Here is a 105,950-nt window from a genome sequence, read left to right on the forward strand (position 1 = left end):
CTGATCCAACCCGCAGCCCTCCCGCCGGCCACGGGGAAATCGCACCCTGGGAAGATGGGTCCCATGTCTGCGCTCAGAGGATGAAACTGAACCCGGACGGGGTGGGAGGGGGGAACTCAGGCCCACCGATGAGGGCGGGGCGCAAAAGGGGCGACTGCTCCGGGACCCGGTGATTCAACAGGGCAGCCGTGGCGACTGGAGCCCTGAGCCCTTTAAATTGCCGCTGGAGCCCTGGGCGGGGGGGGGGGGGACAGCAGGCAGCACTGGGGGCTGGCTGAGGGGGGTTGCTAGGCGGCGCTGGGGGCTGGCTGAGGGAGGTTGCTAGGCGGCGCTGAGGGGGGTTGCTAGGCGGCGCTGAGGGCTGGCTGAGGGGGGTTGCTAGGCGGCGCTGAGGGGGGTTGCGAGGCGGCAGTGAGGGCTGGTTGAGGGGGGTTGCTAGGAGGCGCTGAGGGCTGTCTGCCCCTGGCCTACTCCTTCCCCCCAAGTCCCCACCCTTTCCAGGAGCACAGAGCTGCCCCCCAACTGCCCAAAAGCCTGCCTATTCTGTCAGCACCCTCCTGCCAAACATATTCCATGTGCACCATTCCAGGTGCTCAGGGCCTGTCTCACAGCAGCGAGACACCCCCGGCTGGCCTCAGGCTTGGGCCGGGAAATCCAAATCAGCTGGCATGGGCCAGCCACGAGTCTGTCTTTGCTGTGTAGACGTAGCCATAGGGCTGGCATAGGTCTTCGGCCCTGGCCCTATGTCCAGTGGTGAATTAATTTCTCGACTTGGGACAGATCTGCTCTGGTCAGGGCTAGGTTAGGGAACATCACTGGCATTTCTGGCCCTAAGACTGTCCTCATTTCAAACATACAATGGGTTGATCTTCCCACAAGTTAAGGGGCGTCATTCCTGTTGTGTGTCAGAACTTCCCCAAGGAACATAAGAACAGCAAAATGGCCAGACTGGGTCGGACCAAAGGTCCATCCGGCCCAGCGTCCTGCCTGCCCACAGTGGCCAACGCCAGATGCCCCAGAGGGCGTGAACAGAACAGGGAATTCTCACATGATCCCTCCCGTGTCATCTATTTCTAGACAAAGGGACTAAGAACACCATCCCTACCCATCCTGGCTAATAGCCATTGATGGACCTAACCTCCATGAATCTATCTAGCTCTTTTTTGAACCCTGTTAAAGTCCTAGTCTTCACAACATCCTCTGGCAAGGAGTTCCACAGGTTGACTGTGAGCTGGGTGAAGAAAAACTTCCTTTTGTTTGTTTTAAACCTGCTGCCAATTCATTTTATTGGGTGACCCCTGGTTCTTATATTATGGGGAAAAGTAAATAACTTTTCCTCATTCACTTTCCCACGCCAGTCACGATTTCATAGACCTCTGTCCTATCCCCACTTCATCTCTTTTCTAAGCTGAAATGTCCCAGTCTTTTTAATCTCTCGTCAGGTCTTATTGGAAGCCTGGTCTTGCTGGGATGCTAGTGGTGTTAGCCTCCTAAGATATTCAGAACCACAATCCTAGATGTTAATTGCTTACAATAAGCATACTAACCCTTCCTTTCCCTCTCTCTAACAGGCTAGCAGGAGAAGGTGTCGGTGCAGTGAACATCTGTAAGTATTCTGGCTCTCAAATGCTAGAGGTGCAATGGGCTGACAACTCGTGGAGTTAAGCTCTGGAACGGGTTTCCAAGGGCAGATGTGAAATCCCCGTCACTGGAGGTTTTTAAGAACAGGTTGGACAGACACACATCAGGGATGGTCTAGGTTTACATGGTCCTACCTCAACCTACATCAACTCCATGGGGCTGGACTTGATGACCTCCCTCCTTCCCCACCCTATATTTTTATCTTTCTGTATATTTTAGAAATGCACATCTGTTTGTCCATCTGTCCAAGAACTCCTAGGCAAGCAACACGGGAATGCAGGGGCAAGATTAGAAAGGCAAAGGCACAAAATGAGATCAAACTAGCTACAGGCATAAAGGGAAACAAGAAGACCTTTTATAAATACATTAAAAGCAAGAGGAAGACCAAGGACAGGGTAGGCCCACTGCTTAGCGAGGAGGGAGAAGCAGTAACAGGGAACTTGGAAATGGCGGAGATGCTCAATGACTTCTTTGTTTCGGTCTTCACTGAGAAGTCTGGAGGTGTGCCTAACGTAGTGAATACAAGCAGAGAGAGGGTAAGTTTAGAAGATAGGATACACAAAGAACAAGTTAAAAATCACTTAGGAAAGTTAGATGTCAGCAAGTCACCAGGTCCTGATGAAATGCATCCCAGGATACTCAAGGAGCTGATAGAGGAGGTATCTGAGCCTTTAGCTATGATCTTTGAAAAATCATGGCAGACAGGGGAGATTCCAGAAGACTGGAAAAGGGCAAATATTGTGCCCATCTATAAAAAGGGGAATAAGAACAACCCAGGAAATTATAGACCGGTCAGTTTAACGTCTGTCCCAGGGAAGATAATGGAGCAGGTAATTAAGGAAATCGTATGCAAACACTTGGAAAGTAATAAAGTGATAGGGAATAGCCAGCATGGGTTTGTGAAGAACAAGTCATGTCAAACTAATCTGATAGCTTTCTTTGATAAGATAACGAGCCTTGTGGATAAGGGAGAAGCGGTGGATGTCATATACCTAGACTTTAGTAAGGCATTTGATACGGTCTCGCATGATATTCTTATTGATAAACTAGGCAAATATAACTTAGATAGGGCCACGATAAGGTGGGTGCATAATTGGCTGGATAACCGTAGTCAGAGAGTTGTTGTTAACGGTTCTAAATCCTGCTGGAAAGGGATAACAAGTGGAGTTCCTCAAGGGTCTGTTTTGGGACCCGTACTGTTCAATATCTTCATCAATGATGTAGATATTGGGATAGAGAGTACTCTTATTAAGTTTGCAGATGATACCAAACTGGGTGGGGTTGCAACTTCTTTGGAGGATAGGGACATAATTCAAAATGACCTTACCAAGTTAGAGAAATGGTCAGAGGTAAACAGGATGAGGTTTAATAAAGAGAAATGCAAAGTGCTCCACTTAGGAAGGAACAATCAGTTCCATACATACAAGATGGGAAGCGACTGTCTAGGAAGGAGCATGGCAGAAAGGGATCTAGGGGTCATAGTGGACCACAAGTTGAATATGAGTCAACAGTGTGATGCTGTTGCAAAAAAAGCAAATATGATTCTAGGTTGTATCAACAGGTGTGTTGTAAGCAAAACTCGTGAAGTCATTCTGCCGCTCTACTCTGCACTAGTTAGGCCTCAGCTGGAGTACTGTGTCCAGTTCTGGGCGCCACATTTCAAGAAAGATGTGGAGAAATTGGAAAGGGTACAGAGAAGAGCGACAAGAATGATTAAAGGTCTAGAGAACATGACCTATGAAGCCAGGCTTCATGAACTGGGCTTGTTTAGTTTGGAAAAAAGAAGATTAAGGGGGGACATGATAGCGGTTTTCAAATATCTAAAAGGGTGTCACAAGGAGGAAGGAGAAAATTTGTTCCTCTTGGTTTCTGAGGACAGGACAAGGAGTAATGGGCTTAAAGTGCAGCAGGGGAGGTTTAGATTGGACATTAGGAAAAAATTCCTAACTGTCAGGGTGGTCAAATATTGGAATAAATTGCCAAGGGAGGTGGTGGAATCTCCCTCTCTGGAGATATTTAAGAACAGGTTAGATAGACATCTGTCAGGGATGGTGTAGACGGAGCTTGGTCCTGCCTTGAGGGCGGGGGGCTGGACTCGATGACCTCTCGAGGTCCCTTCCAGTCCTATTATTCTATGATTCTATGATTCTATGATCCTCCCAACCAGTAAGAGCTAGGCTTTCCAAATCTGGCCAGCAGCTACCTTGTATCATAATGTGAAGCCAAGTCAGGGTTTGGCTGTGCCAGGACAATGAGATGTGCCTGGAATGGGATTGTTGCTCATAAAAACGAAAGGGAGGGGTCTGGAAGGTGGGACAGTCATCCCGCAGAATGACCAAAGGGGGCAGCGAGGGGCTAGAGATGGGGACTGGGGCAATTATAACCCCATGGGGAAAGCAGGATGCCAGCAGGGACATGGGGTGGAGGAAGGGACAGCTATCTACCATAGATTTCAGAGAGATTGTCAAGTTGTGTGTCTGTCCGTCTGTGTCTGTCTGTCCGTCCCCCAGCTGGGGCACATGCACCCCCTTCCCCAGCTGTGCAGGTCAGCTGGCCCCAAGCTGCTGAGAGAGGGCTGGGGGTGTCCTCTCTCCCCAGGGCACCCTGTACCCCTCCTCCCCAGCCCCACCCCAGAGCAATGATTGAAATGAAGACAAACAAAACGTATTTGAGTGAAGGATCTGAGCAAGGCCTGGTCGAACTTCTAGTGATTCAATAAGAGGCTACAATAAATTCCGCACCAGATACAGCACGGAGTCCTGTGGCACCTTAAAGTCTAACACGGTTAATTTGGGCATCGGCTTTCATGGGCTTGCATTTCATGAAAGCTCATGCCCAAATTGTATTGAAGGAGCCACCGGCCTCTTTGTTCTGTTTGCTGAAACAGACTAACCCGGCAATCCCCTGAAACTTGGCATTGGCAGATCCGTACGGCACAACTGAGACAGACGCCAGGGTATTTCTCTGAGCTCCGGGAAAGAACCCGAGAACCTCTCCTTGTGTGCTTGGGGTGCAAACCGTTCTTGTGCAAAGGGACAAACGCAAGGCCCACACAAGGCTGTGCGTGTTGGAGTCCAAACAAGAGAGATTTCCACCCTGAGGGCACCTTTTCTCGGCAGAAAGAGCTCTACTCACAAGGACTCAGGAGAAACCCAAGTTCAGTAGGGTGATGACTGAGAGACCGAACAGGGTCCTATTGGGTGTTCAGTCAAAACAGGAGGGCAGCAGAGAGGTGAAATCAGAACAGGCAGGAAAAGTCGGGGCTGTAAATATGTAGTTTGGCCCAACAATTGGGGAAGGATTAAAAGCAGGGGAGGCAGATGCATTCATCTCTGAGAGACAGGTACCTGGGGCACCTGGCATTGGCCACTGTTGGGAGGACAGTGGATAAATGGACAATTGTTCTTAGGCTGGGAACAGGGGTGGGTTACTGAAACGAGCGAAGGGGAGACCTGAAGGAAAGACAAACCTGGAAGGCCTGATGTCAAAGGGATTTAGCGCCCCAAACCCTGCCGGCAGAGACTAAGGGGAGTGAGTACGAGGCAACTACATAGCGGTGAAACTGACTAGAGAGTGCGAGGAACTCCCAGACAGTGGATCTCAGTTGCCGGACAGGTGGCAGGAAGCGAACCGCTGGCTGTTGGGCCCCAGCGGCTCTGGTGGACAAGGCTTTTGGTGGACCGATAGCATTTTATTTGCACATTTGCATATTTTTTATTTGCACAATGAAGATGCACGTATGCAAATAAAATGTTACCGGTCTGCCAAAAGTTCGGGAGTGGGTTTGCCGGTCCCCGGTATAAAAAAGGTTGGAGACCACAGCTCCAAGAGACCGGTGGAAACTCCGCCTCTTCAGCCATCTGAAACAGTACATTTTCACGTCCTTCTGTGAGGTGCTGGCAGCGTTCTCTCTAATTTTCCCATCTGTGTGCAGAATAATTTTTGTTCGGTGCACCAGGGCAAGTGCAGATGTGCACCACCCACAGACACACAGGCTACTATGGGTGCTCTGTTCATATGAAGATCAAGCACACAGTCTAACCCTCTGCTTTCTTCTGCTCTGCAGCTGTGGTCCACTCTTCCGGGGGAAGCAGCTACAACTCTGGAAGTGGGCTGTCCCTGGGCTCCGGGCTGGGAAATGCATCCGGGCTGGCCTATGCCGCCGGGCTCGGCGTCGGAGGAAGCAGCTTCAGCACCAGCAGCGGGAGAGGCCTGGTGGGAGGATACAGTTCTGGAGGAGGCAGCAGTTCCAGCGTGAAAATCGTCTCCAAAACCACCTCGACCAAAAAAAGCGTCCGCACTTAAGTGCCAACCCAGTCTCCAATTCCCAGCAGCCTGGCGAGAAGAAATACGACACTGCCTCCTGGTGGCGGCACACCCCAAACCACTCGAAGACACCCGCTTCCGGGGGAGGGAAAAGTCCCCTAAAATACCACGGATGTGCCATACAAGTCCCATTCTCGTGGGACGAGGCCTTTACTGGCTTGAAGCCGAGGCCCTTTCTCCATTCCTCTCAACTCCCAATTGTAACGCATCAACCCCAGCCAACACGTAATTGGCCAGGCCGGTTAACGAGCTCTGTGGTAGCAGAAATTCACCGATTTTGATCATCTTCCCACTCTTGCTTGGAGCCATGTAACCTGGGTGTAAAGCCAAATCCAGATTGACACCAGTGTCACTGAGAGCCAAGTCTGGCTTTATCCATGGCTAGATGTTGTTTATTCTGAATAAACATCAGGCTTGACTAGAGAGTCACATTTCCATCTTAGGGTCCATATTAGTCGACCGGCAGAGACCTCTCTCTCCCCCTCGCTCTTGGGAGGTGACATGTCCCTCACCGGTGGGTGTGGCGCATGGGGGTGTGGTGACCAATAAGAAGCAGTGTCGATATTTCTGAGTCCATCTTGCTCCTACCAGTTCCCCTTTCTCTTGGGGATATTTTTCTTACCCTACCTGCATCACGTAATTTAGTCTTCGTTCCCACTGATTCGTCTTCTGTACTCGACTCTAGCTTGCGTACTAGCCAATGGGGCATTAGCACCGACCCTGACATAGTTTTCTAGATCCAGTACGAACCTCACAGTGGTCCCAAGCTCCTCTGTGTGAGCCAGGAGATCATGACAGTGAAGTAGAGATGTCACAAGATCGAGGGTGTCTATGCACCCAGTGACAGATATGCAGAAACCAAAGGGTGAGGAGCCTGCTTTGGGGATCAGGACATGGCTTCTCACAGGTAAACAATGTCGGTGTCTCATCGCCTGCATTTTTAGGGGGGAACCTGCGTTTTTATGTGCCCATTTTCACAGTTCCTATTACTGGATGCGGATGTTGATTTCATGTAGCAGTCCCCTGATTTCATGACATTTCTTCAATAAACTGCAATCAACGTATCTGTCTGCAGTGTGGTTTTCGGCTTTATTAGACAATGGGCAGGTTGAAACTCTTGAAACCGGGGACTTTCTGGTCCAGCAAGAGTCCCGGTGGAGATCCAGCAGCAGGGACTCCTGTAGGGGCCGGGAGCTGGCGGGGAACCCACCCAGTGCATGGCAGCGGGGCTGGGAGACCCAGCGGGTCGGCAGGGCAGCGGGGCTGGGAGGAGATGGCGAGCCAGCCAGGAGGCCGGCCAACCAGACTAAGGGAGCTGTTGGCAGGGGTCAAGAAATGACCACTCCTGGTCTGGCAAAATCCCTCATCCGGGGTGGGTCAGGTCCCAAGGGGGCCGGACCAGGAGGTTGGAACCTGTAGTAAGATGAGGGCCTGGAACACAAGCCTACGTATCACAGGCCAGGCATGAGGCCTGAGGTCTGGCCAACAATGGTCAAGACTTCGCTAACGTGAAGCTGTGAGCAAGAGGCAGGCCCTGCTCACAGAAGTTGGCAAGGCCAGGGCTGGTATCACAGAAACACTCTGACCTAAGAGGTACCCGGCCCAGGCCGAGAGCATGTTCCAGACAGGCTGTCCCAGAACACCTCACGAAGAAACATCTCAGGACCAACTTCCTCCCCACACACAACAGGCCTGCCTCCACCCCGCCCAGGGTCACGACAGGGTCTAAACTGACGGCGTGATAAATAGTCCTTAAATGTGTGGTAGGAATGTCCCCTCTCTGTCAATGCTGCCTTTCCGACTGTTCCAGTCAGCTTGAGGGAAGGGATGGTAACTAAGTAACAGGCGGTGGCAACCTGACACGTCAGGAGTGACGTGAAGCTTGTTTGTACCTGTGGATAAAAGAGGGCCCCAAAGAGTTGCTGTTGGTTGACCTAAGGGGCAGTGATGAATTCCCATATCACTGGCTGACTCGGTCCATTGTCAGGGGGTACATTTGTGTAGCGGTGCGGTAGAGTCGACTGACAACTCTTATTGTACTTTAACAATAAACCTGCCTGGGCGACTTCCATCCTTAACTGACGTGGTCTTTGGGGGCTCGCTTGGAGTCTGCATCACTGTCTGCACAAGCCAACACAACGCACAGAGGAGCAAACGCACACAGCCGAACAGTGATCCTGGCGAGAGCGGTCCGGACACCACCGGTGAATCCTGACTCCTCTGGCAATGTACTTGGAAGTCTAATTCTCTCAGCAGTTTCCATGAGACTGGCCCTGAGCAGAGGTGGAATTATTCATTGCTGCTCATATTTTCCTTCTAGCAGTTACAGCCCAAGAGACAGAGTTAAACTGATGGTGTCGTTGTAATGTTTGGTGGGACTGTTCCCTCTTTGTGCATGCTGCCTTTCCGACTGTTCCAGCCAAGGCCGCTGCAGCTGTTTGCTTGTTTCTTTGTTGTTCTTAACAATGCCCTGAAATCAGGGCTGGGCTAGATGTGGCCCGAGGGCCCAGCTAACACCGATCCAGCCCACGGCCTGCATCTGGCCGCTTTCTATTTATATCAGGATCCTGTGTAAATGGCTCCCGGCTCCCCGTCGCGGTGCTATCCAAGGAGCGGCGAGGCCACGAGACATGGGCTCTTTAATTCCTGCTGCGACTGCATGGCTTGGGAAGTGCTTGGGGTTGCTGCTGCTATTTAAAGGGCTCCCAAGTGCAGCCACCCCGGGCGGCTGGTAGCAATGGGGCCAGGAGACACAAGCCCTTTGCTGTGTTTTTAATTCAAAGCCTTTGTCCGCTGACAACTCTGGGGGGAGGCTAGTCCCATTCCCCCGCCTTATCTGCCCCAGGCCCTGCCCCTTCCTCCCCAGGCTCTGCCCTTTCTGCCTCAAGCCCTGCCCCTCCTGATCCAGGCTCCGCCATATCTGCCACAGGCCCCTCCCCTTCCTCTGCAGGCTCCGCCCTATCTGTCTCAGTCCCCGCCCCTTCCACCCCAGGCTCTGCCCTTTCTGCCCAAGGCCCTGCCCCTCCTGATCTAGGCTCTGCCACATCTGCCACAGGCCCCTCCCCTTCCTCTGCAGGCTCCGCCCTTTCTGCCCCAGGCTCCGCCCCTTCCAGGGGTGGAGCCAGCACATGACCATCTACCAACATTCACTAAGTGGCCCGTCCTGCAAAAATGATTGCCCACCCCTGCCTGAAATTTGCGCTGTGCATTTTTAGCGATGATCAGCTTTGCTCCCCTCCTACCTTTAGCTTCGTGATGGTCTGATCAGTATCAGAGTCAATTCCCCAGAAGGCCAACCTCACTAGCTTGCCTTCTGGGAGACGAAGGTGAGGTGCCCTGCACGGGACTCATACAATGCCAGCTGCAACTCCAGTGGCTAACTCCAGCAGATATTCCAGAGACAAACTGGAGTCGAGTCGCCGTGTCATGCCGTGGGCTTCCGTGGAATCCCTCTGGGTAGATATGGGTGGACACGAGCAATGGGCAGGACTAAATCCCAGCTCTACAGCTGGTCATGAGCGCTAACGGCCACCCAACCTACATCCCTTGCACACCTGAAGCCCCATCCGCCACACCAGCCCAAGACGTGCTGTGTGGAACCATGGGGCCTCTCGGCCGTGGCTGCTGAGTGCAGGGGCGGCTTCTTACTCCCACCCTCTGTGATGTAGTGGGGGTGCTGTTACAGTCACTACTGTAGAGTGTGTGTGTGTGTGTTTGTGTACCTCAGTTTCCCCTCCGCCCCTGCAGCTCTCTGAATGAGGGGGGAGAGGCCAGGCATGACTCACTGTGGAAGTATGTGAGTGTCTCACCTCCTGGGGACCAGATGACAAGAGATACCCCTTGGTTCTGGGAGCAGGACAATGCAGGAGCCTGGGGGGCTGAGGGACCCCGCCACACCATCACACCCCCATAATGGTGGGGCAAGGGGAGAAGGGTGGTGGAGCCCCATTTCTGCCCCAGCTCCTCACCTGCCAGGGGAGCTGCCAGGCCACGATGGGGTGACGTCCTGACACCCCAGGGCGATGCCAAGTCAGCTATGACCGGCACTCACCCGTCTGTGTCGATTCGGCAGGCGTGGGCAGGGCTGGTTCAGACAAGCCGGTTGTCCCACGGTCATTCCGTGTCCACGATGATCAACCCGCGAGAGACCAAGGGGAAGCTAATTTTGTGGCTTTCGTTCTACCGCAGGTGCCGGCTGACTAATACACGTCTCAGGGCCTCGAGTCCAGTCCTGAGAGATGCTGAGCTCCCCCCAGGCCGGCCGACGGGGGTTGGCAACTACAGCGTCCAGGGAAAGGTGCTTCTCCCCTGGCCCCAAGCAGGGAAAGAGGGCTGGGGGTGTCTTCTCTCTCTGGGGCAGATGGCCCCCCTGCTCCCCAGCCCCACTCTAGAGCACTGATTGCAATGATGAAAAACAAAACTTAGGTGAGCTAAAGAGCCGAGCCATGGCAAGTAAATCCTCTAGTACTAACATAAACCATAAACCACAGGTGCCGGGGTTTTTACAGCCGTACAACACCCGTTCAGAAGCACTCGGAGCCGCTGGTAGAGTTACACCAGACTTACGCTGACATCAGACGCTGACAACACGCTCGATTCCCACGCCTGTGCGGGTGACTTTAATAAACCAGGTGCATTTTTTCCCACAAGAAAATGACCTCTTTCCCAATTCGGAGCCCATCACAAGAGGGTTTTTGGTGCGTCGCTTCCATCCCGGTGATTAAAAAAAGGGAGTTTTGCAAATGCGGGTTTTATAGAGCTGGGCTCCCCGGCGATGAAACCGGACTGTCTTTGAATAATGTAACGGCAGGTGCATTTCAGTATCGCTCTAGTTCTTGCTCAATGAAAAGTGCAGTGTGGGGCTCACACCCCAAGCTCATAAACAGCCTCGTTAACTGGCCCAGGCCCGTTCTCCGAACAGAATAAAAGGCCCAGCCATCGAGTGAGATGTCAGAGGGAGCCACGCTTGGCTTCTTTTCATTCTGCTGCCTTGCTGAAGCATTTCTTTTTGCCGTCTGCCGTCCTTCCTCTTCCACTCTGCCGCCATGTCTTGCCGGTCCTATCACGTTTGCTCGGGAGGTGGCGGGGTCCGGAGTTTCAGTTCATCCTCGGCTGTCATGCCAAGAAGCGTAAAGCACTATAGTGTCAGCACGGTCTCCTCTCGGGGGGGCGGTAGCATGGGCTATAGAGGCCTGGGGTACTTCGGCAGCCGAAGTCTCAGCGGCTCGGCCTCCGGCAAATCCCGAATGGCCGTGGGGAGCTGTCGTTCGGCGCGCTACGGTGTCGGGAGTGCGGGTCTCGCCTATGGCTATGGCGGAGCTGGCTTTGGCTACCGAGCGGGCGGCAGCGGGGGGCCGTGTCCACCCCCCATCACGCCCGTCCACGTCAACCCACATCTCCTGCAGCCCCTCAAAATCGAGATCGACCCCAACGTGCAGTCGGTGAAATATCAGGAGAAAGAGCAGATCAAATGCCTCAACAACAAATTCGCTTCGTTCATTGACAAGGTGAGATGGGCGGGCGCCACCTTCGCCCCTTGCCACCGGAGTGGGAGACGCAACTAGCGCAGGCCATTCAAAGATGAAGCCTGAGATTTCCTACCATTTTTAGGCGTCCAAAATGTCCAAGGGATTTGGGGTTCCCAAATCTTAGCCTAAAATTACAGTGAGGCCATGTCTATTCTTTCTGGCAGATAGATGCTCCAGAGGTCAATCTTCTGGCGTTCGATTTAGTGGGTCTAGTATAGACCCACTAAATCAAACACTGAGGGCAGCTCTGGCCTGCATCTGTACTCCTCGCAGTCACAAGGAAACCTGATGGGAGTGTTTGTTTCCATCAGCCTCTGTAGACGGAGCTTGGTCCTGCCTTGAGGGCGGGGGGCTGGACTCGATGACCTCTCGAGGTCCCTTCCAGTCCTATTATTCTATGATTCTATGATTCTATGTGGACAGCACAGAAATGTGGAATTAAGATACACTGATTGCAGCTATGCCATTAACGTAGCTGGAGCTGCGTATCTTAAGTTGACCTCTTGCTGTAGAGTAGATCAAGCTTTAGGGGCTAATTCTCATTTACACTAAGACCACTCTGCATAACGCCAGCGATGCAAAGGGGCCTTACTGGGGGATGTGAATATGCTATTTAAGCGGGACACAGTGGTTCGAACGTAAATAAGAATCAGATTCCAAGTTGCTAATGTAAATTTTAGACAGCCCCGTGTTTGCTCTCACACCAGTTCCACACCAGCATAACTGTGTCGATTTCAGCGGCGTTACTTCCGATTTACACTGGGGTGAGAGGATGTCTTGGCTTTGTGCTTTTTCAACAATGTTATCAGCCAATTTGTACACGTCGCTTTCTCTGTAATGAATTGATCTATTTCTCACGTATAACAGTTCTAGCAGATTTACCCAGCATTCCTCAGGTCCGTAATTTGGGAATTCCATCTAAGTGTGTTTTGTTTCTTCATCCCTAGAAACTCTTCTCATCTGCTATGTTTTAACAAAAAAGGGCTATAGTCAATTAGGTTACCAATAGTTTTCAAACCTTAAGCTTTGATCTAGCTGTGCCAAAAAAGATCACTACTCCAAATTTCTGTGTGTTATCGTTTTTCTAAACAGTTTCTTGAGAAACAATCCTAGTCCACGTCCATCCTATTTTTCTGACTCAGTCTCTTTCAACTTTCACGCGGTTATGTCAATTTTGAGCATTTTCTTTGTTTTGGTGATTCAGCCTGGTTTTATGAGAAGCAGTCCCATTCCAAGCACATCCCGTTTTCCTGGCACAACCAAACCCACACGTTGCTTTAAGTTAGAAGAGGAAGCTGTATACCAACTGTGGTGGTCCGAACTCTGGCTGTTTAGGAGGAGTTCCTGATCAAACAGACAGACAAAATCTCTAAAATATATGGATGTTTTAGAATAACCTTGTTTAGAAAGAGATGGCCTCAGAATTATACATTTGTGGGGGGTTTTCCATTTCTCTGTCTAATGTCTTTGGTTTCTCATGTTGCTGATTCTGGGGAATCCAGTCTGGCAGTAACATCAAAGATTTCATAGATGGCAAAGCCAGAAGGGACCAGCTTCGGTAGAATACAAGCCATAGGACTTCCTTGAATTCGTTCCTGTCTGAACCACTTGTTCCTAATTGTTTCCGGTCTAACACTCCGGTAGGTTTTGAATGCTTCAAAGCAAACTTCCTTTTGGGATTCAGGTCCGATTCCTGGAGCAGCAGAACAAGGTGCTGGAGACCAAGTGGAACCTTTTGCGGGAACAAAAATGCTACCAGAGCAACATGGAGCCCATGTTTGAAGCTTATATCAATAACATGAAAAGGCAGCTGGAGACTCTGGGATTCGACCGAGCTAAGCTGGAGACAGATCTGAGCAACATACAGGACGTGTTGGAGGATTACAAGAGAAAGTAAGTAACACGACGCAGTTTAATAATAGGTTGTTAAAGTAATGTCTCCAAACATGCATGCACTGTTGTTAGAACCCTGACTCACCGCTATCCAAAAGGGTGGAGAGGCTTTGGACTACAGGCAGGCTGTATCAGATACACCTTTTCCATGGGAGACGCCTACATTACTACCCAGTGGTGCAAAGATTCTGCGGCCCCGCCCCCCATAAAAAAAGCAACAGTCGTTCTGCGACATGAGTGTTGTGAGCCAGACATGAGAAATCATTCTTCTGCTCAGCTCTGCTCTGATTAGACCTCGGTTGGAGTCTCGTGTCCAGTTCTGGGCACCGCATTGCAGGAAAGATGTGGAGAAAATGGAGAAGGTCCAGAGAAGAGCAACAAAAACAATCAAAGGTCGAGAGAACATGACCAAGTTGGGAAGACTGAAAGAATTGGGCTTGTTTAGTTTGGAAAGCAGAAGACTGAGAGGGGACATAATTACAGCTTTCAAGTACCTAAAAGGGTGTTACAAGGAGGAGGGAGAAAAACGGTTCTCCTTGGTCTCTGAGGGTAGGACAAGCAGCAAGGGTCTTAAACTGCCACAAGGGAGGTTTAGGTTGGGCATTAGGAAAAAATGTTCTCACTGGTTAAACACTGGATTAAATAGCGTAGATGTCCTACCCGTTTTTGTTGCCTTTCTCCACACTTTTCCCAATCCGAAGATCGTTTTTTTCTAAGCTGGAGCAGCTAGCGTGACACATGGGAGTCAAGGTGCGGCCATACTGGGGATGTGTAGCGGGGCATTATGATATTTTCAGGTTTATTAGCCATTCCTTGTCTCTGCTGAAAAGCTGCACCTTGGGAACTAGCTGGAGAACTCGAAGTTTGTCAATATGTTATTTATTCTGCACCTTTTTATAGTGACAGTACCTGGCGCAATGAAATCTTTCTCCTGGAGCCCCTGAGGTGTGATTGGAATAATAATAATTCATAATTGCATGTTATTACTTTGGGATAGTTATACATTACACTCTTTGTGGTTATTCATTAAATAGTCGGTTTGAAGAGAACTTTTCAACGTTTTAGCTAAGTAGAGATCTCAGCAGATGCCTCAAGGGTGGATGCACAGAGCCGCCCACAGGGGGAGGTCAAAAGGGGCAGGTGATTGGACTCTTGGCGGCTGCTACCACAACCGTCACAGAGGACGGATCCTGGACAGTGCTGAAGGACTGGCTGAGAAATGCTAAGTCCTCAGCCCCACCCCTTCCCACCCGAGGCTCCTCCCCTTCCACAGGTCAAGAGCCACGCCCCTCCCCTCCTTGCCCAGGGAAGTCTGGTGCCAGCCCACTTGATATGTAAAACCCGGGTTGGAATAATAAGATGTTGTAGCTGAAAACGTCAATTTCACGATACACACACAAACCAATGAAGAAATATTTCCATCAATTTACAGATAGACAAAGTAAGTGAAATCCTACTTGAGAGCTCTTTAAAGGTTGGCTTAATGAAATTTACTTTGTACAGTCTGACGCGTGTTGTTGACTGTCTTTAGTGGTTACCAGGCCTTACGGTTTTGAACATCAATGTCTAGTGTCGTTAAATCATTCTTGTCTGACCCACCCAATCTCTGATATCCTCCCGCCTATAATTTCCTGCACGTGTGAAAATCTAAACAGATAACAATCAAAAATGTGCACGACAGTGGAGATTTAAAACAATACATAGATTCAAATGCCTTACCGTAAAGATCAACGTTTTTTAGTGGAAAGACCAAACTGAGTGATTGGGCAACAAAATGGCAAATGAAATTTAATGTGGATCAATGTAAAGTAATGCACATCGGAAAAAATAACCCCAACTATACGTACAGTATGATGGGGGCTAATTTGACTATGACAAATCAGGAAAGAGATCTTGGAGTTATCGTGGGTAGTTCTCTGAAAACTTCCACACGGCGTGCAACGGCGGTCAAAAAGGCAAATAGGATGTTAGGAATTATTAAGAAAGGGATAGAAAATAAGACACAGAACATCTTACTGCCCCTGTATAAAACTATGGTACGCCCACATCTGGAATACTGTGGACAGATGTGGTCTCCTCACCTCAAAAAAGATATTTTGGCCTTAGAAAGGGTTCAGCAAAGGGCAACTAAAATGATTATGGGTTTGGAGCAGGTCCCATATGAAGAGAGGTTCAAGCGGCTGGGACTTTTCAGGTTAGAAAAGAGGAGACTAAGGGGGGATGTGATAGAGGTCTATAAAATCATGAGTGGTGTGGAGAAGGTGAATAAAGAAAAGTTATTTATTAGTTCCTATAATAGAAGAACTAGAGGACACCAAATGAAGTTAATGGGTAGCAGGTTTTAAACTAATAAAAGAAAATTCTTCTTCACACAGCGTGTAGTCCACCTGTGGAACTCCTTGCCAGAGGAGGCTGTGAAGGCTAGGACTATAACAGAGTTTAAAGAGAAGCTAGATAATTTCATGGAGGTTAGGTCCATAAAAGGCTATTAGCCAGGGGATAGAAATGGTGTCCCTGGCCTCTGTTTGTCAGAGGCTGGAGAAGAATGGCACGAGACAAATTGCTTGGTCATTGCCTTCGGTCTACCCCCTCTGGGGCACCTGGTGCTGGCCACTGTCAGCAGACAGGCTACTGGGCTAGATGGACCTTTGGTCTGACCCAGTACGGCCATTCTTATGTTCTTATGACAAAAACAGCAAAATCTTCAAATGCAGAAAATATGCTACAGCAACTGGCCGAGTTCACCAAAACATCTGCCGCTGTTCTGGAATTGCAAAATGCACTCCGTTTTGGGAGGTTTTTTTTGAGAGTGTGTGGATGTGTTTTAGATCCACAATGTTTTCTCAACCGAACAACTGAACAAAAAAGAATCCTCTCTCTTTCCCCCTCAGATATGAAGAGGAATGCAGCCGCCGGACCTGTGCTGAGAATGAGTTTGTCGTACTAAAGAAGGTGAGCTATGCACCGACAGCGAACTACCTCAAAAACGCCCACTGCCCAAATTTCAAGAGGCGCACAGATGACACATATTGCTTTTTAACTCATTTGAAGGGAAAACAATGCACAGCTCATGTTTCCGCACAAGTAGAGCTGGGATGGGGGAAAGCAATTCAGCAACTGAATTGTTGAAATTTCACTTATTTCATCCTGAAAAAACGTAAAAAATGTTTCAAGTTGTTTTTCCATTTTTAACCACCTGAAAAAGAATTTGTGAAATGGTGGTTAGAGGTGAAAAAAAAATTCAGGTATACCTATGTGACTTTGGAGACCAGTATCTTTAAAGATATTTAGGTACTTAACTCCCGAGGGTATTGCTTGCATCAGACTCACCTAGGTGATTTTTAAAAATCTCACTAGACATATTATCTGCAACTCTAGGTATCGAAATACCTAACCATGTGTCTCATTGGAAGACAGTCGCATTTAGATTCCTAAGGCCTTGTCTATACTTATGGAGGATCGACACTCCAAAGATCGATCTTCCAGAGTTTGATTTAGAGGGTCTAGTAAGGACCCACTAAATCGAATGCTGAGGGCACCCCTATCAACCCTGGTACTCCTCATAGTCACAAAGAGTAAGGGAAGTCAATGGGAGAAATCAACTTCTCATTGTGGGGCCGACCCAGAAAATCAATGTAAAGTATCACTTTAGCTATGCAATTCTTATAGCTGGAGTTGCGTACCTTACATCTATTTTCTCCCCCAGCTTAGACCAGGCCTAAATGTCTATGTCACTTTTCAAAATGTCGTTTGTGCCTCTACACCACTTGGTTGTTTTGAAAATATTATCTTACAGTCTTTGTCCGTTAGAGGTTGTGAAGTTGTATATTTCATAGAAACTCTAATTTCTCTTATCAGAGGCATTTAAGGCCAGATTTTCAAAATTGCACAGCACGATTGCTGGATGATTAATGCATTTGTTGGTTTGCTGGCAATTCTGAAAAACCTGGGAGAAAAAAATTGTTTCAGGTTGAACCAAAATTTCACTTTGATTGTGAGCATTTAAAAATGGTTTTAATGCTTTTCTGGTACAATTAAAGGATATGTTGAAACAAAAAGGCCTTGTGAAGCAAAAAATGAAAACCTTGCCTTCTGAAAATGTCAAAATGAGGCATTTTAATTTTAGGAGCGTTTTTGTTTACTAAGAACAATTTGATGAAACCAGCATGAAGCCAAAAATGATTTTGGTGTCACTGAATCTGCTTTTTTCACTCCAGAAAAGCTTCATTCAGAAAATTTCATACTCAGCAGGTGGAAGCGTTGACTGCATTTTGGATAATCTGGGTTGAGTTGTTAAACAGGAGCCGAGTTCTTTTGGAAATCACTTTTGAAAATCTCTAACACCTTCTCAAGACCCTGGGGGCTGTGTGTATCTGCCAACCTTTGCAAATTAAACCACTTAGTTAGAATCCGAGGGTGTGTCTAGACTGGTAAGATTTTGCGCAAAAGCAAACGCTTTTGCCCAAAAACTTGCCAGCTGTCTACACTGGCTGTTTGAATTTGCACAAGAACACTGACGATCTAATGTAAGATTGTCAGTGTTCTTGTGCAAATACACTAACGCTCCCGCTCGGGAAAAAGCCCTCTTGCGCAAATGTTTTTGCACAAGAGGGCCAGTGTAGACAGGGAAGAACCGTTTTGCACAAAAAAGCCCCGGTGGCGAAAATGACCACGGGGGCTTTCTTGTGCAAAATCACATCTAGACTGGCCATGGATGCTTTTGCACAAAAGCATCCGTGCCAATCTAGATGCTCTTTTGCGCAAATGCTTTTAATGGAAAAACTTTTCCGTTAAAAGTATTTCCGCAAAATCATGCCAGTCTAGACCCAGCTCCACAGTATGGATTTTCAAACATATTCGCTCCCCAACTCCCATCGACTTCCAAAAGCAATTAGATGCCCTTTGAACCTTTTTAAAATCTCCCACTAGCTGCCTGGTTTTCCCCTGGTTCGATCATTCTGATTGTCGATGTAACAGACCATTTGGCTGGTCGATGGAAGTGACCTATTTATCGTCCTTTCTAATGTCTAGTGATTTTTTTAGCTGTAAAAATATAGTCGGAAAGAATAAATTAACGTGTAACACCGACAGAGCCAGTGCGATCGAATCTGTGACCTTAGGAGTTCAAGCCACATGACCTAAAAGCCAGCAGGCTCTTAGCTAAGGCTGTAGTGGTCTCAAGCCTTCTGGGTCACGTATGGAAAAATTAAACTGCTTAGTGGTGACAATCCAGGGGACTGAGTTATTCACCCGACTTTGCTCTAGCATGAACCAAAATGTCTTATCGGCAATTAGAACTTCTCTCACTGGGCTTCCAATCCTCCACAGGACGTGGACTGTGCCTACATGAACAAGGCCGAACTGGAAGCCAGGGCGGATTCCCTCATCAACGAAATCGACTTCTTGAGATGCGTGTATGAAGAGGTAATGCCATTTCGCACGCCAGTTGGCCTTTTATGAGGAAAAGGAAAACAAGGAATGCTGGTATTTTCCAATGGGTTTTATGAGAGAATGGCAAAATTCATGGGGATTTGGGGGCTACGCTCCCTAAGGCCAGGTCTACACTACTGGAGAAAGGTCTCAGAGGAATAGCCGTGTTAGTCTGAAGTGGGTTTTACCCACAAAAACGTATGCCCTAATACATCTGTTAGTCTCTAAGGCCTTGTCTCCACTTGCTGAAGGATCAACATTCAGATGATGGATCCTCAGAGGTTCGATTTAGCGGGTCTAGGAAAGACCTGCTAAATCGAATGCTGATGCCATCCCCATCCCAAGGAGTAAGGGAAGTCGAAGGGAGGATTTCTCCCATCGAGCTCCCACTGTGGGGCTGCCACAAAACATTGGTGCATGGTACACCAACTCCAGCTACGCAATTCACGTGGCTGGAGTTGCGTATCTTATCTCACCAGTGTAGACCTGGCCGAAGGTGCCACAAGACTCCTCGTTATTGGTACTACCAGAGAAAGTTGACCTAAGATACGCAACTCCAGCTATGAGAATAGTGTTGTTGTAGTCAACATACCTTAGGTCAAATTTCTGCGGCATCCGCGCTGTGGGTGGTCAATGGAAGAAACTTTCTCATCAACTTCCTTGTTCCTCCCAACCTGGTAGAGCACCAGGGTTGAGTGGGGTGCCATCAGTGGTTGATTTAACAGGTCTTTACTAGACCTGCTAAATCAAACCCTGGGAAATCGATCTCCAGAGCATAGATCTTGGGGTAAGTGAAAACAAGCCCTTAGTCTAAGAGTCAAAGAGTTTACAGCCAGACGGGAACACCAGATCATCTAGTTGGACTTCCTGTGTCACCCTAAACTCCACCCAGCTTCCATTGTGTGGAGCCAATGACCTGGATAAGGCTAAATTTTCACAGGTGAATGAAGTACCATGTGCCACAAGCAGGGGGCTGGAGGATCCAGGATGCATCAGTGTCTGCGACCCCGGCCATGGCAGGGAACTGAAATTGGAAAATCTCTTTGGGAGGCTTGGGAAGGTTGATTTCCTGGGCTTTGATTTAGTGGGTCTAGTAAAGACCCACTAAATCAATCGCTGATTGCATCCCTCTCAACTTGGGTATTCTACCCGGGAGTAAGGGAAATTGAAGGGTTTTTCTCATTGGACTCCTGCAGTGGGGACGGTGCAGAAATTTGATCGCACCAGGTGGATATGTTCCTACAGTGACAAACACCTTCTATCAGGCTTATGCTTCAGGGTTTACAGCGATGTAGTTCCAGTGTAGACATGGTATCAATCAAGCTTGCTGGAAAAAGGAAGCTAAAGGGCAGGTCTCACTGAAAATCAGGTGCCTTCAAATCATAAATCCTCCATTTTAGATTAAACCTGAAACTACGAAACAGGTAGAAAGTAGAAAACGGGGGCCAGGAAAGCGCCCTCGAGAGCAAACGCCTGATGAATTTCATGTCTCCTGCAGGAACTTGCTTGCCTCCAAGCATCCATTTTGGACACCTCTGTTGTCGTGCAAATGGACAACAGCCGGGGCCTGAACATGGATGACATTATCGCGGACGTCAAAGCACAGTACGAGGACATTGCCAACAGGAGCCGCGCTGAGGCTGAGTCCTGGTACCAGAGCAAGGTGCGTCCCCCCCAGAGACAACGGGATTCTGGATGGCCCTTCCACAGATCTCCTCGTGGAAATAGTTCAATTCACAGGCATGAGAGAGCACAGAGACCGGAAACGGGCTCTCTGTAATTCAAGAAACCCATGAAATGACAGACTGTGAATGAAATGCATGCTATTACCCAGCCGAAACTGCCTTAAGACAAAGGGGTGTATCTATGCTGGTATGTTTTATCACCAAAACCTGCCTTTTGGTGCCAAAACAGAGAAAGCGTTTGCACTGCCATGCGACTTTTGTTGGGGGAAACACCCAGTTTTGGCAACAAAAAACTTCCAGCCCTGCAGGAGATTTTTGTTTTTTCCCCTCCCTTTATTGTTGACAAAGAGCTAGCATGGACTCTGCTGTTTGTTTTGTGAAGTGAATTGGCTTCCGTATGTATCCCACCATGCCTGCCCTGCTGGCTCTGCTCAGTGTTCTGTGATCTCTGCTGCCCTGCATCCATGCGCCCCTCCCCTTTCAAAGCTCTAGCAAGTGTCTGACAGCTGAGTGAGCTGCTCCATTTGGGGAACATGGAACAAACCATTGGGATGTTCCTGTTCTGCTGGTCAATTTATTATAATTGCTTCTTCTGTCTCCCTTCAGTATGAGGAGCTGAAGGTCACTGCGAGCAAACACTGTGACAACCTGCATAGCACAAAGAATGAGATCATGGAGCTGAACCGAGTGATTCAGAGACTTCATGGAGAACTGGAAAGCGCAAAAGCCCATGTGAGTGTGCGAGGCTGGCCTGGGGGCTACAATGTGTCACTGATAACACACAAATGCTACGTAAAGGGTCCTGGGCTAAGTGGTCATCCAAAACCGCCCCATCATAACAGCTCAGCAGTAAAAAATCTTAATGACAGACAAGGCTGTGCCACTAAACTGTTGTGAGGAACTGCTGTTGCCTAGACTAGTGACCACACCATGGGGGGATAATAGCATACTACTGCTACCAACTAAAAGAGTTAGTTTGTTAACTCAAGTGGTAGAGGCCTGTAGTGTGAAGCTGACACCTAGCTGTCTAAAAAAATCTCAGAGAGGTAGCTGTGTTAGACAGTAAGTTTAAAAACAACGAGTAGCCCTGTAGCACCTTAAAGACTAACCAACATATCTAGAATCAAGAGCTTTCGTGGGCAAAACCCACTTCCTCAGATGACTTGGAATAGAAATAACAGAAACCAAAAAAATCTATATAATGGCAGGAGAAGAAACTGTCAATTGTAAGACCCGTGTTAATGAGGCTAATTAAGTGGACTGAATGTGTCCCATTCATAGGTTCTGATGTGGAAATGTGGATGTTAAAGGCAGGGGAATTGGCTTTGTAATGCGCCAGCTAGTTAATGTCTTTCTTTAGGCCCAGAGTAATGGTGTCAGATCTGCAGAGAAATTCCAGTTCTGCAGACTCTTTCTGTAAGGCTATGTCTACACAGCAGAGTTATTTCAGAATAACTTGACCTGGCAAGCCGTTATTCCAAGATAATGTCGAGCTGGAGGACTTCTTACTCCGACCCTCATTTCACAAGGAGTAAGGGAAATCGGAGGAAGAGTGCTTTTCCTTTGATTTCCTGCTGCGTAGACAGCCCCAAAAGCCAAATTGAGCCATTTCGACTTCAGCTACGCAATTGATGTAGCTGAAGTTGCATCGCTTAATTCGACTTTTTCCCTGCTGTGTAGACGTGCCCTAATTGGTTAGTGACATTTCATTGTAGAAGAACGGCTACTTTTAAATCCATGCTCCAACAGCCTCATGAAGACAGGTCCCACAACTGGCAGATACTTCTCCTGCCGTTATATAGATCCTTCATTTCTGTTATTTAATGAGTTTATGTCCTGTCCCTGCAGCGATGCAAGCTGGAAGGAGCCATCGCAGAGGCTGAAGAGCGAGGAGAGATGGCTCTCAAAGACGCCAAGTGTAAACTGACTGACCTAGAAGCGGCTCTGATGAAAGCCAAGCAGGACCTGGCTTGTCAGCTGCGGGAGTACCAGGAGCTGATGAACGTCAAGCTGGCTCTGGATATCGAGATCGCCACCTACCGCAAGCTGCTGGAAGGGGAGGAGAGCAGGTAGGTTCACAGCAGGAGCCTGCGAATCACTGATCAGGAAAGAATAAAGGTCAATTTCAAATGTCTGTCAAAACGAAGAGCACAACCCAGCAACCCTTTCTCCCAGCGTGAGTCCATCCACTTGCAAGTCACCTTATCCCGTGGGGAAACCGATTGGTGATTTAGAAACCGAGCTCGGAGAAATTCAGCTGAAACTTTTTCCTAGTGAAAAAAAGCAGATTCAGGGTGCCTGGAACATTTGATGAATTCAAGCTAAAATTTCCAAATTATAGATGATTACAAATGACCAATTATTATTATTCAGGCTAAATTTACCAAATTACAACACTTAAAAAAATTAGAGGAAAAATAAAAGGTTTCGGTTTGACATCTTCCAAATGAAATTTCCCATCTGAAATTCCTTTTCGCTTCAAAATGTCGTTTGTTTTCCACAAAAAACTTTTTTGGAAAAATCCAAACCATAGCAAATGAAACCCAGCATTTCGTTTCAAGATGATGGAGACATTTCGTTCCACCTAAAAGAATTTTTCCCTGGACTTTTTCTTCCCTGTTTCAGGTGGACCCCAAATATTTTTTTCTTTATTCTTCAGTTCTGTCATTGACTTAGCAAATCAGTGATTTGCCCAGCTCTGTTTAGGAAGTTTAATCCCTTTTGAAATCATGATCGCTTAGGCTCCTAATGCACTTACCCGTTTTTGAACAATTCACGCACTAGGTCTGTTTGCAGGAGTAGAAGCTGCCCATGCTTGTGCCGAAAAAAAGAAATGAACAGTGTTGGTGTGTGTCCGACAGCCAAATTGCAAGTTTCCTAAGCACAGTCCTTGTTTGCTGCACATACAGCTAATTAATTATACAGCTAATCATAATCAGCACATAGCTAAAACACTTGGTTTCTTACATTTCAAACTTTCTTTGTTTTCTTCTCCTGCTAGGCTCTGTGGAGAAGGTGTTTTCCCTGTCAATGTTTGTAAGTATCAGGAGTTTTCACTTTCTGAGAAGTCCGACATGATGCATCATTTGCAGCAAAAGCCATAAACCGGACCATAATCTCTTGCTTTTTCTTTTTTCCCCCCAGCGGTGTGCAGATCCCAGGGGGGGCTGGTGTGTGAAAGCGACCCCTGCTTCGGCGGCGGCTTCACATCCAGCAGCAGAGCACTCCTCAAAACGGGCGGTGTGGTTAGCAGCGGAGGGGTGTGCGATGCCAGGTTTGGCAGAGGCTTGGGAGATGTGTGTGCACCATGCGTCCCTCCCATTGCGTATAGCACGGGCAGTGGAAGGAGCTCTACTGTCAAATATGTCTCTACCACCAGCTCCTGCAGAACAAAATGTTAAATGAGCACTCCGGAGAGGCCTCGCCTTGTGGCGTCCCTGCTCCCAGCACTAATGTCATTGGGGGATTTTAAAGATGACAGCCCCTTCTGCGTTGCTTGCTGCCTGACGCATTTTTAATTTCTGCGCTGGGTGCTGTTCTTAGGCACCTGTGATTCACAATGAGGAATCCATGCCCTCTGAGTTCGATTGAGCAGGTCTTAACTAGACCCGCATAATCAAGCTCCGGAAGATTGATCACGGCAGTGAAGATGTGGCCTTGGAGACTAACAGATGGATTAGGGCATAAGCTTTTGTGGGTATTCATCTGATAAAGTGGGTTTTACCCACAAAAGCATATGCCCTAATCAACCTGTTGGTCTCTAAGGTGCCACAGGACTCGTTGTTTCTGCAGAAACCGACTAACACAGCCACCCCGCTGAGACTTTGCACCCTGTGATTTAGTTTTACAAAACTGGTCTTCCGACATTTTCCTTCTCCTCCTGGGTTATTGAGAGCTAGCATTGTAACACCCTTTGATTAGAGAGTAGATCGTTAGTATGCTGTATGTATTGAGGAATCCAATCGTTTGTGGAGACATGCAGCTCAGAAAAAGGCCTCCGTGAGACAGGGAAACCCACAGAGTCTCGCAGTTCAGTGCCTTTCCTCCCACCAGCGGGAGCCAGCTATGAATCTGAAGATCTATTGTGTTCCAGCTCCTACAGTGTATTCTGTGTTGTTAGCTAATGGCACCGGTTCACTATGCCCTGACTCATTGTGAAGAGCAAGCCACGGACGTGCAGCTGGTGTCTTAATAACTGCCTGCTGCTGTGACTCTTATTTGCTTCCATCTTTGTTCGATTCCATTTTCCCAATAAACTGAGCAATGGATAAAAATGAGAATTGTAGTTGTTCTAAGAGAGGGACTCTCAGAAATGCTACCATCAGCCCCTGCTTTTACCGCCCCTAACACCATCAGGTCCCCAGGTAAGGGATGATGAGCTATGGAGAGTGGATCAGTTATTAATGAAATACTGGAATCCTGAAATCCAGGTAGCTATCATCACTGCCTTACCGTGACGTGTCCCACCTTGTTTCTGCATGCACGGGCACAGACTGAGCCAAACGGCAAAGCGAAGGCCTGCCAGGCCCCCGAGTGTGGCAGGGGGTCCCCAAAGATGATGTTTGTTCAAGGGAGAAGTGGGCGCTCCAGGAGAGGGAAAGAATTCCAAGGAGCCAGCTTGCTTGGACAAGCATTGTAACACCGTGTGATTGGAAAGAATATTGTCAGTACACCGGAGATACCAAGGAACCGAATCCAATGGGCATAAGGGGAAGGGGAAACAAGATGAAGAGACAGGGAAGGTGAAAGTGAGGGAGTGGGCCTGCTGGTTCAGTGGGGTTAGAGCTGTCCTGGTCCCCATCTCTGGCTCTTTGCTGCCCCCTTGTGGTCATTCTGCAGTAGAACTGTCTCTCCTACCAGACCCCTCCCTTCCCAGAGAACCCCCTATTTATTATTCTTTTTAAACGCCTGCGTTTTCAGCCAATCGAATGGTTTGGGGAGAGCCAGACACCTTGATCATTGAGGGTTGGCCACACTGCGTCTGAGGGCGAAAATAAAGCTTGCCCCCCAGCGATACGTAGCGCATGGGCAACAGTTTGGCAGGGGTTTCAAACCAAGCGCAGAAGGGATGTTGGCTCCATTCGGGGCTCTTCCATCCATTGAAATAGCAGCAGCGGTTGATCTAGTCTCAACTCTTCTTTTGTTAAGCAACACCGGCAACTTGGCCAGCCTGCTGCGGTCGACCACAACCCGGGGGAAGATGTTTGCACAGCAAAGCTGTATTGTAAAAACCGTTTGGGAGGAATCGTCCCGATATCCTTGCCGACATATTTCACTAGGCATTTTTCACACTTTGCGGATAGGGGCATAGAAAAAGACACCACCATGCCAACCAGATTAAATGCACCCCGCCATATCCTGCAATCGCGGGTGGTGGGTAAAATAGGCAAGGGAAGGCGTTGCCTTTCCAACATTGCTTGGCCGAGGCGGAGGGCTGGGGACACAGCACGGCAGCCCTGGCTCTCCAGGTGGCCAAAAGGATCAGGCTTAAGAGCTGGGGTTGGGTGGGGCTTGGCTGGGGGGAAGGTTGTGGAAGGGGCGTGATCGCAGGGGAAAGGTGTGGCTTCAGGCAGAAGGGGCGGGGTTAGTGCTTACCTTTCCCAGCCACCCCTGCCCCGAGCCTTCCACAACCCAGGTGCCCTTTGCGGTGGGCTTAGGGGGAGATGCATCCCTCCCCCGGCTGCCCGTTGGACGTGCAGTAGCCATGGAGAGGCGCTTCTCACCTGGCCCCAAGCTGCTTTGGTGAGTGAGGTCTGGGGTTGCCCTCTCTCCGTGGGGGAAGCCTGCGCCCTGAACCAGCCCCACCCCAGAGCACCGCAACATTTTTTGCGTTAAGGACCTGAGCCACGCCAGGCCCATCTCCTAGGAGGTCATAAGAAGCGTCCAGACTTTCCCGTCCTCGCCTTCCGCAAGCAGAACGCCGTCAGCAAGAAACGCAACTGTGGTTGCGAAGGAACACAACAGGGTAACTTTATTGAAGGCGCACGACGTGCAGTCAGAGCACAAACCCAGCAAACGGCTGCCACGGCTGCATTGCGGAGAAGCTAGGGCCGATAACGCAACACAACGTTCTGCACAGGGAATTTTTCCCCCCTCTCTCTAATACAGTCACCACAAAACAATGCGAATGGGGGTAGTTAGCAGTTCTCACCACACGTTTCGCCAAGAAGACCACTTGGGCATAACTCGTCCTGCCTCCAAGGATGAGAGCTTCCGGGGAAGTGCAGAGAACTAAGAAGTTCTTGCTTCTTCCCCTCCCAGCATCTGCCCGTCAGCGATTTAGGGGGTGCCAGGATCTTGGGATTAAATCCCTGACCAGCCTAACTAACCTATCATGGAGCTATCTGCTGGTAACGTCGCTAGTGTGAGGCTGAACCCCGTTATCACGTTGGCCATCACTCCATCTCTTGGCACGGCGTTCCACACTGTCTGAAAAAGGATTGCCTCATTTTCTGCCTACCAATTTCATTGGGTGACCCTACGTTTTGGGTGGTGGGACAGGGCAGTGTCTTAATCACAGTTCTTTTCCTCCACCTCATTCTTGATTTTATAGTCCTCTATCGCTTCCTTCGTTCCGCACGATCTTCCTTCGTTCTGGCAGAGAACTCAGAATGAAGGAAACAATTCACACACCCTTCCCTTCCTCCCCCGGATCAGGTTTGTAAAACCTCCTAACACTCGGGTAGAGGCATTCTCTGCCCTGCATTACAGTTCTCAGCCAATACGCTTTTTATTCAGTGTTTGTTAAACTAGACACATGAAACCCTCCAGTCCAAATGACATCACTCATACTGTAGGAAAAACCACAAAAACCTGATATAGTTCTGGGCCTCCCACTACAGAAAGGATGTGGACGCACTGGAGAGGGTCCAGCGGAGGGCGACCAAAATGATTCGGGGGCTGGAGCACATGACCTAGGAGGACAAATGGAGGGATTTGGGTTTGTTTAGACTGCAGAAGAGAAGAGTGAGGAGGGATTTGATAACAGCCTTCAACTTCCTGAAGGGGGGTTCCAAAGAGGATGGAGAGAGGCTGATCCTACCAGTGACGATGGCAGAACAAGGAGCAATGTCTCAAGTTACAGTGGGGAGGTCCAGGTTGGATATTAGGAAAAACTCTTTCCATAGAAGGGGGGGGAAGCGCTGGGCTGGGTTCCCTAGGGAGGGGGTGGAATCACCATCCCTAGAGGTATTTAAGTCTCAGCTTGACAAAGCCCTGGCTGGGTTGATTTAGTTGGGTTGGTCCTGCCTTGGGCAGGGGGCTGGACTTGATGACTCCTGAGGTCTCTTCCGGCTCTATGATTCTATACAGCTGTGGCACGGCATCCGTACCCAAACAGGAAGAGAGTGGGAAAAGTCTGCCTCTTAGAGCTACCCCAACGAGAGTTAGAGCCGAGAGGATAACTAAGAGGGCCATCTGGAGTAAATTCCATAGTTCCTCTGCAGTGGAGAAAGCTGCATCAGTTTGCACCAGCTCATGACTTGGGTCCCTGGATTAAAAGGAGTTCAGTTAGACACAGGAAACTCTAGTGTCATCTCTTTTAAGTCCACAGACTTTGTCCTGGGGATGAGAGAGAATTTTGAAGTCCTCCCGGAATTTTAGCTGTTCGAAATCACCTTGCATCATATCAGTTTGGGGGGGGGGCATTTAATTTATGCTCAGACAGGGTATGTCTACACTGCAACACTATTTCAAAATCACTAGCGCTATTCCGAAATAACTTAGTTTGCGTCTACACAGCCGGCGGTTATTTCGAAAGAATGTCAAAACACTGTCACGCTGGAGAACTTCTTACTCCGACTCCTGGTAACCCTCGTTGTACCAGGAAGAGGTGAAGTCGGAGGAAGACGGCTCTGTTCCAAAATAAGTGCTGTGTAGACACTCCGAATTTCGAAATAAGCGATTGCGAAATAAGCGACGCAACTGACGTAGCTCATTTTGCGTAGCTTATTTTGAGGTAAGCCCTGCAGTGTAGATGCGCCCAAAACGGGCCCCATGTAAGTAAGAAGAAAGGAAGGAAGGAAGGGAAGAATTTTACCCAATTTCCTTCATTAACAAAAATAGGGCTGTTTTTCGATTCTGAACTAACCTCTGGCATTTCCAAAACAGCTTGGCTACGTTTACACTGGCATGATTTTCCGGAAATGCTTTTAATGGAAAAGTTTTCCGTTAAAAGCATTTTCGGAAAAGCACGTCTAGATTGGCAGGATGCTTTTCTGCAAAAGCACATTTTGCGGAAAAGCGTCTGTGGCCAATCTAGATGTGCTTTTCCGCAAAAAAGCCCTGATCACCATTTTCACGATCGGGGCTTTTTTGCGGAAAACAAATCTGCGCTGTCTACACTGGCCCTTTTGCACAAAAGTTTTTCGGAAAAAGACTTTTGCCCGAACGGGAGCAGCACAGTATTTCCGGAAAAGCACTGACAATCTTACATGAGATCGTCAGTGCTTTTGCGGAAATTCAAGCAGCCAGTGTAGACAGCTGGCAAGTTTTCCCGGAAAAGTGGTTGCTTTTCCGGAAAAAGTGGCCAGTCTAGACACAGCCATCAAGTTATTTAGATGCCCACATCCTAGTCAGCACCTTACTCATGGGGGCTCCTCTGATCCAAATTCAAGCAGAAATTTAGGAAAAAAACTGATGTTCAAACGGTTTTGCCTTTGGGGAGGTGAAATTCACTGTCATGCAGAGACCCAGCCCAAAAGCTACGGTCGGATTTAATTCGAGTGTCGAATGATCCTGTTCTCTGCATTGGGGGGATTTTCACCCTAGATCTTACAAAGCTCAGTGGGGCAGGGCCAGCCCTTAGGTGCTCTGTGGAGGGATCACGTTCTGGGAAGGCTCTTCCTGGCATTTCATTCGCCACGGCAGGATTTTGCAGCCACGTTGGCCGCCAGGGGACAATACAACAATACAACTTTTCTTTCTTTGCATTTTTTTTTACTGATATTCCGGCAGTGACGAGCTTGGTTTCCGGAGCCTATTTCCTGACGCTCCTTCTGCTGGAGGAGGTGGTGGTCATGGAGTACGCGGTCACGCCGCCAGGGCTGCCTCCGGAGGAGAAGGAGAGACCGCTGCTGCCCATTCCGCTTCCCAGGTGAAGTCCTCCTCCGAAGCCGTACCCGCCTGCACCGCTGTAGCCTCCTCCAGCGCTAGAATTGACCATAGCTACGGTGCAAAACCAAAAGGGTGTTACAAGAAGGAGAGAGAAGCCATTGTTCTCCTTGGCCTCTGAGGACAGGACAAGAAGCAATGGGCTGAAACTGTAGCAAGAGAGGTTGCGGTTGGACAATAGGAAAAACTTCCCAACTTTCAGGGTGGTTAAACGCTGGAATAAATTGCCCAGGGAGTCTCCATCACTGGAGATATTTAAGAGCAGGTTAGACAGACGCCTATCAGGGATGATCCAGGTGCTTGTTTCTGCCGTGAGGGCAGGGGACGGGACTTAATGACCTCTCAAGCTCCCTTCCCGTTCTAGTGCTCTATGATAGTGTGTCCAGCTGGTGCACAAAGGGGCTGTTTCCCCATTGCTTGGGATCTTGTGCCAAGGAGCTGCGATCACCCGTACCTGCGGCCATGCAGGTAAATATGGCAGGATGGGGTCCCACCGGGGGCTAGCCCTGACGGACCAGATGCAGCCAGCAGACTGGTATTTGCCCAGCCCCCTTAGATACAAAAGTCAGACAGTAATTCCTCATTTCACACTATCGAGATGTTTCAGAAAATGATCGTGTTAAGTGAAAACGTGTTACGCGGGGTCAATTTTCCCATTGAAAATAATGGAAAAGGTGGGGGTTGCGTTTCAAGCGGTGGCGTCTATTGGGACCGGGACATTAGGTTGGGGGAGAAAGGGGACTGGTTGACAGCATGGAGGGGAGGGGTTTCGCTTTGAAGGGGAGAGGAGAGAAGGATTGGGTTGGGAGTATGTCCCTGTGACGGGTCTGCCGGGACCCGCACTGTGTCCGGCGAGGGGGGGTCACTGGGGAACAGCGCGGCGAGCAGCAAACCCTCCGCTGCTTTGCAGGGAGGCGGGAGAAGCCCCGCACAGCTGCCAGCAACGGGCCAGCTGGGGAAATCGTGTTATTCCGGGGACAGTCGTGTAATTCAAAAAATGTTCCCTAAAAAAAAATCGTGCTATCGCGAAAACGTGTGAAGCGGGCACGTGTTAAATGAGGAATTACAGTATCCCTTTAACTATGCCCCAGTCATTAAAACAATACAGACTGTCTCGTGTGCCTGCTGTAATCCAGGTATAAAAGTGCAGCGATTCTCATAAGGGGAATAAATGACTCCTGTATAAGGCACCGTTCTATTGATATAAAAGCATAGATACAGCAAACTTCTGATAATCCGGCACCTTTAGGACCTAGGGGGTGCCGGATTATCAGATATGCCGGACTATCGGAAGGGGGGGGGCTATGAGGGGTCTGGGGTGGGGTGGGGGGGATGCCACCCCAGATCCCTCATAGCCCCCCCTTCTGATAGTCCGGCTCTGCCCCAGGCGTCCCCGATTCAGCCGCTGCTGGTCAGTTTCAGCAGCGGCTGAATCGGGGACGCCTGCGGCAGAGCAGCTGGGGTGCTGCCGGGTTGGTCCGGTAGCGCCGCCCCTCGGCGCTGCGAGACCAACCCAGCAGCACCCCAGCTGCTCTGTCTCCGGCTTCCCCGATTCAGCTGCTAGTCAGTTTCAGCAGCGACTGAATCAGGGAAGCCGGGGGCAGAGCAGCTCCAATGGTCCGGCTGCCCGGAGCACTTCCGGGTTCCCAATGGTGCCAGACCATCAGGAGTGCTGGAGCATTGGATGCTGGACCAATGGAGTTTTACTGTACTAGTGGGTGTACCTGTTCTTTCCATATCTGCAAAAAGCCATCTTTCTAACCCAAACGGATTAATTCAATACAATGCCTTGTTTATACTACCGTGGGCTGCCGACCTAAGATACGCAACTTTAGCCACGTGAAAAACGTAGCGGAAAGTCAATGGGCTTCGGTCTGTTTAATGAGATCTCTTCCTAGTGGTAAGTCGGTAGCTGCCGCCTGTGCTCCCTCTTCACCGTTTGGTGGAATGCTGGCGTCCAAGGGAGAGCGCTCTGCAATCGATTTATTGTGTCTACACTAGACATGGCAAATCAAGCCCCACTGGCTGGATCGCTGCCTGTCAATCCAGTGGGTAGTCAGCAGCTCTCCACCCGCCCAGTCCGAAAAAGGCATCTTGCAGTAAGTGCAACTCATTTTCGCCCCTTTACCTAGCCTGTGCAGTGTCAATAGGCTACGTCAACACAATTCCCAGTGCCTTTAGACATGCCCATGCTAAGTCTCATCTAAGTCAGCACACTAAAATAAAAGGGCTGTGAACCGTGGAATTGCGTGTACTTCCAAACCTCGTTAGAGAAGGAATTAATTGTAAAGCCAACTCACAGACGCTGACGTTTCCAACGTGGTCCCCAGACAGCCTGCAGAGGGAGGGAAAGAAAAGGCAAGAAAGAAGAATATTGGTTGGAGCTCACATCAGATCTGGTACCTGGAGGCATGGGGCTTTGAAGAGCAGCACAATGGGAATGAATGAGGATTGTTCTTATCAATAATGAAGAGGAGACAGCTGTGTTATCAGGGATTTTGTCCAATGCAAACAACAAACATGCTCAGCCCTTCAGGACATGTGTCGTTAATGGCACACAGGTGCAAAGCGTTGGCGGGAGTCAATGCGGTTGAAACTTTTCCATCCGTGTGTGTTGTGATGGATAGAAAGCAAGGGGAGGGGGGAGGTATTCGGACAGACCAGCTGTTTCCACGGAAAATGTCACCTGGGTTAAAATATTTGGGGATTTTGGTTAAAAAAAAATGTCCGGGACCAAAATGTCGTGTGTGTCTTTTAAAATCAGAAACAGAACATTTTTCAATTTAAAGGAAAGGTTTTGAAGAAAAAACGCTGTCGTTGCTAAAAAACCCCAACCCATTCATTTCCATTGACTGTTTTCACAGAGGAAAAACACCTTGGACGTTTGCCACCGGTCTCGACAGGAAGGCAGCCGAGCATTTAAAGCTCTTCTGAGCTCCCGGGAGGCTAACGTGGCGTATTCGCCTTTCCCGCCCTGGGGTTCACTTCCCTCCCGTCCTCGGGAATACGCCCACTTGCGGGATGCACTTGGCAGTATCGCTCCGACCCAGAGAAGAGCTGAGAACCTGCCTTTCCCTGGAGGTTTACGACCGAGGAATCACTTCTCGGGTTCAGCCTCCACCTGTCTTTTACCTTTATCGAGCAGTTTCCAAGCCCTGAACCCTACTCCAGTTAAGAAAGTGGCCAAACTCTCCTTGACTTCCAAAGGAAACAGGACAGAGCCCTTTCTAGGGTGCATGGTACCTCCTGGGGAACTCTGAACATCCCCGAATCTGGCTCCCCACCCCCACGGGCAAAGCGGGTGCGAGATGCCACGTGTCTGGGGAGAGAACCACACCCACCCCCCGCACGGGTGTGAACGTCTGTTCACAGGGTAGGACAATGGAGAAATGGGCCGTTCCAGCAGTGGCACGTGCCGGACGCAGCATGGGCCGGATCCCGCCTGGAGTGAACTGGCCTAGCTCTGATGAACTGTTCCGATGATTTGGGGCCTGTAAATCGCACCCACCTGCTCTCCTCCCCTTCCAGCAGCTTGCGGTAGGTGGCGATCTCGATATCCAGGGCCAGCTTGACGCTCATCAGCTCCTGGTACTCCCGCAGCTGGCGGGCCATGTCCTGTTTGGCCTTGTTCAGGGCTGCCTCTAGCTCCGCCAGCTTCCCCCGGGCGTCCTTGAGGGCCAGCTCGCCCCGCTCCTCCGCCTCGGCGATGTCTGACTCCAGCTTGGCGCGCTGCGAGGGAGCCACAGGGGACGGCAGGGTGAGTTTCTGCTCTACAGCCTGCTAGGCCATCCACGGCAGCCATCCCTCCCCTCTGGTACCCGTCCACGGCAGCCATCCCTCCCCCCTGGTACCCGTCCACGGCAGGCATCCCTCCCCCCTGGTACCCGTCCACGGCAGGCATCCCTCCCCCCTGGTACCCGTCCACGGCAGCCATCCCTCCCCTCTGGTACCCGTCCACGGCAGCCATCCCTCCCCTCTGGTACCCGTCCACGGCAGCCATCCCTCCCCCCTGGTACCCATCCACGGCAGCCATCCCTCCCCCCTGGTACCCATCCATGGCAGCCATCCCTCCCCCCTGGTACCCATCCACGGCAGGCATCCCTCCCCTCTGGTACCCGTCCACGGCAGCCATCCCTCCCCTCTGGTACCCATCCATGGCAGCCATCCCTCCCCCCTGGTACCCGTCCACGGCAGCCATCCCTCCCCTCTGGTACCCATCCACGGCAGCCATCCCTCCCCCCTGGTACCCGTCCACGGCAGCCATCCCTCCCCCCTGGTACCCATCCATGGCAGGCATCCCTCCCCTCTGGTACCCGTCCACGGCAGGCATCCCTCCCCTCTGGTACCCATCCACGGCAGCCATCCCTCCCCCCTGGTACCCGTCCACGGCAGGCATCCCTCCCCTCTGGTACCCATCCACGGCAGCCATCCCTCCCCCCTGGTACCCATCCACGGCAGCCATCCCTCCCCCCTGGTACCCGTCCACGGCAGCCATCCCTCCCCTCTGGTACCCATCCACGGCAGCCATCCCTCCCCTCTGGTACCCATCCATGGCAGCCATCCCTCCCCTCTGGTACCCATCCATGGCAGCCATCCCTCCCCTCTGGTACCCGTCCACGGCAGCCATCCCTCCCCCCTGGTACCCGTCCACGGCAGCCATCCCTCCCCTCTGGTACCCATCCATGGCAGCCATCCCTCCCCCCTGGTACCCATCCACAGCAGCCATCCCTCCCCCCTCTGGTACCCGTCCATGGCAGCCATCCCTCCCCCCCTCTGGTACCCGTCCATGGCAGCCATCCCTCCCCCCCTCTGGTACCCATCCATGGCAGCCATCCCTCCCCTCTGGTACCCATCCATGGCAGCCATCCCTCCCCCCCTCTGGTACCCGTCCATGGCAGCCATCCCTCCCCCCCTCTGCTACCCATCCATGGCAGCCATCCCTCCCCTCTGGTACCCATCCATGGCAGCCATCCCTCCCCCCTGGTACCCGTCCATGGCAGCCATCCCTCCCCTCTGGTACCCATCCATGGCAGCCATCCCTCCCCTCTGGTACCCATCCATGGCAGCCATCCCTCCCCTCTGGTACCCATCCATGGCAGCCATCCCTCCCCTCTGGTATCTATCATCCCTCTACGACAGTGTTTCTCAATCTGTGTTCTGCGGCACACCGGTGCGCCTCGAGGCAGTCGGAGGTGTGCCGTGGAGACCAAAATAATTCAAAATGGCCACCCTTAAAGGGGCAGGTGACCTTTTTTTCCCCTCAATAACTTTCCCACTGACCCTTGGTGTTCCTCATTAAAAAAAAATTCTGTGGTGTTCCTCGGTCTTAAAAAGTTTAAGAAACACTGCTCTGTGGTATCCATCATCTCCCTATGGTATCTATCATCCCTCTATAGTATCCACCCATCCCTCTACGGTGGTGGTGTCGAACACGCGAGCCACTAGCCACATGAAGCTAATTGGCCGGTTGAGTGTGGCTAGTTGGCTATTGCAGAAGCCATTATAGTGGCTACAGCTCCAGAACTGGTTGGACACCCCAGATCTGTGGTATCCATCCATCTCTCTAGGCCATCTCTGGTATCCATCCACCCTTCCGTGTCAGGGGTGGGCAATAAAAGGGCGGCGGTTTGCTAGGGCTACCCCGTGGCAGGCTGCCACCGCTATATTTACCTGCACTTCCGCAGGGACCAGAAATCACAGCCCCCATTGGCTGTGGATCGCCTCTCCCAGCCAATGGGAAGTGCCGTAGACCAGGATACTGCAGCTCCGATTGGCCGGGAATGGTGATCCGCGGGCAATAGGAGCTGTGCTCGCTGGTACCCGCGGAGATGCAGGTAAATATAGCAGTGGCAGACTGCCCGGGGGTAACCCTGGTGGACCGGATGCAGCCTATGGGCCGGTATGTGCCCCCCTCGCTCTATTCCATCTATACTATTCATCCAAGCGTGACTCATAGTGCATCCATCCATCCACCCCTCTATGCTACGCTCCACAGCGGCGAGGCGTCTCCCAGGCAGGGTGAGCCCTGAAAGACGCAAGCGGCTGGGCTGGCAGGAGCAGACGGGTACAGGATGTCGGCATGTCTAGCCCCCAGGGAGGAGGTGCCGGGAGCACCGGGGCATTGTGGGAAGTGCTCTGTATTCATGCCCCGCCGTGCAAAAGAAGCTATTTGCATAGATTTGCATAGAGATTTGCATGTATATGCAACCACCCTCGGCGTGTGCTGTATCACGGTGGGTGCCTGGGGCTTCCAAAGTAGCAAACCCCATTTCTTCAGATGAGCGTGAGCATCTGGAAACCTGCCAGAGCTCATGAGCCTATCTGAGCTTCCAGAAGAAGACAGAGAACCCGCCAGGCACTCTGCCTGGCCATGGACTGAGCGTGTTTCTAAGGCAGCCCCGGCAGGAGCAGCTAGAAAGCAGGACACATGGGCGGCTGGAAGCGCTTGCTTTTCATCTCCCATTCATTATTCACAGGATCCTATTGTGACTGCGCCTTCCAGCCGCCCTGCCCTGCAAGCAAATAAACATCCCCCGTGATTCACAATGGCTTATCTCCCCGGCTTTGTGTGCGCTCTGGTTATTCATTTGCAAATCTCCAGGCCTGCCAGGCACCGAACAACCTCCCTGGCATGAGTCAAGGGTTGGGGGGAAGAGAACTCCCGGCCTGGCTGAAGGAGGGGCGGCCGGCAGGTCCCTGGGCCCAGAAAGGGAAGTCCCGTGGGTGGATCGTGGGAGTCAGAGATGGGGGAGAACTGGTGTGCTGCACCCCTCTCCGTACCCCAGGCCAGATTGTCCAATAGGGGTACGTCTACATGGAAATGGAAGTGGACCCTGTCCGCTGACTTGGCCTTGCAGGGCTTGGGGGGCCTATGAAACCGTATCGGGGGTGGGGACAGACAATCTGTCCTGGTTTGACCGGGACAACCCCCTTTTTAAGCCCTGTCCCAGCCAAATGTGTACGGCAGACGTGGGGCATTTGTCCAAAAAGTGGGGGGGGGAGGAACATGTAGGGGGGAGCGAGTGGTGAGACCAGCCCCACAGAGAGGGGATGGCAGGGCTCGGGCAGGGGGCGGGCCGCGCTCGGGGGAGGTGCAACTCCAGCCCCACATGCAGGGGGTGGGGGCAGAAGGTTTAGGTGATTGTCCCCCCACACACACACCATGGGAGGGACTCAAATGAGCAACTGGAGTTGGGGGGGGGGGGAGCGACAGTGGGGGAGGGGGAGCTGGGAGGACTCAGACTAACCCAACGGCTGAGCTGGGATTCAGATGCAAATCTGACACCATCAGAAGAGATCTGATCAGCGGTTCCCAAACTTTTCGGCATCCCGCCCCCCTTTTTGATTTTTGAGAATCCCTCGTGTCCCCCTCCCCCAATAGCAGCAAAACTTGATGAGCCAAAAAGAAGAAAAAAAAAGGAAGTGACCGGGGCCGAAAAACAAAAATAGCAGCAAAACTTGGGGGGGACGGGGGCTGGGGCACCTTGTGCGGCCCCTGGAATTTCTTCACGCTCCCCCCCCCCCCACATGCTCCCCACTTTGAGAACCCATGGGGCATGGAACAGCTCTCTCGTTACAAGAATTTCCCCTTCAGGTCCCCTCACCTTCTCATCACCACTAACAGTGCCAAAGGTCCATCCAGCCCAGCGTCCTGCCTGCCTGCAGTGGCCAACGCCAGGTGCCCCAGAGGGTGTGAACAGAACAGGGAATCATCCAGTGATCCCTCCTCTGTCGCCCATTCCCAGCCCCTGACAAACAAAAGCTAGCGACACCCATCCTGGCTAATAGTCATTGATGGACCTAACCTCCATGAATTTATCTAGCTCTTTTCTGAAGCCTGTTAAAGTCCTGGTCTTCACAACACCCTGGGGCAAGGAGTTCCACAGGTTGCCTGAGCACTGGGTGAAGAAAAACTTCCTTTTGTTTGTTTAAACCTGCTACCGAGTAATTCCATTGGGTGTCCTTGAGTTCTTACGTTATGGGAACAAGTAAATAACTTTTCCTTATTCACTTTCTCCACCCCAGTCATGATTTTATAGACCTTGATCAAGCGGATTGTTATTCTTTAAGGTGCCACTGGACTCATTGTTTTTGCTGAAACAGAATAACACAGCGACCCCTCTGCAATGAGGTGTCCCTTTTTCCCTTTGGAAGATATAGTTACCCTGCGTTGGGGGTCAGGCTGGCGCCTGGGCTTTCAGACCCACCCCCTCGCGGGAGCCACTGTGAATGCTCCCTTTGTATATATAGTACCAATGCTTGACAATCTGTTCTAGCATATATTTAGCAGTGGTGCTCAGAGAACTTTTCCCCGATGTGAGGGAAGAGCTCTGTCTTGTTTCTCAACCACAGAAGTTGGTTCAATAAAAGATATTATCTCACCTGCCTTGTTTCTCTGTTAACCTGTGTTGCTGATGCAGCGCTTCATGGGAGTTGTAGTTCCATGTCCTTCGTGGCCCAATTCTTTTTTATGGGCCTGGCTCTCCAGTCAGACGGCATCTCCCATGATGCACTGCAGCACCTCACTGTGGCTGAGCCCTCGTGACATAGAGCCAGGAATAGAGACCACATCTTCTGACTCCTAGTAGTGACCTGTACACTAGACCATGAATGCAATTCAAAGCACTGGCCAGTAAAAGTCATGGTGGCAGAAGTGGGATTAATATATGTGGGATCCCAATTTCTGGACCTTGCTGTTGCCTTCCCTAGCCAGATCTTCAGCTTCTGACATTATAACTACAGCTTTCCCCCAAGTGCTTTTACTCGGCCCTGACATGAAGACCTCACACTGTCTGCATGAAACTTATTTCTATTCAGCTCGCGACTCAAAACTCGCTGGAAGGAGCAACAACTCCTCACCTGGTTTTTCAAGTTGTCGATTTCAGCCTGCAGTCTGTGGATCATGCGGTTAAGCTCTGTGATCTCGGTCTTGGTGTTGCGCAGTTCATCCCCGTGTTGCCCCGCGGTGGCCTGCAGCGACTCGAACTGCGAGACACAAGAATATCTCCATAAAAGAAAGCCAGGAGCAGCACCATCAGTCGCACAGCTGGCTGCTCTCTATGGTCCTTCACACACTAGAATCAACAGAATCCTACAACTGGAAGGGCCCTGAGGTCTCTCCCAGCCCTGGGATTGTATAAACCTGAACCTCCCTTGCTGCAATTTAAGCCCATTGCTCCTTGTCCTAGAGCCATCACCTTTTAGGTACTTGCCTCTCCAGATGCATCTTAACAGCTGAAGCTCCTAATTCCCCTAGTTCCAGCATCACTCACCTTCTTTTGGTACATGGACTCTGCTTCTACTTGGCTCTTTTTGGCCATGTCCTCATACTGTGCTTTGACCTCAGCAATGATGCCGTCCAGATCCAGGGTCCGGGTGTTGTCCATGGAAAGGACCACAGAGGTATCAGAGATCTGAGTCTGCAGCTCACGAAGCTCCTACAAGTTACATACAAAAAAAAAAGGCAAAGTCTCTGTGGGTGATTTTTCTGTCTCAGTTGCGCTGCCTGGTCGCTCTCTGCTGCTCTGAGGTTTTGCTTTGCAGAGATCAGACCCGAGAAGTGAAGGAAAGGAAAGGAGAGAAGAGGGAACCCGTCCAGTCATGAGCCAGGAAGGAATCCAACAGAGTGTCACTAGCTGCCGGAACGGATCATTCCCGATGGTGCACATTTTTTTTTTTAAAGCAGAAGGTGAGTCCGGTCTCCTAACTCACCCCACGTCGAAGGGCCTCGGGGGGCGGAGAAAGGATCCCACCTGGGATGGGAAGGGCCAGACACACATTTCATTCACAGCTTGGATCAGAGTGTGGGACCGGACCTGACTTTATTACGGAGTTAGGGCCGGATGCTGCCATCTTAGCCCAGGGGTGAGCCGCTGCATTTACCTGCACCTCGGCAGGGACAGGCGATCGCAGCTGCACCTGGCTGGGAATGGCGATCCGCAGCCATCGGGAGCAGCGATCCCCCCACCTGCAGGTAAATACAGTGGGGGGGATGGGGCCTGATCCAGCCCACAGGCCGGTATTTGCCCACCCTGATGTAAAACAACTCTGGCTGCTTTGATTGACATGCCATGGGGGGGGGGGGGTGTGCCTTACAAGCAATTCAAGCTCCTTGGTCCCTAGTCTCCTGTATAGACCAGGCTCCCTCGTTGGACTTCATCTCCCATGATGCACCACTGCTTTGGGAGTGCTGTAATGCACTGCTTTCCCCAAGGAAGGACCGTGGTGCATCGTGGGAGATGCAGTCCGACTAGGAGAGTCTGGTTTGTAAAAGAGAATGAGTCCCATGATGCGCTACAGTTGCATTTCGCAAACAAAAAGTTTTGGGGGGAGGGGCGTGGCCCAAATAATTTTTTTCTAACATGCAAAACTTTCCACAGAGTCTCCCCCCCCTCCCCGCCGCCTCTGCGGTTTCCAATCAGCGCTGCCAGAAATGCAATCCAAAATAAATCCTCAACCCTATAGGTCTTCTTTCAGCGCCTGGGTCTTTCCTCATCGGGGACAGAAATCACTGCAGGAGATTGCAGCAGGCCCTGCAAGCGACACGTCATCTGTCTTATCCTCAGGCTGCTGCCAGAGCAGCCTGGGGCTGTATTTTATAATACGGGGGAGGTGAGGGGGTAAATATAGCACTCCAGGGCTTCATTTTTGAACAGCCCTGAAGAGTTCCTCCCAGTCTGAACGTCCTGCCCACATGCACAAGACCCGATCCTCCTCCTCACAGCAGTATAACTCTGTTATCTTCCAGGAAGTTATTCCCAAGGGATTCTTGTTTTAAGGGAGAGAAGAACCGGGATCTATCCAACCAACTGTCCATGATCTTTACAAACCATCATGCGACCCACCAAGCCTCCTTGATGGAGTTAGACAGACTTGAGGCGTCTGTCGATCCGCGGAGTCCAACCGCTTCGGAAACAGTCACCACTCTAGTGAACTAGCCCCACTCAACCGGCCAAATAGCCATGTGGCTAGCGGCTCGTGTGTTGGACACCGCGGCTATAGATGATAGAGAGGAAGGCCACTTACAGCTTCGTAGAGAGACCGCAGGAAGTTGATCTCATCCATCAAGGCATCTACTTTGGCTTCCAGCTCCACCTTGTTCATGTAGGCGGAGTCCACATCCTGAAAAATATTCAGATCCAGTGAGAGCATGTTTCATCAATAATCAGACTGATTATTCAGATTCCCAGATAAGGATTTCGCTGTTGCCTACATTCAGGGCAAGCAATGTTCCCTCTAATCTTTTCAATCCTTGGGCTGATTCTTTTACACCTATGTGTGGAATCAATTTTGTTTGGTGCACCGAGGCGTGTGCAAATGTGCACCCACCGGAGACCCACAAGCCTCGCTGTGGGCATGCTGCTGGTCAGCTGGGCAGCCCTGGAATTTCTCCTGAGCGCCCGGCTTCCAGGGAGCCGGACCCTTTGGAAAGCAGCCTCTGCGGTTTCATTTGAAAACTGCGCTGCTCACCTTTTTGAGGATGACAAAGTCGTTTTCCGCCGTCGTGCGCTTGTTGATTTCATCTTCGTACCTGTCGGGAGGCAAGGGAGTGACAGTCGTTAGAGCACACACTGGTGGGGGATTTTCGGGCACAAAGTCCAGTTGTGAAAACAGAAAGTGTTCCCTGGGTCGGATCGATCTCCTGAGTCGAGGACTTTTTTTGTTCCTTTTTGGTTTTTAATTTTGAAATTGCAGAAACGGGGCTGCTTGATGGGAGCGACGAAGATTCCGTTCTCCGGTCAATGTGCCCTTTTCGGCTGAATTTTATTTACCTTAAAATGCTTTTTTTTTTTTTTTTTTTTTTAAAGGATGTTAAAACCGTCGACATTGAAACCGAGTTGGGTTTTTTTCAGGTTATCCATTTGGGATAATAACTCTGAGATTTTGATGCTTTGTTCTGATTTGGAAGCTGGGGGGGGGGGGGTCTCAAACGTTCATCACGTGGGAAAACAGTTTACCCCCCTCCCCAACACACACATCAGACCCCCACCAAAACACCACAGTGTTGATCCTGTAGCCTCTTGCTCTGTTTGAGAATCATCTCCAATTAGAGTTGGATTCCCTATGCTGTGTTTGCCATTTGAAATCGTTTGCTGCAGGTGCTGCACCATTTCAAGTGTGGTGAGGCAGGCGCATAGATTTCTAGATTTGCCCCCTCCCTGATATGACTCTGATCTTCCATTCTTAAGGCTCCCCCAGAACCAGCCTGAACCCCACACCCCCTGTCCATGAGCTCCGAGGTTCACACCCTCCAAATGTAAGCAAAACATCCTTAGCCCCAGGCCGGCGGACATCCATGATGGAATTGCCATTTACATCAGCTTTGGGACTGAGCCTGGGTCTGCCTAGCCAGACCGCCAGTGTAAATGTCAGGTTATGCTGCGCACTCAAGAAGGACACCTCCTCAGCTTGTAGAAATTGGTGCAGCTCCACAGAGCCACACCCAGTTCCACCAGCAGAAGATTTGGTTCTGGAGAGCAAGTATCCAATGCTTGAAATTCATGCTGTGGGATTGCGACTGGGCACACAAGCAGGGAACAGCCAAAGGCCATATGGCCTTGTATCTTGTCTTCCAACAGTCGCCAACTCCAGGTGCCCCAGAAGGAACGATCAGAACAGGGAATCATCAAGTGGTTCCTCCCCTGTCATCCATTCCCAGCTTGTGACAGATGCTAGGGACACCATCCCTGCCCAGCCTGGCTAATAGCCATTGAGGGACCTATCCTTTACGAATGTATTGAGCTCTCTTTTGAACCTTCTTAAAGAGCTGGCCTTCACAACATCCTCCAGCAAGGAGTTCCACAGGTTAACGGTGTGTTCCGCAAAGAAATCCTTCTGTTTGCGTGTTTTAAACGTGCTGCCTATTAAGTCACATGCTATAGTTTTCATTGCCTGTTTGGATGAGCAATAACCCATGGAATCAGGTGTCTGGGGCAGTCACAATTTCTTCCCCAGGATATCCGCTAGAAGCAAACATTTAGTGCAAACAGGGTGTGAACTGTTACAGCAAATTCACACAAACACTATTTCCTCCTCCTCCTTATCATTACTATGATGCACCTCATTCTACTGCGATTTCAAAGCATTTTGCAGGTGTTGATTAGTCCACAAGGCCCTGGCAGAAGGTACGTACGTTCCCTTTCACACATGGGGAAACTGAGTCACAGAGAGGTTATGGCTCTAATTCACGTTCCCCATTTTTAGTAGTAGTTGTTTGTATGACAAGGCAACCAAACTATATTGATGCCAGATGAGGATCTGCTGAATCGAATGGAAGCTTTTCAAATTCTCTGTGCACAGGTCAAGAGAACGCCTCTATAGGAGAGACAATAAATCAAACCAGGGGAGAGGGGGTAGAAACATCCATTCGCCAGGATACAAGGCGACCCCCTGTAGTCTTTGTGGTATTTCACCGACACGCCCCTCTGCTGCACCCCACAGGGATTACCCGTTATTGACTTTTCTCCTGTTACTCCCTGATGTTTATCTGCACTATTTGCAGTTCCTGTTTGTGCCTTTTATTTTTTACCCCCCTCCCCCTCAGATGGGCGCGGCCCGCGGTGAAAGGAGCCAGAAGTGTTTGAGTTGGACTTTTCCCAAGAGATTTGATTCTGACCGAGAAACCCTTTGCTAGAGCTTGCAAGTCATTTTCCCCTCCCTTGTTTCCACGGGACTATTTCGATGTAACCTTACGGATCCTTAGGGACCTACATGATAGGTAGCGTTGCCTACTGGAGCGCGCTCAGAATTGGAACTGGGGAGACTTGGCTACGGGGAGACTTGGCGATATTCCAGGCTAGTGGCCCTTTGGCAAACTATTTCACCGGCCGCCCGTGCCTCAGTTTGCCCATCTATAAAAGGGGGTTAATAATACAGGCCTCCTTTGTGAAGTGCATTGAAATCTGCTGGTAAGAAGTGCATGATAAGAGCTCAATATTATTATTTTTAGCAGCTGATTATGTATATGTATATGCATATGCACATGTATATGGATATGTATATATATATATATATGAAATTTGGCATTTTATATGATTATGTTGTGACATTATCAAAGCAGAACACTGGAGTGTCTTTCAGGTGGAAACAGTTTTGAAATCACCATTCCATGCAAAACTTAGAAAAACTTCTGCCTCTTTGCTACAATTCAGACCAAAAACACGGTCTGAAAGGTCGGCATTTTGCTCCACTCCCAGGATGGGAATTCTGTTTCTTGACTGGCTTAATGCAAAGGCTTTGTTTGCAAAACTTTCTCCATAGCTCCAATCTATCTGCCTTTCCTTCCAGAGAGCCTTTCTCATCCCTGATTTAATAGAGGTGGAACCTCTCTAGTCCGGCAACCTCCATGGTCCGGCATGATTTCAGTTCGCCGGATGTCCACTTAGCGTGGGAGTGGTCTAGTCTTCTGCAATCCCTTAAAGTTTGTTTTCAGCCCCCAGTCCTGGCTCTCAGAGTTCTGCGCTGTGACTTAGCTCTAATTTACCCCGCAAAGTCTTCTCCGGGCCCAGGAAGCCGTGGCAGGATTGGTAATGCTACTAGGCAATATTGGCCTCCCATGGTCCGGCAAATTCTCTGGTCAGGTCCTGCGGGTGCCGGATTGGAGAGGTTCCAGCTGTAATTGTGAATCGGCCAAAAGCCGACGACCGACGACGGAGCTGGAAATCGGAATGCGCCATCTCAGTGGCTCTGGCACTCGGAAAGGGTCGGTTTTACAGAGCTGCGTTGCTGGCCACTCGTGTGTACAAGCAACAGAAAGCAACGACTGTCCCTGCCTGTAAGCTATTTCCCTGCCTGAGAAAGGATCCCCCCCGGGAGAGTTCCCTTTGCAAGGATGCCAGACGGCTCTCCGGCCCTCCCCTCCCCGCCACGCCCTGTCACACAATCAGATTGTACGTTACTTGTTCTTGAAATCCTCCACCAGGTCCTGCATGTTCTTCAGCTCCCCCTCCAGCCGCCCTTTGTCGTTCATCAGCCCGTCCAGCTGCCGCCGGAGGTTGCCGATGTAGGTCTCGAAGAGCGGGGCGATGTTGCTGCGGGTGGTCTTCTGGTCCTGCAGCAGGCTCCACTTGGTCTCCAGCATTTTGTTCTGCTGCTCCAGGAACCGGACCTGCCAGCCGGGAGGGGAATCTTAACAGGGAGCCAAGCGGCCCCCCGGCCCGCAGCTGGGAGAAGGCACTATGGCTGCAAGAGCCTCATTGTAGGACAACGAGAGAGCCCCGTGGCCTGTGGGTGGATTCGAACCGTGGCCCTCTGGAGCTTCGCGTGGCGGCCTCTGTCCCCTGAGCGAAAAGCCAGCTGACGTGCAGCTAAGGCTGCCGAGCTGTGGTGTCCAACGAGACCTACTGCGATACCCAACTAGCCACATTCTTCAAGCCAGCTAGCCCCGCTCAACTAGCCAAGTAGCCACACGTGGCTCGTGGGTTGGATACTAAGGGTACGTCTAGACTACAGGCTTTTTTCAACAGAGGCTTTGTCAACCGATACTGTCGACAAAGCCTCTGTCGAAAAAGAGTGTCTAGACTCCAACCAGTACTTTCGACAAAGCAAGCCGCTTTTTCGAAAGAGAGTGTAGACGCGCTCTTTTGAAAAAGCACAATGTGGACGCAAGGGCGCCTTTTCTCGACAGAACTCTGTAAAACGAGGTTTACCGCCGTCGACAAAACTAACTGTCCACAGAACTCGGCGGCAGTGTAGATGCAGGTATAGTTTAAACCCTGTAGTCTAGACACATAAGGATGCATCTACACGGCAAAGTGAGTCTGGAATCACTCTGCGAGCGTCTACACAGCCCTTCCGTTATTTCAAATCTTTTCGAAATAACAACTTCCGTGAACCTCATTCTGCCAAGAACAATGCCTCTTCCGAAGTAGCTACGTCGAAATAAGGCTTGTGTAGACACTGCACTGCTGCTATTTCGAAACATCGCCTCTCTAGGACCGTGCTAAATTATTCCTCCTGGGGCTATCATTTGAGAGAGCACGTCTGCATTAGACTTGGACTTATTTTGAAACTTCCCTGCAGCGTCGACATGCTATTTCGAAATAAGCTATTTCGGAAGAACGATTCCAGACTAGCTTATTCCGAAATAACTGTGCAGTGTAGCCATAGTCTAAGGCTGTAAAGCAAACTCCTGTTCTCTCTGTATCTGGTCTCATTGCCACTCAGGACGGTACCACACCCAGCAGGTGTATGTTACTCCGGCGTGGGGTGCTAGGTGTGGGGCAGAGGAAAGGGATTGGAACTCTTCCAATCGCCCCAGGAGAGGGTGGACGATTCTGAATGAAGAGACCACCCCGGTTATCCTGCTCCCAGCTCGCTATGCAAATGCACTTCGAGGGGGGTAGATTCTGCTGCCCCTGGGAACCTATCTAATGGCTCCAGGGGTCATTGGATCATACGAGGGAGGTTGGAATGTGTGTCATGAAGTAACCGTGTAACCGCTGAAAATTGCAGGGCGGCCGTCGGCTCCCTGGGAGCTGGTGCGCACGGGGAGCCGGCTTTTAAGCCATCTCCTTGCACGCCCCAGGAGCCTGCACGTAACTGTGGGTGCTTAACCCGTGGCCCATCCGTTAGCCATGTACAGGGTAACACCTTCACAGCCTGAGATCACAGGGGTCAAGAGTGAAAATCCGGATCGATGAAGAACCCCGCCCTGGATTCCAGTCTGAACCTCACCCAGGGACAGGGCCCGGGAGGGGGAGGGGGGGGGGGAAGACATCTGAGCACAATGGGTGTGAATTGCCTTCTGGCCAGCAAGGCCTGAGAACAGCTCCACGCCCCAGATCCATACACCACCTCCACTTGGGTGCTGACCCTTTGGGGCTTTGGGAATCCCTGGGGGCTTTTACAGGGCCCCTGAATGGCAAAATGCCAGCGGGAGTCAACCCGGATAAATAGTCACGTCAGGGCAATGGGATCATTTTACCACCCAGTTGTAGAACTACACGGCCTGATGCAAACCCCAAGAGGACCCTCGTAGGTTTCACGGGGCGGGGGGGGGGGGAGGGAGCCGCCTCTTCCTGCATCTCACCTTGTCAATGAAGGAGGCGAATTTGTTGTTGAGGTTCTTGATCTGCTCCTTCTCCTCCTTCCGCACCTGCTGGATGGCGGGGTCGATCTGCAGGTTGAGGGGCGTCAGCAGGCTCGGGTTGATGGTCACCTCTTGGATGCCGGCGGGGCCGTAGCCGGCCCCAGCTCCAGCACCGAGCCCATAGCCGGAGCGGACGCTGTAGGAGCTGGCCCCGCTGCCCGCGGAAATCCTCTTGTTGGCAGAGCCCAGGTTATAGAGACTGGAGCTGCCAAAGCCCCCGGCCCTGCTCATGCCGAAGCCCCCTCCCGTGTTGCGGCCGGAGGAGACGGTGCTGACACGGTACTGCCTGATGCCCCCGGGGGCGGCCGCAGAGCGGGAGCTGAAACTGACCGACCTGGACATGGCTCCTGAGCAGGATTCTATCCTTCTCCTCCCGAGAACGGCTGTGATAAGCTAGGGTGGAGATCAGGAGAGAGCAAGCAAGCCCCTCTGAGCCTTCCTCTCCTTTTATCCGCTACCAGAGCTGGGCTTGGCTTGAGGGCAGAGAGAGGATCGTTTTACAGGCGGGTCTGGCAGCTGGCCTGCTGCATTCAACCTGCTGAACACGGGTGGGGGGAAGGGGGAGGCGGTGTGCACAGACCTGAGACGGTAGCATGCTCCTCTCCCCGCTCTTGGCAGAAGGCTCCTGCACTCCTGAACCTTGCTCCATTTCCTGGTGGTGCAGAGAGAGCGTCCGTAGCCTCCAGACAGTCTCATTCACGTTACTGCTTCCTCTAGGCTCACAGGAGCCAAAAGGAAGGGTCAGCAGTCAGCCCAGGTAGTCGGGATTTGAAACACCGATTTATAACCCCCCTTTGGCTCTTCACAGGAGCCTTAAATAAGGAGCAAACGTATGGAACCCATAACACTGCCAGGGTGGTGACTGCTACCCAGCCAGAGTGCATCCTACGTGCAAATTAGAATCAGGCCAGACACAGAGACTTAAATCAAGAAATCCAGCTACTGGCTGCTCCTCTAAACAATACAGTGAAACCTTCCCACTGCAACCCCCCCTCCCCCGGGCAATGGAGCCTGGTTGTCACTCTGAAACGGTTGCAACAGGGACCAAAATGTGCGGGGCTGTTCTTTCAAACGTGAACCCCTCAAATCCCAGAATCCTAGAACAGGAAGGGACCTCGAGAGTCCAGTCCTCTGCCCTCACGGCACGACCAGGCACCGTCTAGATCACCCCGACAGGTGTCTGTCTAACCTGCTCTTAGATATCTCCGGTGATGGAGAATCCACAACCTCCCTAGGCGATTTATTCCAGTGTTTCAGTTAGACAGGTGGAAAGTTTGGATGCTATCCAACCTGAACCTCCCTGGCTGAAGTTTAAGTCCATGGCTCGCTACATTTCGACTTTGTACATCTCTGAAACGTGGCGATGGAGAAGGCGGCTGCTGTCGCTTGATTTTTTAAAAAAACATGAGCTTACATTTAGCACAGTGCTGCCCTGTATTGGCATTTTTATTGTATGTGGGTCTCTCCTGCTGCGTGGTGGCGTGTGTCTGGTTCCGAAGGAGGGGTGAGTTGGCTGAGCCATTCATAACTCGGAGGTTCTACCGTGGATGGCAGATCCTGCTTAAACATCACAGTGCGAGAGCAAAAAGGAAGGGCCCTGAGAGCTTTTCCAAGATAAGCTGCGGCCGAAAGACGCTGCGGTCTTGCCCGGTGTCTTTCCTTTTCTTCGGACTTGGATCTAAACTAAAAGACAGTTGAGACTGACGGTGCACGCAAGAAACCGTGCGGCTTTCGCCTCATGGTCAGAACACGCCCGGTCAGATCCAGGGTGAATCCCTCCGACTCCCACCCAGAGGGAGGCACAAAGCAAAAATGTTTTGGAAAACCTCTCCCACTTCTGCGGGTCTGCAGCAACAGGAAGGAACAAGCCGCCTCCGAGCTCTTGAAGCCCTCTCCTATCTGAGAATCACGCCTGGGTTTTCACCTCCTGCACAATTCTGCAGGGCAGCATGGGGGGTGGGGAGGGACTCTGCAGGCCAGCAAAACCCAGCCCCACTGCAATCTTTTGGCCGAGAGTAGAATCGAGTTAACACTTTGCGGGTAGGACTTTAGCTGGTTCCACAAACTTTTGCTGGCACCCTTGGCCTTGTCAGTTACACCAGAGCACAATGGGGATGAAATGCAGCCAGGCGTATCTGGGTGTGTTCCACGGTCGCTTTGCACAGAGGGAAAAGGACACCATGAAATGCAAAGCGGGGGGAGGGAGAGAATCCAGACCCATTCAGAGACAGCCTTGATCTCAATTAAATCAATGTAAACCCAGCCAGCGGGCCCTTCTATCTCAGTGTATCAAGTCCATTAGAAACCGGTTTCTACTCTCGTTTACCCTGATTTTTAACCAAGGTCACTCCAGTTTGACACCCGGGAAGGTGAGAACGGGGGTTGGCGCTGTACCTTTTCTCCGGCAATCCCCACGGATTAGAAGTAAAGTTTCTCTTTGTTGTTGTGGATCCCATGGTAACGCCGCATAGTTTTGCAACTGGCTGGATGACCGAATACTCCCAATGACCCGGTGCCTCTGCAACCAGACACAGTAGGAGCCTGTTTTCCCGAAGGGAAGATGGAGAGCTCTGGCGAGAGGCGGGGGAAACCCTCCCCCACACAAGTCAAAAGGTTCCCATCCCGCTTTTTTGCACCCAAAAGGTTTGATTTCCACACTCGATCGTGTTCTCCGTTTTGGGTACCGTTTGGTTTGACAACATTTTCGGCTTCCAAATGAAACAAAGATTTGTTGGATCCGCACCAAAAACAAGCCATCAATTGTTCGGTTTGCTGTCAAAATCAGAATGTGTTTTCTGCAGGTCAACCCAGCATAGCTGCCCCACCCTAGTTACAGTTTAACTAGTAAACCAAAAAATCAGGCGTTTGAAAGTCCTGGGTCGGGTTACCTGTTTCTAAGTTTAAGCTTTCTCTTTGTGCAGCCACAATGCCCAAACCATGCACGGCCAAGGGCAACCCCCTCGCACACAGAGAGGAAGAAAGAGCCTGAGTCATGAAAGAGAAATCTCCGGGTAAACACAGAGTCCTTCTAGAAACGCCTGGCATGCTCAATGAGGCCCTGTCTCTGCAGGTCTTTGCATAACAAAAGGTGGGTCACCCGCAGGTGTTACACTCCGGTGTCCCGCTACAGCCCCCTCCTCCAGTGTCGGGGTGGCTAAGGTACCTGACTCTGGAGTGGGATGTTGTGGGATGGGGGCCCGTCCAGGAGAAACCCACCACCAGCTTCCCAAGGGATAGAGTTGGCACCCTTGGAAGGCTGGAAGGATAAAGGGGCCCGTGACGGTACAGCAGTTGGGGGGCTCCTCCAGTGGATAAGGTGGCACAGCGGGTCTGGCCCCATGTGAACCTGGGTTGTTTGCATCAAGAAGGTAGGAAAAAGAGGCAGCGTTGGTAGGGACAGGCGATGGAGCTAAGGATAATTCTCCTTGGCTACGTCTACACTGGCATGATTTTGTGCAAATACTTTTAACGCAAGAGTTTTTGCGTTAAAGTATTTGCACAAGAGAGTATCTACACTGGCAGGTGCCTTTGCACAAGAGATGTGCTTTTGCGCCAAAGCATCCCTGCCAGTGTAGACACTCTCTTGCACAAGAAAGCTCCGATGGCCATTTTAACCATCGGGCTGTCTTGTGCAAGAAATTAACGTTGCCTACACTGGCCTCTTGCGCAAGAACAGTTGCACAAGAGGGCTTATCGCTGAGCGGGAGCGTCAGAGTATTTGCGCACGAAGCACTGATTTTACACATGAGAACGTCAGTGTTCTTGCGCAAGTACTCACGGCCACTGTAGACAGGCGGCATTGTGAAAACAGGATGCTCATGGACCGCAGACTGATAGATCTGACAGCCCGACAGGACCATCGGGTCACCTGGTTATAGCCTACGGTGGGCAAAGCCCAGTCCGCATCTGGTCTGCCAGGGTGAGTCCTGCCGTCTTTACCTGCAGGTAACGGGGATCCCGGTTCCCACCAGCTACCGGTCACCGTTCCCGGCCAATGGGAGCTACAATCGCCCGTCCTTGTGGAGGTGCGGCTGAACACAGCGTCCAGGGGTTCACCCTGGTGATCCGCTGCCGTTTTATTGCTCATCTCTGGCATAAGCCGTAGCTATTCAGCCAGCTGCACCGAGTCAGCGATTTCTGTAGCGCCGTGGCAGAATTCACTTTCCGTTTTTCCATCCTTTTCGTGGGTACTATCGATTCTGCTTTCCAAGCGTTTTTAACTCTGTTTGCACATGTGCCGTGTTGGGATTTTAAGCATTTTATTTTTACCGAGGTACTTTTTCACCCTTCCGGGGCAATGTCGTCCGGGCGGTAGGAGGGGGCCAGGCGACAATTACGTCACAACAGCCGCCGGTGAGAGTCAAACTCCGAAAGCTTGATCGCCGTGGCAACGCCGCGCGCCGGCCGCTCGTGTCAAACTACGCTCGGCAAACGGCCCTCCTTCAAACACCGAGATGCGTCGCGGCTGCATTTCGCTGAGTTTGCCGCCCAGTAAGTGCTGTTCTTCCTCGTGCACCTCTCTGGTCGGTATCGGTTTCCCCCACGGTGGTGAACTCAGCAGCGATGGGCAGCTGCTTGCAGTGTAGACGCGCCCAGAGCAGTGAGATCTGTGGGCCCGGGGTGCCTGGGGACCCGGAATATTCCGGGGCCTGGCTCTGTCAAGTTCATGGCTGCACCCCCCACGTGTCCCTCATCCCTGCCCGCCTCCCCCGGGTGATGCAACCCAGCCCCTGCCACCTCCCTGGCAACGCAGGGCGAGTCAAGCGGCCTCCTCGGGTGGGACGGGGGTATCTCCACACAGTCTCCGCCCCAAGCACCTCCAGAGCCAATGGGGAGCTTCAGGGGCGGGGCCTGAGGGCAGCAGCGCACGGAGAGCACCGCCCCCCGACTAGGAGTTGGGATGTAATTGGTTAACGGTTAAACGTTCTATGTAAGCAGTTAACCGATTAAAGGGGGTGCAGGTGGGGGGCTGGTGTGCCCCCCCCACTGAGGCCAGGTGGGAGCCCCCCATATTGCCACGGTGGGTGAACCGGTTAACCATTCCCATCCCTACCTAGGAGGTGCTGCCCCCCATCCTCACCCCCCCACACTCCTTCCCACACCGCTCCCCTCCCAAAGCTTGCACCCCCTCTCCCTGCACCCACGCCAGCCCCCACATTCCCCACTCCCTGCCCCAGCCCAGAGCCTGCACCCACACTCCCTCCCAGAACCCACACGCTGCACCCCTCCACTGCACCCCAGTCTCCTCTCCCAGCCCAGGCCCTGCACCCATCCCTCACCCAAACTCCCTCGCAGAGCCTCAGGCAGGTGGGAGGGGGAGGCAATTCGGGTGCAGGCTCTGAGCATGGCGGGCACCTCCAAAATTTCTGCAATGCTGCCGCCACGTTCCCTGTAAGCCAGGCACTTCTGCAGCCACTCAGGAGAAATTCCGATGCTGATTAGCAGAGCCCCCAAAGCTAGGATTGTGTTTCTCCTGGTGGTGCACATTTGCACGGGCCACAGTGCATATAACAAAATTTATTCCGCACATGGATGGAAGAAGGGGGGAAAAAAAACCCGTTCATGGCTGGAAAAGATTAGAGGGAACATTGGCTGCTGCCCCTGCTAGATGGCTCGGGTAGGCTGACGCTGCACCTGAGGGGTGGATTTGCCCTGCTATGGACGTTCCCCGGTGCCCCCGTGAACAGGCGGGGTCGGTGACTACGGAGCCGGGGTAAGTGTGTTGTAGGGAGCCAGGAGGAAAGCGCTGCCCTGAAGGCCTGGTTGTAAAACAGCCAGTTCGGCCGTAATGTGACTCCTCGGGCCCCGAGCATCCCCCGGGGACAGGAGTGCCGGTCGGACGGGTTCGGCCTGCCGGGGAGGGAGGGTGGGGCTGTTTGGAGCCACAAATTGTCAGGAAGCGGGGAACTCGTTTGGGTCAGTTCCAGCCTCTCTCCCCCCCCCCCTTGAAACAGGCCCCCCTCCGGGTGCACCTCACGGCGTGGCGGCTACTCATTGAAAGAACACGTCCGAGGCCGCACCGAGCTCCGCCGTTTCGCCTCCGAAGCGAAGCGCGGGACCCTGCCAGCCCGCTGACTTCACCTCGCGCGCCCCGTCCTACAATCACCAGGTACCGTTTTCCCCTCCTTTCTTTTTCTCTTATACATTCTGGGGTCCTGCTATCCCGCTCCGCTGAGGCTGTGGCTTGGCCCACGAAAGGCAACGATCCCGCGGATATTTCGGTGAGAAGGTGGCCCGGGAATCCTGGTTGTTTTTAAAGTTTACAGACTCGCCCACCAGAGAGACTTTTGCTCTCCTGCATTTGGCTTGTAGCGGGTGTCTGGCTTTGCAGCTCGTTCCTGAGGCAGATTGGTACCCCAGAAAGACACCCCCCGCTCCCCCCCCCATGCTCTTTCCTGGAAACTTGGGTTAGCGCCTTCGCGTTTGCCATCTTTCCGACCCCACCCCTAGGCCTGGACCCTTGTTCTGCGTGGAGCAAAGCCTGCGCTTGCATCATGGACGGCTTCTATCTCGGCGTAAGAGGAAACAATGGGGACGTCAGTCACGCCCACAGAGCGGGGAGCACTGCGTGTTTTGATGCTACAATGGGGCCTGGCTGGACTTGTTTACATGGCGGCTCTCAGGAAAGTTAACCCAAATGAACTGAGGTGTGATTCTAGAATCGTAGAAACCTAGGGCTGGAAGAGCCCTCAAGAGTCAGCCAGTCCGACCCAAAGACATTGGAGAGGGTCCAGAGACGAGCAACAAGAACGATGAAAGGTCTAGAGAACAGGAGCTAGGAGGGGAGGCTGACAGAATTGGGCTGGTTTAGTTGAGAAAAGAGAAGACTGAGGGGGGACAGGAGAGCCGTTTTCAGGTACCTAAAAGGGTGTCACAAGGAGGAGGGAGAAAACTTGTTCTTCCTGGCCTCTGAGGATGGAACAAGAAGCAAGGGGCTTAAACTGCAGCAAGGGAGGGTTAGGTTGGACGTTAGGAAAAACTTCCTGTCCGGGGGGTGAAACACTGGAATAAATTGCCCAGGGAGGTTGTGGAATCCCCATCTCTGGAGATATTTAAGAGCAGGTTGGATAAATGTCTCTCAGGGATGGTCTAGACCAGTGGTCCCCAATGCGGTGCCCACAGGCGCCATGGCGCCCGCCGGGGCATTTATATACGGCCGCCGAGTGACCAGGGCCAGCCCGAGCCATTCATGCACCCCAGACCCCGGGCGTACGGTGCATGAGCAGCCCCCCCCCAGGCGCCTGCAGCCCCAAAAGCTTGGGGACCACTGGTCTAGACAGTTCTGGGTCCTGCCGTGAGGGCGGGGGACTGGACTCGACGACGTCTCGAGGTCCTGTCCAGTCCTAGTGTTCTATGACTCAAAGCAGGACCAGCCCCAACTCAATCAACTCAGCCAGGGCCCTGTCAAACCCGGACTGAAAAACCTCTAGGGATGGAGACTCCACCCCCTCCCTAGGGAACCCAGCCCAGCGCTTCCCCACCCGCCTAGGGGAATAGCTTTCCTAATCTCCAACCTAGACCTCCCCCGCTGCAACGTGAGCCCATTGCTCCTTGTTCTGCCCCCCTGAGAACAGCCCCTCTCCATCCTCTCTGGAACCCCCTGCAGGGAGTTGCAGGCTGCTCTCAAATCCCCCCTCACTCTCCTCTCCTGCGGACTAAATAAACGCCAAAGGGCTGTGGGGTTTGGCTGTCAATGTGGCCTGCAACCCAGGCTCCGAACTAGTGGCCGAGGTTATATGGGGGGAGTCAGGTGACCCCTTTGTGCCCCTCCCCAGGCGTTGCCTCGGCGGGGGCCGGGAGCCGAGCCAGGTTTTAAGGCCAAAGGGGCAACTGGCTCTTGCAAATCACAAGCCATCTCCTTTCAGCCGCTTGTGTCGGGCGCCGGCAGCTCTCCGAGAAAGGCCTCCGGTTGGAATCGGAACGAAGGCGCAATTGCGGTGCGAGGCCAGACCCGTCCTGTCGAATGCACCTGCCCCAGTGGGCGGATGCCGGAGCCCGAGAGCATGACGTGTTTAGAGAAACAGTGGCGTGCGATCACATGGAAACAGTGGCGTGCGATCACGTGGAAACAGTGGCGTGCGATCACGTGGAACCAGTGGCGTGCGATCACGTGGCGCACCGGCGTGGAGGGAGAGTCCGTGGGAGCACACGCCTAACCAGCACAGGCTGATATTAAATCACAGACTCCTAGAATGGAAAGGGCCCTCACGAGGCACCACGGCAGGACAAGCACCGTCTGGACCATCCCCTACAGGTAGGGCTGCCAGGTGTCCGGTTTTGAACCGGATCATCCAGACTTCGAGCTTTCTGTTCGGGAAAGAAATTGAAAAAATAGAAACGAGACAATAGAAATGTCGGGTATTTTCTAAATCAGATGTGATGTAGCTTGTGATGTCATGTCAAGTGTGTCCAATATTTTGTTGAAACCATCGGGCACCCCTACTGACAGGTGTCTGTCCAACCTGCTCTTAAATATCTTCACGGATGCAGATTCCACAATCTCCCAATTATTCCAGTGTGTATCCACCCGGGCAGTCGGGATGTTTTTCCTAACGTCCAACCTCAATCTCCCTTGCTGCACAGTGTGTAACCTCAAGGGAATACCTCCCCCCGCCTCAGTTTCCCCCTTCTGTAAAATGGGCATTGTGGAACTGGGACGCGGGGAAGGCTTAATTCCGTCATGTTTCTGGAGTGCTGGTGTGCTGCCCTGAGGAATGCCGTGGCCCAGCCGCAAAAGGAACGAGGAGACTCTCAAAGACACCAAGCCAAGGGGAGTTAGACACCTCCCTGCAGCGTGTGCCTTTGCAAATTTCCCCATCAGTGGCTGCCAGCCTCTGCACCGGGCTCTCCGCTATCAACGCCAGACGGAAGGGCGGGCCTGGGCGTGGCACGCGTGGAGTTTGTCCCTTGTGTTGTGGCTGCTACTGGCGCAATTCTGTCTGTTTGTCCAGCGGGCAGGGACGTGGCGCTCACGGACGTGACTCATCAGGGAGGCTGGGGCAGGGAGGGCGACGTTAGACCCCACCGTTGGCGCCCGCTGTGATCGAGTGGGGCTTTCTCGCAGCCCTGTGGTCGCGCTGGGTTTGCAGTCGCTGCTGGCTTGGTTGGGCTGTGCGTGATTCCTGCTGCAGCGACTCGGCGTGGGTGCGTGCCTCAGTTTCCCCGGGCACTGCAGCGCTATCTGCACCCGGAGCGGGAGGCTGGGCATGACTCACTGGGGAAGGATGTTCAGTCTCTCAGGTGCAGAGGCCCAGCAGATAACACCTGGGGCCTGGAAGGAGGCCAAAGCAGGACAAAGCAGGAGGCGGGGCTGGGAGCAGTAGCTGGGAGTTAGTTTTTTTGGCTGGCTGGGGGAGAAGGGAGCCTCGCTGGACTGAGGGGGGGGGGGGCTAGGGCCCAGAGATGGGGCTTTGGGCCCCCCTAGCCCCAAGATGGGTTGTGCTGACGGTGCCGGGCTCCTGTAACAGGTCTGGGCTGCCCTGTGTCCCTGGGGACCAATAAACCTGCTTCCTGGGAGTCCCGCCTGGCTGTGGGCGGGGGAGGGCAGGGTCAGGGACTCCCCCTCCCTCCGTGTGCCGGACTCGCGGGGGCTCTGAGTCCTGCCCCTTTGATCTCTGTCCGGGACCGTTCCCCCTGCCCCCGATGCCCTGGGGGGGCCTGAAACCAACCCTGGGGCAGGCAGGGGGCAGAGGAGGGAGTGACCCCCCCCGCACTGCTCTTGCTCCCCAACAGCGATTCAATGGCAGCAGCAGGCAAAAAGCAGCCTCATTAGTGGGGGGGGGGCTTCATGCACCCTTCCCCCCTCCCCTCGTCCCCCACACGCCTGCCTTGAGCCCCCCAAACCTCTAGCTCCCTGCCCTGGTTCCTGCACCCCCCCCCGGTCCCTGAACCCCCCACACCCCTAGCCCCCTGCCCCAGTTCCTGCACCCCCCCACACTCCTATCTCTCTGCCCTAAGCCCCTCCTCACACCCCCAACCCTGACTCCTGCACCCCACCCCACACTAAGCCCCCTGCCCTACCTCAGCCACATTCCCAGCCCCTGCCCTGAGCCCCCTGCACACCACCCCACACTCACATTTCTTACAGGTACCCTTGTGCCTGCCTGAGGGGGTGGGGAATACAAGAGTACCTGTAAGAAATGTAAGTGACTTTCACCCCGGCATGGCCACTGAGAGTAGCACAAGGACGAAAGGGCTCAGCCAGCCACCGGGGAAATGCGGCTCACGGCTCAGGAAGCCCTTCAGCCCCCTTTGTCCCCCTTCAGGTTGGACAAATCCCCGTCCGGTGATCTCGGTTTCCTTCGTCTTGCCTGGGCACCTGGGGCTGGACCGGGCGGCCTCTCGGCTCCTTCCAGCCCTACGTGCTGCGTGTGTCTGGGGTATTCGCTAAGGACGGAGACCCTGTCCCAGCAGAAAGGGGCAGAATTCCTTCATCCTCCTTTCCCCGCCGGATGCTCCCGGTGGACTTTCCTGCACCGGGGTTACACGAGTGTGAAAACAGTGCAAGATCACCACCAGGGCTGGGAGTGTGGGGGCCCGGTGTTCCACTGCGCCTGGTGTGAGTCACTCAGATCTGGGCACAGCGCTCGTGTTTTGCACGGAGGGAAGGGACAGCACGAGATCCTAAGTGTGCACCGTCTCGATTGCACTGGAAGGGCCAGATTCCCTGCGGCTGTGTGCGAAACCTCGGCACAGAATTCCTGGCCAGTAGGACCAATGGTAAATTCATCAGTGGAGGGGAGGGGTTTCACCCCCAGCAAATTCTCAGATGACTCTAAGCTAGGGGAGAGGTAGATACACTGGAGGGCAGGGAAGGGTCCAGAGCGACCTGGACAGAGTAGAGGGTTGGGCCACAAGAAATCTGACCAGGTTCCACAAGGAGAAGTGTAGAGTCCGGCCCTTGGGATGGAAGAATCCCAAGTATCGCGACAGGCTGGGGACCGGCTGGCTAAGTAGAAGTTCTGCAGAAAAGGACCTGGGGAGACAGTGGCTGAGAAGCTGGACATGAGTCAGCAGGGCGCCCTTGTAGCCAAGAAGGCTAATGGCAGAGTGGGGGGCATTAGGAGGAGCCTGGCCAGCAGATCCAGAGACGTGATTATTCCCCTTTATTCGGCCCTGGGGAGGCCACATCTGGAGTATTGTGTCCAGTTCTGGATCACCATTAGAGAAAGGGTGTTGACGCATTGGGGAGAGTCCGGCGGGGGGCGACCAAAATGATTCGGGGGCTGGAGCACGAGACCGACGAGGAGAGGCTGAGGGATTTGAACTTATTTAGTCTGCAGGAGAGAAGAGGGAGGGGGGATTTGAGAGCAGCCTGCAACTCCCTGAAGGGGGGTTCCAGAGAGGATGGAGAGAGGCTGTTCTCAGGGGGGGCAGAACGAGGAGCAATGGGCTCAAGTTACAGTGGGGGAGGTCTAGGTTGGAGATTAGGAGAAACTCTTTCCCTAGGCGGGTGGGGAAGCGCTGGGCTGGGGTCCCTAGGGAGGGGGTGGAATCTCCATCCCTAGAGGTGTTTAAGTCTCAGCTTGACAAAGCCCTGGCTGGGTTGATTGAGTTGGGCTCTCTCTGTCACACACACACACACACACACACACACACACACACACACACAGATAGATGCACATAGATAAAAATAGACAGACGGACACAGACACACACACACATGGACAGACACACAAACAGACACACGCACAGAAATACAGACAGACAGACAGACACACACATGGACAGACACAGACAGACATACACATGGACAGACAGACACAGACACATACACACACACACACACAGACACACAGAAATAGAGACAGACACACACACAGAAATACACAGACAGATGCACAGACAGACAGACAGACACACACACACGGACAAACACACAGACAGACAGACACATACACAGAAATACACAGACAGATGCACAGACAGACAGACACACACACACACACACACACACACACACACATGGACAAACACAGACAGACAGACACATACACAGAAATACACAGACAGACGCACAGACAGACAGACAGACACACACACACACGGACAAACACACAGACAGACAGACACAGAAATACACAGACAGACACACACACACATGGACAGACACACAAACAGACACACGCACAGAAATACAGACAGACAGACACACACATGGACAGACACAGACAGACATACACATGGACAGACAGACACAGACACATACACACACACACACACAGACACACAGAAATAGACACAGACACACACACAGAAATACACAGACAGATGCACAGACAGACAGACAGACACACACACACACACGGACAAACACACAGACAGACAGACACATACACAGAAATACACAGACAGACACACACAGAGAAAGACACAGACACACAGACAGACACAGGGGGACACACACACACATGGACAGACACACACACACACTCACACACACGCTGCTGCTGCCGGGTGTACATGGCACTGCAGGCCTGCGTGGTGCCTTCCAAACAGGCGCACAGAGTGAATTGCGCAAACAGCATCAGCGGGCGCCCGCAGCGCCCCAGGCAGCCCCCGGCAAGGCCTGATGCACCCGCCGCCCGCCAGGTCCTGCGCGACCGGCACAGCCAGCTGGCTGGACGGCAGGATTTCCAAGGAGGCTCGCAGCGTGGGGCCCGCAGGCCTGCGGGGGGCTCTGGGAAGCTGAGGGTGGCAGCTCACCCGTTTCCCCGCTGCAGCTGGGGGCCAAGGGAGAAGCGCCTCCCCATGGCCGCGGCAGGGCCAGCGAGCACATCCGGGGGAGGGGCGCCTGGCCCCCAGGTTCGTCTGCCCCCTGCGCTCCCCAGCCAGAGAGGGGGAGGCAGCAAACTGGGCACTTTCCACTCGCTCCGGGATGGAGGGGAACAGCCGGCGATGTCCCCGTATGAATTAGGGGAGGGGGAGGGGGAGGGGAGCTTCAGCCCCCTTGTCCTTCGGAAAAGCATGGAGGGGAGGTGGGAGGCTGGGGGCTGGCGCACCCTGTGGCATAGCGGGGTTACATGTTGTTACAGTCAGTGTGTGTGTGCGCGCCTCAGTTTCCCCTCCCCCCCATTCCCGGCAGCTCTCTCTGCATGAGGGGGGTATGTCAGAGTCGCACCTCCTGGGGACCAGGAGACAAAAGAGTCACCTTGGGGCTGGGAGCAGGGCAGTGCAGGAGGGGGAGCTGCCCGGGGGCTCAGGGCCCAGTGGCTGCGGGTTGCTTTAGTCTTGGTTGGGGGAAGAACGAAGGGAGCAGAGTCCGGGGGGGTCCAGGGCCTGTGAACCCCTTTTCCCCAAGAGGATTAAGGCTCTGCCCTGGCTCCTACTGGCTAGCAGTGTCCCATCTGGCTGTGGACGGGGATGCAGGGTCGGGGCTTCCCGGCACGTCGCCGCCCCCCTCCAACTCCTTTCACCTGCCTGGAGATTGTCCCTTTTCCGGATGGTTTGCTGAGAACCAATCCCATTCCAGCCACATCCCCCTGTCCTGGCCCAGCCTCGCCCCGAGGCCCCTCAGCGCCTGCATGTTCACTGCAGAGCCGTCCAAGTGGGCAGGATACCTGCAGAACCGGGCTCCACCCCAACCAGCTAGCCCAGGTGAAAAGCACCACTAACCAGGGGAGTGAGGGTGGTGTGTGGGGACAGGTGTCCGGGTAGGGGCAGGTACAAGCCGGAGTTAACTTGGCGGACCCCAAACTTTTTCAGCTGCAGTGCAATCGAGTCCCGCAAGCCCCTCCCCCGTGCCGGTGCAGCAGCGTTTAGCCGTGGGAGGACGAGTTTCAGCATCGCTGCGTCCACACGGGTACGCCACACACTTGGACCGAACCACTTTTAACGTTGAACCACTTTTGCCTCCGTTCTAGCTGGCGGTGGGACCGGCCGTCGACCGGTTAGCACGTGTGTGCACGAATGCAAAGTGCGCCGTACACAGTCGCGAGACTCCCAGTGGGATATTTCGGAGGCCAAAGGAGTTCGGCACGCCGAGCCCACGAAAAGTCAAACGACTCCTTTGCAGTTCCGTCAGTGTAGACGAGAATAACAAGGCCAGGACTCCAGGGAAGGGGGTTCTCGTGTTTTCCTCTCCTGTTCCGTATAGGGATGAAATGCTCCTCAACATTCGTCATAAAAGTCACTGTTCTTCACTGCTCCTCAAAGTCACGCTAGTCAGTCGGCCGGTGGTTAAGGCGCTCGCTGTATTTTGGGTGACCCAAGTTCAGACCAGACATCCATCCGTTTGGGTGCTGATTGCGAGGGCGTGACCCAACCTCTGCACGTGAGCAGAAATTCAGTCCTGACCCTGAAAAACGGCTCCCGCCTGCCGAAAGCTGCGGCCGGCACATTCCCACGAGACGCTTTGCTTTCGACAAACCGGCCCTTTCTGGAGGAAAAACCGTTTTGTCGGCAATTTGTAAGCAGAGCTAGCGGGAGGCGGGGGGAGGATGCCAGAGGTGCGGGCGAGCGTGGGAGTTTCTCGTGGCTTTCCCCTGCAGGGCAGAAGAGGCAGAACCCTGGCCTTTGCCAAGGAAGATCGGGAAGAGAAACGATGCCGTCATCTCGTAATTAGTGTTTTCGCTGCTTATTTTTTTCATGCTTGAAATTCCTGGGCGCTTACGAGGGCAGAGATAGAAGCAAAGGGGGTTGAAATCATCCCAGCCTGCCCTGCCTTTTACGCCGCTTTGTGAAATTCTCGGTGGGTGATGTCTTTCCCCTGAATGCTGTGGCCGGCTTTGGTCGCTCGCGGTCGCTGCCAGGAAGCTGAGTGAGAGGGGGAAAGGATGGAAGGGGGCCGTGGGCTGGACCGGGGAGAAGTGGGGTGGGGATGGATGGGAAAGGGCAGAGAATGAACGGATGAGAGAAAGGAAGGAGGAAATGAATCCCCAAAAAAGGAGGAGGAAATGAAACCCAAACAAGGGAAGGGCCAGGAATAAATGAGGGGGAAGGAGCCAGGCATGGGTGGTAGATGGACCTAGGACTGGAGGAGGCAACCTCTCAGCCCCGCCTCTTCTACCTGAGGCCCCACCCCCTCTCAGGGGCATGAGCCCCCCCAGCCCCAGAACATAGGGAGGGCAGGCCATGTGTGGCCCCAGCCTCAGCATGGTGGCCACCTGGGGGCCACGCTGCAGCGGGGGGCGGCGTGTGGGTGGGGCCCATGCCTGGCAGTTTTGGAAGGCAAAAACCTCCCCCTGCCGCTTCTCCCCGCCGTCCGAGCAGCCAGCGAAGAAAACTAGAGCAGCCGTTCCCAGCTTTCCCCGATTGGGACCAAGGTCCCTGCTCGTCGTTTCCGTCCATGTGCGGAATAATGTTATGTGCACCGCGGCATGTGCAGATGTGCACCACCCATAGACACACCAAACCTAGCCGTGCGGCTCTGCTAATCAGCTGGGCGCCATTTGGCAGAGGCCCAATGCGGGGAAAGGGAGAGGAACTGGCTAAGCTGGTGGTTCCACTGCCGGAAATCAGGAATGAGGCCGGGGGAGTTTCTCCTCTCTCACGCCGCTTTGAGGGAGGCGTGAAATGGGATCAGCTGGGCGCCCGCTGGGCACCTCACCCGATCGATACAGATTCCATGGGCTTGGGTGACCCTGGGGCTAGGGGAGGCAACCCCCCAGCCCCGCCTCTTCCACCTGAAGCCCCGCCCCCTTGCAGGTGCCAAGCCCCGCCCCTGCAGGGGCAGATCTCCAGCTCCCCTGTTCTGGCAGCAGCTGGCCCGGTGCTGCTGACTTGGGGGTCAGGCTGGGGCCCTGGTCCTGGGTCCTGCCCATCTCACGGGGTCCCACCACCCAGGCCCCCGCCCCATAGCCGGAGCCCCGTGAGGCTGGCCGCGAGGGTTTGGCAGTTGTGTGTAGACACACCCGGGGGGAGAGTTGGCCTCTAATTCACACCGATTCGAGCTTTACAGGAGACCCCGGGGGCAGGAGGGTGGGAGAGTCGCCCGTCCCACCGCTGCCCTGGGTGGGGTTCTCAACCTCCCGCTGCACCCCAGCCCGCTCCTTGGTCAGAGACAGGCTCCTGCCCCAGATGGACGTGGGTCCAGTGCCCTATCCCCCCCCCCCAACCCTTGTCACATTTGTCCTCCCCAGACAGATCCATGCCACTGGCCTGCGTCAATTACCCCCCACTCCCGATACCCCTGGGCTATGTCTAGACTGGCATGATTTTCCAGAAATGCTTTTAACAGAAAAGTTTTCCGTTAAAAGCATTTTCGGAACAGAGCGTCTAGATTGGCACGGATGCTTTTCTGCAAAAGCACTTTTGGAGGAAAAGCTTCCGTGCCAATCTAGACGCGCTTTTCCGCAAAAAAAGCCCCGATCGCCATTTTCGCAATCGGGGTTTTTTTGCGGAAAGCAAATCTCAGCTGTCTACACTGGCCCTTTTGCGCAAAAGGGACTTTTGCCCGAATGGGAGCAGCATCGTATTTCCGCAAAAAGCACTGATTTCTTACAGGAGGAAGTCAGTGCTTTTGCGGAAATTCAAGCGGCCAGTGTAAACAGCTGGCAAGTTTTTCCAGAAAAGTGGCTGATTTTCCGGAAAAACTGGCTAGTTTAGACACAGCCCTGGTGTGCGGGAATGGGCTTCCAGGAGGCCATTGCCCCAGGATATTACGAAACCAAGCCCCTTCCCCGCTCTGGATCTCCCGCTCCTCTCCGGCCTGCCCTTGGGCGGGTAGAGTCCATGCGTCGGGCGGGGCTGGCTCATTGATTGGCAACACGGAGTCACCTCGGAGAGCATCAAAGGAGCTGGAAATAGCCCCGTGTGGCAGGATAAACCTGTGCCGGTAACTGGAGGTCAGTTTTGGGGTGGCGGGGGCGGAGGGGGGTGAATCACTGCAGATTGGGGCACGGTTTCTAGGAACCCGGCGGTTCGTCTGACCTAGCAGCTGGGTTTTTGCTCATCCCTCTTCCCCCTGCCCGACGGCAACTGCAGCTCCCAGCCACCAGCCCTCGTCAGCCGCTCCAAATACCTGGCCGAGGCGGAGCGCTGACAGCCTTCAACAGGAAGGGAAGGAACACCCGGAGAGGGAACAGCCGCCTCGCCCCCGGGGCTGGGGAGACACAAATACATGGCAGGAGTCATGCGGGTGTTAGGGTATCCCTGAGATGCCAATTTCTGCTGCTGGGTTGGCAGGTGCGGGGTGGCTGCGGGCTTCCCACCAGCAGTGTCATATCAAGGCCGGCTCTGACTGGTGGGAGTTTCCACCAGGGTTCCCTGGAAGCTGGGTGCTTGTACAGCCTCTCGGGAGAAAATCCAATGCTGCAGAGTCACAGCGCGCCCACAGCGAGGCTGGTGTTTCTCCGGGTGGTGCACATTCGCACCATCCCTGCCCAGCCTGGCTAACAGCTACTGATGGACCTGTCCATGAATTCTCCTAGCTCTTTCTCAGCTCTGTTAAAGTCCTGGCCTTCACCACATCCTCTGGCAAGGAGTTCCACAGGTTGACAGGCCAAGGTGCGAAGCAGTACTTCCTTCTGTTTTAATTGGTTCATTTGTTTTAATGACTGCTCTCCATTTCATTTGGTGACCCCGATTTTATGTGGCATTGCATTATACAGTATAGTGGGCGGTTTTTTAAAAGCAGGAATGAACCTGTTGGGACTGGCCAAACAATGGAATATTTTCAACAATTTTATCGAGTCGGAAATTGGGAATAGTTTTGGATTCCCGCACGCCCTGTGAGCGTCAACCAACTCTAACAACCTCAGAGGGAGGGATCGGCTCTTTGGGTGGGAGAAAGGCCGTATCATTGTATCCCTACTTTTGAGCTGAGCAACTTGAAACCACTGATAGTAAAATGTTCAAGAAATGAGTAAAAATGCCAGAAGTGCCCAGTCTGGGGGCTTACGCTCAGAGGGCCAGACTTTAAAAGCTGGTTAGGTTCCTAAAGATACAGGGATGTCCCTCGTGGAGTTCTCAAAAGCATCTAGGCTCCTAAATCCCATTGGACGATTAGGTGCTGTCAAAAATCCCAGTAGGCACCTCTCGGCCTAGTCAGGTGCCTAAATACCTTGAACAGTGTGTCCAGAAGGACTCAAATCGCTTTCGAAAACGGGAGTGAAATTCCGAAAACATTTGGCGCATGTCCACACTGCATCGCACGCCTGTACCTGTGGGATCTGGGATTGGGGACTCGGTATTTCTGCACACTGCACTGTTAATCTGGATTAGGGACTCACAGCCGTGCGAACGCGTCCACACTTCTGTCCAGCCCTTCTACTCAGGTGTGTGGCTTGGGTTGCCTCTACCCCATCCTAGCAAGCCCCTAGGACCTCGGTCCTGCGGGTTTGTTGAGCCGATTGGGAGTGGTACATGTGTGGATGGAAACCGAGTTTCGGTTCAGAGCTAGGGCTGGGTGTGCAGACAGATCTGTAGGCAATCCTGAGTATTGTATTCCCCTCCAAGGTCAGCACTCCGGTTTTCCCTGAAGACTGGTGATTTTGCAAGCCTTAAATGTAAGGAGCCCAACCTGAAACCTCTGAAAAGGACCTCAGCTGTGCCCGGCCTCTGAAAACCAGACCCTTGTGGGCTGAGCCCTGCAAATCTGTGCGCTCCGCCTTTATATCCATGGGTGTGAATGCGGAGAACTGCAGCGCGGAGATACATGTGGATAGACTCACAGAATCCTAGCACTGGAAGAGACCTCATGGGTCATCAAGTCCAGCCCCCTGCCCAAAGCAGGACCAACCCAACTAGATCATCCCTGATAGATGCCTAAATAACCTGCTCTTAAATATCTCCAGGAATGGAGATTCCACAACCCCCCTAGGCAATTTAGTCCAGTGTGTAGCCACCGTTGATGGGTAGGAAGTTTTTCCTAATGTCCAACCTCAACCTCCCTTGCTGCAACATAAGCCCATTGCTTCTTGTTCTGTCCTCAGATGGTAAAGAGAACAATTTTTCTCCCTCCTCCTTATAACATCATGTTAGGTTAGGTTCTTGGAAGCTGCTCTCATGTCCCCTCTCTGTCTTCTCTTTTCGAAAATATCATCATCTCATAGGGTCTGTCTACACTAGCCCCCTAGTTCGAACTAGGGTGGCTAATGGAGGCTAATGGAGGCATTCGAAGTTGCAAATGAAGCCCGGGATTTAAATCCCCCAGGCTTCATTTGCATCTTGCTGGGTGCCGCCATTTTTAAATGCCCGTTAGTGTGGACTCCATGCCCATGGCTACACGTGGCACGGAGTAGGTAGTTCGAATTAGGCTCTCTAATTCGAACTACCGGTACACCTCGTAGCTTCATTTGCAACTTCGAATGCCTACTTTAGCCACCCTAGTTTGAACTAGGGGGGCAGTGTAGACACACCCATAGACGCTAATCTCTCCCCTTTCCTCCCGTCTGTTCGAAAATCCGATTTTTCAGTTTTATAATGTGTTCGCTTTTTTTTTATTGGATCCCTTTGGTATACATGGTCGTGCCAATTTTCTTCCACAATTTGATCTGAGGAAGTGGGTCTGGCCCACGAAAGCTCATCACCTAATAAACCATCTTCTTAGTCTTTAAAGTGCTACATAGTCCTGTCTTTTGTTTCAGCAAACCCAGTTCTGTCAGTCTTCCCTCCTAGCTCACGTTTTAAATTAAGTTATAGGAGATTGCCTCGCTCCCAGAACTGGAAGGGACCTTAAATCCAGTCCACTGCCTTCACAGCAGGACCAAGTACCATCCCTGAACATTTTTTGCTCCTAATCCTAAATGGCCTCTGGGAGGATTGAACTCACAACCTTGGGTTTAGCAGGCCAATGCTCAAACCACTGAGCGATCCTTCCCTCCCAAGGTTTTAAAGAGCTTTAATCTTTAAATTCAAAAGCTTTCACCTGGATGTTTTGTGCGTAGAATCCTGCATGTTTGTGGGTCTCCGCGTTATAGCTGCAGGGCTCCACACCTGCGGCTATCACGGCGGATATCCACGGCCCGTGTACGCACACACCGCTGCGGATACAAGCCGTGTCCCTGTGGGTACGTCCAGCCGGCCACCCAAAACTGCGCATCTCTGAACGCCAGGACTTGAGCTGCCAACTCTCGGATTGCTGTGCGTTGCCTTAATGACAGGCCGGTCCACCTTGCTAAGGCTTGGCCTCCCCCGTTCATGTCTTCACCATGTAAGGATGAGGAAGCCGGCTGCTCCGGGCACGTGAGCTGGGTGTGAATGAATTTCCCTGTGAGTGTCTGGGCCTGTGATCTCATTCCTCAATCCAAGAGGCTGCCCATGAAAGGAGGGAACATTAAAAAAAACAAAACCCCAACAGGTTGATCTGGATGACATCAGCAGCCACACCTTCCTGGGCTGATGCACAGAGCAGAACAGGTGTTTGCGAGGCAGGAGCCGAGCGGAGACATTAAACCGATTGCGTCCTCCACAGGGGCCGCTTCTCTTCCCCGGCAGCAGACAGCTTCCTCCGTCCGCCTGCCCCTCGCCAGGATGGCCAGCGAGCTCAGCATCCGCGGCGGCATTTCGTACCCGGCGTGGCAGCCGGCGTGGCAGACGAGCAGCGTGGGCTCCGTCGTGACAGCCTCTGACCGCGGGGGCTCCTGCAGTCCGGGGGGTCCGGCCGACGGCAGCGTGCACTCCTGCAGCCTCGGGAGGTGCCCGAGCCCCGCGCCCCCGTCCGTCTCCACCTCCGCCCGTCTCCTGGCCCCGCTGCACGTGGACATGGACCCCACCTTGCCGCAGAGGAAGAAGCAGGAGAAAGAGGAGCTCCAGACCCTCAACAACGAATTTGCAGCCTTGATTGGCAAGGTAAGAGGCGCGCCGGCTGCTGGGGGGCCGGAGGGGGGGCTGAGCCCTGCCGGCGAGAGGAGCGGCTGGCGGGGAGTGGGAACGAATTTCCCAGTGGGGGGTGCGGTTCGTTCCTCCCGGGTTGTCTGTTTGACCCATGTCTGCACGGTTCTCCGCTCGCCCCGGCGAGAACGGCGGCCCCCCCGATCCGCGAGCTTGGCCCATCGCCGGGGAAGAGGAAACTCGTTCGCTGAGGGACCTAAATACGGGGTACGCCCAGGGCCGGCCGGAGGGAAAAGGGCGCCCTTGTGGGCACAGCACCGCCCCTTTCCCCTGGCACCCGGGGGCTCCCCCATCCTGTGTCCCCTGCACTGGGCTCCCTGTGCCCCCCACCTCGGCACCCCCTTCATCCTAAGCCCTGCACATTCCTCTCACCTGGGCCCCCAGCCCTGTCCTTCCGCCATGTCCTGCCCCCTTGCTCCCTCCCACCCCCCCGGCCAGTAGCTTCCACCCGCTTTGCCCAGCAACAGCTGTGCCTTGTTGCTCCTCACCCCCTGGCTACAGCGCCCTGCGTGGGGGCCCGGTTGGTCCAGCCTAAAGGTCGGCCCCGGGTAAGCAGCAAACAGGGACCAGGAGGACAAAGGATGGAACAGAAGGACTCAAGGCAGGTGGGCTCCAGGTAGCAGGCTCTGGGTAGGCTCCGGGTAGAAGGCTCAGGGTAAGCTCCAGGTAGGCTCCGGGTAGCAGGCTCTGGGTAGGTTCCGGGTAGTAGGCTCCGGGCAGGCTCCAGGTAGCAGGCTCTGGGTAGGCTCCGGGTAGCAGGCTCCAGGTAGCAGGCTCTGGGTATCAGGCTCCAGGTAGAAGGCTCAGGGTAAGCTCCAGGTAGGCTCCGGGTAGCAGGCTCTGGGTAGGCTCCGGGTAGCAGGCTCCGGACAGGCTCCAGGTAGAAGGCTCAGGGTAAGCTCCAGGTAGGCTCTGGGTAGCAGGCTCTGGGTAGCAGGCTCTGGGTAGGTTCCGGGTAGTAGGCTCCGGGCAGGCTCCAGGTAGAAGGCTCAGGGTAAGCTCCGGGTAGGCTCTGGGTAGCAGGCTCTGGGTAGGTTCCGGGTAGTAGGCTCCGGGCAGGCTCCAGGTAGCAGGCTCTGGGTAGGCTCCGGGTAGCAGGCTCCAGGTAGCAGGCTCTGGGTATCAGGCTCCAGGTAGAAGGCTCAGGGTAAGCTCCAGGTAGGCTCCGGGTAGCAGGCTCTGGGTAGGCTCCGGGTAGCAGGCTCTGGGCAGGCTCCAGGTAGAAGGCTCAGGGTAAGCTCCAGGTAGGCTCTGGGTAGCAGGCTCTGGGTAGCAGGCTCCCGATAGCCCACCAAGAGGGCGGAGCACCAGGGTGGCAGTGGCTATCAATGAACTAGCCTAAAGCTCCTACCTGGCTTTATTCCTAAGGGCTCTCAGGGGAGAGAGTAAGCAGCCAGCAATGGGGCGGAGGAAGGGGGATGGAAGGGCAGGTGGATCCGCAGAGCGAGCGCCCCCCTCTCCCCCAGAGCCGCGTCTGTCTGCTCCCACGCCGGAGAGGGCGGAAGGGTTTCTCAAAGCAAGTCGCCTACCGGAGGCAGGTCCCTGCAAAGCCGGCTCTGTAAACAGATGGCAATCTCCCCAAAGGGTTGCTTCACCGCAGCCCAGCGTGCAGGCAGCGACTGCCCTCATGCTGGGATGAGCCGGTACGGGCGGGGGCCTGCGTTCCACCGCACCTCCAGCACGGCCCCCGCTCCCGGGTGCAAGGGAGCACCGAAGATCTGTGCATTGCACGGAGAGGGTGGGGGAGAGGCGACAGCTGCCACAGCCCCCAGGGCAAATTGGAGAGGGGGGCCCGGCTATGCCCCCCCGGAAGGGGCGGGGCCTCAGGCAGAAGGGGCGGAGCTACGTGCAGCCCTGAGCACCATCGGGACTGTGTAGCTGGGCCCCTCCACAGTCTTTAGAGCCACACGGAGTGGCTCTCTGGCGGTGAATTAAAGGAGTCAGGGCTCTGGCCGCCCCCACGGCCATAGTAGCGGTGATGGCAGCCAGGGGCCCCAGGGCCAACGCCGGGTGCCCCAGAGGGAGGGAACAGAACAGGGAATCATCCAGTGATCCCTCCCCTGTCGCCCATCCCCAGCCTTTGACAAACAGAAGCTAGGAACAGCCCCCCCGCCCGCCGCCCATCCTGGCTAATCACCATTGATGGACCTAACCTCTGTGTATTTATCTAGCTCTTTTTTGAACCCCGTTAAAGTCCTGGCCTGCACCACATCCTCTGGCAAGGAGTTCCACAGGTTAACTATGCGCTGCAGGAAGGAAAACTTCCCTTTGTTTGTCTTAAACCTGCTACCTATTCATTTCATTGGGTGACCCCTCATTCGTGTGCTATGGGAACAAGTAAATAACTTCCATTTATTCACTTTCTCCACACCAGTCAGAATTTTATAGACCTCGATCATCTCCCCCCCGCCATCTCCTTTTTTCTAAGCTGAAAAATCCCAGTCTTTTTAATCTCTCCTCATAGGGTAGCCGTTCCCAACCCCGAATCACTTTGGTTGCCCTTTTTCCAATGCCAAGATAGCTTTTGTGAGAGCAGGTGACCACCCCTGTACGCGGTATTCTCGAGGTGGGCGTCCCATGGAGTCATACAGAGGAGATACGATATTCTCTGTCTCATTCTCTCCCCCTTTTTGAAGGATTCCTCGCTTGCTGTTGGCGTGTTTGCCGGCCGCTGCGCACGGAGACGATGTTTTCAGAGAGCTCTCCGCCGTGCCTCCCAGCTTACTCTGGCGTGGGAACAGCTAATTCCGCCCCCCTCGTGTTGTGCGTAGAGTTGGGATTCGGTTTCCCCCGGCGCGTTGCTTTCCATGTATCCACAGGACCGTTCCTTGGCCGTTTTGCTGCTCATCTGGGCAGGGCCCGGAGAACAGAGGCTGGGTGGTATAATGGGCAGAGCACAGGGCTGAGGCATGTTTAAGCAGTTAGCTGATGGAAGGGGGAGCAGACCGGGAGCCGCTCCAGTCTGGCGGGGTTGGAGTGCGCCCCCGCCTGCCCGCCACCGCTGGGCCCCCCCACGGCAGACGGGGGAGCTGGGGTTTGCCATAGACAGCTGTTGCTCCAGCCTCTCGCCGATTAGCACAACCAGGACATAATGCAAAGGCAATCGGCCCTCAATCTGCCTGCAGGCTCCGTAACGTCTCCGGATTCCGTCCGACAGGTCCAGCGCTTGGAGCAACAGAACCAGATTCTCACGACCCAGTGGAGCCTCCTGCAAGACCAGGGCCAGAACCAGGCCTGTTCGGAGGCCGACACCAAACTCTTCTACGACCGGTACATGAGCAAACTGCAGCAAGAGATGCGAGCTATCCACCAGGAGAGAGACCAGCTGGAGGCGGAGCTGGCCGAGGTCTTGACGTCCATGGAGAGCGGGCGAAGCAGGTGGTGTGTCTCCTCGTTTGGTGGGGCCTCGGGAAATATCGGGATTCCTTGGCCGCCTAGTGCACGGTGGGGTTCGTTTCCTGGGGCTGGGTTTAGTGTGGGGGTGCGGGTGACCTGTGATGCACGGAGGGATCAGACGAGATAACTGAGTAACCCCTTCTGGCCTTAAACTCCGTGATTGTCTATGAGGTCATGTTGACCGACCCTACGAGCCGTGTGGCCTGGGAGTGGTCAGGTGTGCGTAGTGCAGAGATGTAACACCGTCGAAACATCCCAATCCCGGTGCGGATTTTTAAACAGGCACGTTTTTGCCCTTAGACAAATGGGAGGATTGGGCTACAAGAAATCAGATGAGGTTCAACAAGGACAAGTGCAGAGTCCGGCCCTTGGGACGGAAGAATCCCAAGCATTGTGACAGGCTGGGGACCAACCGGCTAAGTAGCAGTTCTGCAGAAAAGGACTTGGGGATACAGTGGAGGAGAAGCTGGACATGAGTCAACAGGGCGCCCTTGTAGCCAAGAAGGCTAATGGCATATTAAGGTGCATTAAGAGGAGCATTGCCAGCAGATCTAGAGATAAGAACATAAGAACGGCCGTCCTGGGTCAGACCAAAGGTCCATCCAGCCCAGTATCCTGTCTGCCAACAGTGGCCAGCACCAGGTGCCCCAGAGGGGGTGGACCGAAGACAATGATCAAGTGATTTGTCTCCTGCCATCCCTCTCCAGCCTCTGACAAACAGAGGCCAGGGACTCCATTTCTATCCCCTGGCTAACAGCCTTTTATGGACCTAACCTCCATGAATTTATCTAGCTTCTCTTTAAAGATGTGATTATTCCCTTTTATTCGGCTCTGGTGAGGCCACATCTGGAGTATTGTGTCCAGTTCTGGGCCCCCCACTGTAGGAAGGATGCATTGGAGAGAGTCCAGCGGAGGCAACGAAAATGATTTGGGGGCTGGAGCATATGACCGACGAGGAGAGGCTGAGGGATTTGGGTCTGTTTAGTCTGCAGAAGAGAAGAGCGAGGGGGGATTTGAGAGCAGCCTGCAACTTCCTGAAGGGAGGTTCCAAAGAGGCTGGAGAGAGGCTGTTCTCAGTGGTGACAGACGGCAGAACAAGGAGCAATGGTCTCAAGTTGTGGTGGGAGAGGTCCAGGTTGGATATTAGGAAAAACTATTTCCCCAGGAGGGTGGGGAAGCACTGGGACGGGTTCCCTAGGGAGGTGGAGGAATCTCCATCCCTAGAGGTGTTTAAGTCTCGGCTTGACAAAGCCCTGGCCGGGTTGATTTAGTTGGGATTGGTCCTGCCTTGGGTAGGGGGCTGGACTGGATGGCTTTCTAAGGTCTTTTCCAGCTCCATGGTTCTATGGTTCTCTTTTCCTCCAAACCTGTTCAACGTTTCATCAGAAAAACCGCAAAGCAAAACATTTCAGCCAAACCCAGGCCTATTTTTGGGGGGGGAGGGGCCCTCCAACCCCCTCCAAAAATGTCACGATAATTGTACGCTGCCTGTGGAAATTTCCATTTTGGTAAAAAGCCGCTTTCTGTGGAAGACACTTTCCACCCGACAATGTCAGACTGGCTATGGGTTAGAAAGAGGAGGAGGAGGCTCTGTGAAAGGCACATGGCAGCTAGGGAGGCTGTGGAATCTCCATCGCTGGAGATAATTTAAGCGCAGGTTGGACAGACGCCTGTCAGGGATGATCTAGACGGTGCTTGGTCCTGCTGTGAGGGCAGGGGACTGGACTTGACTTCTCAAGGTCCCTTCCAGATCTTGGATTCTGCAGATAATTCTCTGAAGGCTTAGATGGCACTTCAGTAGGCTGCGTATTGGCCTTCCGGAGTGGGAGAAGGGGCCCAGGACAGCTAAGCACTGAGCACAGAAACTCGTAGGTTCAAACCCTCAAGGAATCTACCGTGACACATCAATAATAACACGTCGGCCTCTCCAGACCTGTTCCCTCAAGGATCTCCAAGCCCTTGGCCCACATGGATTAAAGGAGCTTTGCAACCAATTAAGGAAGCATTACCATCTCGGCTTTACTGCTTCAGTAACTGGAGCGCAGAGCAGTTAAAATGATTTGCCCAAGGCAAATCGGTGGTAGGGACAGGACGAGAACCCAGCCTGGTACGGACCGGAGGTTTAACTGGTGCTTCTGCCGTCCTCATGCTTCATTGGGCAACAGCCCCGAATGCCCGGTCTAGTCTTGAACGGATTCTAGTTTGTTTTCTAGGAATTTGCATGTCATAAAGGGCCCCGAGGAAAAATGTGAAAATTCCTGATGGTGAAAAAACAGGGATGAGGGTAAGACAGAGAATATCTTCTCACCTCTGCATAAATTCATGGGACACCCACATCTTGAATACTGAGTACAGAGGTGGTCGCCTCATCTCAAAAAAGATCTCTCGGCATTGAAAAGGTTCAGAAAAGGGCAACAAAAATGATGAGCGGTTTGGAACAGGTCTCATAGGAAGACATATTAGAAAGACTGGGACTTTTCCACTTAGAAAAGAGGAGACGAAGGGGAAGGGATAGGATCGAGGTCAATAAAATCATGAAAGGTGTGGAGAAAGTGACTCAGGAAAAGTTATTTACTTGTTCCCATCACAGAAGAACCAGGGGTCCCCCAATGAAATTAATAGGTGGCAGGTTTAAAACAAACAAAAGTGTTTCTTCACACAGTGCACAGTCAACTTGTGGAACTCCTCGCCAGAGGATGTTGTGAAGACCAGGACTTTAACAGGGTTCAAAAAAGAGCTAGATACATTCATGCAGGACAGGTCCATCAGTGGCTATTAGCCAGGTCGGGCAGGATTGGTGTTCTGAGCCTCTTTCAGGAGCTGGGAATAGGTATAGGAAGGGATCTCTTGATGATTCCCTATTCTGTTCACTATCTCCGGGGCATCTGGCACTGGCCACTGTAGGAAGACAGCACCTTTGGTCTGACCGTCTGTCCGCTCTTATGTTCACACTAATTGTAAGGGGCCCCAGACAGGGACTGGCTCCCCATCATGATTGGTACTGCAGATAGATAGCACAAAAAACAGGGTCCCGGCCCAAAAGTTTGCAATCTGCCATCCCCTTTGACCCTGCACAAAAGGGCCAGCCCCGTAAAGTTTACCGAGTGCCTCTTTGCTTACTTAGTGGTCCCAGACCGGCCGATCTGCAAGCCGGCGAAAAGAGGAGAGAGCATCAATTAGCCGCCAACCGTGCCGAGTGTCGGTTCCTCGCGCATTACCTAGAAAAGCACGTCACCCCCACTGGTTTTAATGCCTGGCTCTTCTAGCTCCTTCATTTGCCACATTAGGACTTCATACGTAGGCAGCGATTGGGGGGAGGGAGGAGGTCGATAAACCCCACCCCTCTGCGTGTGTTGATATTAATAGCCACATCTAATTTCTGCACTGCACCATGCCGGGGAGGGGAGGGGTCTGCACTTGGCTGCAAGTTGCTGTCGGCAAATCCGGGCAAGGTGGGAATTGAGTCAATTCAGTGCAAGCAGCCTCTTGCAAGGAGGGTGCCCAGTGGACGGGAAAGGTTTTCAGGTGCAATTGACCATTGCCTGCAGCCATGCAAAGCGTGGGAGCTTTCGTAAACCGGCTGAGAGGCCCCTTCCCCAGGGAAACCGTTTAGGAGGGGTGAGGGTGGGAAGTCTGGCAGCAAATCAGTTGCAGTGTTGACACAGAGGAGGCCTCGTTTTGTTGTTCTCTTTTTATCACCACATCTGCATCTTAATTCGGCCGGTTTCCCATTCAGCATTGCACAACGAGTGGAATCTGTTCCCATTGCCGGAGCCTCACTCCGTGTAACCCACAGGCTTGCTTGCTGGGCGCGGTTCGCTGTCCCCGATAGGGGCAGGGAGAACCCATCCGACAAGGAGCCTTCTCCGAGATCCAGCTGGCTTTTTGCTCAGGCGCGACGCTCCCGAGGTCCCAGGGTCGTGTCCGCCTCTCCCATTGAATCGCCAACACTGAGCCAAATCTACAGAAGGGGGTCTCCAATACGCAGCTCTTTGCACCTGCCCAAGCACACGGATGCACGGGCTTGCCTTGTGCATGTGTCGTGCGCAGCTGCCCACATGCCACATTGTGTCAGCGTAACCACCACCGGGCGGATTTGAACCGGGGACCTCTGGAGGAGCCGCTGCAGCTTGATCGATAAAGCCAGCTGGCTCCCAGCTTCTGCTGCAGAGCTCCCTCGTTCCTATCTCTCGCTGTACGTGGTCGAAGCGCTACCCCTCCATGGGACATAACCTCTAGGTGTGTGGGTTACACTGGCATGGGCAGACCTGGGGTTTCCACAGATGCAAGCCCCCGATTTGCACAAGCGAGTGATCGTCTTTTGACAAGGTCAGGCATGCGTTGTTCATTCCAGGGCAGTGTTCCCTGAGCCCCCTCTGAAATGTGTCCCCATCTGGCATGTTCGCTCAGGCTGTGCCTCTGGGTTATCCACTGCATTGTCCAGTCACGGAGGTTTTACTATTAATGAGCCGGATTCTCCTTTCACTGACACTAATTTTACACCAGTGTAACTGCATGAACTGCCGCTGAGTCATTTCTGACGTACACTGGTGCAAACAGAAGAATCAGATCTAATATTTGTGATGGTCCTGAGTCTTATACCTTTTGCATCACTTTGGCAGTCAAGATAGTGCTATCTAGTGGTTACAGCACTGGACTGGGAGCCAGCAGACCTAGTTGTCATTCTGAGCTCTGCCACTGGCTTATTGGATAACCTTGGTCAAGTTACTTCACCTCTCTTGCTTACAATTCTCCATCTGTACCATGGGGGTAGCAATGCTAACCTCCCTTGTGAAGCATTCTGAGATCGACTGATAAGTTCTGGAGAAGAGCATCAGTGTCAAAATTAGTATTATTTACGTAAACAAAAGGAAAAACTATGTAGCACTTTAAAGACTAACAAGATGGTTTAACTGGTGATGAGCTTTCGTGGGCCAGACCCACGTCCTCAGATCATATTCTGAAAGAGAAATGGCATGACCATATCTACCAAAGGAAAGTTTTAGCAAGATCAGACTAACACGGCTACCTCTCTACTATTATTTACATGGCTGTAATTATGTAAATGCCATGGAATCGAAGCCCACACGAATTAACATCACGCCTCTCTGAATTCAGCCTCTTCATCGATGGACAGATCCTCCCCAAACCTTATGGTCATTGAACACCCTGGTTATTTGCACCTTTTCAGTCACTACTGTGAACAAACCATTTTCGCACCGTGCACTGGGCATCTTGCTTAGCTAGAATTGCTTCTCCGTTTGAAAGGTTCATGGACCTGATGAATGAATTAACAGCGGATGTGCTGGGCAGGGCAAATTTTCAGACCAAACAAACCACTGACCTAAAAATGTGGGGCATGATGTGACAATCGTGAAAAGAGCCTCAAATGACCGGAATCGTGCAAATAGTTGTGACCAGCTCCTCGGCCGGTGAGAATAAATGCACGTCCCAGATGATTCACGCCGGATCTAGCCTCAAATGCTGGGTTTTTCCTTTACTCCTCAACCAGCATTTGATTTGGTGAAGAAGGCCTTTTCTCAAGCACTTAGGAAATGTCATTCTTTTGCTCATATTTTCCCAGGGCGCTGTTTAATGTTTACCTTTTACCAGAACTCTCAGGGCAGAGATGGTAAATCTTTGCAGAGGTGGGTAAATATCACCGTCTCCATGGGACAGACAGACACACTCCGCCACCGCGAGGTACCGCAAAACACCAGTGGAACCAGGACGAGAATCTCAGTTCCCTGAGGTTGGAGCAGTTTGCAAACAGAAATGCTAGGAAAATCGGAGGTGCCGGCCTCTCGTTTGGGCCTGCGTTTGGAATCGAACGTTGAAACGTTCCAGGGACCAAAAGACAGTCCCCCCCCGCGAAAGAATTCAGTTTGGAAATATCGCCACATTGCCCGATGGAGACGTGAGTCACCTCCATGAGCTCAGACCCGTACCTGCAAGCTTCTTTCTGCTGGATAAAGTGGGGGCAGGAGCGTGGGTCGTGGACAAGCCCAGCTGCCATCCAATCAGGTGTGTTGTTGGCTCCGCAGGTAACATTACGTCAGTGCTTTACCATGCGAGACGTGTTCTCATCAGGGGCCGGGGGAGGATGGTGCGGGAGAGATGCAGGCTGTAATTACGAACCACACGTATACGCTGGCAGCAATTCAGACATTCCGATTCAAGAGCAGAAAAACCAGAAGAACTGACATTTCTGCACTAGCCTCCCGGTCAGGGCTTATGAAACAGTGAAATACCAGGGTGCGGCAGAAACAATGGCTTCATCTGTTGTTGTTTGGGTCCCTCACCCCCTTTTCCCATCTCTTAGGCCTGTCCCCTAAACCTGGACTATTTTAATCCATCTGCAGCAGGAACCATCTTCTGTGTTTGTACAGCTCCGAGCACAGAGAGCTGGAACCGCAGTACAAAGGAGGCTGTGAATGATTAGTTACCAAGAACAGCAGTACCTTTCTCTGTTACCAGGCAGAGTTGTCTAGATTGCCCTAAAGCTACGCTCCCTTGGGGTCCAGACCAGCCTAGCTGGATCTTATAAGAAGGCTCCTTTTATAAGCAGCTCCTAACGGGTAAATAGAGGCCATAAGCACATTACAAGGGAGAGCACCGCGTGCTCTGGAAGATTTTAAGTTGAGGTGCTGTAGAGGGTTATGAGCCGAGCGTCTGAGCAGCCTTTTGGGCTCCATACTAATGGATGAGCCATGTCTTAAAACATCTCTTAGGCATCGATTAGTCTTTTGTAAACTTTTTAGGAAGGAGCCATCGTTTCCTTTACTTGCCCCTTTACAATGCCAGGTGACCCAGAGGGAGGGAACAGGGAATCATCAAGTGATCCCTCCCCTGTCACCCATTCCCAGTTTCTGACAAACTGAGGCTGGGGACATCGTTCCCGCCCATCCTGGCTAACAGCCATTGATGGACCTAATCTCCATGAATTTATCTAGCTCTTTTTTGAACCCTGTTAAAGTCTTGGTCTTCACCACATCCTCTGGCGAGGAGTTCCACAGGTTGATGATGCGCCACGTAAAGAAAAACTTCCTTTTCTTTGTCTTAAATCTGCTACCTATTCATTTCATTTCTCATGACCTCTAGGTCTCATGTTATGGGGACAAATAAATAGCGTTTCCTTTTTCGCTTTCTCCACACCAGTCACGATTGTATAGACCTCGATCCTATCCCTCCTTCGTCTCCTCTTTTCTAAGCTGAAAAGTCCCCGTCTTTTTAATCTCTCTTCCTATGGCACCCGTGACAAACCTCTCATCATTTTTGTTGCCCTTTTTGGAACCTTTTCCGATGCCAAGAGATCTTTTTGGAGAGGAGGCGCCCACGTCTGCCCGCAGGATTCAAGGTGTGGGCATCCCGTAGATTTATATAGACCTGTTAGCTCTATTCCTAGCTCTTCTCTGGATGTTGCACCCGCCAAGTTCCCTCCTGTCGGATCAGCGATGGGGGGGTCCCTTACAATCTCTTCTCTCTCCATAGGTACGAGGATGAAATACAGAAACGTAGCGGCCTGGAATTCACCTTCATGGAGCTGAAAAAGGTACGGGGCTATCCACTGTCTCCTCAGCACTGACTTCCTTGCACACAACCCTAGTACTTCTACCCTCTGAGCTACAGCATCCCTGCACCCTGACACCCCTTCCTACACCCTGAGCGACACCATCCCTGAACCCTGAGGTACACCGTCACTGCCCCCTGACACCTCCTTCCTACACCCTGAGCTACACCATCACTGCCCCCTGACACCTCCTTCCTACACCCTGAGCTACACCATCACTGCACCCTGACACCTTCCTACACCCTGAGCTACACCATCACTGCACCCTGACACCTTCCTATACTCTGAGCTATACCGTCACTGCACCCTGACACCTCCTTCCTATACCCTGAGCTATACCATCACTGCACCCTGACACCTCCTTCCTACACCCTGAGTTACACCATCACTGCACCCTGATACCTTCCTACACCCTGATCTATACCATCACTGTACTCTGACACCTCCTTCCTACACCCTGAGCTACACCATCACTGCACCCTGACACCTCCTTCCTACACCGTGAGCTATACCGTTCTGCACCCTGACACCTTCCTACACCCTGAGCTACACCGTCATTGTACCCTGACATCTCCTTCCTACACCCTGGGCTACCCTCTTCCTACACCCTGAGCTACACTGTCACTGCACCCTGAGATACACCACCCCTGCACCCTGACACTTCCTGCACCCTCAGCTACACCATCTCTGAACCCTGACAACCCCTTCCTGCACCTTGAGCTACCTCCCTCCTATACCCTTAGCTACACCATCCCTGCACCTTGAGCTATCCCCTTCCTATACCTTGAGATACACCATCCCTGCACCTGGAGCAACCACCTTTCAGAACCCTGAGCTACAGCATAAAAAGACCAGCAGTAGCAAATCACACAGCCCAGGTTTCAGTTGTAGATGCTATCAGGTCTCAGCCTGGGAGGCCATGATCCAATAGGCTTGCAAGCAATGTTCCCTCTAATCTTTTCCGTCCAAGTGTGGAATAATTTTATGTGCACCGAGGTATGTGTGAATGTGCACCACCAGTAAAAACAAAAACCGAGCTGTGGGTGCTCTGCTAAGCCCCTGGGGATCATTTAAACCTCTCCTGACTCCACGTCCAAACACCCGACTTACAGGGAACACTGGTCGTAAGGGGGTTTCCACTGGATCACCCTCCTATCGGGGCATCCAGAAACATTTCTCTACACAAGGTCACGGTATGGTAAAGGTTGAGAACCAGTGGCAGACCACATTCTCCTTCGCTCCCTGTGAAGTGTAGTGCTGTCGGGCCTGGTTCAACAGCTGCCGTGTTCCACCCCAGAGGCAGCTGCAGATACAATGAGCTAGCAAACCTCATCTGTCATGTGTATGGGGTTTGGAATCTCTGGCAAGGAAAGACAGGGTGTTATGAGCAGTCAGGAATGCTCCATAAATAATCATGCTGGTTAATTACAAGCTACCCCCGCATGGGCTAATATCCTGGTAGGTGCCGTTTGTGCTGCACTGGTTCATTGCATCAGAGTTCTCAATCATCTCTGCTTTTCCTTGTGATTGAAAGATGACTGTTACATGGGGCCAGTCCCGTTTATGGGCCAGTCCTTCTTGTTTCCTTCTATGGAATGGCTCTTAGCCAGGATGGGCAGGGATGCTATCTCTAGCCTCCATGCCAGAAGCAACTCCCACCATCAATGTTCCCTCTCCGTTTTTCCACCCACGTGCAGAATAAAGTTTGTTCTGTGCACCGAGGCATAGGCAGATGTGCACCCCCAGGAGAAACACAGGGCTGCTGGCTGGGTCTCTCCTGGGTGGCTCACCATACTGCAGAATGGATGGATAGCATCCCCTTGGGACACTGCTTTCTCCCGGGTAAGCGCTGTATGACGGGGAAGATGCCTTACCCCAAGTACTGATCATTTGTGAATAGCACCCGTATGTCTTCTTTGTCCCACAGGATTTAGACGCCAGTACCATACACAGAATCGAGCTGGAAGTGAAATTGAATGGACTTCGAGAGGTGCTGGAATTAAAGAAAACCATACGGGAGCAAGTAAGAAGGAACAATAAGAGCAGATATTTAAGTGTGTGCAATTGTGGGGCTGGGTGAAATTGTTCCGCCCAATACTTTCTTTCTGGTGGAAAACGCAGCTTCAGCACCCCCAAAACATCAGGTGAATTTGTGTTCGTGGTGCTGAAAAAGCCCCCAGAATTCTGAAACCACCGACAGAATTCACTTGGGAAGTTTTCCATTTCAAACGACTTTTTGTTCCAAAATTTCCTTTCATTTTGGCTACATCTAGACTAGCATAGCATTTCCGCAAGAAGCACTGATTTCAGACAGTAGGAAGTCAGTGTTCTTGTAGAAATTCAAGCAGCCAGTGCCGACAGCTGGCAAGTTTTTCCGCAAAAGCAGCTGCTTTTGCGGAAAAACTTGCCAGTCTAGATGCAGCCTTTGTGTTTTCCGGGCCCAAAACTGTGTAAAAAGGGTCGACATGAAAACAAAGGGTTTTACTGGGTGGAAACAGAACATTTCGTTTCACCCCGGATGACTGTTTGCTTGATTTTTGCATTTGCCAACATTTTTGAATCTCAAGGTGCCCACTTTCTCCACAAGGGCATGCCAGGGGTTATAAGCTTCTACACCATCGCAGGGCCAGGTTCTGGTCTCAGGCTGGTGTAAACTTTTAACTCCGTTACATCTCATTTCTCCTCTCACTGATGGTACATCAGGCTAAGTCCACTGATGGCGACCTGGTTAGGCCCCGATTCAGCAAAGTACTGGGAGCATGCGCGATGGGCCGAATGCGTTTGATGGGTGTTTCCTTGCTCTTGAGCATGTGCTTAAGGTTAAGCACAGGCTTAGGTGTTCTGCTGTGCTGGGGCATCGTTCCTGATTTCCATCGGACAGCAGGAGCAGAATTCGGCCTATTGATTTCTCTGGGGTCATCCCAGGTGTACGCCACCCTCCGTGAGATCAAATTCTGGCCCAGAAAGTAGAACCATCTACCTCTGCCCTGTGCTAAAAAACTCACGGCCCCAATTCTCAAGCCTGGATCAGCTAATGGTGACTCCCAGAATTGAGAACTGCAGGGGAGAGGGTCGGTCTTGGGTTGGAGCTGCGGGTCTGAGACCTTCCGGCGGTCTGCGAATTCAAAGTCGACACTGAAATTCTGTAGCTGGTCCGGGCCAGCCCTGGCCATGCGGATGGGTCTCTTAGCACCGGGTAGGTGTTGCTGGTGTCATTTGTTTAGCAGGATGTTGTTCAGGGAAATAGCTTAGCGAGATTCAAAGCAAGGGGATTAAGGCAGATCCGCATCCAAAGAATAGCTCCGCAGGGATGAAATTACAGACCCTGGGCAGCAGGGCGTATCTGTGTCTCCAGCTGGGATCTGCAGGGATGCCTTCTCCAGCACCGCTACCCGGGTCTCCCCTCTGGTGTGGTAGCGCAATAGGTGCGTTCCAGCCCCCCGGTCGGCCTTGCTCCAAGGCGCCCGGAGCAGGCAGCTCTCCAAGGAGTGGGCCTCGGCGTTCCATTCCTGGGCCGGAGCACCCACGGAAAAGAAAGAGGCGGAGCCTCAGCATCCACCCGGAAAGCAGCAAATTGGCATTTCACATCCCAGCCCCCGCACCCGTGACTGACTGACTCAGAGAACACAGCTGATTCTCCGTCGCGTGGGCAGACTCAGCGCAGGAACGCTACCCCGGGAGCTAACAGCTCCATAAAGGCTCGCCTTGTTCTCTCAGTACCTGGCCTCCATGCTACACACCGGCCCAGTGCACCACGCCCGGAAGGTGTGTGGGTTACCCGAACGCTCTGCAACAGTAAAACCTCCCAGGGCTTTGCAAAGGAGGCCGGTAGAATGATCCCTGGTTGAGACATGGGGAAACTGAGGCACGAGTCGCCCAGCCGGGCATTGGCACGAAAACGTAGTTTCCTGAGGGCAAAGCCCGTGCCCTATCCACTAGACCGTTCTGCCTCCCAGATGACGTTAGAAGCAATGGGGCAATAGGGACCCCAGTGTCCCCCAGTGCTGGCTGCACTGCCGGGAAAGGATGTTAGAGATGAGAGGGAGCCCTTCGCTTGGATATTAGGAGAAACTTCCTGCCTGTCCGGGTGGTGAAACACTGGAATAAATTGCCTGGGGAGGTCGTGGGATCCCCATCCCTGGAGAGATTTAAGAGCAGGTTGCACAGATGCCTGTCAGGGTGTCTCCAGCCTTTTTAAGCACGAGATCACTTTTGGAATTGAAGTGCAATCCAGGCTCTACCTCGACGCAAATCCCCTGGCCCCGCCTCCTTCCTGCCCCTTTTCTGAGGCCCCGCCCCTGCTCACTCTGTCCTCCCTCCTCCCCCATCCTCCCTCCTTTTCACCAGGCAGGGGCAGAGGGCTGGGCACAGGCTTTGGTCTTGGGTCTTGGTTTGGGGGGTGCGAGGGGCTCTGAGCTGAGCCTGGGGCAGGGAGTTGGGGTGCAGAAGAGGGGGCAGGATACAGGCTTTGTAAAGGAGTTTGAGTCCAGGGGGCTCAGGGATTCAGGATTCTGGCTCCAGCTGGATCCTGCTTACCCGAGGGGACTTCTGAGTGGGGGGGGGGGCAGTGGGGCTGAGGCAGGCTCGTCCCTGCCCTGGCCCTGCACCACTCCCCAAAGCAGCCAGCAAACTCCCTCCATCCCAAGCCCTGTGCCCCCCCACTCCCTCCCCATTCAGTGGAGATAGGATACAGGGTGGGAGGGGGCACCCTGACATCAGCGCCCTCCTCTCCCTCCCCTGCCCTGCACAGGTAGCAGGGGCAGCTCCAAGACAAAGGGCGGGAGATGCGCAGCCACGTGGGGAGGGGCAGCGGACGTGCCGGCAGTCCTGCCAAGCCAGTCGGGATCCCCTGCCAGAGGCTCCGAGATCTCCCGGGAGATCCCGATCGACTGGCTGGTGACCCCTGGTCTAGCTGGTGCTGGGTCCTGCCGGGAGGACTCTCGAGGTCCCTTCCTGGGCTAGGATCCTGTGATTCTACGCCCAGCGCCCGCTGGCCTGGCAGTCCGCCCCCCTCGCTGTCCGCACACGTTCCCCGCTTGCTCTGGCGTTCATTTCTCCTGGGATTCGCGCTGTTGACTTTGGCAGCCTGTCGCCTTCTTTCCCCCGCCCGCTGTGCAAAGAAATCACACCTGGCCTGGCCGTTGCGCTGACTGTTCCCAGGGGAAGACTCGCGGTGCTGTTTGACATGCAGGGTCTTGTCTCCCGGATCCCTCCCTTTGCCTCTGCTTTTCAAAGCGACCGGGGCCAAGGGGACAAAGCTTTCTCCTCTGGCGAGACGTAGCGGGGAAGGTCTCGGAGGGTACGTCTACACGGTGCTGTACCCCCAGGTTGAGAAGACCAGGTGTGTGGATTCGTTGTTTCCCAGATGGTGCCTAGGGGCCCACACTCAATCGCTGGGTTGACAATCGCTGGACCTGGCTCTCCTGTTAATGCGTCCACACTGCTCTGCGTTAGGCCTTCTGACACGAGTCTTCAGGGAGAGTTGTGTCCACACTGCAGGAGGACTGAATTTGGACCAGAGCCGCAGCAGGATTCGAGCTCTAACCTATCCTCCTTGCAGGGTCGTGAGACCCGGGTCACGGATGCTTGCTGACCAACATGTCCTGGAAGCTGTGCGTGTGTGTGGCCACTCGGGAGAAATTCTCACCCTGTCTAGCTGATTAGCAGAGTGTCCACAGTTAGGTTTTTTGTTTCTACTGGTGGTGCACATTCCTTGGTGCGGACAACAATTTTATTCCGCACATGGACGGGGAAAAAGTCGGTGCGTGGATGGAAAAAATTGCCGACCTAAAGCAGACTGATTTGTGCATGGACAGGACAGAGAAAGATCTGGGCTCAAAGCTTGAGAACCAGGGATAAATGTGTGCCATAGACATACCTTAACCCTGTTATAAATATGTGGTACATCATTTATTCCTGGTCCCATTCAAAACTGGCAGTGAACATCATAACTTACTGATCTTTTTGTAGGGGCTACTGCTCTGGTAAATCTGAATTAGTGGCTAGCATGAGGGAGATTTGGGAGGCAGGACTTCTAAGTCCTGTTCCCAGCTGTGGGAACGTAGCCTAGTGGTTAGCACAAGTAAGACTTGGGAATCATAGCACCTAGCTCTATTTCAACTTGGGAGAAAGTACTCTCCTGGGAGAGAAAAAACTGACCAAGAAAACTTGGTTCTGGAAAAATCTTTCCTTTGGGCTTGACTTGACAACTAGGAAAATCCCCCCAAAACTCAAACATGAAAAAAATCCTGATTTCTTGCGCATGATTCTGCTCTTGTGTCCTTTTCCCAGTCTTGTAACCCCACCTGTCTGATTCTGTGCACCCTTATGAACCCAGTTCTCACAAGGAACATCACTGAATTACTCCGGATTGGCCCTGGCGTGCATAGAAACCGCCCCAGCACATGAAATTGACATGCATTCTCCCATATCAACCTTTCCTCTAACAACCCCTGAGGAACAAGTCCCGGTGGGAAAGAAATACTCTTAAAATCCTCTTCCACGGAGGAAGGCTTGTCCCCGGGACAGATGAAGCATCATTCCAGTCCCAATCATTGCTCTCCCAACCAAGGAGAGGTAACGCACGGTCATTTGGTCCTCACCTTCTAGCAAATCCCTGGAGACAAAGAGCTACGGAAGTTTGAAGTAGAAGAACGTTGATGGAGGAGAAAGGCTGAAAACACAGGGATTTATTCCAAAGGGATACATTTATTCCAAATGTATTCCACTGAAGTCGGTTGCAGACGTGTGTCATAGCCCCTATATTGTCAAGCCATAACGGCGATTCTTCTGAAGCACTCAGGGGCCTTGGGTGCAGCCTGCGGACCTGCGTTCTAGCTGTCGGGTTGGCAGGCAGTTCCAGGATCAATCCAGTGCAGAGTCAGCCATGAAGTCTGTGGGCACCGTGTATGTAGCACAATCTAGCTAGCCAGAAGCATTGCCACACTGGCTCAAACCACTGGGCTGGCTAGCCCGATAGCCCCTCTTCCAGCATGGCCAGTGCCAAAGGCGTCAGAGGCAAAGATCAGGTGAGAGCAATAGAGTGATCCATCCACTCCCAGGGAGCATGGGGTTACCTCTCCCGATCAGCTTGTCTCGTGGCCATCGATAGACTTTCCTCCAGGAGCTTATCTCATTTTTTGATGTGCTTGGCGTCTGGGCCGGGGTGCCGACAGCTCCACGCTCAAAGCAGGGGCGGGGCTTGTGCAAAGGGGGCGGGGCCTCTGGCAGAAAGAGGCGGAGTCTCAATCGGAAGGGGGCGTGGCGTGGGTAGCCAGCCTGCCACGCTCCCCGGAGCATGGTGTGGCCCTGCACTCTGCAGCCTTCGGAGCCGCAGGGGTCCGGAGGGGATTTAAAAGACCCAGAGCTCCAGACATAGTAGAAGCAGTGGCGGCCGGACACCCCTTTGAATCGTGGGCCCTGCGGCACCTGCCATATTCCCCCCCCCCCTCGCCTTCAGCAGGCCTCTGACCACAAACTCTTTGCCCAGAATCTGGGGGATTTGACACCCCAGCAAAGGCCCAACCCACAGCCCCGGCCCAGACATTGGAGGGAGGGTGAATTAAATGCACCCTCCAAATCAAACGACTCCACTGTGTGTGTGTGGGGGGGGGGGGGGTCAACATGGAGCCCCGACTTCTGAAAACGTCCCACCTGCCGGCTGCCTGAGCGGCCCCGGTTATTTTGCTTCCCCCGGATCCGTTCAGTTCTCCTCTCCCATCGCTCTAGGAGCACCAGGCGCTGCTGTCGGAAATCCAGGACATCTCCGTGGTCCTGGGGATCGATAACCGATGCGACCTCGACCTGAGCCACCTCGTGGAGGAAGTGAGGGCTCAGTACGAAGCCCTCGCGCTCAGGAGCTGGGAGGACGCGGAAGCCCAGACCTGGAGCAAGGTACTGCCGGTCGGGGGGAGGGCAAGCTGCTAGGCTGGGGGGGCGGGAAGCAGGAGGCTTCCTAGAAACCCTGCGGATTGGTGAGAGGAGGGGGGGAGAGAAGGAGCAGGGTAGGGAGGGGGCCAAGATGTGGAGAAATAGGAGACGGACCAGAGAAGAGCAACAAAGATGATGGAAGCTCTCGGCCAGTGTTGCTCAACTTTTTTTTTAAAGTACCCCTTTCTCCAAACAAAAAAAAAAAAATGTTAAGTACCCCCAGCGCCTACAGTTTTCCAACACACAATTTTTTTTCTACCCTTGCAACGCATTTGTTTAAACAACTTCATCGTAGCCGGGCGGGCGATGACATTTTTGAGGGTAAAAAGTCCCAAAATAATAAAACGCCGTCAAACTTAAAACAAAAATTCCTTTTTCTCCAAATTTCAGTTGTGTGGACGTATCCCCCCGACGTCTCTCGAGTACCCCCAAGGGGACTTGTGCCAGTGGTTGAGAAACACTGGTGTAGGGAGCGTGAGCTGCGAGGGGAGGCTGAAGGAATTGGGGTTGTTTAGTCTGGAAAAGAGACGACGGAGAGGGGACATGAGAGCAGCTTTCAAGTCCCTGAAAGGGTGTTAGAAGGAGAAAAATTGTTCTCCTTGGTTTCTGAGGACAGGACAAGGAGCAATGGGCTTAAATTGCAGCCAGGGAGGGTTAGTTTGGACAGCAGGAAAACTTCCTGTCCGGGTGGTTGAGCACTGGAATAAATTGCCTAGGGAGGTTGTGGAATCTCCATCTCTGAGATCTAAGAGCAGGCTGGACAGATGCCTGTCAGGGATGGTCCAGACCAGGGCTACTCAACACACGGCCTGTGGGCCGCAGGTTGCAGCCTGTGGGGCAGCGTGGGTTGACACGGGGCTCAACACGGCCTCCGCTGGGAACACGGCGCGGCGTCTCCCAAGCGGGGTGAGCGCTGGCAGATGCAAGCGCCCGGGGTGGCGGGAGCAGGCGGGTGCAGGGCGTCGGCGTGTCAAGCCCCAGGGAGGAGGTGCCGCACCGGGGCATTGTGGGAGAGAAGCAATTTGCATGTATTTGCATGTATATTTGCATATCCATGCAACCACACTGAAGTGGCGGCCCTCGGCGTGTGCTGTGTGTGTCACTGTGGCCTCCGGGGTTTCCAAAGTTGTGTCGCCCTGGGCTAGACTGTGCTTGGTCCCAGGGGACTGGACGTGATGCCTCCCGAGGGCCCTTCCTAGGCTGTAAAGGAAAAGAGCAAAGAAGGCGAGAAAGCCGAGGGGCGTTAGGGGAAGGGAGGGAGGCAGGAGGTCTCAGGGTGGCGTCACCCCCCCCCACACACACACAGACTCCCCAAAAGGCACTGGGGAGCCCCCCCGATTTCGTCCCCACGCCCCAGTTTCAATGTGGGGCTCCTTGCCCCACCGCGGTGTCCGTCGCCGGCAGCGGCTCCCCGCAGAGTCCCCGGGGCAGCGGTACCGGGCTGACTGGCTCTGGACTCTCCCCTGCAGCTGGCCGACGGAGCCCCCCCCTCCACCGCCGCGTACAGGGAGCACCTCTTCAGCAGCCGGCGGGAGATGGCGGAGCTAAACATACACATTCAGAAGCTGCGGTCGTCCATCGTGTCCCTGGAGAGCCAGGTGAGGCCTGCGCCTGGGGAGACGGGGAGCCCCGGACGCGTGTCACGTGGTCCAAAGAGCTGAAGGGTGGGAGGGGAAACTGAGGCAGAGAACGGGGTTTTGGTTTGCCAGTGGTTTGCTGTGGAGGGGAAAGTGGGGGAGGGAGAGGAAAGGATTAGGGGGGAGAGTGTGTGGGGGGGCAGGGTTTGCCATGGGGTGGAGTCATAGAGGGAGTCGGTACGTGTGTTGTGGGGGTTGGGGAGGCTAGGGGGAGAGAGGGGCTGGGGTGATCTGAGGGGCAGTTATGGGGGGAGGAAGGGTAGAGAAAGGGGTGGTCTGAGGGGAGGTTATGGGGTGGAAGGGGGGGTATTCTGAGGGGCGGTTATGGGGTGGAAGGGGGGTATTCTGAGGGGCAGTTATGAGGTGAAGGGAGGTGTTCTGAGGGGCAGTTATAGGGTGAAGGGGGGTGTTCTGAGGGGCGGTTACGGGGTGGAAGGGGGGTGTTCTGAGGGGCGGTTATGGGGTGGAAGGGGGGTGTTCTGAGGGCTGGTTATGGGGTGGAAGGGGGGTGTTCTGAGGGGCGGTTATGTGGTGGAAGGGGGGTGTTCTGAGGGGCGGTTATGGGGTGGAAGGGGGGTGTTCTGAGGGCTGGTTATGGGCTGGAAGGGGGGTGTTCTGAGGGGCGGTTATGTGGTGGAAGGGGGGTGTTCTGAGGGCTGGTTATTGGGTGGAAGGGGGGTGTTCTGAGGGCTGGTTATGGGGTGAAGGGGGGTGTTCTGAGGGGCGGTTATGGGGTGAAGGGGGGTGTTCTGAGGGGCGGTTATGGGGTGGAGGGGGGTGTTCTGAGGGGCGGTTATGAGGTGGAAGGGGGGTGTTCTGAGGGCTGGTTATGGGGTTGAAGGGGGTGTTCTGAGGGCTGGTTATGGGGTGGAAGGGGGTGTTCTGAGGGGCGGTTATGGGGTGGAAGGGGGGTGTTCTGAGGGGCGGTTACGGGGGGTGAAGGGGGGTGTTCTGAGGGGCGGTTATGGGGTGGAGGGGGGTGTTCTGAGGGGTGGTTACGGGGTGGAAGGGGGGTGTTCTGAGGGGCGGCTATGGGGTGAAGGGGGGTGTTCTGGGGGCGGTTATGGGGGTGAAGGGGGGTGTTCTGAGGGCCAGTTATGGGGTGGAGGGGGGTGTTCTGAGGGGCGGTTATGGGGTGGAGGGGGGTGTTCTGAGGGCCGGTTATGGGGTGGAAGGGGGGTGTTCTGAGGGGCGGTTATGGAGTGAAGGGGGGTGTTCTGGGGCGGTTATGGGGGTGAAGAGGGGTGTTCTGAGGGGCGGTTATGGGGTGAAGGGGGGTGTTCTGAGGGGCGGTTATGGGGTGGAAGGGGAGTGTTCTGAGGGGCGGTTATGGGGTGAAGGGGGGTGTTCTGAGGGGTGGTTACAGGGTGGAAGGGGGGTGTTCTGAGGGGCGGTTATGGGGTGAAGGGCGGTGTTCTGAGGGGCGGTTATGGGGTGAAGGGGGGTGTTCTGAGGGGCGGTTATGGGGTGAAGGGGGGTGTTCTGAGGGCCGGTTATGGGGTGGAGGGAGGTGTTCTGAGGGGTGGTTACAGGGTGGAAGGGGGGTGTTCTGAGAGCCGGTTATGGGGTGAAGGGGGGTGTTCTGAGGGGCGGTTATGGGGTGGAGGGAGGTGTTCTGAGGGCCGGTTATGGGGTGAAGGGGGGTGTTCTGAGGGCCGGTTATGGGGGTGAAGGGGGGTGTTCTGAGGGGTGGTTACAGGGTGGAAGGGGGGTGTTCTGAGGGCCGGTTATGGGGTGGAGGGGGGTGTTCTGAGGGGTGGTTACAGGGTGGAGGGGGGGTGTTCTGAGGGCCGGTTATGGGGTGAAGGGGGGTGTTCTGAGGGCCGGTTATGGGGGTGAAGGGGGGTGTTCTGAGGGGTGGTTACAGGGTGGAGGGGGGGTGTTCTGAGGGCCGGTTATGGGGTGGAGGGAGGTGTTCTGAGGGGTGGTTACAGGGTGGAAGGGGGGTGTTCTGAGGGCCGGTTATGGGGTGGAGGGAGGGTGTGTTACGACAAAGGGCGGTTTATGGAGGCATTCGCCCTCGGCCCACCCTGCTGTTCCAGAAGCGCGGGGAGCCCCCATAAGCATTTCAGACCCACCCCGCGCACCCACGTGGCCCCACGTGCGGCTGACGAAGTCTGTGCCGGGAGTCGGGGTCGGGGGGCGCCTGAGACCCGAGGGCGGAGGGACCTGCCCCCCTATCTCTGCAGCACCCGCTGCCCCCCTCATGGCGTTTCCCGCCCCCTTTGCTGCCCCAGTGCCTGCATTTGGAAGAGAACATCAGAGACGCTGGGGAAAGCGGCCAGCTGGCTCTCCAGGACGCCCGGGCCAAGGTGGCCGAGCTGGAGGGGGCCCTGCGGAAAGGCAAGGCGGCCATGGCTCGCTTGGCAAAGGAGCACCAGGACCTGTTGAGCATCAAGCTGGCCCTGGACGTGGAAATCCTCACCTACCGGAAGCTGGTGGAAGGAGAGGAGAGCAGGTGGGTCAGCCCACAGCATGTGCGTGGGAGAAACCGAGGCACCCAGGGCAGGAATCGGGATCTCCAAATCTCGCTCCGATGTCCTGCCAAGCAGTGGACAAGCACGGCCTGTTCTCTGAGGGCTGAACCAAACCTCTGGGCCTGAACCCCCTGCCCCCAGATCTGGACCCAAACTCTGCGCCTTGGAGGTGTTTCCAGATGTTCCTTGCCTGAGCAGCTGCTTAGCTGATTAGCCGAGTACCCACAATGAGGTTTTGTTACTACTGGTGGTGCACATACCTGGGGGCACATACAAAATTATTCCGCACAGGAATAGAAAAGATTAAAGGGCGCATTGGTCTCCAGATATAACACACACAGGGCAAGGCTACCCCCACTGGTTTGTGGTACTTGTGGGGCATGCCAGACATCCCTGGGGAAGGGGAGCATGTGGGAGAAATTGTGCAGGGGTGGGTTTTGTTTAGTTATTGCATTTTCATAACAGACGCCTCAGACTCAGCTTTAAAACTGGGTGGGAACTTGTTCTCTGAAATACGGGAGGGACCTGACTTTACGATACCCCCAAGAGAACGCAGACACTCATGTAAACAGCCCTCGCCTCCGATCCCCATACAACGTGGGTTTAGTTACCCAGCAACCGTCCGGTCTAAGCTCAGAACAGTGTGGGGGTATGTCACAGTGTAAATCTATCTGTATGTCACACTGACATATGGACAGATTGCGGAAAGGGGTCTGATACAAGAGAGCACACAAATACCGGTGATGTGAAGAGCAGGGATACGTCGGTAGATCTGGAAGGGATCCAAAATAAGATTAGGGGAACGGAACGGCTGGAGGGATTAAAAACACTGGGGCTGTGTCTAGCCTGGCAAGTTTTTCCGCAAAAGCAGCTGATTTTGCGGAAAAACTTGCCAGCTGTCTACACCGGCCGCTTGAATTTCCGTAAGAACACTGACTTCTTACTGTCTGAAATCAGTTCTTCTTGCAGAAATACTATGCTGCTCTCGTTCGGGCAAAAGTCCTTTTGCGTAAAACTTTTGCGCAAAAGGGCCAGATTTGTTTTGCACAAAAAAAGCCCCAATCACAAAAATGGCGATCGGGGTTTTTTTGCGCAAAAGCGCGTTTAGACTGGCACGGACGCTTTTCCACAAAAAGTGCTTTTGCGGAAAAGTGTCTGTGCCAATCTAGACGCTCTTTTCTGCAAATGCTTTTAACGGAAAACTTTTCCGTTAAAAGCATTTGCGGAAAATCATGCCAGTGTAAACGTAGCCTGGGACTTTTCATCTTAGAAAAGAGGAGACGAAGCGGGGATGTGAGAGAGGTCTAGAGAACCATGACTGGTGTGCAGAAAGCAAATAAGGAAAAGTTATGTAGTTGTTCCCATAACACAAGAACTGCGGGTCACCCAATGAAATGAAAAAGGAGCAGGTTTAAAGCAAACCAAAGGGTAACTCAGCACACTGTTAATCTGTGGAACTCCTTGCCAGAGGATGGTGTGAAGGCCAGGACTTTGACAGGGTTCACCAAAGAGCTAGATAGATACACGGTGGTTAGGTCCATCAATACTTATTAGTCAGGATGGGTAGGAATGGTGCCCCGGGTCGCCATTTGTTGGCGCCCCCGTGTGGGTGAGGGCGGAAGGGCAGCATTTTTCACAAGTGTCTGAGACCCGTCTGCGTTCCTCAGCCTCTCAATGTCTCTTTTCTCCTTCCCAGCTTGGAGTCGCAGACGCCCACGGTCGTCAGCACCATCTGCTCCCGCCCCAGGCCAGGTTAGTATTTCTTGGCATCGCTTGTTCAAAGCACCAGCCAGGGTGGCGCCTGAGGAGGGCCACAGGGAGGGCCTCCCCGCCCTTGTTCCACTCCCTTCCTGCCTCTCTCCCCACACCTTGCTAGTACCCTGGGCTGCCCAAAAGCTCCAGTCCTTTGCCCCTCCTGCCCATGGCTCTGGGGGGCAGCTGCCCCCTGCGTCGCCCACTGCAGCCAGCAGGAAAAACAAAACAGCGCGTCACACCGCTCACCTCCTGTCCCTGCAGTGTCGTCCATCTCCAGGTGCTTGGGGCCCTCCAAGGCGTTTTCTCAAGCGAGAGGCCTTTCCACAGAGGGGGTGAGCCGAAACGGCGCTGGAGAAGACGCCACCCACAGCAGGAGCCAGGGCGCAAGCCCAGCTGGTCAGGAGGCAGAATTCCAGCCCGGCGGGTCCTTGCAGGCCAACGGAGACCCGCCCCGGGCGGAATCGCTCCTCGTGGACTAGCTGCCGGGCCTGTGGGCAGCTGCGTCCGACTGAGAGCAGAATGCCTGTCCCGACGCCCGATTCTTGCCAGGTTCTTCGGGGCCAAGTCGGGGAAGCCACGTGACCCCAGTTCTTTCCAGTGTTCCCTTTACTCCTTCCCATTTTCCAGCACGGCTTAGAAGTGGGGGGCCCCCGTCCTGGGAGAAAGTTCTTTCAGCTTGTCCAATGCTCACACCAGCCCCAACAAACTCCCCGAAGCAGACTCAGCAGGCCTTCGCGAACGGCCTGTGTCCGCATAGAAAGCTTTGCAGAAGGGGGAAGTGGCTCCCACAGTGGAAAACGGAAGGTCGGGCGCGGCGTAGAGGAAGGTAGCAAGGGGGAGCTGGCAGGCTCAGGAAAGGAAGGGTCTATTCCTGACTCTGCTGGGCGACTTGCCCCATTGTGCCTCGGTTTCCCCATCTATGAAACGAGGACAACGCCACTGTCCTCCTCTGTATTATAGAGCTATTTTGCCAGTATTAGGAAAAGGCTTCTTGCTTTCGTGCTTTGGGGCGTGCAACCTGTGGAACTCCTTGCCGGAGGATGGTGTGGAGGCCCTGTCTTCAAAAAAGAGCTAGATAAATCCATGGAGGTTAGGTCCATCAATACTTATTAGTCAGGATGGATAGGAACGGTGTCCCTAGCCTCTGTTTGTTGGAGCCCCCAGGTGGGTGAGTATAATATCGTGTGGAAGGGCAGCATTTTCACAAGTGGCGTTCACGTCCTCTGGTTTCTAACGTGCAGGGCTCTTTAACGAGCAGCCGATGTTCTCGTCCACGCAGGGTCCTTGTTTGGTGACGGCGCTCCGGGGAAATTGCTGCGTAGCCCCAGAATCCTGAGGCAAAGGCTTTTTCCTGCTACCAGGGTGGACTCTGTCTCGAAGGTGTCCCCTGAAAACTAAAAATAATCACAACCCAGATTTTGATCTCAGTTCCACTGGTGTAAATCCGGAGCGACGCCTTGGGCCCAGCGTCTGATGTGAGTTACAGTGCTGTAAAAACAGGGTTGCTTCGCCAGGTTCAATGGTGGTTTATCTTGACTCTCATTTCCACTTGCATACACCCAGACTGACTCCACTCATTTAAACAGCGGGTTTACACGAGTGTAATGGAACCCCCTGATAAAGTCCTGGTCGTCACACCATCCTCTGGCAAGGAGTTCCACAGGTTGTGCGCAGCGTGAAGAAATACTGCCTCTTGTTTGTTTGAAACCTGCTGCCTATTCATCTCACTTGGTGACCCCTCACTCTGCCGTTATATATACTAACTTATGAGGCTGCTTTTAACTAAATTAGCAAGATCCCCAGCGGGTGTAAATCAGCATTGTCCCATTGAAGTCAGTGGAGCCAGGCCAAATTTATGCCAGCTGAGGTTCTGGCCTAGTGTATATATTTGTTCCCTTCTTGCACAGACTCAGGTATACCGAGCATTGCAGTACTTCTTTCTACCCAGGGTCAAAGTCCACACAAAGTCCATGGGCTTGCTCTGGGGGAGAGGAATCCCAGCAAGGTCCGTGCTATAAGTCTCTGTTAAGTATCTTGCAATAGCTCCCTGTTTCTGTAGGGTAGGCACCTGTGTAACCATGTGTTGTCTTGCTCCGCACTATGGCTGTGTTAATAAAGTCAGATTCCAAGTGGCTGTAGCCGTGTGGGTCCTTGGGTATTAGCGAGAGCGGGAGAGTGAGGTCCGATCTTAGAACCACTCAATCACCGAATCCTAAAACTGGAAGGGACCTCGAAAGTTCATCAAATCCAATCCCCTGCCCTCACAGCCGGACCAAGCACTGTCTAGATCATGGGTTCCCAAACTGGGGGGGGGGGGTGAAAAATTCCAGGGGGGTGCGAGGCAACCCAGGCCCCCTTGTCAATTCCCCCCGACCCCCAAGTTGTGCTGCTATTTTTGTTTTTTGGCCCTAGTCAACAAGGGTTTTTTTTGCTCAACAAGTTTTGCTGCTATGGAGGGTGTGTGTGTGCGTGTGTGTGAGGGTTTCTCAAAAATCAAAAAAGGGGGCGTGATGCTGAAGAGTTTGGGACCCACTCCTCTAGATCATCCGTGACAGGTGTCTGTCCAACCTGCTCTTAAATATCTCCCAGGATATGTCTACACTACAGAGTTTAGTCGGAAAAACGGCCACTTTTCCGACAAAACTTGAAGGACGTTCACACTGCAATCGCGTTCTTCTGCAAGCAAATCGAAAGAGCAGAGGGGTTTTTCCGGCACTGGTAATCCTCATTCTATGAGGAAGAAGCCTTTTTGCAAAAGAGCTGTTTTGGAAAAAGGCACGTGTGGATGGGGAGGAGGGAGTTCTTTCGGAAGAAGAGGAAAAAGCAACGGTGCCTTGGTGGCCGTTCCGTCCGCAGCAACCACAGCTGACATACGAGAGAGCGTCCAGTCAGGCTGGATGCTCTCTTTCGAAAAAGCAGATTGCTTTTTCGATGCGCGTTGGCTGTCTGGAGGCTCCCTTTCGGAAGAAGGTTTTTCAGAAGATCTCTTCCGAAAAAAGCTTCTTCCGAAAGAAGCCTGCAGTTTAGACATAGGGTAGGCACCTGTGTAGGGTAGTGCTCCGCACTATCTCTAGCGATAGAGATTCCACAACCTCCCTCGGCAATTGATTCCGGTTTCACCGCCTGACAGGCAGGACGTTTTTCCTAATGTCCCACCTCAACCGCCCTCGCTGCAATTTCAGCCCCTTGCTCCTCGTCCTAGTAACAGGCCCAGCACCTTGTAATAGAGCAACTCATGCTGGTGGGAGAGATGAGCTTTCGGGCAAAGCTGATGGGGAGAGGGGCGACGTGCTGGGGATGGAGCGTGGGCAGGACCAGCCGGGCACTGTGCCTCGATTTCCGTGGCCTGTGCCATCCACCATGACACCAGGTCTCTTCCTTGAGGGACGCGCGACAATAATCCTTCAGACCCTCCTGACGAGCCCCTGCTGATGCCTCCCACGGCAGCAGTAGCTGGCTTGGCCACCACGTCCCGCGAGGCGCGCACGATCAGCTGAGGATCCTGCGCAAATCTGGGTCCATCGAACCATTTCCTCCGTTTGCTCCCCTCCCCTCCCCCTCCAAAAACTCCCAGAAAGTTCAAAATGTTTCCTTCCAACAACCAACTCCCTCCTGCTTTGCAAACTGCTGCACACACGCCAGGGCGACACGACCTGGGGGCAGGGCTCCCCCTAAACGCCAGACCCTGCCGAGCCCTGGGCCGCCAGCCGAGTGGGCCAAGCATGAAGCAGGGCTGGTGGGAACCGTTCTGAAATGAAGGGGACACGACTCTGGGGGGGGGGGGCGGTTCAGGAGCCTGCTCTGACGAGCACAGAGCTCTCGGCACGCCGGGCGGGGCTGAGGGGCCGCAGGGAGAGCGGGGGAACGGGAAGGGGTCGTGTTTCCACACCCAAAAGGCCGGGGGGGAATGGAATCCGGGGGCGTGTGAGACGTGAGCTCAACACGGGAGTAAGCGGCACTGTCCGGGTCAGCAGCTGCAGCTCCGTGCGGTAGGAAAGCGTCCCTGGCTGGCTGCCCTGGCTAAAGAGCATCTAATCACCTTTCCGCTCAGCCTCGAGGGAGAGGAGAGGGAGGTTTAGTGGTGAGAGTGGGAGATTAAGAACGGCCAGACGGGGTCAGACCCAGTGCCCTGTCTGCCAACAGTGGCCAATGCCAGGTGCCCCAGAGGGAGGGAACAGAACCGGGAATCACCAAGTGATCCCTCCCCCATCACCCACCTCCAGACAAACAGAGACCAGGGGCCATTCCCACCCATCCAACTAATAGACATTGATAGACGTAACCTCCATGGATCGATCTAGCTCTTTTTCGAACCCCGGTAAAGTCCTGACCCTCACCACATCCTGTGGCGAGGAGTTCCACAGGTTGGCTGTGCACTGAGTGAAGAAAAACTTCCTTTGGTTTCTTTTCAACCTGCTGCTTATTCATTTCATTGGGTGCCCCCTAGGTCTTATATTGCAGGAATAAGTAAATAACTTTTCCTTATTCACTTGTTCCACACCAGTCAGGATTTTATCCTGACATCCCCCCTTCATCTCCTCTTTTCTAAGCAGAAAAGTCCCCGTCTTTTTAATCTCTCTTCCTATGGGACCCGTGACAAACCCCTCAGCATTTTTGTTGCCCTTTTCGGAACCTTTTCCCATGCCACGAGATCTTTTCGGAGAGGAGGCGACCAGCTGCCCGCAGCATTCAAGATGTGGGCGTCCCATGGTTTTATGGAGAGGTATTTTCTGTTTGATCTCTATGTTTTTGTAACGATTCCCCATGTTCTGTTTGCTTTGCAATAAATCTCCAGGCATTGCCTCTAGCCGAGGAATTCAGGGACTGGCGCCGTTCCCAGCTGCAACTGAGGCGGCCTCTCCTGCGGAGTGGCAATATTCGAAATGTCCGGCTGTGGAGGGGTGCAGGGTTGCGGGAGTGGGGTTGGTCCCCAGATATTAGCGAGAGCAGGTGGGTGGAGGATACCACCCCCGTACCAGACAGTACCTGGCCCACCTGGCCTCGTTCGTGACTAGACGGTAATGTACCGGTGTCGGCTGGGCGCCCACATTTCCTCGTCACCTGCGAGGGCAGCAGCCGGGAAGGACTCTGGCAGATGTGCTGAGGCAGGTCCGAGTGGACGGGTCAGAGCTCCGCCACTTCTCTGGTGTGGGAGAGTCAATGCCTGGACACACACCTGGGCCACGCTCAGGTGCTCCCAAGCGTGAGCTTCCAGCGCCCCCTTGTGGCCAGGTGTGCTCAGTGCAAGGAGGCCGAAGCAGGCTCCGAGGCCTGGATGCAGGGTTTGCTGTGATCCTGGCGCTCTGTGGACCCCGCGCTCCGGGAAGAAGGGAAACCAGAGTCCCCTCATGCCCATCCGAATGCAGGAGAGGATAGCCTCATACCCTTCTCCCAAGCCCGGAGTGGCCTCACTGGAAGAGCTGAGCCCATGCAGCTGGTGCCCTTTCCTGGGACTTAGGAGAGCTGGGTCCCTGCTCCGCCACTGCCTTCCTCTGGGCTCTTGGGCAAGTCACTTCGCCGCCCCGTGCCTCAGTTTCCCCATCTATAAAAGGAGGGAGATGCGCGGATGTAATACCCTCCGACAGAGTCCCTCCATTACAAGGAATCCCTTCTTTTTGCTTTACCATCCTGCCTTCGATGGCCCGAATAACAGGGGGGCCACATAACGTGTAGGCGGTGGGGGCCAGTAGGCACAAGCCCCCCGGGCCAGGCGCTCAGCCCCGCTTACAGTCCTGCGCTTTCCACCAGCGGCTTAGGGAGGCCATGGAATCTCCATCGCCGGGGATTTCCAAGAGCAGCTTAGACACCCGCCCGTCAGGGACGGGCTAGAGAAGACGCAGCCCTGCCAGGCCCCAGGGCACGATGCAGATGAATGTGGGGGGGGGGGGGGGGGGCGGGACAAGGGGCAAAGAAGATGGGACCGGCTCTTAGGGAAAGCCTGGAGCTTGAGAAGGGGCGAAAGGCGCCGGATGAGCCTCCTACCTGTTCCCAGCGCAGGGAGCTGCAGGGAGCAGAGGGCGGGTTGGTCTTGCCCGGAGAGCGTTGTCCCCCCCTTCTCTCTGCGCCGGGGAGGGGAACCTCAGGCCAGGGGCCGGATGTGGCTCTCGGCTTGCCTGGATCCGGCCCCCAAAGCTCAGGGGCCCCCCCGCTACCCTAGCACGGGGCTGGAGAGCCCAGAATCTACGAGGCGGGGTGCCAGGGGGGATGTGGGGAGCCGCTTTCTCCTCAGTCGGGGGCACCTGGGCTCTTGGGCAAATCCCATTGAGGGGTTTGTCCCTTTGCTTTTCACTGGTGTGTGGCCCGACCGGAAACCGTGCCTCAGTCTCCCTCTAGCCAGCGGGGAGGCCCACCCCGGCTGGCCCGCCTTCCTGCCCCACCCCTTCATCTAACCTGTGTTGTGTGTGTGTGTGTGTCCCTCCTTCCTTCCACACCTGCATCTAACCTGTGTTGTGTGTGTGTGTGTGTGTGTGTGTGTGTCCCTCCTTCCTTCCACACCTTCAACTAACCTGTGTTGTGTGTGTGTGTGTGTGTGTGTGTGTCCCTCCTTCCTTCCACACCTTCAACTAACCTGTGTTGTGTGTGTGTGTGTGTGTCCCTCATTCCTTCTCCATCCCTTCAACTAACCTGTGTTGTGTGTGTGTGTCCCTCCTTCCTTCCACCCCTTCAACTAACCTGTGTTGTGTGTGTGTGTGTGTGTGTGTCCCTTGTTCTTTCCCCACACCTTCAACTAACCTGTGTTGTGTGTGTGTGTCCCTCCTTCCTTCCACCCCTTCAACTAACCTGTGTTGTGTGTGTGTGTGTGTGTGTGTCCCTTGTTCTTTCCCCACACCTTCAACTAACCTGTGTTGTGTGTGTGTGTGTGTGTGTCCCTCCTTCCTTCCCCACCCCTTCAACTAACCTGTGTTGTGTGTGTGTGTGTGTGTGTGTGTCCCTCATTCCTTCCCCACACCTTCAACTAACCTGTGTTGTGCGTGTCTGTGTGTGTGTGGTGTCTGTGTGTGTGTCCCTTGTTCTTTCCCCACCCCTTCAACTAACCTGTGTTGTGCATGTCTGTGTGTGTGTCTGTGTCAGTGTGTGTGTCCCTCATTCCTTCTCCACCCCTTCAACTAACCTGTGTGTGTGTCTGTGTGTGTGTGTGTGTGTGTGTGTGTGTGTGTGTCTCCCCCCCCCCCCCCCCCCGGCCGGGCAGGGTGACACGCCCAGCAGCGGGTTCCAGGCAGGTTCTGCTCTGCCGAGGAGGTGGAGCGAGTGGGGTGACTTTTTTGCCCGTATAAGGCGACGCGTCTCGCCCGCCCGCCCCACTGGCCCCGCAGGGACACTCTCCCCTCCCCGCCTCGCCAGGTGGGGGGGTTGCACCTGGGGGGGAGAGCACCTCCCGGCCGGATTTCTGGGGCTCGCCTCTGCTCCGCGCAGGAGCGGAAAACGGAGCCGCGGCCCTGTGTGACCCCCCCCCCCACACACACACCCCACTTTGCGACACAAGGCCCGGGCACCCTTGTAGTCCTCAGCGCTGCAGAACGGACCCCTCCCCCCCCACACACACCCCCCACTTTGCAGCACAAGGCCCGGGCACCCTTGTAGTCCTCAGCGCTGCAGAACGGACCCCCCCCACACACACACCCCACTTTGCGGCAGCAAAGGCCGGGAGCCAGGCAGGCCATTGGCAAGGGTTGCTCTCCCTGTGCGTCTCCGTCCAGCCTGCTGCCACCCCCCCCCCCCCACTCCGTGCCGGCCTCCAACGCCCCACAGGCCGCTCTGCCGCTGCCCCTTATCGAGCCCTGGAACCGCTCGCTGTAGCCCTGTCCGGCGCCCCCCGCCCACGGCCTGCCAGTGCCCCTCGGTCCTACCCCCTGGGCCCCAGTTCCAGTCGGGCGCCTCACTCCTGTGGCTTCCCCACAAGCACAATCTGCTCCTGTCTGGCGACCCCTCCTGCCCCCGAGCCACCCACAACTCTGCTGCTGCCCCCACCCAGACCTGCAGACCCCCTCCCCCTCCACTCTTCTAGCCCAGGCCTCGCCGCTCCTTTGCCCCCCTGGCCTTCACGCCTGCTCAGCAACCACCTCCCGACCCCCTCTGGGCCCGCACCCACCCACTGCCGGTGCATGGCCCCCTTCCCGCCTTCCCTCCCCGCCACGGCTACAGAGGGGCAGCGGCTGCGCTCCGGGGGGGCCTGCAGCGAGGGGTGGTTGCCCCTCAGAACGGACCCCCCCACACACACACACACCCCGCATGGCGCCGGGAGTGCCCACCGGGCCCCCGTGTCGTCTCATGCCACGGCTGCGTGGGCCGCCACGCGTGGGGCTGTAAGGCTACACTGCAGGAGCACATGGCGGTGGGGGAAGGAGAAAGACCCTGTGATCCCGTAGGGCTCAGCCGGGCCCTCTCCAGGGCCCACAGGGGCCCGGGGCCTCTCCCAGTTTTGGTGGCCGCCAAGCCAAAACAAAGCCAAAGACACGGCGCCCCGTGGAAACCGAGCTGAACCCCCCAAGAAGCACGAGATGCCACCGGGATAATTGCTGAGTTAGCCACGGCCTTTCCCGGCGCACGCAAAATTCACAGGGGTCCAGATTTGAGTCCCAGGCCCTGGGCTCAGCTAGAAGCCCCCGGCACCGGCTGCCCACCTGCCCGGCTCTGGGGAGCTCGATGGCCGGCCGCCAGGTTGGCCCCGCACCGTTCTGGCAGGGCCCGAACGTGCACGCCAAGCCGGCCGGGACCCTGCATGCCAGAGCTGATCGGGCGGGCCCAGGAATGTCTCCGAGACACTGCAGAGGCCTTGTTGTGCTGCCAAGAGGCAGCGTCTTCCTTGCCAACGCGCGGGCCGGCTTCCAGGGGGGGTTGCACCTGCCCGCACCGGGCGGGGCCCTCGGCAAGCACCCGCACCTTTGCCCGAAGGTGTGCCAGGCGCTCTCTTTCACACACACACCCCGGCAGCAGCTGCTGCCTCAGCAGGCGGCCACGCCCGGCCCCATGCTTCCCACAGGGCCACCGGCTCGGCCGGAGAGAAGCGGCCACGCGGCTGGTGGCCCACGAGGACCCCAGAGAGCCCCCCCATGGAGCAGAGCCCTGGCACGGGGGTGGGGTGGGGCTGGCGGGTGCGGGTCTGCGTGGGTGGATGGCCGGGGTTTCGTTGCGCTGGAGGCAACAGGATGGCAGGGCCCAGTGACCCAAACACAGGCCTTTTGGAACTGCTGGGGTCGCCTGTGGCCTTGGGGGATGGAGGCGCAAAGGCTGTAGAGGGCAGAGGGTGTGTGTCCCCCACCCCGGCCTGGGGCAGCTCAGACCCCAGCTGAGATCAGGGCCCCGTTGCGTGAAGCGCTGTGAGGACCTCCGCGGAGATATAGCCGCCTCTGGAACGCTGCGTCCGAGGTGGTCGCCTCCTCTCAAGAACGGTATCTTAGCATTGGGGAAAAGTTCAGAAAAGGGCAACAAAAACACCGAGGGGTTGGGAGCGGCCGCCATGTGAAGAGAGATGAAAAAGACGGGGACTTTTCCGCTTAGAAAAGAGGAGACGAAGGGGAATAGGATGGAGGTCTGTAAAATCATGACTGGAGTGGAGAAAGCGAATAAGGAAAAGTTATTTACTTGTTCACCCAATGAAATGAATAGGCAGCAGGTTTAAAACAAACAAGAAGAAGCATTATTTTCATGCCGCGCACAGGCAACCTGTGGAACTCCTTGCTGGAGGATGTTGTGAAGACCAGGACCATAATGGCATTCAAAAATGAGGTAGATAAATTCATGGAGGTTTGGTCCATGAATACGGATAAGCCAGGATGGGCAGGGAGGGTGTCTCTCGTCTCTGTTTGTCAGAGGCTGGGAACAGGTGACTGGGGAAGGATCATGTGAGGATTCCCGGTTCTGTTCACTCCCTCTGGGGGACCTGGCATTGGCTGCTGTCAGCAGACAGGCCCCTGGGTTAGCTGGACCTTTGGTCTGACCCAGTCTGGCTGTTCTTATGTAGAGACAGGGCCGGGCCCCATAAGCAAAAGGCAGCTCTGGGGGAAATCCATGCTTCCTTGTATCCCAGAAGCCAGCCTCATTTTCTACTGGGGTCAACAGACAAGCCAAAGGGTGGGAGGCAGCGCAGAGGGGAAGTGACTTGCCCAAGGCCACCCAGTTGGTCAGTGGCAGGGAGTAAAACCTGGGTCTTCTACTCTAACCACCCAGCCCGCGCCCGCCCCGCTGCCCAAGCCTGCACATAGGTGTCATGCCGGGGGTGGGGTCTCCAGCGGGGGCATAGGCTCCCACCAGCAGCCTCCAGAGCCACGGGCTGACGCTGCCGGCCCAGCAGGGAGGCATCCGGGGCCCGGGGCCCGTGGGTAGGGCAGGGCGAAGAAATGTGCGAGATGGAGGCTTGGGCAAGATGAGTCACGCTGGGGCGCAGCCGCTGGGGCTCTCGCCGTGGGAACCGGGGCGGGGCGCGAGGGGCCGTCTCCCCACGAGAGGGGCTCACGCCGAGGCGCCAGCGCCATGCACACAGGGGTCTGGGTGCCGGGGAAGGGGCTGAGCCCGGGTAGCTCTAGGCCGGGTATATCTGGCGGTGGGAAAGGCCCTGGCTGCTTTCCTGCCCAGGCCTGTGTGTTTGGGAGATGACAGGCCACACCCTCTGATTCAGGGCATTGAAGGGTGTTAAACACAGCGCGGCGGGGGGGGAAGGGGGGAGCCACCTCAGCGCTAAGGCATCCCTGGGTGAGTCACCCACCGCAGAGGGGCAGGGGCAGGAAGAGCCGGAGAAGGGCTGCGCCTACCCGACAGGTGCTGACTGGGAGGCGGGACTCTCCGGGAGCAAAGGGAGCCTGGTGCCTTAAAAACAGCCAGACGGGGTGAGACCAAAGGTCCATCTAGCCCCATGCCCTGTCGGCCCACAGTGCCAGGCGCTCCAGAGGGAGTGAACAGAACAGGGAGCGATTCCTCCCATCCCCAGCCTCTGACAAACAGAGGGACACCACCCCTGCCCAGCCTGGCTAAGAAGTATGGATGGACCTATCCTCCATGAATCTATCTAGTTCTTTTTTTGAACCCTGTGAAAGTCCTGGCCTTCACCACATCCTCTGGCGAGGAGTTCCGCCGGTTAACAGTGCGCTGCGTGACGAAAAACTTCAACCCGCTACCGATTCATTTCAATGGGTGACCCCCATCCTTGTGTTAGGGGAACAAGCAAATAACTTTTCCTTCGCTTTCTCATGCTGGGCTTGGTCCTGCCTTGGGCAGGGGGCTGGACTTGATGACTTCTTGAGATCTAGTCCAGCTCTGTTTCTATGATTCTGTGCTCAGGCTTGTGCTAATGAGTCTGGTTGTTTTCCAGCACAAGGGAGCATGGTCTCTCCCGCTGCATATGCTCCCGGCCTTCTCTCGCGCCCCGGCACCTTGCCTCGTCTTTCGCATTGGCGGGGAGGGTGGTACTGACTGGCAACGTCTCATATCCACCTACTCCCACCCAGGGCCAGATGAAGCTATGCCGAGTTTCAAAAGCCCCACAGCATTACCAAAATATGTGTATTCCTCTAACCGAACCGCCAATGAAACCAGAAACAATACACTTGTAGATTTCCATCTCTACCGACTCACAGGCGAGGCTGCAACTAAAAACTAGCAATTTTTAAAATTAATTTAGAGGCCTCTCATAATCCGAGGCCCTAAAATACGGCTTCCTTAGCTTGTGCGTTTCCCAGCCCCGCACGCTCTTTGCATGCAGGCGTGTGCCCTCCGTTTCCAGCACGGGGGGTTGCAGAGAACTGCTTTAAAACATGAGCCAGGAAGCCTCAACACACAGAAATTCGAGGAAAAGAAACACATCCCCCACCCCGCAATGATGTTTGTTTAATCTCATGATTTTAAGGCAGGCTCATGTCTGCAGGGTTCAGGCCTTTGCTAGATCCAGCTAAACCCTGCTAGAGGCCTTCTTGGTCTCCTGCCCCCAACACGATTTGCTCCCTAGTGTTTGCTTTCCAGTGCCTGATCTGGTTTAGTTTTCCGTATAGACCAGTTGGAGACGCTTCGGTAGATTCAGCTGCTACCCAGCTAACTCAGGAGTGATTCAACTGCCACCCGGCTCACGCCGAGTGCCCATGGCCGGCAGCCCGTGTTTCTACGGGTGGTGCACGCCCACCTAGGGCTCGGTGCACTGCACAAAATTCATTCCACGCAGGGCACGACAACAGCGAGAGGGAGCATTGCACGGGGCCCTTCGGCAGCTGGAGGGAGGACGATGAAACTGCAGACACCGTGTGTCCGTGTGCAAGAGGCAATTCCCAGCCCGCGCTAATCGCCCCAGCGCCTAACGAGCACGTTCCAGCCTGAGCAGCCAGTTTAGAGTGGCCCCAGGGGATTGGCTCCATAGGTAGGTGGAACGTGTTCTGCGGGTTGCACAATGCAACGAGGTAGGACACAGGCAGCTAGTGTCTCCTAGAGAGAGGCCCCAATCCTGCAAGGTGGCTGAGCCCTCCCAGCCCGGGGCTGTGAATGGCAGCGGGGGGCTCTTGACGGCTCCAAGGGGCATTGCAGGAGTGAGCCCCGTGTGCAAAGGATGCACTGGGACACCACGGGTGCATCGAGCTTAGGCTGGCCCTTGGGAAGAGCCGCTACCATAGCCGGGTCACATCCTGCTGCAGAGATCAGCCAGTATCACCCCACTGATTCCAGGGGAGCTGTGGGCCCACAACTGGAAGATGCCCCATTACTGCTTGAAGCACTGCAAAAGAACCAGAGTCAGCGCCTTGCTGTGCCACAGGTTTCCTATTTGACCTTAGTCAAGTCTCTTATTCTCTCCGGGCCTCAGTTCACCATCTGTACAATGGGCATAAGAGCAGAGTCCTACCTCACTGGGAGGTGCCGAACTACTGAGGTGAGAGGGAGCATATAGGTACCTTAGATAGGGGGTGAAAGTGCTAGTGGACATGGGCACTGAAAACAGAGCAGAGACCTGGTAGGAGCTGGATCCTGACTCCATCGATGGCTCTGCTCTCGCTCGCAGGGCCTGAAGTGCAAATCCGGAGTGACTCCAGTTCCACTTCTCCTGTTTACACACGTGCGGTTGCATCAACAGAAGTGGAGTTACCCTTGCGAAATTGGAACCTGGCCCACTGTGGAAGTTGCAACCAGGACCAACTGCCATGTGTGAGGTCTTGGAAAGGCCTGGTAATTTGAGGGTCTGTTCTGGCTCCCCTTGGATTCGGTGGGAGCAAGATCAGATTCGGGAACGGACACGTATCCTGCTCTCTCTGCAATGCAAAAAGAAACGTGGGGTGTTTTTTGCAGACTCTCCCTGACATGCAAGGAATGGGGTGGGGAACGTTGCAACACAGCAGGCTGGGCCATTTATAGCTCAGCTCCCTCGGTGGTCATCTTTGAATGCTCGCTGGAGTGTTTTCCTTTCTCGATAGCATCTGGGAGGGGGTGACTCCGACAGCTAGACACCAGCTATTAAAACACGGCCCGTGCGCTGAAGAAATGTGAAGTCACAAACAGAGATTAGAGGCTGTTGAGGAAGATACCAGGGATTGCAAAAAAAGCTGACGCACATGGGACTGTCAGGGACGGCATGTGTGCACACAGGGCGTGGGTGTGTTTGTGTGTGCCCCGTTCCCACGCCTGGGAAGGTGTCTGTACCCGTGAGCGGAGCTCTGGGTTCTGAGTGCAGAAGCGAACGGGCCGGGCAGACATGCCTGCGTCTGGGCGTGTGAATTTGTGCGGGGGAGCGTGCGCACACGCG

At 53.8% G+C, this 105,950-nt stretch overlaps 4 protein-coding genes across 7 annotated transcripts in view; 3 read left to right on the forward strand and 1 right to left on the reverse strand.

Moving 5' to 3' along the window:
• LOC102459866 (keratin, type II cytoskeletal cochleal) overlaps window positions 1-7,019 on the forward strand; it is a 15,062-nt gene extending 8,043 nt beyond the window's left edge. The window contains exons 8-9 of the mRNA XM_006122688.4: window positions 1,572-1,606; window positions 5,708-7,019. Coding sequence (XP_006122750.2) covers window positions 1,572-1,606; window positions 5,708-5,946 — 274 coding nt within the window. The 3' untranslated portion in view covers window positions 5,947-7,019. The remainder of the gene's footprint in view (window positions 1-1,571; window positions 1,607-5,707) is intronic.
• A 3,915-nt stretch (window positions 7,020-10,934) lies between these two features.
• On the forward strand, window positions 10,935-24,758 carry LOC102460107 (keratin, type II cytoskeletal cochleal-like). The gene is made up of 9 exons (XM_006122689.4): window positions 10,935-11,474; window positions 13,180-13,388; window positions 16,280-16,340; window positions 18,717-18,812; window positions 20,317-20,481; window positions 21,110-21,235; window positions 22,352-22,572; window positions 23,505-23,539; window positions 23,648-24,758. The coding sequence occupies exons 1-9, from the start codon at window positions 11,013-11,015 to the stop codon at window positions 23,902-23,904; spliced, it is 1,632 nt and encodes a 543-aa protein (XP_006122751.2). The 5' UTR covers window positions 10,935-11,012; the 3' UTR covers window positions 23,905-24,758.
• Window positions 24,759-26,448: 1,690 nt separating this feature from the next.
• LOC102460346 (keratin, type II cytoskeletal cochleal-like) lies at window positions 26,449-47,151 on the reverse strand. The gene is made up of 9 exons (XM_075901672.1): window positions 46,644-47,151; window positions 44,512-44,720; window positions 41,084-41,144; window positions 40,640-40,735; window positions 38,887-39,051; window positions 38,474-38,599; window positions 33,123-33,343; window positions 31,915-31,949; window positions 26,449-29,668 (listed from the first exon to the last, which is right to left on the reverse strand). Exons 1-9 carry the CDS (start codon window positions 47,043-47,045, stop codon window positions 29,481-29,483), a joined length of 1,503 nt encoding a protein of 500 aa, XP_075757787.1. The 5' UTR covers window positions 47,046-47,151; the 3' UTR covers window positions 26,449-29,480.
• Window positions 47,152-51,048: 3,897 nt separating this feature from the next.
• Window positions 51,049-93,981, forward strand: KRT80 (keratin 80). 4 transcript variants are annotated; one of them, XM_075901670.1, is made up of 12 exons: window positions 51,049-51,194; window positions 52,658-52,812; window positions 54,569-54,957; window positions 67,057-67,433; window positions 70,633-70,856; window positions 78,363-78,423; window positions 80,369-80,464; window positions 86,170-86,334; window positions 87,840-87,968; window positions 90,245-90,465; window positions 92,181-92,236; window positions 92,501-93,981. In XM_075901670.1, the coding sequence occupies exons 4-12, from the start codon at window positions 67,116-67,118 to the stop codon at window positions 92,716-92,718; spliced, it is 1,488 nt and encodes a 495-aa protein (XP_075757785.1). In that variant the 5' UTR covers window positions 51,049-51,194; window positions 52,658-52,812; window positions 54,569-54,957; window positions 67,057-67,115; the 3' UTR covers window positions 92,719-93,981. The 4 variants fall into 4 exon arrangements, with proteins under 4 accessions (XP_075757785.1, XP_075757786.1, XP_075757783.1 ...); XM_075901671.1 differs by lacking the exon at window positions 54,569-54,957; XM_075901668.1 differs by lacking the exons at window positions 51,049-51,194; window positions 52,658-52,812; window positions 54,569-54,957 and having other exon boundaries at window positions 66,305-67,433.
• Window positions 93,982-105,950: the final 11,969 nt, after the last annotated feature.

The sequence above is a fragment of the Pelodiscus sinensis genome, chromosome 19 (genome assembly GCF_049634645.1).
Source record: "Pelodiscus sinensis isolate JC-2024 chromosome 19, ASM4963464v1, whole genome shotgun sequence".
NCBI classification, from domain to species: Eukaryota; Metazoa; Chordata; order Testudines; family Trionychidae; genus Pelodiscus; species Pelodiscus sinensis.

Excerpts from the sequence above, each read along its gene's own strand:
- LOC102460107 (XM_006122689.4), top strand. The coding sequence starts at position 11,013 with ATGTCTTGCCGGTCCTATCACGTTTGCTCGGGAGGTGGCGGGGTCCGG. Across the intron at positions 13,389-16,279 it reads TTGGAGGATTACAAGAGAAA|ATATGAAGAGGAATGCAGCC; the intron begins GTAAGTAACACG and ends TTTCCCCCTCAG. Across the intron at positions 23,540-23,647 it reads TGTTTTCCCTGTCAATGTTT|CGGTGTGCAGATCCCAGGGG; the intron begins GTAAGTATCAGG and ends TTTTCCCCCCAG.
- LOC102460346 (XM_075901672.1), bottom strand. The coding sequence starts at position 47,045 with ATGTCCAGGTCGGTCAGTTTCAGCTCCCGCTCTGCGGCCGCCCCCGGG. Across the intron at positions 44,721-46,643 it reads TCGCCTCCTTCATTGACAAG|GTCCGGTTCCTGGAGCAGCA; the intron begins GTGAGATGCAGG and ends CCCGGCTGGCAG. Across the intron at positions 31,950-33,122 it reads CTGGAAGGGGAGGAGAGCAG|GCTGTCTGGGGACCACGTTG; the intron begins GTGGGTGCGATT and ends CTCCCTCTGCAG.
- KRT80 (XM_075901668.1), top strand. The coding sequence starts at position 66,984 with ATGCACAGAGCAGAACAGGTGTTTGCGAGGCAGGAGCCGAGCGGAGAC. Across the intron at positions 80,465-86,169 it reads AGAAAACCATACGGGAGCAA|GAGCACCAGGCGCTGCTGTC; the intron begins GTAAGAAGGAAC and ends CCATCGCTCTAG. Across the intron at positions 90,466-92,180 it reads GTGGAAGGAGAGGAGAGCAG|CTTGGAGTCGCAGACGCCCA; the intron begins GTGGGTCAGCCC and ends TCTCCTTCCCAG.